The sequence below is a fragment of the Rhodamnia argentea genome, chromosome 6, assembly GCF_020921035.1.
Source record: "Rhodamnia argentea isolate NSW1041297 chromosome 6, ASM2092103v1, whole genome shotgun sequence".
NCBI classification, from domain to species: Eukaryota; Viridiplantae; Streptophyta; class Magnoliopsida; order Myrtales; family Myrtaceae; genus Rhodamnia; species Rhodamnia argentea.
This window is the reverse complement of record NC_063155.1, coordinates 8967419-9106959: the sequence shown is the minus strand read 5'-3', so window position 1 is coordinate 9106959 and position 139541 is coordinate 8967419. Positions and strand designations below refer to the sequence as shown.

General features: G+C 39.9%; 13 protein-coding genes, 1 long non-coding RNA gene and 1 other non-coding gene across 29 annotated transcripts; 10 read left to right on the top strand and 5 right to left on the bottom strand.

Annotated features, from left to right (window-relative positions):
- Window positions 1-24168: 24168 nt before the first annotated feature.
- LOC115741493 (polygalacturonase 1 beta-like protein 3) lies at window positions 24169-26393 on the bottom strand. The gene is made up of 3 exons (XM_030675429.2): window positions 26290-26393; window positions 25584-26199; window positions 24169-25486 (listed from the first exon to the last, which is right to left on the bottom strand). The coding sequence occupies exons 1-3, from the start codon at window positions 26353-26355 to the stop codon at window positions 24246-24248; spliced, it is 1923 nt and encodes a 640-aa protein (XP_030531289.2). The 5' UTR covers window positions 26356-26393; the 3' UTR covers window positions 24169-24245.
- A 7792-nt stretch (window positions 26394-34185) lies between these two features.
- Window positions 34186-37739, top strand: LOC115741495. Of its 3 annotated transcripts, none has more exons than XM_030675432.2 (6): window positions 34186-34456; window positions 34842-35087; window positions 35513-35594; window positions 35855-36069; window positions 36148-36271; window positions 37419-37739. In XM_030675432.2, exons 1-5 carry the CDS (start codon window positions 34230-34232, stop codon window positions 36266-36268), a joined length of 891 nt encoding a protein of 296 aa, XP_030531292.1. In that variant the 5' UTR covers window positions 34186-34229; the 3' UTR covers window positions 36269-36271; window positions 37419-37739. The 3 variants fall into 3 exon arrangements, with proteins under 3 accessions (XP_030531292.1, XP_030531291.1, XP_030531293.1); XM_030675431.2 differs by having other exon boundaries at window positions 36148-36274; window positions 37421-37739; XM_030675433.2 differs by lacking the exon at window positions 37419-37739 and adding an exon at window positions 36592-37381.
- Window positions 37740-38257: 518 nt separating this feature from the next.
- LOC115741494 (E3 ubiquitin-protein ligase SIS3) lies at window positions 38258-42529 on the top strand. Its single transcript, XM_030675430.2, has 10 exons — window positions 38258-38692; window positions 38801-38839; window positions 39167-39233; window positions 39339-39412; window positions 39918-40056; window positions 40144-40236; window positions 40412-40477; window positions 41175-41294; window positions 41548-41661; window positions 41881-42529. Exons 1-10 carry the CDS (start codon window positions 38664-38666, stop codon window positions 42283-42285), a joined length of 1146 nt encoding a protein of 381 aa, XP_030531290.1. The 5' UTR covers window positions 38258-38663; the 3' UTR covers window positions 42286-42529.
- LOC125315657 lies at window positions 39160-64272 on the bottom strand. Its single transcript, XR_007198930.1, has 3 exons — window positions 64241-64272; window positions 59719-59723; window positions 39160-39270 (listed from the first exon to the last, which is right to left on the bottom strand). It is a non-coding gene; the product is annotated as an uncharacterized LOC125315657 (long non-coding RNA).
- On the top strand, window positions 44227-46722 carry LOC115741620 (CASP-like protein 4A2). The gene is made up of 3 exons (XM_030675610.2): window positions 44227-44861; window positions 44985-45120; window positions 46452-46722. Exons 1-3 carry the CDS (start codon window positions 44293-44295, stop codon window positions 46641-46643), a joined length of 897 nt encoding a protein of 298 aa, XP_030531470.1. The 5' UTR covers window positions 44227-44292; the 3' UTR covers window positions 46644-46722.
- Window positions 47272-47351, top strand: TRNAL-UAG. The gene has a single exon. It is a non-coding gene; the product is annotated as a tRNA-Leu (tRNA).
- Window positions 51541-55614, top strand: LOC115741433 (protein KINESIN LIGHT CHAIN-RELATED 3-like). The gene is made up of 3 exons (XM_030675321.2): window positions 51541-52067; window positions 52552-54605; window positions 54919-55614. Exons 2-3 carry the CDS (start codon window positions 52585-52587, stop codon window positions 55127-55129), a joined length of 2232 nt encoding a protein of 743 aa, XP_030531181.1. The 5' UTR covers window positions 51541-52067; window positions 52552-52584; the 3' UTR covers window positions 55130-55614.
- LOC115741434 (putative exosome complex component rrp40) lies at window positions 57812-62932 on the top strand. Of its 5 annotated transcripts, none has more exons than XM_048281350.1 (11): window positions 57812-58074; window positions 58228-58277; window positions 58386-58460; window positions 59271-59357; window positions 60447-60503; window positions 61133-61225; window positions 61819-61891; window positions 62012-62087; window positions 62199-62289; window positions 62460-62593; window positions 62745-62932. In XM_048281350.1, exons 2-10 carry the CDS (start codon window positions 58239-58241, stop codon window positions 62577-62579), a joined length of 711 nt encoding a protein of 236 aa, XP_048137307.1. In that variant the 5' UTR covers window positions 57812-58074; window positions 58228-58238; the 3' UTR covers window positions 62580-62593; window positions 62745-62932. The 5 variants fall into 5 exon arrangements, 4 of the variants coding, with proteins under 4 accessions (XP_048137307.1, XP_048137308.1, XP_048137309.1 ...); XM_048281351.1 differs by having other exon boundaries at window positions 62698-62932; XR_007198929.1 differs by having other exon boundaries at window positions 57813-58074; window positions 62460-62643; window positions 62740-62932.
- Window positions 64273-72653: 8381 nt separating the features above from the next.
- Window positions 72654-74411, top strand: LOC115741435 (transcription factor WER-like). Of its 2 annotated transcripts, XM_048280602.1 has the most exons (4): window positions 72654-72925; window positions 73062-73191; window positions 73943-74185; window positions 74219-74411. In XM_048280602.1, exons 1-4 carry the CDS (start codon window positions 72805-72807, stop codon window positions 74340-74342), a joined length of 618 nt encoding a protein of 205 aa, XP_048136559.1. In that variant the 5' UTR covers window positions 72654-72804; the 3' UTR covers window positions 74343-74411. The 2 variants fall into 2 exon arrangements, with proteins under 2 accessions (XP_048136559.1, XP_030531188.1); XM_030675328.2 differs by having other exon boundaries at window positions 72655-72925; window positions 73943-74411.
- A 19381-nt stretch (window positions 74412-93792) lies between these two features.
- On the top strand, window positions 93793-95867 carry LOC115741509 (two-component response regulator ARR5-like). Of its 3 annotated transcripts, none has more exons than XM_030675456.2 (6): window positions 93793-94263; window positions 94368-94444; window positions 94697-94774; window positions 94941-95011; window positions 95482-95617; window positions 95672-95867. In XM_030675456.2, exons 1-6 carry the CDS (start codon window positions 94110-94112, stop codon window positions 95813-95815), a joined length of 660 nt encoding a protein of 219 aa, XP_030531316.1. In that variant the 5' UTR covers window positions 93793-94109; the 3' UTR covers window positions 95816-95867. The 3 variants fall into 3 exon arrangements, with proteins under 3 accessions (XP_030531316.1, XP_030531314.1, XP_048136818.1); XM_030675454.2 differs by having other exon boundaries at window positions 93795-94263; window positions 95482-95636; window positions 95673-95867; XM_048280861.1 differs by having other exon boundaries at window positions 93815-94263; window positions 95482-95629; window positions 95681-95867.
- Window positions 95868-95948: 81 nt separating this feature from the next.
- LOC115741605 (formin-like protein 4) lies at window positions 95949-99649 on the top strand. 2 transcript variants are annotated; one of them, XM_048280860.1, is made up of 3 exons: window positions 95949-98027; window positions 98142-99482; window positions 99619-99649. In XM_048280860.1, the coding sequence occupies exons 1-2, from the start codon at window positions 97096-97098 to the stop codon at window positions 99463-99465; spliced, it is 2256 nt and encodes a 751-aa protein (XP_048136817.1). In that variant the 5' UTR covers window positions 95949-97095; the 3' UTR covers window positions 99466-99482; window positions 99619-99649. The 2 variants fall into 2 exon arrangements, with proteins under 2 accessions (XP_048136817.1, XP_030531453.1); XM_030675593.2 differs by having other exon boundaries at window positions 98142-99649.
- Window positions 99650-100364: 715 nt separating this feature from the next.
- On the bottom strand, window positions 100365-102101 carry LOC115741510. The gene is made up of 3 exons (XM_030675458.2): window positions 101834-102101; window positions 101654-101720; window positions 100365-101451 (listed from the first exon to the last, which is right to left on the bottom strand). The coding sequence occupies exons 1-3, from the start codon at window positions 101936-101938 to the stop codon at window positions 100628-100630; spliced, it is 996 nt and encodes a 331-aa protein (XP_030531318.1). The 5' UTR covers window positions 101939-102101; the 3' UTR covers window positions 100365-100627.
- Window positions 102102-109224: 7123 nt separating this feature from the next.
- Window positions 109225-111989, top strand: LOC115741575 (transcription factor MYB1R1-like). Of its 2 annotated transcripts, none has more exons than XM_048281024.1 (4): window positions 109225-109318; window positions 109365-109759; window positions 110405-110613; window positions 111289-111989. In XM_048281024.1, exons 2-4 carry the CDS (start codon window positions 109462-109464, stop codon window positions 111727-111729), a joined length of 948 nt encoding a protein of 315 aa, XP_048136981.1. In that variant the 5' UTR covers window positions 109225-109318; window positions 109365-109461; the 3' UTR covers window positions 111730-111989. The 2 variants fall into 2 exon arrangements, with proteins under 2 accessions (XP_048136981.1, XP_030531414.1); XM_030675554.2 differs by having other exon boundaries at window positions 109256-109759; window positions 111289-111770; window positions 111802-111989.
- A 5383-nt stretch (window positions 111990-117372) lies between these two features.
- LOC115741552 (serine/threonine-protein kinase AtPK1/AtPK6-like) lies at window positions 117373-121145 on the bottom strand. Of its 2 annotated transcripts, XR_004015479.2 has the most exons (7): window positions 120268-121145; window positions 119081-119163; window positions 118874-118994; window positions 118596-118769; window positions 118126-118233; window positions 117658-118039; window positions 117373-117510 (listed from the first exon to the last, which is right to left on the bottom strand). XR_004015479.2 is itself a non-coding variant. In XM_048280856.1 (6 exons), exons 1-6 carry the CDS (start codon window positions 120940-120942, stop codon window positions 117731-117733), a joined length of 1470 nt encoding a protein of 489 aa, XP_048136813.1. In that variant the 5' UTR covers window positions 120943-121145; the 3' UTR covers window positions 117617-117730. The 2 variants fall into 2 exon arrangements, 1 of the variants encoding a protein (XP_048136813.1); XM_048280856.1 differs by lacking the exon at window positions 117373-117510 and having other exon boundaries at window positions 117617-118039.
- Window positions 121146-122504: 1359 nt separating this feature from the next.
- LOC115741436 (transportin MOS14) lies at window positions 122505-139206 on the bottom strand. Of its 3 annotated transcripts, XM_030675330.2 has the most exons (27): window positions 138786-139205; window positions 137174-137251; window positions 136976-137038; window positions 136639-136686; window positions 136406-136552; window positions 135129-135260; window positions 134579-134619; window positions 134056-134147; window positions 133186-133313; window positions 131838-131913; window positions 131540-131660; window positions 131354-131453; window positions 130199-130280; window positions 128418-128500; window positions 127401-127520; window positions 126620-126671; window positions 126250-126405; window positions 125977-126094; window positions 125787-125868; window positions 125624-125712; window positions 125459-125533; window positions 125303-125357; window positions 124829-124948; window positions 124653-124745; window positions 124428-124573; window positions 123206-123383; window positions 122505-123101 (listed from the first exon to the last, which is right to left on the bottom strand). In XM_030675330.2, the coding sequence occupies exons 1-27, from the start codon at window positions 138906-138908 to the stop codon at window positions 122820-122822; spliced, it is 2880 nt and encodes a 959-aa protein (XP_030531190.1). In that variant the 5' UTR covers window positions 138909-139205; the 3' UTR covers window positions 122505-122819. The 3 variants fall into 3 exon arrangements, with proteins under 3 accessions (XP_030531190.1, XP_048136811.1, XP_048136812.1); XM_048280855.1 differs by lacking the exons at window positions 122505-123101; window positions 123206-123383 and adding an exon at window positions 123392-124275 and having other exon boundaries at window positions 124387-124573; window positions 138786-139206; XM_048280854.1 differs by lacking the exons at window positions 137174-137251; window positions 138786-139205 and having other exon boundaries at window positions 136406-136547; window positions 136976-137037.
- Window positions 139207-139541: the final 335 nt, after the last annotated feature.

Sequence of the window (139541 nt, the reverse complement as noted above, 5' to 3'; positions counted from 1 at the left end):
ACCAGACTTAGCTCACGAGCTCGAGAGACGGAGCTGAAGTGTTGCTGATTCGGCCTAATTTCCTAACGGACCTTTAACTTTAGGTCCAATCCTAAATCTGTCCTAAATTTCTTTTTTGTCTCAGAAAAAAGCTTCAACTTTAGGTTAAGTCCCAAATTTATCCCAAACTTTTTTTGCCTTAGACAAAAGCCCAATATTTAAATGCACTCCCAAATCAATCCCGAACTTTTTTTTGTGTCTAAAAAAAAACGTTCAACTTTAGATCCAGTCTCAAATTTGCTGTGAATTTTATTCTATCTAGAAAAAATCACAAACTTTCAATCTATTCTCAAATTTGACTCGTGGTCCACTCCCAACTTGACGTAACATTTACAAATCAATAAAAAAAAAAAATACACATCATCAAAGTAATGGGGAGATAAGTTCGGAGTGACATGGCATTTTCATGTGGATAACAAGTACGCCAAATAAAAATTGTTGAAATTTTTCAAAATGAAACCATTATAGGATATGAAAAGTGGAAGGAATAATAGTGATTTTTGGATAGATAGTTCATGGGGCCAGATTTGATATTAGAGTAAAAATTGATGTTTTTTTCTTAGAAAAAAATTCCGGAGTTAATTTGAGATTGGACCTAAAGTTTGGGATTTTTTCGAAGACAAAAAAAGTCTGGGCCAGACTTGGAACAAAACTTAAAACTTGGAGTCTTTTTATTACAAAAAAAAAGTTCGGGATAGATTTGGACTGAGTTTAAAGTTTTGAATTTTGCTAAGACGAAAAAAAGTTGTAGATAAATTTGGGAGTAAACATAAAATTTGGGAGTTTTTAGGGAATTAGGCCTTGCTGATTCGCCCAAGTTCAGCGAATCGCGAAATGCAAAAACTAAAAAGCTATTTTTCCTTCCATATTCTTCCATTAAAACCCAACATAAGTGAGCGGAATGATAGGGTTAGTCGTACCATATTGTGCTACTAACCCCACAAAAAAAAAAAAAAAAAAAAAGTCTAATAGTGCCTCTGTAGAACATGAAGCCAAAACCCAAACACCTAATATCTCTCTCTCTATCTCGCCTAAATGAAAATGCACTCGGCCTGACTAAAACCGACTCGATACTCGAATCGCATATGTCCCAAGTCTTCGGGCCGATTGGGGTTTCAGTTTTTTTTTTTCACTTCCTTTGTCCGATCAATCTCACGAAGATGGAGCACATCTCTATCATAGACCATTGCTTGTCGAAAACATCAAATATGAGTCTCACGATATCCAACTTCCCATAAACCATGTACGAGAGCCCGTGAATTCACGGAAATGGGTTACTAGAAAAGGCAAGTAGATTTGTGGTTATTAATTGAACCTTGCATTTTGTAACTTTTGTATGGAAAAAATATAATATGGTAAGCATGCTTATCTAACTTCCTATGAGGTATAGGGATTCGAAACTTAAAATTCATTAGAAAAAAAAACCATTTAGTCCACTCTTTACTACATTCGACTTTAAAAAAAAAAAAAATCTTTACTGTGTTTAGCAATTTTTGGATTAATTCTTATTCCGATTCCTCATAATCCATTTGGAGACCTTCTTGGTTTCCAAAAGTTGCTCATGCAAAGTAATTGCGAAAATGGAGGAGGAAAGAGAGAGTGTCATCGATGGAGATCGTGGAGTCCGACTTGACCTGGTTTAGAAAGGAGGGCTTGCGTGTTGACACCTAAATTTTGATTTTTAGTAAATCATTCATTTAAGTATAAAATGAGAATATCATAGTTCTCACAAAATAATTTCAGCCTTTTTTTCACAGCATATCATGCATTCAGGCAAACAATGAGCTCAATTGAAGAGGACTAGGCAGTTTGATTTTCAGCAATCAAGAAGGAGTGTGCCAAAAATTAATAAGGCTATGGAATAATTTGAGCTCAATCAGCCCATTACCGTTTAATTGGAAAATCCTTTAATTAAAGTCCATTAATTAAAATAAAAGGCTTATGGATGAATATTTTGTCTCGATCAAATGCGATCACACAAGTTGAGGGACAATTTGCAAATAATGAGAAAAAACGTAAACCCTAGCTCATAATTATAAATACACAGTAGGGTTCACATTCGAGGAGGTCGGCAAAATTTTCTGTACACAAAGCCATAGGTTTCACGTGAGAAAGCCAAGCAGGAAGAAAGTCCTTGTCGACCCCAGTTCCTTCACGCCGCCCTGTGCCACGACGTAAATGTTCCAGTTGATTAGCTCTACGAGGAACCAGTGCCTCGATTGAAGATTGAAGTCCGATCCAGGAGGTGAGGTTTTGTCTTTTCCTTTTGTCACATCGACTGACCAAAATCGGAGATTGAAGTTAGAAGGGCCATGGTTACATGATCCAAAGCAGAAGACCCAAAAAGGCAAAAAACAAAAGAAACGGACAAGGTGGAAGTTCTGGCCTGAGTATCCACGAGAAGACTACTGCTTGTGTTAACAAATTCCTAGCTTGTAGTTGTGTGACGAGGTTTGTCGTTGGTGTCACCGCGAGCACCAAATCCCGTGAGCCGACGCCACCCTCCCAAGAACCGTCGCGACTCACAAACTGCTACTGCTTGGTGCGAGTTTAGCTACTGTCCAGAGGTGAATTAGCTGCTGTCTGGTGGTGTCAGCTGCTGTTCGGGGCTGTTCGAGGTCAAAAAACTGCATCTTTCGAATGATTTTCACTAATTATCAAGCGCAGGTTTGCTTGTGGTTCGGGAACGATTACACATTTTCTTAGCACAAAATACTTCTTGTTTCGTGCTGATTAAAGTCCAAATTGCTGATGGAAATCCTCTGGCCGAATCTTCCTAGGCGTGCAACATCCCGTAGCCGTTTGGTTCAATCATCCCAAGTTTGGTGGCGAGTACTTGGTTCAAGCTTGGATCAGGTATAATATGTGGATGAGGTGGTGTACGTTGGATTTTTCACAAGCAAAAGGGATATAAGCTTCCAAGGCCAACAATGCCATCATTGTTCATCGTGTTCTCTCCATGAGCCTGCTGGCCGTGCACTACCGATCATCACCGAGTTTGAGGTCAAGTCATGAAGCAACTGACCTGCGAACCTCATAGAAGCCATACGCGAATCCCTCCGTCGAGCATCGAGCCATCAATCGAACCGATCCGCCAATTCAAACTTGGAAAGGAAATTCTACATACAAGGAGATAGTGAAGTTCTCGCAATCCGCAAGTCCCCTCCGAGTCGATCCATCAAGGTTCAAATTTGGAAAGTCAATTTCCAAAATTAGGTAAAATTTTGATCTGAATTCGATTTGGATATTCATTTCCCCAATTTGGATGATTTAGCATATCATGCCATATATTTACATATCTTGCATTGCATAAAGTGGATATCTTTTCAAAATACAGTTTGATTAGGAAATCTTTCATAATCCGCAACTTGTTACACGATCGAGAACGTCCATCTTTAGGATTATTGATGGAATACTCGATTAGGCAAAGATTTGAGTTCAATCGTTAATCGTATGATTACGAATTAAAGATTGACTCAAATATTGGCGAAATATTTCAAAACTTGCTTGATATATCCACTTTCTTGATTGACATTTATTAGCATATTCACTTTCTTGATTTGATTTGAATTGTTTGATTCTTGTATTTTTTAGAATATATCCATCGCGTGATCTAATCTTGAAAATTCTAAAAGATTTGCATTCATTCACTTTCCATATTTGAAAATCGCATATCTTTTCAAAAATAGCATCATGTAGATCATTGCATATTTAATCCTTTTTGTAAATAATCAGATTAGATTGCATTTTAGGATAGAAATTGCATGTTTAAATAGAATTTTATGCCTTAATATATTAGGGTTTAGGTCAATTTAAACTCTAAAATATGCAAGATAAATATTGTTTTGGCATAGTTCTATTTTAGGAAATAAATTCATCCGAAAATAAAAAATTCATCTTTGCCACGTCATCTTGCCATGTCATCTTTGCCACGTTATCTTTGCCATGTCATCCATGCCACGTCATTCATCTCATACCATGTTAGTTTGCATTGCATGTAGAGTTGTATGCTTAGGTTAATTTAATTGATGCCAACATCACGTAATCAATTTAATTAAACTATAAGCATATATCTATGTATTAGTTTAAAATTGCATGTATAGAATTGTAATTAATTCATACATCACGAAATTAATTTTCATGTGCATGTCATCTCTTGCACGTCATCTAGCCTAGTTTTGCATTTAAACCATGTCATAGCATCCTAGAATAATTTCACGCATTGCATGTAGTATAGTTTTTCATGCATCCATATAAAAAAAAAGTCAAAAAGTGAAAAAATAATAATTTTGTGTGGCGCATGCTCTCTTGATTATATTGACTTCTGGATGTTCATTAATTGATTGTGCACCCGCATGATAACCTTTGTTAGTGAGTTAGGTTAAAATCAATTAATATTGCCTTCTCAAATGATTTTTCATGAAATAAAATGGTACCGAAAGGGCGTTAGAGTAATCTAACATAATCAAGTCCCCGAACTCTTAATCTCTAGTTCGTAGGAATAAAATAGTTCTCCCTCTATTTTATTTAGGTTTCTAATCGACTTACCATAAATGATTAGTGGTGGCTCCAAAATTTAAATACATTGCATGTTAATCAATTGAACCTCAAGTTGCGATTTGGTATGGACTTGGGAGAGTTCGAGTTAGGTTAGTTAAATAATTAACCCGATAATCCATTAGCCTAGAAAAATTCTCGAATTTTAGGTCGCGACATTGGGGCATTGATCAAGGAGGAGGAAGAGAGAGGGTCCTTGTGTTGGTGTTGGTTGTGGTCAATTAAGGTGAACTTTCCATTAAAAGTTGGTGATTTTTTTTTTTTTGGGGGGGAGGGATTTTAGGGTTAGGGCTCACACTTTTCAAATTGGGAGATAAAAAAAAAAGTGAACGGAAATAGGACCTGACTGAACTGTTAGAATATCCGAATTCATGTACTTGTTACCTGAACCGAATAAGACCCGACCGAAAGACCCTAAATTTTCGGATCGGGACAGGTTGGGCCGGGCTTTCTTTACTGCGCTACCCACCACGTGTTGCGTCCGTCGTCATTGCCGCCGTTGCACCTTTGCCGTCGTCCCCCTTGTTCGTTGACCCCTCCCCCTCCCTCTCTCCCCATTATCGGGCGGGCATGACCACTACAAAAAAACTAAGTGGACAAAACACCTTAGGTCCCAATTTTGTCGCGAACTTACATTTCTTTCTTGTCGCCTTTGGTGTAGAAAGGTAGGAAAATGGTTTTCAAAGGGCAAAAATAGATTCGTCGATTTAGACATCATTCATTCATTTTTAATTAGTGTTTTCTTTTTGGTCGAATTTTGAATTAGTGTTCGATTGGCGTTATTTGTTCTTATTTTTATATTGGAAGATGAGATTATGAAGTGTAGTTTTACTGTATCAAATATGAATAAAGTCGACAAAAAATTTTACTATATCAAATCAAATAATATATCCGATAAGACGATTACAGAGAAATAGAAAATTAATCTAACTAAATCCAGCAAAAGTCCTTTCGCCAAAGCCCGCAAGGGCGGCCTCACCCAAGCCGTGAGGGTCTAACCCTTGCTAGAGGCCGCAAGGTCGAAGGGCCAAGGCCACGAGGTTCTATCTTGCCAATGGCTGGGCAAGGCACGAACTTGCCCATGTCCGGCAAGGGCAAGCCTCGCCAGCCACTAAAAAAAAATAAAAATAAAAATATAAAGGAAAGGGGTACCAATGCAAAAATGAAAAAAAAAAAAAAAAATTATTAAAATGTTATTAAAAAAATATTAACGTCGGTGATTTCTTACCAAAGTATCAGTGCAAAAATATTTAGGACTAAATTGATTCAATTAAAAGGTTTATGACTGAATTTCTACAAATGCAATAGATTTATGACTGTTTTATTATTTTTTTTTTCTGAATTAATCACCGTATAATAGGTTTATAACTCTTGTGGACAATTTTCCCCTAAGCCCTTGCCAGGTCAAATTGGCCCATGACGCTTGGACGCGAGTATTTCTTAGAGAGAGATTAAGAAAAGACGATGTGTAGTCTTTCTGAACCAATTTGTTTTAAGAGAAGCCGACATAGAACAATCAAGAATCGCCTCTAGGATATTCATCTGTGGGGAAACAAGAACCCTATTAGAATAGGATAAAAATAAATAATTTAATGTATGCATATATGTTTTAGTGTGTGTATATATACATGCTTTCCTTTGGTTGCACTTAAAGCTGCATGGTTTTTTAGATATATAGCATGCTTGCTCTTGGACCTAAGCATGTCTTTAAAAGACTCAAGGTGAGACAAGGGAAAGAACTTCCCGGTATAGTGGAGGGATCTATCCGTAAATTCTCTCCGTGTTCCATCTCTCTAGGAAAGAAAAATATTTGGAGGGAATTTACTTGCTCTCTCTGCCCTCAGTTTTTTGTCAACATCCGAGACTCGCAGAACATATGCACTTATTTTCTTTTGCATTACTTACAAATGGAGTCCCTTTAGATTTCCCAGCATTTCTGGCTGAACTCTTAGGAAAATTATCAAAAAATTTTTAAATATACGGCACTTATGCCAATTTAGTCCTAAATATTTCAATCGCGCTAATTTAGTCATAAACCTTTTCACACTTTGCCAATTAAGTTCCTTATGCCAATTTTGATCGGAAATTAATGACATTAACACCGAATGTCATATGTGGCATGGTTGATCCTCGCCCGCAGGCCAGACGGGGTCGTTGGCCCTTCGAACCAAAACACAAACAAAAAAAAAATCAATAAAATTAGGCTAATACCATGAAAAATCCTAAATTAGTGCTCTTGTGATAAATTTACCATAAACTAATTTTTTGATCAACAAAAATCCCAAACTCGTATACTTGCTAAATTTACTCTCCATTAGTTTTTATTATATTTTACCATCAAATTATTGAGTTAGATGGCACATGCCGCTTGTCAAATGTACCAATTTAGGGTTTTTACCTTTCATTTTTCATAAGTGTATCGATTTGAGATTTTTCGTGGTATTAAACTAATTTTAATGGAATCTAACGGATGGTAAATTTGTCACAAATATACCATTTTCGATTTTTTGGTTGTCAAAATATTAATTTAAGGTAAATTTGTTACAAATGTACCAATTTGAATTTTTATGGTAGAAAAACTAGTTTGAGGTAAATTTATCACAGGTGTCCAGTTTAGGATTTTTTGTGGCATTAACCCTAAAGATTAATAAAAAAAAATTAAAAAATTATAATAAAATTGTCCACGCCAAGACTTACTGCGTCACGTAGGATGATTGATGCTGACTAGACCGCCACACGTCAGCTATTTTTAACTAAAATTAGTCGGAAGGATTAAATTAGTGATTTGTTAAAAAGTTTATGATTAAATTATCAAATCAAAATCTGTATGACTAAATTGATACTATTAAAATGTTTAGAATTGAATTTAGAAATTATTAAAAGGTTTACGACTAAGTTTATTGAAAGATTTATGACTAATTGATCACCGTACAAAAGATTTATGACTTTTTAGATAATTTTTTCAATATTTAGATCAAGGATTCAAGATGACCTACCGTTGCTCATTTTTTATTGCCAAGTTGCTAATGTCACCAAAACCCTAGTTCATGTCGAGCCAAAACTCCTCCCATCAGTGGCAGCACGTACTGATGTTCTTTGTCTTTTCTGCTTAGATTCCGACGATGCATACTTTGAAGACGATCATGAGCCGCCAACTTCTGTCTTTTTATATCTTTGGCCAAATAATTATTGTTTTTCATTTAAATCTTATTTTTTTGCATGCTCAATTATCTTCCTTTCAAAGCAATGCGAAACCACAAACAATAGTTCAAATAGCTTTTTACTTTACCAAAATCAATGTGTGTAATACTTTGAGAAAATTATCCAAAAAGTCATAAATTTATTGGATTTTTGCCAATTCGGTCTTAAACCATTTTAATATTGTCAATTGAGTCATAAACATTTTCATGTTCTGCCAATCGAGTCAATCCGGCCAATTTTGGCCGAAAATCGTTAACGTAAATGCCAACCTCCGGTGATGTAGATAATTTTTAATAATATATTAGTAATTTTACAAACATTTTCTTTGTTTTTTCCACTTTTCTTCTTTACATTTCTTTTTCTATTTCCCTCTGCCATGCCTCGCCAGCCTCGAGCGAGGGACGCCCTAGCCGGATCAGGCGGGGGCATCCCTTAGCTTAGGCAAGAAAAATGAAGACGCAGATCTTATGTCATCTCAAAGATCGAAAGGATACAAAGGGGAAAAGGAGAATGACAGGTACGTATGTAAGGTAAATCCAAGTATGAAACGTCTTTGACCTAACCAAATGTGCGCGAGTCCACGTTCAAAGTCCCCATCTCTCGCCACGTGAAGTCAAGTTGGATTTGTCTGTTCGGAGACATACGATAAAGAAGAAGTTTAGTTGGATTTATCATGAATGAGATTTGTCATGAATGGTCCCCGCCAGACGATTACGGAGGACAAAAAATATGGGCGAAGAGGTTGTTTTGAACCAGCTTTTTGCCTTCCGACCAAAAAAAAAACAAACCAGCATTTTGCCTTCTTCCGACGAATTATTGGTCTTATGTCCAGGGAAGGAAAGGAAACGTGCTGCCTTCTTTTGGACGATGCACGAACGTGGGACAAAAAGAAGCCATTTCCCTTCCTGTGTTCTTCAATGGAAATCCGAAGCAAATAAGGTGCTCCATTTATTTCGTAAAAAATGAATGATTTAAAGAATACCCTTTTTCCTAAAAATGATCGCCGGAAATAATTTGTCGATAAAACATACTTTCATCATCAACAACAATTTACATCTAAATATTTCATTAGGCTATGAAAATATTTGTCATTTTCTCATTTTTGTAAGCGATACAAGCGATAATTTTGTTATTACAAGCAAACGCACCCTTATCCCCGGTCCTCTCATCTCTATCTACCTCCATTGCCATGCCAACCACTCCTCGCCTTCGCCGTCCTCGCCACCAATTCATCTGTGTGTCATTGCGCTCGCTCATGTCTCTCTCTCTCTCTCTCTCATTCTCTCACATCAGGAGGGGCGACCACTGCCAAAAAAAGGGCTAGGCGACGAAACATCGTAGGGACATTTTCTTCACGGTAGGAAAAGGCATCGGACTCTTTTTTTTTCTCGCGTCATTTATTGCGTTTGCTCCGTCGCCTTTAATAAACTTTTTGTTAGGTTAGGTTTATTTTTCGGACTAGGCATGGGGACTTCATTTTCTTCGCTCTACGCAAATTGGAATTTGACTATAATCATTTTTTGTTGTTTTGATCTTTCAAGATCAGATTGTAAAATTCGTAATTCCACTATATCAATTATAACTAAGCTATGCTTGACAAAAAAAAAAAAACCGCAAGATCAAATCAAAAACTATATTTGATAAGACAATGACAAAGCAAAAATAAAGTAGATCCACCTAAAAACCTTGGAAAACCCTCTCATCGAGGAGCCAAGAGGGCTTACGGGAGCGACACATGTCCTCTCGAAAACCTTCCCTTAGTACATCTTTGTAGAAAAAAGATCGTCGGCTAATCGTGGACACACTATATGAGGCATTTATTAAGATTAATATATATGTGAACATGATGAAGATAAATATATTCCTGAGCGCAAAAAACACTACAGGATTTATATTAACTGTAAACTAGAGAAAAAAAAAAAAAAAAGATTAAAAAAAAAGGATTAGTACCACAAAAAACTTCAAATTGGTACATATATTACAAATTGATCCCAAAACTATTTTTGTGTGACGAATTTACCTAAAACTAATTTTTCAACCACCAAAAGCTCTAAGCAAGTACACGTGTGATAAATTTATTCTCTAATTCGTTAAATTTTATAATGAAATTGCTGAGTTGAATGACACATGTCGGTTGACGGATGTACCGGTTTGGGTTTTCACCATCCGTTTGTTAGAAGTGTACTAATTTTAAGTTTTTTGTAGTAAATTTATCACAAGTGTCTCAATTTGAGGTTTTTCGCAATATCAACCAAAAAAAAAAATGGGTAAGAGCATGAATAAGATTGGTTGGAGTAGAAATTCAAACAAAAAATATGAGAAGGGTTCGATTAATTATATAAGATACATGTTATATTAAATCTGCTACCTCGTCTTTTAATTATATAAGCCTCTTTTATTAAATCTGGTAAGGTCAGCCATACCCTTCCGACAATAATAAGAGTAAAAAAAAAGTAAAAAAACACTAAATCCAAGCCATCAAGGGAATATGCCTGTCTTTCCATGGAAAAATTCAATGACTTTTGGGGAGCTTCGTGTCTTCATGCTTCAAAAATTATTCTTCAATAGATGCATTACAAGAACAAACGTGCCCTTCTTTTCTTTCTTTCTTTCTTTCTTTCTTTTTTTGTTTTTGTTTTCATGGAGTATTGTCAAACGACAATCAATTTTCTTAATAATGTAACAGCCTCCCTTAAAATTGATTTCAATAATTAACAACGCCAAGGATTTTCTTCAATTTTCCGAACGAATCAACCTTCAATGGTTTCGTCAAAATATTTGCAATTTGATCTTCCGATCTACATAGATTAAGCTCAATTTGATCATCTTTGACTTGCTCATGAATTTAAATGTAGTTGATACTTGACGTCGATGTATTTGCTCCCGCCATAAAGAACTGGATTCTTGGCTAATGCAATAGTTGACTTATGACGTGCATGATAACCATTCTATTTCTAGAATCTATTTCTGGCCATAAACAGATTTTTCTACTTCTAGTTTCTAAAAGAGTTTTTGAGCAAAAAAATACTTGATAGCGACATCAAATTTCTGTTATTGGAACAAAAGTTCGTTTAATAACAAATGCAAATTTCTACTTTTGGAATACTATTAATACAAAATCTTTCATGAAAAATTTCTACTTTATTTTTTAAATTTTCTTTAAAAAATTCTATTATTAAAAAGTAAAAAAATTATTATTTATTTTTTTTACTCTGGCGGCGGCGGCGGCCAAAACGTCTGAGGTCCAATTTTCGTTATTGACAAATCTTTTGTCATCTTTCGTGCTTATTTATGTGGCATAAAAAATTGACCTGACACCACTTTTTTTGTATTCGACAAGCACCACGAGGTTTTATCACCTTTGGCTAGGTTATGGCAACCAAAAAAAGTGAAAAACGAGTTCTTTCACCTTTGAGCGAAGACAATCTCATTTTGTCACCTTTGGTGCGAAAGAACTTTTTTGCCCTTTGAAAACCATTTTGTCACCTTTATACACCAAAGGCGACAAAGAAGAAATGTATGATAGCGACATAATTGGGACGTAAGGTAGGCATGACCACGGGCCAGGAATCACCCATTCCAGTTCATGAATCGGAGGTTTCGATTCGTGGCAACTATGGAACCGGAACCGGCTCTTGAAGGGGCGATTCCGGTTCCAGTTCGGAACCACCCGTTTCGGGATAGGGCCCGAGGGGAAGGGAAAGAGCACGTGCTCTTTCCCTATTTTTTTTTTTTTTGCCAGTTCCTTTTCGGAACCGTCGATCCCGGTCAACGGGCTGATATCAGTTCTTCCACGGGCCGGTTCCGGGCCCAAACCGACCCATGGTCATGTCTAACGTAAGGTGTTTTGTCCCCTTAGTTTTCTGTAGTGGTCATGCCCACAAATACAGGGGAGAGAGGGACTAGGGGAGGGTTGACGAGCAAGAGGGACGACGGCGATGGTGGCAAGGGCGACGGACGCAACACATGGTGGGTAGGGCAGTCAAAAAAGCCCAACCACCTGTCCCGACCTGACCCGAAAATGTAGGATCTTTTGGGTCGGGGTGACAAGTACATGAATTCGAGTATTATGATAGTTCAGTCAGGTCATGTTTCAGTTCGTCTTTTTTTTTTTTAATCTCCCAATTTGAAAAGTGCGAGTCCTAACCTTGATCTCCACTGATCCCCTCTCTCTCTCTCTCTCTCTCCAATTCATCAATTTTTAATGGAAAGTTCACCTCAATCGACCACCTCCAAGACCATCATGGAGACTCTCTTCCTCCTCCATCGATGCCCCAAACCTCCTCTTTGAACTAGGTCAAGTATGTTAGGGTTATCCCATATCAATTGTGGAAGGTATTGATGATCGGTTTATAAAAATAAAAAAATTATTATTTATTTTTTACTCCAATAGGCAACGGCAAAGGCAAAAAGGTCTTAGGTCCAATTTTCTTCACCTTAGAAAAAGGCATCAAACTTTTTTTTTCTCGTGAATCATTAGTTGCGTTTGCTCCGTCACATCTAACGAACTTTTTGTTAGGTTAGGTTTATTTTTTGGACTAGACATGGGGACTTCATTTTCTTCGCTCTACGCAAATTGGAATTTGACTATAATCATTTTTTGTTGTTTCGATCTTTCAAGATCAGATTGTAAAATTCGTAATTCTGCTCTATAGCTACGCTAGACAAAAAAAAAAAAATCACAAGATCAAATCAAATAATGTATTCGATAAAAGAATTACAAAGTAAAAATCACAAGATCAAATCCCAGCGCGGAGCCAAGAGGGCTTAGAGGATGACACGTGTCCTCCGCACAACCTTCCCTTAGTATATCTTTGTAGATAAAAAGATTGGATATACCATATGAGGTATTTATTAAGATTACTGTTATAAGTAATCACGAACATAATTAGGATAAATATGTTTGTTAGCGCAGATAACATTACAGGGCTTATTTTAAGAAAGATAGTGATAGTAGAGAAAGACCCTCCTTTCATCCTATTTTTTAGAAAGATAAATAGATATAGATTCATTTAACCTAAACGGAAAAAAAGGAAGAATTAGCCAAAAAATATCCTAAACCTACTATGATTGTAGTAATTCAGTGCCAAAGGTTTTTTCTTTTCCAACTCAGTCTTAAACCTTTAGTATTTGTGTCAATTCAATCCATCCGGCCAATTTTGGCTAGCCGGAACTAACGTGGCACTTTCCGAGATAATATTTTAAAAAAATACAAAAAAATTATTATTATTAAAAAAGTCCCACGGCATGCCGTAGTGCCACATCAGCGTCAGCCACTCAAAATTGGCAAGAATGACTGAATTAGCACAAATACAAAATATTTAAGATTAAAATGACAAAAAAAAATTAGGACTGAACTGGTATAATCACAATAGGTTTAAGACTTTTTTTATTTCACAAAAAAAAATGAGTTGAGAAAAAATAAAGCCTCTTGCATGTAAAACTGTAGTGTCTCCTAAGGCTAAACGAAGTCCATTTCTACTCCAAAAAGGCCCACGAGGCTTGTTCTTGAGCCCTTAGACTCTTGATGCGTTAAGAAAGCAACTTCATTGAAACAATGGACTGTTTGCTTGGGTGGACGTGAGTCATGCATGGTTTATATGACTCGTGTCAATTTATTCCTACCCATTTGCCGCCTCTTTTGTATTTTGATCATGAGCTAAAGTACCAATTTAGTCATAAACATATTACATTAATACCAATTCAGTTCTAAACCTTTTAATTGAACCAATTTAGTTCTAAACATTTTCACTTTGGTACCAAGTCAAACCATCCGATCAATTTAGGTAGAAAATCGCTGACATGGACGTCGATCGTCTTACTTGGCACCGCCAAGACTAAGATGGACTTTTTTGGTACTTTTTTTTTTGTACCGATTCAATGGGTTTGTGATTTTTTTATACTTTTCCCCTTAAACACTACACACTTTTTGAGCCACCAATAAATCACTCAAAGATAAGTATGAGCTATGTGTTAATCGCAAATTAATACTTTATGATCGTGTATCTTAAAGAAATCGTGATAGGCATGCTAGGATTGGTGCACAATAACACAAAGAAAAGTGTAAAAGCAAAGAAAGAGAAATCGAGATATAAAGTTTTAGACTAGTTCACTCTTAAGCTAGGATTACATCTAGTAGAGGATTCTCCTATAATTAGCATTTCGCATCTCTCGTTATATCCGTCAATTACAAGAGAAAAAGAGTATATATAGTGTAGCTATTCATGAACTTAAACCCAAACTACTAATGAAAAATTATGAGCTTCAATCGTAGAAACATTCTAGTGTCCAGGGGGCACTGTTCTCTTCAGACTCCCGCTAGGGCGACTCCCCCGGACCCCCGCCCACTCAGCATGAAGCGAGATTCACGTGCATTCCTATCGTTGGATAGTATGAACCACACCAACATTCTCCCACTTGGTGAATACTTCTCATGATTCTTTAAACCCAATTTAGTTGCGTACTATTCATACTTTTATGCACTTACTACTTTGGTAAAAAAATCTACACTATCACTTATGTGTCAACTTTTTTTAATACTTTAACTTTTTGTTCTACTTTCTCTCGAATGAAGTGATATTGTATGTCAATATGTTTTATTCTTGCATGAAAATCAGGATTTTTAGCCAAGAATATAGCACTCTGTCTATCACACACAAACTTCACTCCTCGGGTAAAACCAAGCTCTATACACAATCTGCTCATCCGGATCACTTTCCTAGCAGCATGAGTAAGAGCCATGTACTCTACCTCAGTAGTAGATAAAGCAACCGTGCTCCATCCATTGCTCATCCAATTCGCAATTCTGCCGTATAAGGAAAAACATAACCGTTGGTCAACCTCCCGCTATCAATGTCACCTCCTAGCATTGACAAAACACTTCAGTTCTAACGCTTGTTGTCCCTTTAACTTTTCATGCCTTCAACTTTTCATGACTTCATAACATAACTCAAAGTTAGACGCACCGCAAAGATAACGAAGTACTCTCTTTGCAGCTATCAAATGCTCTTTTCCGTGATTAGACATATCTACTCAATATCCGGATGATTGCACACCAGAGCATAAATTAAGCTCCCAACCGCACTTGTATATGGAACTGCTACCATCTCTTCAGCTTCCTCTTCAATCTTGGGACATTGAAGCGTTGATAGCTTGGAACTTGTGGACATAGGGGTCTTCATAGGTTTGCAATCGCTTACGTTTAACCTTTTCAGCACACTTTCAACATATTTCTTTTGATTTAGCCACAACTTTCCATTCTCACGCTCGGTTTTTATCTGCATGCCCAAGATGAAGTTTGTTGGGCCTAAATCTTTCATCTCAAACTGTTTTGCCAACAGTCCTTTTACGGTGCTAATCATTCTCATACTATTCTCAACTAGCAACATATTATCAACATATAAGGTTAAGGTAACAAAATCATCGTCTAATCTCTTTACATAGACACAACGATCACCATCACAGGGAACAAAGCCAAGCTTCAAGGAATATAAGTAAAACTTCCGGTACCACATTCTTGAAGAATACTTCAGGCCATACAAAAACTTGTTCAATTTGCAAACAAAATCTTCTTTTCCTCCGATCACATACCCATCTAATTGTTTCATGTAAATATCCCCATCAAAGTCACCATGGAAGCATACCATTTTTACATCAAACTGCTCTACCTCCGGATTGTGTAAAACTGCTACAGATAAGACAAGTCTCGTGGAATTTAATTTAGCAATAGGACAAAAAATCTCACCATAATCGACTCCTTTTATTTGTGAATATCCCTTCGCAATCAAACGAGCTTTGTATCGTTATATATCTCCATCTATAAATATCTTCTTCTTGAATGCCCACTTGCAATCAATTGCCTTCCGATATGCAGGTAGTTTTACTAGATTCCACGTTCTATTTTTACCTAATGAGTCCATCTCATCTTTTATGGTTTTCTCCCACCGCTTAGCATTTTCTACGCTTCTTGTTTCCTTAACAGTATTTGGATCATCACCCGTAATAGTCAGAGCACAATTTCAATACTGAAAAATAAGGTACACCTCTCGGGTGGTCTTCTCTGCCGTGTAAACTTTCTTAAGACTAATTCAGGTGATGCTTCAACTTTAAACTTAGTATCGGATCTACAATGTCATCCTCCACATCGGGCTCATCGCCTTCAGAATCTGATTTTTCTATTTTGGCTTGTGTAACCTCTGTTTCTTCCCGTAAACAAACATCTAACTCAACCGTCCGTGGTTCTTTAGGAGACTATGAAACAATCTAATTATCGTAGATTCTCAGAACACCACATCCCCGCCATAGATAATACATTTAATATCGAATTCCACAGACTTATACCCTTTAATACCATCCTCGTATCCAATGAAGATGCATTTCTCTAACTTGCTCTCGAGCTTATTCCTCTTTTCTTTTGGCACTTGCACAAATGTTTCGCAGTCAAGCACTCTAACATTGGATATATTTAGCTTCTTCCATAACAATGCCTTAAACGGTGTCCGATCCCTCGAAGCTAATGCAGGTGACTTGTTCTTTAGATAACACGCGGTAGTCACTACTTCCACCCAAAATTCAATTGCTAAGCCTGCACCACTCAACATACTACTCACCTTCTCCATGAGAGCCCAATAGGCATCTCTGCTACCTATTCCGCCGAGGTGAATAGGGCTTTTTTTCTGCCTCGCAATACCATTGGTCACACATAATTGATCAAATTTCACTCAACAGAATTCTCCTCCTTTGTGAGTCTGCAAAACTTTAATCTTTCTATCAAATTGACGCTAAAGCGTGGAACTCAGGAAATTTTTCAAACATATTACTTTTTCTCTACAAGAAATATAGCTACACATCTCTGGAAAAGTCATTAGTAAACAAAACATAATACATTAATTTTCCAAACGATGATACGAATATAGGACCGAAGATGTCATTGTGGATTAAATCCAAAATCCCTTTTGCTCTCCCTCCTATGGATTAAAAAAATATCCAATTCTGCTTCCCATATTGACAATGTTCACAAAATTCGAAACTCATTGAACAGCTTGGGATTCCATCCACAACTTCTTTGAAGTAAGTAAGGGTCACCAATCCTTTTTCACCGATATGACCCAATCTTGGATGCCACAGAATCGCTGGATCTTCTTCCACCTACTTTGTGATATAGCTCTCACTACCGATCATCGTACTTTCAAGTAATTTTCACAGTTTTCCTTCTTGTTCACCTCTAGCTATCACCATAGATCAACGGATTAGGTTGCATGAGTACTTATCTCTGGTGAAAGTAATACCAGCATTTGCCATAGTTTCCACAAAAATAAGATTCCTAGTAAAACAAGAAATATGCATCACATCTAGAAGATTTTTGAATGTTTCATCTTTCATCTTCAGCTTCACCTTTCCGCGATCAACAATATCAAGAGTCGTATCATCTCCCATCTGCATTGTACCTCCCTAATGTGACTCATAACAACAGAACCAATCTTTATGATCATGTGAAAAGACGCTCTAGTATCATTTATCCATGCACTGTGGTCAACTTGAGATGAGTTGCGGACAAGATACATGTCTCCCGCACTGCTATCATCATCCTTCTTTGTACTAGATGATGGTGCCTTATCTTGCTTTAATGGGTCTACACTTTTGCTTCCGGAATCTTTCTTTAAGGGTCTAGCTTTTCTGCACTTCCAACACTTAATTTCCGATCGATCACGGCTTTTAGATCTTCCTTTAGATTTATTCATAACACCAAATTTGGATTTGGATTATAACGGCCTGGGCCCCACGCGCTTCCGCCGCGCCACTTTGCAAGATATTGTCCGCTTTGGAACACAAGTACTCACGATTTTGTTCCTCCGAGCGTCGCCCATACAACGCTCAGAAAAGGCCTCTTGCAAGTCTAAAGAGCACCCAAGTCCTTATAAACAAATCCAAGGCTCTCCTCCTAGGCGATGTGGGACGGGTATGTCACATAATCCCCCCTTAGCGGTACAGCGTCCCACCTGTGCCCTCGGCGGCACCAGCGAGCGCCCGTTGCGGCCCCACATGCGGTCGGAGGTCGGCTCGATACCAATCAGAATCGCCTCGGGCCCCACGCGCTTTTGCTGCGCCACTTTGCAAGATATTGTCCGCTTTGGATACATAGTCCTCATGGTTTTGTTCCTCCGAGCGTCGCCCATATAAGGCTCGGAAAAGGTCTCTTGCAAGTCTAAGGGGCACCCAACTTCTTATAAACCAACCCAAGGCTTTCCTCCTAGGCGATGTGGGACAGAGATGTCACATGGATCATTCATTGTTCCTTCCTCTTACAATTCATTCATTGCAGTATTAGAACTTGCTCTCCTCATCTCCTCGGACAATAACGCAGATACAACGTTCTCAAAGAATAATGCACTTACACCGGTGCCAATCGAAATAATTATATGTTCCCATAAATTCGGCAATGAACACGATAAAGTATATGTTTTATCTTCCTCATCCAAGTTAACATCAATACATGTAAGCCGCCTACCAATAGTGTTAAACTCTTTTAAGTGTGCAGAAAAGGAATCACCTTCACTCCCGCGGAAAGCATAGAATGGTCAGAAAAGAGATAAATCAAGAAGGAGAATCTTTTTTTTCTTTGGAAAAATTTGATGGTGACAATACCATCTTTTTTTTGGTAAACCGGGGTTCAAAAGATTGTGCAGGTCGAGAATTTTGGTGAAGCTTTTCATAGTTTGTTACCAAGTTGTCAGATTCACCACCTTTTTTCAAAATCAATCACAAAGCTTCCTTATGAATATAAGGAACTTCAAAGGATTTTGTGTCAATCAAACAAAGTCATCCCTCCATAAGTTTGGCCATACTCAGCTAGTTGTTCATGGGACAGACCCTATGCACATCCCAGCACATTTCAAGCCCTTGAAGAATACTAGAGAAATCAACTAGATTCTTCCATGAATGTGAACTCACAAGATCCATGGGGTGATATATTGTCACGGGATCTTGTTCACGAGCGACTTGCTCTAATAAAGGCTTCTCAACTTCGTCCGGAGATCCTTTACTGTCTTCTCAAAGGTCACATTCACTAGGACATTATTAGCAAGAAATAGCCGGATCGGGCTTCACGCCATACGATCGCTATTGATCCACACCTTCAATTGATTGGATGCGAACACAGCCTCCTCCTCCTTTGCCTTCTCCTTGGTATTCACCTCGGGTTTATTTTCTTTGATTGTGTATCATAGATCTCTATCCACGAGCAAAGCCTCCATCTTCAACTTCCATAACTCAAAACCCTTTTCCCCGAGCTTCTCTACTTCAATCAATGATTGACTAGCCAACATCTTCCAGGATTCAATTTTTTGGATCTCTCTTCACCAAGAAAATCCTAACTTCAAATCTCGCTCGATACCAGCTTGTTAGGAACGGCACACAATAACACAAATTAAAGTGCAAAAGCAAAGAAAGAGAAATCGAGACACGAGATTTTATACTAGTTCACCCTTAAACTAGGGTTACGTCCAGCATAGGATTCACCATAATTAACACCTCGCACCTCTCATTACATTCCTCAATTACAAGAGAAAATGTGTGTGTGTGTGTAGATATTCATGAACCCAAACCCAAGCTATTAATGAAAAATTATGGGTTTAAATCGTAAAAGCCCTCCGAGCGGGACTCGCGTGCTTTTCTATTATTAGGGAGTATAAACTATACCCCCAATAAGGCGATGTTACTTTAGACAAAAATTAAGATGTAGCAATACGTAGTTTTCTCTTTAGGGCTACAAAGGCCTATCTCAAGAAAGTAATGTCTGAACCAATTTCTTTCAAGAGAATCCAACACATTATAATTAAGAGTTGTCTCCAAGATAAGCATCTTGTTGGTGGAGGTTGAAAGAACCCAACTTATAATACAACAAAGATTTTAGGAATACGTTCATTGAAAATCTTAAAACTTACCATGAATATGCAATTGAACCCTAAAACCTACAAAAAATGCAATCAAGTCCTGAAACTTGTCAAATTGATTCGAACGAGTCATCCCGTTAACTCTGTCTAACTTGGCTAACAGAGAATGCTAACGTAACTAGCTGTCGTGACCTAAAAAATCAAGTTTCTAGGTTAATGGATTACTAGGTTAATTAAATTAACTAACCTAGCTCGAGTCCTCCCGAACTCTACTAACTCGCAACTTATGGTTCAAATAATTAACAAGCAAAAATATTTAACTTGGAGTCGCCACTAATCAATTCATGGTAGGCTGATTAGACACCTAAATAAAGTATCGGGAGAAATACTTTATTTTTATGAACCAGAGATTCATTGAATTCGGGAACTTGGTTACACTAATATTTCTATTAACGCCCTTTCGGTACCTTTCATTTCAATGAAAATTATCTGAGTCAGCAACTTGCGAGGATTGTGATTCAAAGTTCCAAAAGTGCAATTATTAGTATTTATTTAAATGGATGATGCAATGCATGAATGTGATGGTATTCCGAGAACACAATTATTCTAACGAGATGAAAAAGTGACGACTATTCTAATATGACATGAATGCATGATGTTTTTTTTTTTAAGTTTTTGAATCCTAATGACATGCAAAGCAACGTGAATTCTAACCTACATGTTATGCAAAAATGACATGAATTTATCTAAATGACGTGTTATATTAGACTAGACTAATCTACTAATTTAAAATGAATGAGCCTTATTCTAAATGACGTATGAATGCGACATGGCATCAATGACTTATCAAATTCATGACATAACGTATAATACGACACGTAAAAAATAATATGACGAAATTACATGCCGAACTATATGATATGCCAAACTTTGATGACATGGCAAAATATATTACATGACTAATCAATGCGACATGAAAATGACATAGTGGTTATGCGACTAGGCCTAAACAATGTGCATATGTAAAATGAATATGTTCAATCTACTTGAATAGAATGTTCTAAACTATATGCAATTTACATGAATGAGATATTTTTGGTGTTTTGAATGGATTTTTTTATTTTTTATTTTTTATTTAACAAATCAAATCATGCATGATCATTTATGAAAATATCTTCCGATTCGAATTAGATAACGGATTGGATCGAGAAATCAAATCTGGTGGTTAAGATTAGATATCTCGATCCCCGTGCCATCGAGACAAATTTCGGGGTCGAGATTAGTCTGAATTTGCACGTTGTTGGTAGGGAATCACCCTTTAATTCGAAACGGTTTTCTAATCTAAAAATATGCTTGAGGTATCAATAAAATTCAAATAGGCAATTATCACATACTGCAATATCAACGGATAAAAACTTGCCTAAGCAAAATATCATTCGAAATCCATATAAATTCAAACAAGAAACGAACTTGAGCAAATCGAATTTACCTAATCTGAAATATTTCAGATTTTGTTTCTTGTATTCAAATCTTCAATGGATCGAGGTGGCTTTCTGATCGTGATCAACGGAGAGGCTACCAAGGCTCGAGATTGGCGGACACCACCAATGAAACACGTCCAAAGAAGAGTTGTTTTGGACTTCAAACAGCGGTAAAAAAGCCCCCGGACAACAGCTGAACTTGTGCCTAAACAATCCCGAAATGACGAGCACTTTGCGCCGAATAATATAATTATCACTCTAAGCGTTGCCCAAAAATCTGCACTGAACATTAGCCCAAAAACTACACTGTTTCTGTGCCAAACAGCAGTAAAACTTCCCAGGACAGCAGCAAAATTTGTCTTTAAACAATCGCATGAGCTTGCTCGAACAAACCTTCGAAGCCAGCCTTAAACAGCCACCAAATCTTGCCTGAACAACAACCGGGACAGCACTGGAAAGCGATGAAACAGTGCTGGAATGAAGATGAAACAATAAGCAGCAGAAACGAACTTTGATGGAGCTGTGACGCGTGATGGTGGGACAGCGGTGGATGTCGACGGGGTTATGTCGGGCGACAGCAGAATAGCGATGGCAACAGTAGGTCAGCGAAAGAGAATTAGCGCGCGGGGGAGCTTGCGATAAAGGAGGATTAGCGCATTGATGAGCTTCGAACGGAGGAGGGTTTAGACCCTTGAGGGAAAACCTTCGAACTCCGTCCCGAACTCACGTCGTTTTTCTCCAAGTTTTCTAAGCCCCCCTCTTCTCTCTCTTTTCTCTCAGACGAGACTCACTTTTTTTTTAAGGAAGTCTTCCCCCTCACTTTTCTGCTCTTTGTACCATCACGCCTTTTTTCCTATTCACCCTAGACGAGACCCCTCGCCTTTCTCTCTTTGTGCTTGTGCAGTTGTCAAGCCCCCTATGAAGAAGAACGTGAATGCCTTTTATAGACCGAGACGACTTGAGCTTCCTCAAAACAAATCAAATCTCTCTTCGTATCTTTTTTTTGAAAGTACGGAGCTGTTAGAGCTGTTTTGATCCGTGGAGATTTTCCGAGAATTTCGACAAAGATCACTTGAGCTCTTTCAATGCAATCTATTCTGTTTCGCTCATATTGCCGCGAATGTGTCTACGTTCATCACCGTTGGCCCATTCACGAGTATTGATCTTTTGCCGATATTTCTCCAACCGCATTCTCATTGATTTTGAATATCGAAGATATGCTCCATCTTACCAGATTTTCAACGTTCTTTTTCCTATGGTTGCTTTCTTTTAACAATTTCCTGCATCAATCTCGAGCAAAATTAAATAGGTTCTGAATTGAACATTTAAGCATGTCCGCTACCAGTCCTATGCTAAATTAAACTAGACTATATGAAAATGATTTGAATGTTTTTTCTAGGGACTAAGGGTAGTCCTTAATTTTTATGCAAAAATTAATGACTAAAAGGGATAGCCAAAATTTATATGTCAACACTAAATTAGGAAATATAAAGTTAAAATGATATCGTTTTGATCCAAATCAGTCATTCAATATAAATTTCGGTTAAATGAAATTTAAAAATAACCAAAAATTTCATTAAAAAAAAAAAGGGAAACCGTAGCGAAAGCTGTAGCTCTCCCCACCATTTGTCTTGTTTTTCTCTCCTTTTTTTTTAAACTGCTTTTTTTTTAATTTTTAATTTAAATGAATTTATATTAACAAGTCATATTTAGACCAAAACGACATCGTTTTAGCCACGTCAACACCACGTAGGATAAATTAAATAATAACAAAATCACGTCAATATTTTTGTTAGCCAAATTGAACGAAGTCAACCGAACGACTCGATTAAACCGTTTTGATAAGTTTTAAGACTTAATTGTATTTTTTTTATTATAAATTTTAAGACTCAACTGCACTTTCGTAATAAGTTTTGAGACTTTCATTCAACACATCTCAAGATTTTAATAATACATAGAAATATGAATATACATGCTTTCCTTTGGTTTGCACTTAAAGCTGCATGGATCTATGAAGGCGTAGCATGCTTTACTTTTGCCAGCGCCAAGACCGGCAGAACACGCGCACTTTCTGTCGTGCCCTCCTCTTTACCCGGTCAAAATTTCGAGCTTTCTTTTTCTTTTTTAAAGGTTTGTAGTGCCTAGGGGATGATTGGGACAAGGGACAAAACTTTTGTCCCTCTGAAAATAAAAATAAAAATCAACAAAAACATCGTCCTTAGCTTCTTCTACAAACATTTCTGGCTAAAATCTTCGATTCGATTCAGCTTTTGCAACTTTTTTTTTTTTTTCCTCACTTCGTCCGCCATGCGTTTTAACCACAGTACTTCAAGTAGTTCTGCAGGGTAAGATTTCGTTCCTTTGAAGTTGATATTGTAAGTTTCCATGGGGGTGTTACGCCCTTATTTGCATGTGAAACTCGGATTACGAGTTAAATTTCATTGCTATGATTGTTACTATTGCTTAACATGCTAAAAAAGCATGGGTCTAGTCCAAATTTTATGAGGGTGCGCGTCATTTTTCAAGTTTGGTAACAGTAACAAAAAGAAAAATCCACCAGCAGTTTCGTTTTTTTTTAATCTAGAAATTGAAGAATAGGGAGAATTTGATAGATTAATGTATATTTGTATACTCCTTACTTGCATTCTTTATATTGTACAAGCTCCTATTTATAATACAATGAAAGGTTAACCAAGGAAATAATAAATGAAGACACGTGGAATCATCTCGAATCTTGGATTGATTAGATTGATATAATTTGATCAATTATAATCTTAGGAAATCTCGGGATTGATAAAAAATGATCCGTAATTGATCGTCGCATGTCTCCGACAGTTTCACCTCACTTCGATTGAACAAGTTGCGAACCAAATGGAAAATCCGAAAACAAAAGATAAAGCAAATAAATGTGGAAAAGCTTTCGGTTTCAACGAATCTGCTTCCGTTAGTTTCCATTTAAGGAAACTCATAAACACAAAAGGCCGCATCAAACAAAGCTCGAGAAATTATCGCGGGAGATCCCACGGTCCACTTTCATTTGATCACGCGTACCCAGTTTTATCGGACGATTTCCCGCTCAATCTGCAGCCGTCCAGGTCACGTCGTTCTCAAAGATCCAATGGCACACCTCTATTTGCCCGGGTCCGGACCCGAGCGCCACAAATGCACCGTGGGCCGGACTCCACGATGACGTGTCCAGATGACAAATGGCGACCCCACGGTTAATCCTGCTCCTCCCCACAAATTCCAAAATCTCGGCCTCGTACACTCTCACTTTGGGCACGGAGTGGCAGTAGTACAACAAGTAAGGGTACAAACTCTGGTGGCACGACACCGACTCCGTCGCCTCTCCGCCGTTGATCCCTCCGACCGCCCCGATCACAACCCTCCGCTTCGACCCGTTGACGCTTTCCGTCGTCCGGGCCGTTATGCCGCGGCCGAGGACCGACGCCGCGAAGTCGACCATGTCCTCCGCGGACCCGACGCACCGCTTCGTCTCGCCCCGGCTCGGCGGCCGCTCGCACTCGCGCAGCGCGGCGAGGATCACGCCCTCCGTGGCCGAGCCCTCCCGTGCCCCGAACACCTCCTTCACGTCCCGCAGCCGCCGGGTCGAGAACGGTAATTTCGAAGCGATGACCCGGGGCAAAAACGACCTTCTGGGCATCTTATCGACGATGTCCGGCATTTGCATGACATTCCCAGGCCTCAACGCGGACTCCCTGAAGAATCTACCCGGCTCGACCCACCTATTTACGGAACTGCCACTGATGGCACGTGAGGAAGGTGACGCGCTTGAAACGTTGCTGTATCCAGCAAACCTGACGCCCTTTTGGGCGTAATCTTTGAACTGTCGATCGACGCTGTATGACTTGAATTCGATCGCGGTCTGGCCTTTCGATCCTTTGCCGTACTCTTTGAACGTGTCGTTGGCCGGGTTGAACGACTTCCCGTAGGTCGCGAACGTCGTCTTTGCGGAGTTTGCGTTCCGGGCGTAGGACTGGAACGAGTCGTCGCCGACGTTGGCTCCGTTCCGGTAGCTTGCGAAGCTCTGCGTCCCGGAGTTCCCGCCGGCGCCGTAGCTCTTGAACGTGCTGTGCGGGTCATTCCCAGTCCCGCCGTAGCTCGTGAACGTGTCGTTTCCGGCGTTGCCCAGTAGCCCGTAGCCCGTGAAGGCCGACGCGATCGTGTTTGAGTCGTCGCCGTAGGTGACGAACTGCGTCGGGGCGCTGTTCCCGTGCTTGGCGTAGCTCGTGAAGGACTGGCTTCCGCTGTTGGTGTCGTCGCTGTAGCTCGCGAAAGCCAGCTTGTGATCGTTGGCTGGACGTAAGGTTGTGTCATCAAATCAGATCTGATCATATTTCAAGTTCAAATATGAATTTCATAGGAGAAGATAATGATATAATTAAAGAGTTACCGTCGGAGTCGTAGGTGGTGAAGAGCAGGTTCGGCACGTTGACTCTCCGGTGGTAGTTCTTGAACTCGCCCGACCCGCCATTGGCTCCGAACCCGTAGCTGGCGAAGCTGCCGTTGGCGACGTTCCCTTCCGACGCGTAGTTGGCGAAGCCCTCGCTGTGGTGCGAGCCCTCCTTGGTGTACTTCTTGAAGGAGAAGTTGGGCGTGTTGAGGCCCTCGGAGTAGTTCTTGAACGAGTCGGCCCCGCCGAGCCTGCCCGTGCCGTAGCCAGAGAAGCGCTTGTTGGAGTAGACGGCGAAGTTCGCGTCCTCATCCAGATCCTTCCGGTCACTGCTCAAGTCCTCGTCGAAGGAGCAGAATAGGTTGGCCAAGGAGCAGAAGAGGCGGAGGTGCGACGATAGCGAGTTCCCGGCGGCCAGCTTCGCGAGGAGAGCAGAGGCGGCGGCGGACAACGGAGAGGCCTTCGAGAGGAGGAAAGGCGGCGGCGGGCGGTCGGCGGAGACGCGCGTCCTCCAGTAGCGAATGAGGGCGGCTTCGGGCGTGAAAGGGTTCCGTCCGGCAGTGGTGTTTGGAGCGTCTGCGACAGTCGTTCTAGCCGTCGCGGCATCTGAAGTTGCCTGCAGAAACAAAAAGCTCGCGTCAAACGCGCCGTCGAGACGAAGACGAGAACGGTGAAACCCAGTGAAGAGGGAGAGCGAAGTTCATACGCTCCAAGCGAAAAGGGAGGAGAACAAGAAGATCAGAAGACGGATCCGACGGCGTTCGCCCGCCATTGGAGGGAGTAAGAGAGAGAGCTTCTTCGGCTGCCCATTGGGCCACATCAAGAAGAATAAATAAAGAGTAAAAGAAGCAACTTTCGCTGTTCTTTTTCTTTTCTGCTAGTGTAGTGATGGGAGTTGCTTAGGTTTCTGTCGTGCGAAGTTATATTTTCAACGACTTTGGTGTTGCTTTTATTTATTTATTTTTATTTTTTTGTCATGATACTAAGAACGCCGAATCTAGATGAATATCGTTTTTTTAGCAAAACCGTAAGTTAAGAAGAATATATCGACACATGCTCATCTTCGATAATATGACAGATCCATTTTATGGTTATATCAAGTTGATTTGTCTTTCAAATTTACTTATTTGGTTTGGTTTTTATTTTTATTTTGAATCAATGTTCTTTTATTTAAAGTGAAATAAAAATATTTCTTTCCACAAAAAAAAAAAGGTTATACTTTCAATCATTTTCTGTTGTTTATTTCATAAGTTATTGACCTTTGCGTAGGTTGACGGACATGGACATCCATGATAGGTAGGCATCATGAGTTTTCATCCACGCTCCTCATGATTTTGCTGTCTTCTCTTCTTTGTGGGCTGTGCACACCCACGAAGCCATGAATATATGTCTTGTAAGATTTTTCTTTTTTCCCCTTTTCTTCAATCGGGATGAATGGATCGTGGTGAACAACAACGATGGCTTTTCGGCTATGTCCTGAATTTATCGTAGAGGATCAATTCAATTTCAAACTTTTTCAATTTTTGTCAATTTAATTCTAAATTCCCTTGATGATTTTGTCGATATAATCGTTTTGGCTATTTTTTTTTTTGTCGAAGTTTCGACCAATTTGACTATCAATCGTTTATGGGGACATCGACCGCTTCTATCCGATACGGCTAGCCGAGCATTGATGTAGACCTTCACATCGGGGTTTTCGACCAAATTTGATCATCACATCAGCGATTCTCAATCAAATTTGATCGATATGGCTGTTTATAATTAAATTATCAAAATTTAAAAGTTTATAATTGGATCGAGTGTCATATGATAAATTTAAAACTTTTTTGAATAATTATCCCTAAAGTGGGCTGAACTCATGACCAATGTCCATTAATTGTTGCGTGGCATGTGTCGTGTTGCGAGTAAACGTGTCATAGAAAACATTATTTAAATGATGGCTTCCGGGTACGGAGCACGAAGTGATGGGGCTGACAATCAAGTTTGATTCGACATGGCAGAGAATAATAATATATACATAGGAAAACAAGGACTAGCTCGGAGCCCGAGCAATGGATTCACGAAGAGCACAAAGATTAACCCCCATTATTTGAAAATTAGTTAGCAAAAAATGGAATGAAAATAATTAAAATAACTAATGGGTAGTGGGAATATTATAAATTTGTCAAAATTACCATCCCTCAAAAAATCAAATGTAATGTCCGCCGCGTCATTTGGTATTTCAATTTTACAAACGATCTTAGCGTACCCACTCACATTACTTATGGTCATTTCAATTTTACAAATTAATGTCAGGGTCCGCTTGTACTAAAGAAAATTGTTTCTAAAAAATTATTTTTCGATTTTTCGATATTTGGATGATAGAAAACTAATCAATTTCCAAAATTTTCCAAGAATTGAAAAAAAAAAAAAAAGCTTGTATTAGGGGAAAACAACTTCCCTTATCACAAGAAGGAAATCACATTCTCTACTCCACCATGTTGAGAAATTCTATTAGATTTTGAAATTGACAAAACTGCTCTATTATCCTGAAAAGTATTTTGTGAAATGCTTTGAGGACAATTTATGAGTATGTCTTTACATCTTATATATATTCAATCTTATAAACGATTATATATTGATAGAAGTAGTTTACGTGGACAAAAGTAGAGTCTCACAAGACATACTCAATCACTTGTGGTAAGATATGTTTTGAATCCTTGTGTGATCCTCAAAGTTTTTATAAACTTATTTTTAGTTGTTTATTCGGTGCAATATCCCTCAGCTAATGATCTAGTTGGTATTTCTTTTCTAAGTTATACTGATTGACCAGCAATGTAAAAGATATTTTCGTAACTTTACATACGAGAAATCTTGATTGATTGGCAATTACCCTATTTATAATTTACTTTCTTCAAAACATTGATTTAAGGATTTGATTGTGTGGGCGAGCAAATCCTCCCAAATATATGATCTTTCAACCTCCGACTACGTGATCTTCATTTATCAATCTGTTAACCGCTAGTTTGAAGTTTGATCCTTGAGGTAGTTCAATCAAGTGGGAAACTTGGATGTCAATAAGTTTTTAAGGAGCGCAAGGCATTGTGGATCGCGAGAGATCAAGAGTTCATTATCCATGTTTTGAGAGAGCTACACACATTTTAAATTATCTTCTCGAAGCTTATTATTGAGATCTTTTGAGACGTTTTGTACATAGTTGAAAAGTGTGTAGAGTGGGATAGCTTTGAGTAGAAGCAGCAAGCAATCCTAGTCCAACAGTGCAATTTAATAAGTAGCTTTTCCGATACTCATGATAACAATCCCTAAAGCAAATTGAGACAGTCTACGATAAGGCATTTAGAATCAGATTATCCAATATGAACTCCAATTGCAACACTCGCTTCTATTGAAGTGTTTGTGTTCAAGTTAGCACATTTTTCTATACTTAGTAAAATTTAGTGAGCAGGCTATTAGTGTGGGAAAATGGACGTAGGCTTTAGTAAAAGTCGAGCCGCTATAAATTGTTATACATTGCATTCTATTTTCTTACTTGCATCTACTTACAGTCTGATAGAAGCGTTGCACAATTATGTTCTCTATATCTGCTCTTATCAAACTTGGAGTTTTTATTTCCGCATTATTTTAGCAAGTTTGATTATAGTCACCTATTCACCCCCCTTCTAGATAATAGTGTTAGCAAACATCACACCAGACAAATAAAACCAGGGTGCGTTGTTTTCATTGAAAATTTCATGATAAACGAAAATATTTTTATCTCAAGGAAAACGGTTAGTTTTAATTAATTTGATGATTTCGGGAGAGTGAATTCGTTCTTACTAGAATGGGGAAAGTTGATTTTTTTTTTCCCGATCTAAGATCGTCATTTTCAGCTCATGAAAAAGGTACATCATCCAAACACCGAAAAACAAGAAAATAATTTCCCGAAAACGGTTTTCCCTTCCAACAAACCAACCCTTAGTAAATAGTTATAAAAAATTACAAACTCGCAACTCTCTATTCGGTGGTTAGAAACTGCCACGTCATAAGCCTATGTGGCGTGCATGTTCCACTAAAAAAGTGACACATGTCCTATGACATGGAAAAGATGAAAAATGAGAAACTAAAATAAAAAGCTCTCATTTCTCTTTCCTATGCAAAAAGCATTGAGCACAAGCAAGCATTTATTGCTTGTCTTTCCTCCCTCCCCCTCTCCTCCTTTACGTTTCAACCTCTTAAAATGATTTCACCCCTCTTCCTCTCTCGTTCACCTCAACTCCTCCCTCCTTCTTTGCCTTCGTCCTGTAGCCATTCTCCAAAATTGCCGGCTTGGCCTCTCCCAAAACTCATCATATTTTAATGTCGTTGATTATACATCATTGATCTGTTTTAGTAAGCTGAGTCCAAAAGTCATATTTGAAGCTTGAGAAAAATCAGTGATTAGGATAAAACATTGTTTGAGCATGTCTAATGTCCCAAATGGATTGGAATTAGTTGTTCGATGATGCTTTTTGTTTGAATGGATCACCAAACGTTGTGAAAATGACGGGTGAGATCGCATATACATTTGAGGCGTTTCTAAAACTTAATGCGAAATGCGTATAAACGCCAAGAGACTTTGGATCTTCTTATTTTGACTTTGTAGACATGCTTTTGCACGGGAGAAATGAACTAAAAGAATTGAGGATCTAGATGCGGGCCTTCGTTGTTATCCACATTAGTAAATCTTTTTGGGTTAGAAAAGCTTGTAATGTTCTTTCGGCGTCAATTACAAATGATGTATCACAAATTGATTGAGTTCGTTTAGGGATTATTTGATTGCTAGTAGTAAAATCACAAATGGGCTAAAAAAAAAAAAAAAAAAAAAAATTCTAAAAATAAAAAAGGTTCCTAAAAAAAAGAATCGGAGTCCAACGTGGTGTCTTCGGTTGGCGTACAACACGGGGAGAGACACTCAGGGACTTGATTTGAAGAAGACGCAGAATCAGGTGTTGTAAAGGCGCACCCCAAGAGAAGCATGTCAACTATCCAGAACAGAGCAAAGGAAGCAAATTATCTTTTATAACCAGGAACCCCAAAACCGTGCCCACCGGTATATCTACACAGGCCTCTTCCACTTCAAAATCGTTGGCAACGTACCCAAGTAAATGGGGAGCGAATTAGAAGTAGAAGACGAAGAAGAAGAGTTCGAGAAGCCAATGGGCGATCTTTGGAGCGAAGCCGCAAAGGCGATGATGGGAGAGGAGAGAGATGAAGAAGAGGGGAGAAGGGGGACAAGAAAAATGCTTGCTTGTGCTCAGTGCTTTTGCAGAGAGGAAGTTTCTCATTTTTCATCTTTCCATGTCATCACGTTTTTTTTAGTGGGCAACCACATAGGCTTATACTTAGCCACTGAATAATTTCTCATGTATGCGAGAAGGGAACATATTTTGCTTGCCGATCGTTATGTCGGGGCATTACTTTCTAGACTAATTTTTCAAACTGTGGCTCTTAGCAATTTCTCCATTTGGGATTAGCATAATGAGTAGGCTGTCAGAAAGTTTAATTCCCCAAAAACAGCGATGAAAGTAAAATAATCGGGTATGTATTAACAAATAATTCTTGGGATATAACATGTTAATTTTACAGAGTGTAAATCTATTTTCACTCATTAATTGGGACAAAGCAGTATGGCAGAAAGTGTACGAAACTATCTTTATTTTAGTGCTTTAATTCCCCCAGCAACGACTATTTTGCTGCCAAAACCGACCTTGTTCATGGCGTTAGCACAAATTGACTCCACAGCTGCACTTCTTAATGTCACCACATGTCAGGCGTGGTACAATGTATCGTCAGATCGAGCATGGGCTTTGGCATTAACTCTTGTACAATTTATGCTATTAGTGATTTAATTAGTTCGTGATCCGGGGCACCGGTCGATTTTTAATGCATTGATTTGCGCGCGACACAAAAAAAGACGGGATTACAAGGTCTTCTTAATTTGGTTAGTCAACCATTGCCATTTGGAACACTCGTTAATGAAATTGTTTACTCAGCGGGGGCAAAAGCCACCAAAAACCTCCCCAATCTATATCTAGTGTAAGATAGTTATCCTAAGCTTATTTTTGTGATACCAAAAGATCTCGAAACGTGTATTACTTGTATGGCAAATTTACCCATCCGTCAAAGTTCCATCAATGAGCATTGTTAAAAATCTGCCTACACGAATGCCGAAAAGCCAACGTCCGAAAAGGCAAACGTCGTTGGCATAGCATTCATGTGGCTTAAGTGGGAAAAAAAATGATGTTTTAGCTGAAAAATCAACCGAAAGAACCTTGATGGAGGGTTATTGGGTCATACAAGTAGAAGTTTGGAGCTTTTATGTCCCAAAATTTAAGATAAATGTGTCGTGGTGGTATAGTTTTGGTATGTCACAAAAAAAAAAAAATCCACACCGATTGTGTCGCAATGAGCATAATTTGGGATTTTTTACGGCTTTTTCCCTTCTGATAACTTCGTTGCTGTGAATAATGTCAGATATGAAAAACCGATTTGTCAAATCGATAAATTTAGCGATAGGACAAAACTTTCACTAGGATGTCATCTACGGTTCACTTATTTAAACATGAAGCGTGCCTAAGGGGGCGGGTTCCACATTAAGAACCTAAAAGCTAACCTGTTAAGGTAGGTTTCAAGGTCAACTCGAGATGCTTTTATTTTCTTTTTTTTTTTTTTGTTTCATTTCATTATACCTTCAAACGCTAATATAGTTCTTTCTACTTGAAGATAACATGTCAAGCATGTCCAATTTCATCAAATATTTTTCATTTAAAAAAAAGAACAAGTAAAAGAACAAGTTCAAAACTAGGTTGGTCCCAGATTCCAGATTTCCCAATAGAATCGAGAACCACAACGGTCAAGACTTGCTTCAATTTTTAAATCAGAAATGGGACCAGACCCCTTGTGAATCGATTTATTGGCCAGGTAAGGCTTGTTCTGGTTAATTATCGGGTTGAGTTGCCCGTTTATTCGCTCCTGATTGATCCTAATACTACTTGTTTGCTTCTTCCTATTCTTAACCTTAGATTGCAGGATGGAGAAAATGTTTTGCTTTGGGACAGGCCTGTTGCTCACCCCTGAGGATACCTAGCTCTTAATGGCGTAAATGACAACCATTCTCTCCCGGGCTCTATTTCTATTCCTTGGACGAGTTTGTGAATAGAGATACGCGTTTGACAACGGCACAAAATTTTTATTTTCGAATAAAATTTTATAACAATAAAATACGGTTGGGCAACTAGTACAGGGCGGCTAGCGAATCGAGATCGGTGACGGGCCAAGATCGGCGACCGGTGGAGGCCGAACAACAACGGAGGATCGGTGAACGACAAACGAAGAATGTGGACCGGCGACCAATGGGCAACAACGAGCAATAGGGATGCGAGAAAGGCAACCGTCGACGGGCAATAGGCAACCAGAAAAGGGCGGACGGCGGCAGAGAATCAAGAGAGCAGGAGACCGCATGCGAGAGAGAGGGATTAAGTAACGAGAAAAATGTTTTGTTTCAAAAATAGAAAAATAGAAAATTTATACTTATCATTTTTGTTCCAAATCTATTTCTAGGTAAAAAAATTTGTCTTGAAAATAAAAAAAAATAAAATTGCGTTAATAAATGTATTTTTATTCCAAATCAGTTCCTCGAAAAAGAAAAAACAGAAAAATAGGGAAATAGAACTTTTTTCATGTGCGCCCCTGAGGGTGCCTAGCTCTAATGGCGTAAATAACAACCTAGCTCTAATGGCGTAAATGACAACCATTCTGTCTTTTTACTTTGGGATTGTTTTCTTTATTTCTATTCGTTTTTTTCCGTTTGTTCTGCGCGTCACACGTTTGACAACGGTACAAAATTTTTGTTCTCGGCTCATAAATTTGTTTGATAACAGCATAAAATTTCTACAATTGGGCAAGCGGCGGCGAGGGTGGAGCTAGCGGGACGGTTGAGCGAGCAAATCGAGATCGGCGTCATTGACAAACGACCTTGCACCGACTGACCGGCGACGAAGGCCGAACATCAACCGAGGATCGGTGAACGACGAACGACCAATGTCGACTAGCGACCAACGGCCAACAACGAGCAATAGGGACGCGAGAAGGCAACCTTGCACCGCGATCGGCAACCGGAGAGATCCGCAGGGCGAGTGGCCGAGATGCGAGAGCGGCGAAAGACCATACGGGGTCCTCGAGTGGCATTGAGTAATGAGAAAATCTTGCACCCCGTCTGCAATGGAAAAGTAGAAAATTTGTACGTCTTATTTTTGTTCCAAATCTATTTCTAGGCAAAAGAAATTATCTTGAAAATTGAAAAAAAATGAAACTTGGCCTTTTTTGATACTAAACGGATTTCCTATTTAAACAAATCTGTTTTTTGGCAATTCCCAAAAAAATAGAAAAAACGGGGAAATAGAACTGTTATGGTGCGCCCCCTTAACACTACTACACTAGTCAATTCCCAGTCCCTCTTCTTATCCTTAGCTTGGAACAAAACATCGAAGATAAAAAAAAAAATAAAAATAAAAAATGACAAAAGAAAAAGTATATTTAGCGCAAAATGGAAGCTCCTCAGTCCTCACAAAGTTCTAGGAACTATCAGCAAACCATCCATTCGAATTTTACTTGACAACGCAGGCGAAGATGCTAGCCGCTTCCACCTGCACCGCTTCCCCATGTCGTCCATCGCTGTTCCATCCCCAAAAAGATCAAAGCTTTCACTTCGGACCCGCTTCTCGGCGGCAACTCCTCGCTGCCCTCGTCTTGCCCGTCGCTCCTCTCTTCGTTTCGAGCGAGCCCACGTCTCCATTCTCGCCCGTCGCCGATGCCCGCGGCCTCTTCCAGATGCCCCCTCCTCGGCTCACCAATAGGTGAGGGTGACCCTTATCTGTGATTTTGCTTATGGACGTGTATTCTTCCCGCCGTGTTGGATTTGCTGTGGATTGCTGATGTTAGTGTTGCTTGAGGCAGCTTTGGTTCTTGAAGTCCTGTCCTTTGTGGTTCTCAAGTCTCAAGGAGCTGTGCCTTTTAGTTAACTACGATAGAATTCTACTTGCATTTTGGTTTGGGATTGAGTTTCCGATTGTATGCATTCCCCGTGCGTGATGGTAATTGTTTTACAGTGATTGCAGTTACTTTGGAGTTGTTATTTCAACGTTCAACCCGCTCTTAAGTCGCTCTATTCTTTTGTTTTGTTCAAAATGCAAAGTTTAGAGGGACGAACTGTATATTTATTGGTGGGTTTGCTGTGGGAAGGTATTTCTTGGTGAGGGCAGGGGAATCTGAGTATGAAAGCTTGGGGATAATCAACACTAATCCGGTTGCGAAGACGTCGGTTGATAGCGGATTGTCTGAGAAAGGGAAGAAGCAGATGGTTCGGGCAGCTTTCGATTTGAAGGAGATGGGGGTGTGTGAAAGGAATTGTTGGATTTGGCCTTCTATCACTCAGAGAGCTTACCAAGCTGCTGAAATCATTGCTTCGGTTAATGGGGTCAGTCGGAGGTGAGTCATTAAACTCTCATGAACCAGCGTTTAAAGAGGCTTTAGAAGATCATGTCCACTGGACTTAAATGAAATTGCATAGTGTTTTAGGTCATAAACCTCTGTTTTGGTTACAGAAGTGTAGGTACTCTGTATTGTAATTTTGTACTAAGTAATTCCTGAGTTTCAACCTAGCTAAATCAAATAAATTGGTTCAATTTGTTTTTCTACACTGTGGCGAACTTAGAAGTCAATCACAAGAAGCATAAGCTATGGTCTCTTAGCCTTCTTGCTTATCAAATTTGAGTGGAATGTACACTTCAATAGTTAGAATTCTGAAGTTTGATGTCATAATGATGTTGCAATCACTGCCGGCAAAAACAAAAAATAAAAATCGTGCTGTTATGTTTACATATCACTCCAATTGTTTCATTCTCCAATTGCAGCTACATAGTCCCAGAGTATAGCTTTCTAGATGCCAGGGGATTGGGAGCCTATGAAGGGAAGAACCTTGACTCTGTTTCAGAGGTAAGAGGAGAACAAAGCTGTGTCCTCCTGGTATGATGAATGTTGTTATTTCCACATTATCTCACACCTGACAGCATCTTTCATACCTTAGCAAGTGGAGTATTTAGGGGTGGGTTTCCTATGTTAATGTAGACCTGGAAAGGATTAACCATCTCTTCTAGTGGATCCTTTATGTTTCTGAGTTCACATGCCCGTTTGATTTTGTGTGTGTGTTTCCTTCACCTTGCAACTGGACAAACGCTCATCCATGAGAGCGTTAGGTGTATGCATCTGACAGCATCTCTCCGAGGATCAAGCCTCCTCCCATAGATGACGGGACTCCAAATGAGAGTGTGGCAGATGTATTCGTTCGCGTAACGCAACTTATGTCAATTCTTGAGACCCAGTACTCAGAAGACACCGTGATCATCGTCTCGCCTGATTCTGACAATTTGTCAGTTTTACAAGCTGGCATAGTTGGACTTGACCTTCGGAGGTAGATGTTATTGAAGTTATATAACGCATATATCTTGTAAATGTGGTCTTTGTTGCTTCATTTTGTCTAGCTTTTCAGGCACAGAGAGCTTTCTTTTGCTCCTGGAGAGGTCAGATTTGTCGATCCCAGCAGCGTACCAACTTATAAGCAGCCTGCATCTGCTGTTTATAAATGCTTAAATCCGCCAAGTTGTACCTGAAGTGTATATATCTCTATCTCTCTCCTCTCTCTCATGCGTGCATGCATACTTGAAATCTGTAGTTAGTATGTTCTCTTATTTAAAAAAGTAAGGTTTCTCCCATGTGAGAGGGAAAACTCCTAACTAAATGTTATATTTCTTGCTGTGTTGCCCCTCTCATCTTAAGTATAATGTTGACTTCACCAATCATGTGACCCTATATTGTACCTTAAAGACTTAGTCTTGATAATTACGGGCCTCATCAATTAGCTGCCATTGATGAACTTACAAGGTTCGGCTGTATCTTCTAAGGCAGTAAGTTGTTTTATACTTCCATTTTGAAGGCTTTAAAGCTCTTGCATCTGGAACTTGGGAGGAAAATCTCGGTTCACGTTGGAGTTCATGTTCACTTGTTCGTATAATCATCTTCCACTTCACTTTTCCAAAATGTTGTATTGCAGTCTGCAATTGTCACTTCGGTTCTAAGGAAATAATGTCCATCTCTATGTGTTTCTTTAGTGGCTAAACATTTTTCCTTTCCATTACAAAGCAATATGTGGATCCCATTTTCAGTCAATTATGAACGATGCATCTGTTATCAGCTTGTCAAGGTGTACGTGACTTTTGTTTTGCTTTGGACTTTAAATGTTTTGAGCCAGCTTCTCCATCTTCATGGAATTTGCTCTCTTCCTTTTGAGGCATCAGATGACTGATTTTCCATGAGGGCTAATGTTGATATTTCCTTACTTCTTCGCCTCTGGAAATGCTTGGTTCTCTAGTTACCTTTTTGTGGCCTCCTGGTGAGAATGGGACGGCTTTCGATATTTCAGTTCAGTGTATTGTAGCGCATCGCACAAGAGGATTTGGTTACAAAAACTCACGAAAAGGGTAAAGAAGCACAGCCTTTTTGCATCATGATTGACCTCTTATGCCCAGTCTGTGTTATCTGCTGAAATTATGGCACTGTCCCAAACCACTAGGTCATATTGCTTTTAAACCACCTCTTGTAAAATTTATCCGTTTCGAGTGGTAAGCAATATCTTGACTGAGATTTTCTGGTTACACTTAAACCCACCTAATTCTTGTGCTCTGTTGCGAATCTGGTCTTGTGCTCATTGTCAATGCCTTCTCCGGGGTGGCCTCAAATCAACAGTCGAAGCAATTTTTACAGGTACAAGCTATCCTTTCCTTTTGGATGGTGTCGCTGCTGATACACGGAGATCGGCAGGGAGGGCATCTGTTCTGATCACGGGCAATGCGATCCATTCGACAAGATGCCGAGCAAAACCGGGGAGCTTGGCTTCTGTGGTTTTTAGCCCGTGTGAGTCGAGGTGGGAAGGAAAAATTGAAAATTTTGAGGGCTCTCTTGTGATGCCAAATCGATGAAAAACTTTGGTAGCTGCAGCTAAGTGTGTACGTTTGGTCAAGCGGTTGAACCCCCATCATCAACCACTTGCATTTGCGACTCTGGTAATATATTCCATAAAATTCTGATTTTGGGAACATTTATCTTTATGGCATTCAGGGATTGTTCTTTTCTTTCAACCGTACACGTCCAGATATACTAAAAGTTCGATTTCTCGCGCCTGAGGCCGTCCGAGATCATGCGACCTCAGACAACAGCCGCCAATGTCTGATTTGATTTGCTGGTGGCCTAAGAGCCCTTCGTCAAAGTCGGCGAAGGGTTTTAAGTTTTTTTTTTCTATAAAAAAGGAGTCAACGTTCGAAAAATTTTGTCAAACGCTACAGAATCCAAAGTTACTTGTTTTTTTTTTTTTTTTGAAACCAAACGTAATTGCATTTTGAGAGAATACATTTAGCCCAAAAGTATTATTTCCCAAAACTGAATCGAGCGCATATCAAAGGCACAAATGAAATAGCCTCAAAAAGGGGTCAAAGGAAAAGATAAAGTGCTCCAGCCAGCCAGCCAGCCAGCCAGCAAATCCAAACTCGACACGTCAGCGCTTTAAATATGACGTGTCCCACTAATGCGATATGCGTACGGGGTACAAAAGGGCTTGGGCAAAGTACTCGACACGTACGCGACACGTACGATGAAACATACAGCCAAATCCTCTCTCTCTTCCGTTCATTTCCTCGATCGGTTTGATTTTTGATTTGATCTGATTATCAAGACTCCGAACGCCGTCGTAGCATCCCGCTAACTAGTTGCCGTCACCCGTCAAGAATCGTCTCTGATAGACGGCGTCGTCTCCATCGTCTCCATCGTCCACTCTGCTTCAGCTTCAGTTTCACATCACTGCTCTACTGATCCGGCGTTTCCCCCCTCTCTCTCTCCCCCCTCTTTGAGACTGGTCTTGTTGGGTCTTCGATTGAAGGCGTTGCCCCAGTGCAGCGAGAAGGGTTTTGGATTCTTGATGCGACCCTAGGGTTCCTCAGCGGGTCATTCCTTGCGATGGCTATCCGGGGCGTCGATTTCAAGTGGTTAGTTCCTGATCTCTCTCCTCGGACCCCCACGAGTTTTGGGGAGCGTTCTTTGCCTTGGGATGGTCTCTCTTGATTCTGGAAATGAAAAAAAATGGGTTCTTGCAGGTACGACGGCTTCTTCTTGTCCATGCTCGCGACCAGTGTGTATCCTTGGGTATCTTCCGAGTCAATCTGCTCTTTTAATGGGGGGTTTCGTCCGGATGATGTGTCGTCTCGTGGGTGCAAGTGGGTATTACATTGGCAAAATTTCAAGAATCGGTGTAGTAATTCTGCACATTGGATGTGATTACCCTGCTTTTTATAGCCGTGCTTGATTGCATGGATATGATTGGGAAAGAGTTCACGGAATTTGATTGAATCTTTGATCTTCCGGGATGCTGTGCAACCTTGGATTCGTCGATCATGGGCTAATCTTTTATTATATTTTACCTGTTGGTGGCGACGTGTTATTCTTAACAATGTGTGTTTCAGTATCATTGTTGCGATCAACTGGAAGCGGTATCATCTTTGTACATACCCATTGCACATATGGATTGTGGTGGGTTTCGCATCTTGAGTTGATTATATATGTGTGTCTGAGGATCTTTTGTTCTTCTCACAAGGAAGAAATTCTTTACTAACTTATGGATACTCTTTGGTGCAGGTTGATTACACGACTGTATTCGTTTTTCGCTTGTTGATGTTTGTAGATAATGGACTCGCTGCTGGAATGGGATTGTATGTCCTTCTACCATTTCATATTGAAATTTTGAAGATCTCGTGGGGTTGTTATGGTTGTGAAGTGATTGTGCATATGTGAATGCTTGAATATTTTTTCATTCTAGACCTCGTGTTTTACTTATTCAGATTCAAACTTTTCAACACATCAGGGACTACATAAATTGTGCCTTTTTAAGTCCTTGCAACAAACCGTGTCTCGTCTGTGCATGTTTTGACACCACTTCATCTACTCTATCAATTAGTACAGATGCTGTGGTCTATGTTGTTGCTTATCATATACCGGCTTTATCTGTGATTGATAAACTTGAGAATTAGTGGACACTTGGTGTACCTATAGATAATTGTGCAATCCATGTAGTTCAAATAGAATCCTCTTTTCTCAAGCGTCTAGAATTCTAATCACATGCGGTGATGTCAAGTTGCTGGACTGTCGGTTAGTGACTGCTCGTGTAAGTAGCAAGTATCCTTTTGGTATTTATATTAAATATTTGTGGGTTCTTAGGGACTTTGGTTGGCAGCAGAGATATGCTCGATTTTGTGGGAGGATAGTCGTACTATCTGTTCTCTCACTGATATTATATCCATTTCTTTGGGCTTGGACTATAATTGGCACCCTATGGTTCACAAGTGCAAGAAATTGTGTAAGTCTTTTCTTTCATCAAATTCTTGTCAGCAATTTGCATCTTCAGTGAACATAAATTGAAGGCTTTACATTTCGGTTTTCTCAGTTACCAGAAGAGGGTCAGAAATGGGGTTTCCTTATTTGGTTGCTTTTTAGCTATTGTGGCCTCCTTTGCATAGCTTGCATGTCTGTGGGAAAGGTTTGTGGCTTCCTTCATTTACCCATTGTCCATATTTGCAGTGCCCCTTCCCACTGCTCCTGAAACTTTATAAACCTTTTCCCTGTACTCACACGTAGTCTTGCCATGATCTACATAATTATTTATTCATAGAGTTTGCTTCTTCTTTTACGTGTCAAATATTGGAAAATCACAGTGGTTGAGACGAAGACAAGCACACCTTGTACGAGCTCAACAAGGCATACCCGTGTCAGAGTATGGGGTGAGTACCATAAAGTGATGCAGAGATATGGACAAATGTCCAAAAAGTTGTACTTAATTTCTTTGAGAACTTTATGTTTGTACATGATGTTCTTTTAAGAGTTTATTGGGCTATATGGTCACCTGTAGGTTGTTTATCTTGCTGTTACTTTGGATAAATTATTTCTTCCGACTCTACAGAGAATGACAAATAATAGCACCCTTTCGCCAAAGAATAAACTTGTGCTTGTTTGTCCTTGTATTTCGAAGCTATTGTGTCATTGGTTGGAATTGGTTTGTAGCACGACACAAAATTGGGCTAAGGATTAAGGATAGATCCTTATTTCTGCCAGAATATCTAGTTCAATTTTCTATTACGGCTTCCTGGCATCTAGTGACAATAACCATGAGCAAATAAGTTTTTACAAAGTAACCTCATTGGATATAGTGGGGGTCAAGGTTCCAATCCTTTGATGTCAGTTATGATGATTCCTTTGTCTTGAACTACATCTTGTAGTGATTAGGGAACTCTAGAAGCATCTTTTCCCCTTCTTGGCATCCAGAATGATGTGGACCTATTCTGTGTATTTTGGAAGTGATTTCTAAAAGATTTGGCTACTTTCCCCAGTCTATTTATATTTTTTTACAAGTGCAAATGTTTTTCCTGTCACATCATGTGTTTGTTCATTCCTATATCGTTCCCTGGAGTTTTTCTACAGGTTCTAGTTGATATGATACGGGTGCCAGACTGGGCATTTGAAGCAGCCGGTCAAGAGATGAGGGGTATGGGACCAGATGCTACTACTTACCACCCTGGTCTTTACTTAACTCCTACACAGGCAAGTGGCGGTTTTTATTTTGGTTTGTAGATCAAGGATTTAGATTCCTTAAGCGATGGGTTATTCTGTTTGCAGATGGGAATTTGAGCCCCTATGATCTTAGATTTTTAACATTGATACAGTCATACTCATAGGAGAGTTATCACTAAATTCATTTGTTGAAAAAGATTTGTTAGCAGCGCTAATACTTTTCATAAACTCATTGATGGCAAGTTTTAACTTTGAGGTGAGCTTCCTCTTATGTTGTGTGCAGAGGGAAGCAGTTGAAGCACTCATCCAGGAACTCCCGAAGTTCAGGCTTAAAGCTGTTCCAACCGACTGCAGTGAATGCCCCATCTGCTTAGAAGAGTTCCATGTGGGGAATGAGGTAAGAAAATATGCTTCTCTTCAGAGATTTTTGTAGCTTATGAGTAGAATAGTGGTTGAGCCTCCTCTAGTTTCGGCAACTCCACGTAAACTTAAAAAGTTTATATTGCACAGAGGTGGAGACGCTATGATCGTAACAAGTTTCTTGTTAGTGCTGTGGCGTTCTGTTGTTAACTTTAAGGGTTTGGGACAAAGTACCTTACCCTAAAAAAATTTTCAGGTTCGTGGCCTTCCTTGTGCTCACAATTTTCACGTGGAGTGCATCGATGAGTGGCTACGTCTTAACGTGAAATGTCCTCGGTGCCGCTGCTCTGTGTTCCCGAACCTGGACCTCAGTGCTTTGTCCAACCTTCGCCCTGAATCGGAACGATCACCGGCCTCTATTGTCACAACGAACCGTTACGTGCGGACCCAACAGCCTCCTAGCCAAAGCTATCTGTTGAGATTGCATGGCTTTCTTTGTCCGGTTCGGTCTGAGAATGCTGGGCTGCCCAACAGGAATGATGTTTTCTTGCAGATCAGTGAGAATGGACACGTTGCTGCAGCTACAGCTACTCATGAGCGAGCGAATGCCTTGGGACCGCTACCTCCTGATAGGTCTGGGCTCAATGGACAGTCTATATGAGGTGAAGAAGGGTATGTTGATGATTGTTTCTTGTCTCATATTAGTTTTACCTTTAATTTATGCTAACCCTCTCCCGAGTAAAGACAGGAGACGTTCATCCATGTGATCGTTGTTTGTCCATCGCGGATTGCCCATCTTATGTGATAAGTTTACTGATGATGTAGGGTATGGATTTTGTAACAACATTGGTTGTAACTCATTTTCAGATCAATGATATGCAAGTATATGCCTTTACCAAACTGAATTATATATGCCTAGTCTGTTGGCCTAATTCAAAATTCAAAAAATTTGAACATTGTGAACACGTGCCGTGCATCGATATCGTTGCATGACAGAACTTGCATCTTGTCGAGGGGGCTAATTCACATATCGTGGGAAAAAGAGAGGCATCAGTCGATACCAGGACAGACTCGCATCTCGATTCTCGATTGCTCTTATCGTTCGTCGTCTGTTGACGAGCTGTCATTTTACGACATGAAACAAATCTCATCTGTAAATGAAGAGGCATTACAGGTCCCCAGCCTATGCTGTATATATCATGAATATGTCTTGGTGGAGAAGCATATTGCATCTCGCTTGAGGGGGGAAAAGGAGGGAGATGGTGCTTTGATGCTTTTCTTGCTTCTCTAAGGTTTGATTTGTGTCGGACGAGGACGTCCAAATGCTTTGGGACGTTATTCGCAAACATCTCTTTTGTCGGCCTCACGTGGATTTTGTCTGTGTGTTCGGACGTTCATATGAGAAAATAAATAAATTTCGAGGAGGAGGATCTGTGCGCTTCCAGATCCATGCAGAATAGCCCCCTGCTAAAGTAAACCCTCTGCGACGCCTCCTCCTCGTACCAGCTCTTCACTTCCACGCCTTTACAAGTACCACGCGTATCTCCGTTTCAAGCGAGCCTTTTTCATGGCATTGATCATGGCAAATTTTGCTAATCCCAGGACGAAACTCCCCCTCGCGAGCGAGTAGACCTGCCAAAACGGATGAGTCGGATCAGATTTGGATAGAGTTAAAAAAGGGTCCGACCCAAATTGACCTATTTAACCCGTTTCCCGACACGATCTGTGTTGCCAAGTCACTTTTATATTTAACCTAAGCAAGTGTGAGATCTCGAGAGAGAGAAAGTGAAGAGGGAGTCATAGAGATGGATTGGGTATGAATAAATTGTGAACTTATTTAACACCCACATTAAAGTCATTTAGGATCCATAGAATTAATTCTAAACCAATTTATTGAATATAACTAACACAGTTCATCAAATGTGGTTAAAGAAATCGGTTTGAGACCTATTTTGACAGGCACATGTTGCGAGCAACCTTGCTCTAGCTCTCTCGATTTAATTTCGCCTATCGATCGACGATCCTCGAACCGAAAAAAGACTTCATTTGGTCATTGGGCACGAAACGATATTCAAAAAATTCACCATGGAAGTATAACAGACACCTACTTTTGTAAGTAAGACTCTCACGTCCCTATTGATTTGTGAACTCGTTCTGTCGATTCATACGAAAAGCAATTAGATTCTATTTTGAAACTTCTTCTACAAAAGGAAGGAACAAAAAATTCTGTCTTTAAATCGTGTTTAAGCAAACAATGGAAATTCATTAAAATACTTTCCAAGTTTTATAGATTAATTTCTCTTTCCATGCTTAAAAAAAAAAGGAAGAGAAGAAAAGTAGAAATTCCAAAAACAACAAAATAGAAGAGAGCGGCAAAAGCTTAACCCCTAAGTTCGGTGACACGTCACCCGGGCGCACCGGAGCCCACACACGTGACGTGTCTGCAAGCTATCGGTAGGCCCCACTCTAACAATCAAATTTTACCATAAAGTTCAATCTCACTAGTTCCACGTGGCACTGGGCCCCACCCAAAAACTATCCCCCTCTCTCGTCTCGTTGAACCTTTTCACTTTCTTTCGTTTCCTCCTCCAACAAGCTCTCTTTCTGCTCTCTCATATAATCCCTCCGAAAGAGATCGCCATGAAAGCCAAAGCCAAACCCCTCAGCCATGAAGAAGAAACCTTCGCTCTCCTCTTCCCGGGACTCGGACTCGCCGACTCACCCACCCGAGTCGCCCCACTCCCCACTCCGCTTCCACTCCCCTCTCCGCTCCGACCTCGGCGACCCGGCCGACACCCCTCCCTACGCCTCCCCCGCCGCCTCCCCCCACAATCCCCCGCCGCCGAAGCCCGCCTCCCCGGCCGCCGACGAGCTCGCGCAGCTGTCTCCCCTCCCCACCCCTTGGCCGGATGCCCGGAAGGCCCCGCCTCCGCCTTCGCCGCCGGACAAGGGATCCGCCGGGGACACGGAGGGATCGGATGAGTCGCCGGCGGTGGTGCTCAGCAGGGCGATGCGGGACGAGAGGGAGGCTCCGGCGACGAGGTTGGGTGGAGGAGGAGCGAGGGCGGCGCCGGTGACGAGGCTGAGGAGGCCGAGGACCTGGGAGAGGTTGAAGCGAACGGCCTTGTGCTTTAGGGTTTCGGAGGTGGTCCTTTGCATGATCTCTTTCTCGGTCATGGCTGCTGATAAGACTAAGGGGTGGAGCGGTGATTCTTACGATCGCTACAAGGAGTACAGGTGAAGTGGGCATTTCAATTTCGCTCTCGGAGATTGCTCTCTGCTTTCCATTTGTTATATACTCACGAGCAGGTCTGATGGAGGGCTATGGAGCTAAAGCTGTGTGAGCTGATTCAATGGCAGGTATTGCTTGTCGGTGAATGTTATTGCTTTTGTCTATGCTGGCTTTCAAGCTTGTGATCTGGCCTTCCACTCGAGCACTGGCAAGCACGTCATCCGCGACCAATTCCGTTATTACTTTGATTTCTTCATGGATCAGGCAAGTATTTCCATGCATAGTGTCATTTCGTTACTGCTGAATTATGATTTTCGATTGATTGCGCCCCCAATTGCGAGGGGAAATGGATGAATTATGAGTGTTCATGCTGAGAGCCCCGGTCACATTCTATACGAATCATAATGGTTGTCCGTGAGAAAAAGGCGTATATTGTCTTGTTCCTGTTATCTTTGTCGCTAGTATATGACTTGAGCATGAGATTCGAGTGCCACTTTGCAGAGTTTCTTGTTATCCTGTAGTCTTTGCTCTCTCCAGATTAACGCAGACTGGTATTACTCTTCCTTCTAAATATCATTTTAGAGACGGCTTCAGGGCTGCTCAGCAGTATCAATTAGTAAAAAATCTGGTGAAAATTGGAACTTGGAAGGGACGCTATCGACTTATGCTTTTATCCTTCATGGCTAAGCCAATACCATTAAAAAAGGAATAGGTGCATTAGGACACATTAGGAATGAAACTATTCATGGGATGGAATGAGAATTACTAAAAGAGAGTTAAGAGCCCCTCAGTTCCTTCTAAGATCTCGAGTAATAATGGTAGGCATACTTGGAACTGTCGATAAATTGATATACTAAAGACTATATGGTAGACTATTAGTGGTCATTTGAACAAGTGAGCTATATGGAACACTTCGCTAAGAGACAGCCAGACACTTCTCTTGATATTGATATACTAAATTTGTGAACATCTCTTATGATGTACCTTGTGCTGTTCCAAAGATCTCATTGGCTTGCTTATCAGTCTCACTCCCTGAACTACTTGTTGCCCAAGCAATCTCATATAGTTGTTGGCTGTAAGCCTATAACAGCCTTAATGACAAGCCTTAAAGCTTCAAAATCCCAAGGCTATGGCTTCTTTGATTGCTTTTGGGCAATTGACTATGGAATATGAAACTACTAAGGGAGAAATATCTGTGTCCTCGAAAGAAAAAAAAAATGAGGGATATGCTATTCAAGAGCAGCATTGCCTTATGCTTGAATCCACATGTCTGTCTTCTGGCTAGGCTATTCAAGGTCTTTCACTTGCTTGGGAGATTTTTAATCTATACATGATGTGTTTCTTTTTCCCGATAAGTCGAGAGTATTTTTGCATTAACAACACGGCAGGAGAGTGAATATTGCTTCATGCTCAAGAATCTGTACACCAATCAGCTAAACCCTAGTTAGCACCAAGTGTTCTATGTCCTATGTCTAACCCTAAAGATGATGTGAATAAAATCGAATGTTCCTATGTCTAACCCTAAAGATGATGTGAATAAAATCGAATGTTCCTATGAGGAGATTGATGGAGACTGACTGAAAATTTCACTGCAGATTCTGGCATATCTTCTAATATCGGCATCATCTTCAGCGGCAACGCGCGTCGACGACTGGAAAGCAAATTGGGGGCGGGATAAGTTCACGGACATGGCCGGGGCTTCCATCGCCATGTCCTTCTTGGCCTTTATGGCTTTTGCCACGAGTTCCCTCATTTCCGGCTACAACCTATTCACCCATTATCTCTGATCTGGGGAAGCTTGATTCATACCACTGGTTCTCCAAGTTATGGGGGGGAATTAGTTATAGAGGAAATTCTTTTTCCCGACATTTTGAAATTAAACTTAATTATTTGATTTTTGTACAGGGAGAAATAATTGGTAGCGACTCGATGCTTTCTGCACTGGTGAATGGAAGCATGTATATATAAAGTGTACTGTAAAAGCACCCTGATATGGCTGGGCATGTGTACTGTTTCTGTATACTGAATCAATAACGAGCCAGTCAGTCCTTTTCTTCCTGCCAAAACAAGAATCTTTGCCTGTGTATCTAACTTCAAACCTGTTTGTGCATAATCCAATGTCAAAACTGGTTAGCACGTCGGCTTTGGCTAATGAACCGATTGGCTCCGCATCTCTGAGCTTGTATTGTTAGACCACATATGGATTAAGAAATGAGTTTATGATCCATTTTGATAGGTCAAAGAATAGTATGAGCTAATTCATTACGCTCGGTATATTGACTATCTATGTTATCTGCGTCCATGAATCTGCCGTCGCTCTCCGGACAAACGTGCATCCGATGCTGGCGTTGTTGTGTGTTCCACATCTTACAAAACATCAAATATAATAAAAGAGGTCGGCCGTGTAGTAAAAGGGACAGTTTGGCCGAGTGGTCTAAGGCGCCAGATTTAGGCTCTGGTCCGAAAGGGCGTGGGTTCAAATCCCACAGCTGTCAACTTTTTTTTTTTTAAATTACTTCATTTTGTATGTTCCACTTTGCTCACAACTCACAAGGGTCCTTAGGCCCTAAACCCAAAAACATCAAACATTGACGAGTTTCTTTGACTTTTGAAACATCTGAGGACACAAGCTTCATTCAAGCTCTCCTAGTCCTAGGTTTTGGTTCTCTTGCTGGGCTTTCTACTTACCTTTTAGCCTACCAATTCATGATCACATCAACCTCCCAGCTGACCTACCTTTCTGTTCCCTCAAATGGGGTTTCTCCACAGAGTGCTAAAAGTTGGATTAGCAGCGGCATGTTAGAGAGAGAGAGAGAGAGAGAGAGAGAGTTGAAGGGGCTAAAATGCCTCATCATTAGTCTCAACAATGTTCGTGTTCTCGCGTCCTGTGATCAATTCGTCGTAAGAGTCCCACATCGACTTGCAGTACCTGATGTCCTTGGGAATACCACCTTCCGATACGGATTTGATAGTATGATCTAACGTGGAGGGTGTCGCTTGTTTCGAGTAAAGGAAAAAGCTTTTTGGGTAATCATTTTTCAGGAAAATATTTTCTTCTTTTCGGGTTAGGAAATTCATTTTTCTAACTTTGAACGTGCATATTTTCTCTGGTCATAAGTGATTAAACACATGAAAATCAGGAAAATAAATTCGTGAAAATTTCTTTCACTCAAACAAGCATGTTCGTAACGATGTGAATTTAACACTCTTTCTATATTGTTGCCCGTGTACGACGCTGCCCGTTTTTCTCTACTGATGAATATACATGACTTGATGAATTGGGACCATTCCTATGGACATGTAAGATAAATGATAATGTCGACGTGAGATCAATCAATAATCTTCAAAAATGGTCCCAATTCATCAGTTAGGTCTTGCCCACGATCAGTTTACAAAGCTTACAATATATTCCACAAGTACAAAAAATCATTGGATACCCGATTAAACCAACCTTGAGCATCCCTCAAAAAGTCACGAACTCCATTAAAGATAAAAAAATTGGAGGAGCTAAAATCTTACACGCACGTGCAAGGCTACTTATGGCGTAAATGCACTTTTTTCCCTCCACAGAGAATTATCCAAAAAGTTCTAAACTTAAAGTGTCACCAACAATTCAACTATAAATGTTCTAAGTTTGATCAATATAATCTATCTTTTGATGATTTTTCAATGGGTTAATACCAAGAAAAATCCCAAATTGGTATACCTATATCATTTTTTTTACCACCAAAAATCTCAAATTGATATACATGAGATAAATTTACCCTAAACTATTTTTTTGAACACCAAAAACTCTAAAATTGTACACCTATGACAAATTTACCCCAAATTGGTACATTTGTGACAAATTTACCCTCCGTTAGTTTCCGTTAAATTTTACTGTCAAATTACTAAGTTAGATTACACATGGCAGTCGACAGGTGTACCAATTTGGGATGTGTACCATTTGTTTGTCACAGGTGTATCAATTTGAGATTTTTAGTGGTATGAACTCAATTTAATAGAAATTAACAGGGGTAAATTTGTTATAAGTGTACCAATTCGGGGTAAATTTATTACAGGTGTACTAGTTTGGAATATTTTATAGTCAAAAAAATAGTTTGAGGTAAATTTGTCGCACGTGTATTACTTTAGAATTTTTTGTGGTATTAATCCTTTTTTACTATTGTACATCCGACCAATTTAGGCCGTAAATCTCTGACGTAACAGTCCGATAATCGCCCACCGTCTTAAATAACACGGTCGGCATTAATGTGGGCAATTTTTGTAATCCATATAAAAAATCTGATTTTTTCTTTTTTCCTCCCCTTTTTTACTTTTTTTTTTCCATTTTACTGTTTTTTTTTTCCTCCGCCACTGGCCGAGGCCTCAGGGAGTACGGAAATTTAGCAATGATTTGTATTTTTTTTTTTTTTTTTGTCCAATCAATGATTTGTATTTACATGTACGCAAAAGCTCAAGATTCAAACCAACAAATGACGAGCTTAGAGACTAAGTTTAAGAGAGTGCAAAAATAAGGTTCGTGACCCCGACCCTCCGTCTAAATTAAATCCAACATTCCACCTATAACACAATCATTTTGACAGCAAGACCCCTATCGTGTACCTTAACGTAGCAGGAGACCAATCCCATTACATGTCGGCTCCGGTTGTTTTCACGAAAAATAAATAATTTAAAAAATAATTCCTTAAAAATGATTACTTGTGCCGCTTGAAATGATTATTCGATGAAAAATATTTGTATTATCGATAATAATTTATGTCTAAACACTCTCACAGACGATGAAGTTACCGTACTTTTCTTCATTTTTCGTGCATTTAAGAAAATATTTTTTGAACTATTTGTTTTTCGCCGAAATAAACGAACAGATCATTGCATTTGATTCTTTTTGAGATACGCGACTTAGCTTTTTATGCACGCACATCCTCGATTCGACTAGGTTTTGTGCACAAGTGAACAGGTTATGGATGTTGCTGTTAGGTGTCACATGCAACGTGCATTAGTAAGATCATAGGAAATTTAAAGATCGTCATCCATCATTTTTCCCCTAGATTATAATTCGTATCAATAAATTCGGGCGATTTGAATCGTGGACTTTTTATTCGGTTTTAAATTCGGACTGGCTGGAGAATCGATTTTTGGCTTCGTATTCGCGGGTTGATCGATTGAACCGCCGAGTCGATGATTTGGACAATGTACAGCTGAATTATATGATAGCTATTGAGCACACACAAGCTGTAGACCAAATTTAGCGAGAATTGATTATTGAATATTTTTCTACTTCTGTAGAAAAATATTCAATAATATAGATTAACTACACTTTTGGCTAATGAAATATTTTCATGCCTATGAAAAGTTGAACTGAAATATTCACCGATCCATTAGCACATTGCATTCATCGATTGTAAAAATGACTCAGCTTATGACTTATAATAATTGGCTTGAGTTTACATTTAAATTTCAATACAAAATAACATAATTGGTCCATGAACTTTGGCCCACCATGCAATGTAATCTCTGAACTTTATATTTGTACAATGTGGTCCCCGAACTTTGTTCCTCCGTGCAATGTAATCTCTAAACTTTATATTTGTGCAATGTGATCCCCGAACGTTAGCCCAAAGTGCAGTGTCGTTCTCGAACTTTTAATTTGTTCAATGTAGTCTCTGGATTTTTGGTACATGTCCAATTTAGTCCATGAACCGTATGAAAATGTTCAATATTATCATTTTAATAAATCAAGTTCGGGGATAAACATTGAACGTTTTCCTACAATTCAGGGATTAAATTGAATACGCACCAAAATTCTAAGGACTACATCAAACAAATTGAAAGTTACGAGACGACATTGTATATTGGGTTAAAGTTAAGAAATCACATTAAATAAATTTAATGTTCGGATACCATATTGCACATTAAACCAATAATTCATTGATCATTTGTGTCATTTATCCTAGATTTTAGCATAAATAGTGAAGTACTAAGCAAATGAAATGGAATATGCATAACTTTGACCATGGACGCGGTCCTGAATGAGAAAGTAAATACTTTTAATTTGATGGTGGTATAGGTTTTTGTTCTTCTAGGTTGTTGGCCAGTCAATTAGTGTTTTTAGATAGTTGATTATGTTTTAATCTCTTTTAACGATAATTTTTATCATATATATATGTATATTACGTGGTGAAAAATTACTATGTTAGAGGTGAATATGCCAAGGAAATCAGGGATTCACCCTTCACCCGTCTCTTGGAGGGCCGTGCCGTCGATTGTTATGACAATTTTGGGTCACGGGATCCTTACCCAAGGTAAGAGGAGATTACCAACTGTCGCTAATGGACATAGATGTTCTAACCGATACGGCATGACAACATAAATCGCCGGTTCTAATTGAGACGTGAAATGAGAAATGCATATATGATCCTAAGTACACCTTTTTACTATTAAAGTGAATTCAAGTCATGTTAACAAGCCTAAAAGATACTGAGAATTCATGAACATATTCAACTTTAACAGATCACAAATGAAATTCTATTCCGGAACTTATCCTTCATATGAATTACTCTACAGTCATTCCTCAATGAAACGCATATAATACATTCATGTAGCGGCATAACCGTCCTCCAAGATTAGCAGCAAATAAGGTGCCACGTGGCTTGCCACCATGATCAAGAACAAGAAAAAAACAGGAGGCAGATCGGCAGTTGCAGGCCTTTTCCGCTCTGGTTGGGATTGGATTGGGAGGGAAGAAAGGGAAGAGAGAGGTTGGGGGGGCGAGAAGTCGTCGTCTTCTTTCCTCTGACATTCTACCTCTGTCGAAATTTTCATTAAAGTAAATCGAAAAACACCCTTTGTTGTTGTTCTTCCCATTGTCCCAGATTTCCCAAACTGCCCCTGCCCTTTGCCTTGGCCCATTTGCCATTCCAATCCCCTCTGCCTGTCTGTCTCTGTCTCTGTCTCTGTCTCTCTCTTCTTCCATAGCTTTTTCACTTATTTTATATGCACAGTTGAAACACAGACAGCCCACCCAGAAAAAGAAAAGGAACAAATTTCGTTTCTTTGGGTTTTTGTGTTTATTTTATCTCTGCAAAGGAGATAACTTTTTCTGGGTTCCCGCAATTCATTTGCCCGGGTATATAATCCCTTTGTTGGATTGGATGTGTCCCTAGAAAAGACCCAGAGATACACCATCGTTTAGGTCTGGTCATTCAAAGGTATGTGATGTCTTCTGAAGTTTTTGTGGTTTTTCGAAGTTGTTCCAGATGGGACCTTGTCTTCTTTATCTGTGGTGGGATCATATTCAGAGAGCCAATTGCTTGATTTGTTATTCTCTGTTGGATTCTGGGTATTGCTCATTATGCGTTTCCCTCGTTTCTGGGCATGTTTTATTGGGAGTATGACACACTTCTTGATGTGGGTGAGATTCGATGCGGTTGATTTGCAAAGATCTAGTGTGCCATGGATTACTGCCTTTTGAGTTTTGCGTTTACTTGTTTAATGTTCAGAGGGGAAAGAAACTTGGGAAAGCTCTTGAGTGATTGTGAGATTGTGAGGATCGAAGCTTTTTTTTTTTTTTTTTACTGATGCGACATTCTCGTTACCGTTAGACTGGGCAACTGTTTGAGTTAATTCCTGTGTTCTTGATCTTCGTTGTTTGGACCACGAATCACTGTTTCATTGTGAAATGACTGTATGCAGATAAATTATCTAGTCTAAATTCGGAGTCCAAGGATGCCTGGAATGGTAATTGATGGAACCAACAGAGAAGAAATAGTGAGCGAACTTGATAACGGAAACTCCACACCATATAAGGAAAGTCCAGTCGCTAATGAATCACCTAAGAGCACCCCCAGTCAGCAAAGCCGTCAAAGTGCTCATCCTGAGAACATCCCTGTTGACGGAGTGGTGGACACCTCCATTGACAAGCTTTATGCAAACGTGTACGAAATGCAGAGTTCTGATCAGTCCCCTTCTAGACAAAGCTTTGAGTCTGAGGGGGATGAGTCTAGGATCGATTCTGAGTTGCGTCATCTCGTTGGTGGTGAAATGAGGGAGGTGGAGATAATGGAAGAGGATGAGGTCGAGAAACCGGAGGATGATGGCCACAGTGATGCCACTTCCAAGAAGGATAGTCCATCTTCTAGTAAGAAGTCAGGGAAGCTCGAGAAGGCCCGATCCCCTAGTGCGAAATCCGTTTCTTCTGGACAATCAAAGAAAGCATCTCGATCTCAGATGGAATCAGAAGCGACATCGAGACCGCCTCCTAAGACCAAGAGTCCTTCTGAGAAACCTCCTATTGATAGAAAGAATGACAAGAATTCGAAAAAACCAAATTCAAATGTCACCTCTACGAAGAAACAAAAAAATCTATCTCCAGTGGCGCCAAAGGTGCAGAGTGGAACTTCAAATTCATCTGAATCTGGATTGGGCAATCCTGATTTAGGGCCATTTTTGCTGAAGCAAGCGAGGGATTTGGTATCTTCTGGGGAGAATCCCCAGAAAGCTCTCGAATTGGCACTCCGGGCAGCAAAGTCATTTGAATTATGTGCAAATGGCAAACCCAGCTTAGAGCTGGTTATGTGTTTACATGTTACTGCTGCAATATACTGCAGCTTAGGTCGGTACATTGAGGCGATTCCTGTTCTTGAGCGGGCAATTGAGATACCTGTTGTTGAGGAAGGTCAAGATCATGCTCTTGCGAAATTCGCAGGTCACATGCAGTTGGGTGATACCTATGCAATGTTGGGCCAGCTTGAGAATTCAATAAGGTGCTATACAACAGGGTTGGAGGTTCAGAAACAGGTACTGGGTGAAAGGGATCCTAGAGTTGGCGAGACTTGTCGGTATCTTGCCGAAGCTCATGTTCAAGCATTGCAGTTTGATGAGGCTCAGCAGTTCTGTCAGATGGCCCTTGACTTTCATCGTGAGAATGGTTCACCTGCTTCCCTTGAGGAAGCAGCAGATCGGAGGCTTATGGGCCTTATATGTGAAACCAAGGGGGATCATGAAGCTGCTCTTGAACATCTGGTGTTAGCTAGCATGGCCATGGTCGCAAATGGCCAGGAAGTGGAGGTGGCTTCTGTTGATGTCAGTATTGGTGACACGTACTTGTCTCTGTCTAGATATGATGAGGCTGTGTTTGCTTATCAGAAAGCTCTGACAGTTTTCAAGACCGCCAATGGAGAGAACCATCCTTCTGTAGCTTCGGTGTTTGTTCGTCTGGCTGAGTTATATAACAAGACGGGGAAGTTCAGAGAGGCAAAGTCATACTGTGAAAATGCTCTAAGAATTTACGAGAAGCCCGTGCACGGGATACCTCCTGAGGAATTTGCTACCGGTCTTACTGATGTATCTGCCATATATGAGTCGATGAATGAATTGGAGGAAGCAATTAGGTTGCTTGAGAAGGCACTTAAGATATATAATGACGCCCCGGGTCAGCAAAGCACAGTAGCTGGGATTGAAGCCCAGATGGGGGTCATGCATTACATGCTGGGGAACTATTCTGATTCATACGCATCATTTAACAGCGCCATAACGAAACTTCGTGCTAGCGGAGAGAGGAAGTCCGCCTTTTTTGGTATTGCTCTTAATCAAATGGGGCTGGCTTGTGTGCAGCGTTATGCAATAAATGAGGCTGCTGAATTGTTTGAAGAAGCCAAGATCATTTTAGAAGAAGAGTGCGGGCCTTATCATCCTGATACCCTTGGTGTGTATAGCAATCTTGCGGGCACTTATGATGCTATTGGCAGGTCTCCACTCTTTACCTTTTTCTTTTTCTTTCTTCTCTTTGCCTTCCTCTTTTATAAGATAAAATCTGATGTGGTTCTGCATTTAAGCGTATCAAAAGATTTGCCATCTTCTGATAGGCAGTGATAGATTTGTTGCTACAGTATGGCATTAAGTATCCCATTGGAGCAACATCAATGACATAGAATATCTTTTATGTGTACGCTTGTGGCTAGGAAGTTTTGTTTGTAGAATCTGTGACTTTGCATGTGGAAAGAAGTGTATCAGTTATTCATGGTTTATGTTTTCTGATTGATCCTTCTTAAATGACATTAGGTTGGATGACGCAATAAAGATTCTGGAGTATGTCGTTGAGATGAGAGAAGAAAAGCTTGGGACAGCGAACCCTGACGTCGATGATGAGAAGAGGAGGTTGGCCGAGTTACTGAAAGAAGCGGGCAGGGTTCGGAGCAGAAAAGGCAGATCCTTGGAGAACCTCCTTGATGCTACCGCCCAGAATGTAAATAGCAATGGCATTAAGGTATGACAGTGATGGTTACCGATGCAGAATGAACATATGTATCATAGGTCTTACTTAAAGAAACAGAGAAAGAAGTTGGTGAACAAAAAGAGATGACCAGGAGGCCATTGGTGTTGGTGCAATCATGTTGTTCTGGCACATGCAATACAGGGCGGAAGTTCCTTTCCGTTGTTTGTTTATATTGTTATGATGATGGTATTACCTTCTGGAAGAAGTCGGTTACTTTTTCGTTATTTATTCAACAGATTTGAGGATATTTATTCATAGTTTTCCTCACATTGTTGTACCGGTCTTAAGTTTTATCCCAGAAGTATATGATACATCAATAGCTGCGTCATATGGATGTCGGCGGTTTGTGCATTCATTTTTCTTCTCTTGTGCTTTGAAGTCCGTGTCCCATTCTGTATCGTCGGTCCCTTCTCTGGACTTCTGTAAATGATGTTTGGATATACTTTGATCGTTTGCTGAAATGATGAAGGGTTGCTTGGTCACGATAGCTGTACTGTTATTTATTGATGCAGCTGGATGGTCAATTATAAGGTCCGAACAGATGTCGATAAGTCCTATTCATGCTGGGGTTATGTACATAACAATCAGATAATACATGGTTTCAATAATGATTCTGCATTCATCCCATCAAGTTGCTTGGGCCTCCCATTTGAATGCTCTCTATGGAATCATGGAAGAGTGGGTGCTGGTGGACGGTCGATCTCAAATCCTGCTAGGCTTTTTCAATGTTGAAGATGTCTTTTGAAGTCGAACACCAAGTTTCTCTTATTTCCACAGTGCTCACAACCTTTCTGTACCACCATTTTGATTTTTTTTTTTAAATCAAATTTTCTGAAGTCTTTCACAGCAAGTGCTAGTCTCTTTTGAGGTTGAATTACTTGATTAAAAGAATGTGGGATGGAGAGTTGTTCACTTCTCTGATGAGTTGCTGCTGTGTGATGGGAATAACCCAAAAGCATTGCAGGTGAGTAATCTGTGACATTCAGCATGTGAACTCTAGAGATGGGCAAGTTGTGTCAAAGCAGGTAATGTGTGGTGTTTGCATGGGGAAGCCAATGAATCTGCTGTCTCACTAGTAGGACAGCGCTTACACGCGACAGACATTTAGTACAATATTGTGGTTAATTGTGGTTAAACTTTCTATATCGATGAACGACTATTTTTTACGCTGATAGACCCCGAATCTCCGTAATATAAGAACATGTATTTTTGTTCTTCTTCACAATAAAATCAATTGGGACTCCTTAAAATTTATCTTCAAAATCACGCAAAAGAAAATGTTGTCTTAAAGTTCCTTTTAATTTTTTCAATTTAAACCTCGTATTCTAGGTAGAGCTGTCAAACCGATCCGATTCTATCGGGAACTGGACCGACCGCCTATTGAAACACGTCCGGTTCTGGGTTCCAAATTTTTAGAATTGGTACTATATTGGTAGATTCTTGGTTTTGGGTGCTGAACCCATCCTCCCATCCATCGGTTTTATGAAGTTAGAAGAAAATTAATTATCTTTTTCAAATGACTTCCCTATTGCTTTATTTTCTGTTTGTTTTGTATCGATGTTTCGCTTTGAGCCAATTTGTTACTCATATTATTTAACTGTGACTACAATTTGCCTTGATTTTTTTTTATAAATAAAGCAAAAAAAGAAAAGGGAAATCGGCTCCAGCCTTCCAGGTAGGTTTTGAAGTTTCAAAAAGTGAGAACGGTTTTAATAGGGTATGTTCCTTGTTCCAGATTTAGAACTTACCCACCATGTAATTTGATCACTCATAATTGTAAGCGACAAGTGTATTCACAAATTATATGAATTTCTTTAAGTTTTGTTACGCGTTACGTTGAAACTCCCAACAATTGCAATATGTTCATTTTACCTTAACATTTTAATTTTTACGGGATGAATTATATATTATATATACATTGCACTTGACATGATAAATATTTTTTGGAAATCCCAAATAAAGGCATGGAGTGGTTATGTTGGTCTCAAAGAAGGGCCTAACCTTCAAGCCGGTCAATAATATTTTCGTTTTTGCTTTTCTGAATTTTTTTTTTCTTTTATATTTGTGTCTTTTCTTTTCGATAGTAACCGGCCACCGGCGATACTCGAAAAGGGCCGAACGAGGGTCGCCCTCGCTAGCCACAGGCGAGCCTTGGGCGGAGGTCGCGTTGCCCACAGCGGACGAGGGCCTAGGCAAAGCGACCCTCACCTTGGTCCGACAAAGGCTCGTTGGATAGTGATTCCCTTGCTCGATATGGCGGGATTGCCTCGTTCGTGGCCGGCGAGGACCTGGATAAGGCGACCCTTGCCTAGATCCGGTAAATGCTTGCGGGCGCTTGAGCCTTTTATTTGAGACCGATATGACCATTTCAAACCTACATTTAAAATAAGGTTGTCCACTTCAAATCCTTATTTGAAAATTTCCCATTATTTTTCTAATAGATAGAGTATTACATAAAATTCTAAAATCACGCGTAACTAAATGCTGATTTTAATCAAGAACAAATAAATAAATAATTGAATTACTTATAAGATGAAAACAAAAATAACTGTGTCCAAATTGAGAACTTGGTTTTTCGAAATAATTTGTTTCACCTTTTGTAGGAAATTTAATTTTTCAATCATCGCGAGGGAGATTGTGGCGAAAAAGAGGACTATCTAACGTTGTTCAGCTTAAACCCTCGTCGGTCCGGACGACATGAATAAAAGAGCAGAGCACAAACCTGGCGCTTTGAAAGGATCTCTTCTCCGACCAAAACCCCGCAAAAAGTTCACCCTTTCCTGCTGATTCTCGCTTCTGAGTCCGATTTCTTGTTTAAAGGTCGGAACTTTCAAATCCTCGGAACCGGACCGAGGATTCTGCCCCTCTGCGGTTCCGGAAAACCGAAGTGAAAGAGCGCCCACCAAAGAATCGAAGCCCCTGAGTTCGTAAGACATCGACCTGTGAGTTCTCCTTGTCAGACCCTTTTCTTGAATCCTCCCCTCCGGACCATTAGCTTCTCTTTTCATGGCGAGTTAGGCAAATGTTTGGAGAGGTCGCGTCTTGGATAGGCGAACTTGACCAGCTGAGCGCTTTGTTATTTCGTTGCTGTGCAGTGAAACCCACTATGGAAAATAAGCCATCAAGTTTTGTGGATCGCCAAGTTGTGAGTGCTTTCTCTCTGATTTGTTCCTCCCCGTTTGATAGCATTTCTCACTCTTAATGCCTTACTGCTTGATGACTTATGGTATGTGCATTGGTGCATTCGGCTTAGGTACCGGGAGATGTGGTTCTTGATCTGTCGAAAATGTCTAATCAGACTATTAAGATTGGTGGCGGCCTCCGTCAGGTTTTCCCTTTCTTTTCTGTTATGATGCCAAATTTAGGTCCCTTTTTATATGTGAGTTCTGCGAAACTATTGTGATAAAAATCGTCAAGACATGACGATGAAATGATGATTTGGCCACTGAAATGATTGGTTTACTGTACTCCATCAGAGAGCGGGGAATGCCATCACATTGTTCTTGTTAACATGTTTTCTCCTCACTCTTTAATTTTCTCTATTGCAGTTTTCTCAACTCGGTTTACCTTGTTTTAGTTTACAAACGGATTTTTGTAAGAATAAAATGATTTTTGAATCATTTGCATTGTCTTATATTTGGGTTGTACATACAATTTTGCTATCAATAATGAGCACTGTCCAAGTTAGAGATTGATGGACATGAGGTTTCTACCTCTGAGGTGTTTATTTTCCTGAAGGCATTGTCTCATGGTTTTGAGGGACATGATTGTGGTTTGCGTAGCCTTTATATCTAGGGTGAGGGAATTTGCGATACATATTTCTTGTGAAAATTCCACAAGCATTACACTGGGACATGATGATTTTACGAATTTCAGGTTTTTATAGCTGTGAGTACTTTATTCCAGAAACTGAAATTGCTTATGCCTTATTTTTCCAGTGATGATCGAAATAGTTTTCCCTATAGAGGATCGGCTCTTTCAAGTCCAGCTTCTGTTATGATATTGTAGCAAAGAAACATCTTCTTAGACGTCTTATTTCCTCAAGTGGAAAATTGAAGATGGTTGGTTGTTGTTTTTCTTATTGAAGAAGAAGACTAGCATTCATTCTTATTTTGGCACTCCCTTTTTTTTTTTATAGGAATCTGATTTTATTACAGTCATGAAGGCTGGGAAACTAAGATTCTCGAAACCAAATAAATACTGGGTTGAAAGCTCTCAGAAGAGGGTGAGTATTTTATCTAGTTTGCACTTGACAAGATTTTGCAGGGATAAAGAGCAACTGTAGCATTCTGCTCTAGTACGCAGGAGGTATCCTGTCTGCTTTCACTGAGCAACAGTTCAACAGCCACCCCAGGAAAACACGACTGACTTTTTTTTGTTGACTGGGCTTTGTTACGTCTTTTGGTTTGTCTTCATTAGCATAGGAAGGTTTTTTTGAATGTGTCTTAAAGGTACTCCTGGACAACTAGTGCCTACCTACCCAACTGATCACACAGCACCAGGTGTTATGTACTTGCTTATTCTTCTCCTTAGAAAAATAATTTGAAAACTCTTGTTGCTCCATGATTGGTTGGGTGGACAGTCACGTGTGCTCCTAGAGCACTTGAAAGTTCTCCTCACGAGAACCTATGTTGATGTTAACACCAGGATAGAGATTTTAACATGACTTTGCTTGGATTTACTATTTAGACTGGAGCTCATTTAGAAAGGACCCAATTATGGTTTCAGGACTGAAATATGGACAGTTTGTTTGATATTTGAAAAGTGAAGCATATTTTGGAGAACAATGTAAAAGGGACTAGCTTATTGTGTTGATGGATTTCCTTTATATTCTTCCAAATTAATTGGGTCTGTGGTTATCTATATATTGGAATTGGGCTGCCACTGGCTATTGGTCTGTCTCTTCCAATGGATCTTAAGTTCTTCACGTACTTTTCATTCTATTTGAAATACTTAGTTGTCGAACTTGGGATATATATGGATCGGAAACCGGACTATTTAGGAGCAATGCTGTTTAGATGCAGCTAAACTGAATTAGGGCCTAAACCTTCTCAGAACGTTGCAGTGTTTAAGTATTTGACCTTTACAGTCTGAGTGGTCTAACTTCTACCCTCCAGACGGAAATTGGCATAAATAAATGCAAGGTAGTTTAAATCTCAGCATGAAGTGCTCAAGTAATTTTAATTGTTGAGCGAGGAAACCAAAATTCCAGGCAGTCTGCATCATAAAGGTTTAAATGCTTTAGGTTTTTGGCAAATTGAAGAGTTGTACATGGTTATGTAGGATTATGAAAAAAGTTAATTGTTCTCTGCAGTATGTGCCTCGTGTGGACGACACTGTCCTTGGAATCGTGGTTGACACTAAAGCAGATGTAAGTTGCCTCTGAATTTGTCATGACTCGAATTCTTCTACTAGAGATGTTATAACTGCCATTCCCTGTTGATAACATGTCTTATTTGAAGCGGAAAATCTTCCTCGGTCATTTATTAGAGAGAGTAGCGATCTATGGTGAGGAAATGTATGGGTGAGGCACATGTTCATGTGCTTTCTCTTTTCTTCTTCTTTTTTCCCTTTGAAATGAAGTCATGTAGTAATGCAGTGGGAAGCAAGGTATGTTGGAATGAGAAGCTATGTGAGATGACACAGAAATTTCTTATCAGGTGGCCAGATTCATGGACTTCTTCTTGCATTTCTGAAACTGTATGACCTCATTCAGTGTGTATTGCATGGATCGTAGGAATGTACATGTTGTTGATGGAATTCTATGGATAATGAGGTGTCCCAATTAAATGTTTCGGAGATTTTTAGTTAGTCATAATGCCTCTGTTCATGCTCTGCTTTCTAAACTGCTTGTTCAGGTGTTGACGTCTCTCCCACTTATTATGTTATTATTTGTTCAATATGGAATGATGTCAAATTAACTCGCCATGGATGGCTGATATTTATTGTTGTTATCATATTATCTCTAAACTTCTTGTGCTAATTTTTATTTAATTACAGAACTTCCTTGTTGACATCAAAGGACCGGCATTGGCCTTTTTGCCTGTACTTGCCTTTGAAGGAGGAACTAGAAGAAACAGACCGAAGTTTGAGGTACATGGTGTTCCTTTTGATTTTTGTGGATGCATTAAGTACTGTAATAATTCCTTAACGGAGAAATTTTAATATTAATGGGCTCTCTCTAAATGTGCTGCTCTGTATCATGGAAATTGAGCTGCATTATTTGCTGAATTATTTCACTGGTTGAGCATGCATTCGAATCTTCTGACAAAGATAAGAATCATTACATGATCACGGAATCTGGCTTATCAAGTACATGATTAATTCCAGGTTCTTGATTAAGAAATTTATGGGTATAGCAGATTCCCTTTTTCTTGTCCAGATAAAGGTTCGAGCTGTATTATGGGAAGTAACAATAGTAGCCTTGTAGGTGCTGGTTCATCAAATTTCTTGTTGATCCATGTTATATTGTCTGTTACTATGCTCATATTGATAGATGAAGCATTTTTCCTGGAAGTAAAATTGCTTGTAAATCTAGGGAAGTGAATACTTTGTCAAGAAATGATGTATACGAAGGATATGGTGGTTGAATGATGAAGCATGACTAAGCTTGAATTGTTTGCAGTTATGAGACTTTTATATTCATGATAGCATTCCCATGCCTAACCTAGTTTTGTATGCTGTAGCAAGGGACTTTGCTCTATGCTCGGGTTGCTAAAGCAAATCCCGGTACTAATCCGGAGCTGTCATGTACTGATGGTGAGTTTGCTTGAATTTGCAGTGCAGTCATGTCATCTGTGCGATTTCACTCGTCTCTAATTAGTATTTCAGATTTATATGCACATGCTCGCTGAGTCATGATTTTGTTTTATTGATTAGCAAGCGGGAAAGCAGCAGAATTTGGACCCCTGAAAGATGGTTATTCATTCGAGTGTTCAACTGGTCTATCAAGGATGTAATTTGCTCTTCCATCCTACTTGTTGGGCACTCATGCAAGTTTAAAGATGTGAACATTATCTCTCTATTCCAGGGATCATTTACCTCTATTTCTGTTCTCCTTTTTTAGGCTGCTCAGTTCCCCAACCTGTCCAGTACTCGAGGAATTTGGCAAGAAGTTATCTTTCGAGATAGCAGTTGGCTTGAATGGCCGGGTCTGGGTATGTTGCTCTATGCATGATTAGGTCATCATTACCATCTCTGTGAATCATAATGCCGCCACTCTTTTCTGTGTATAATTTATTGTCGCATGCTGAACGGCTTTTAAACCTTTTCCTCTCTATAGTCAGTCTGGCTGACAATTTGCATTCGGCTAATCATTAAATTTCAGGTGAATGCGGCATCTCCATCTACTATAATTGTCGTTTCGAATGCGATTATGAAGTCAGAGTCCTTGAGTGGCGTACAGCAGAGAATTATGGTCCAGAAGCTGCTTGATAGAATTCAGTGATCTGTTCTTTATTCATGTAATTCGTTTTATCCCTCCTTTGTAAGCGTAACATTATCTCTCGGTCACCAGATGCATCGTTTTCACAGATAGAATTTCATGATAAACATTCTTTTTCTTGCTCAATGATCCACAGTTTTGAGAGTTTTAATCTTCCTGATTTGGCAGCTTTTGTACCTCCTCGCATTACCGACAAGTGGGATGAAGTGCAAATGAAGGGACAAGGTGAAGATTGCCGTTGAAATCCGGCTATTTACATTATGCTGGAACTTGTGGTGAAATTCATCAACCTTGAATTATGGATATATTTTGCGAAACGCTTTTCTTTTTCTTTTAGGAAAAAGTAGTTGCAAGTGACATACGTAGAGCAGATGAGAAAAAAAAACACAGGAGTTGAGTTCAAATCTCGTGAAGATATTGCTTGCTGTTTGCCACGACTATCAATGGCGACGAGTCGCGGTCGTCGCTGTTGATAACCTCGTATCCAACCAATTTAGCTGCTCTCCGAGGTGGTTGTTCTGTCTTGTATTAGACTATTAGCTGCTTTCAACCGCCACTTTGATCTCATGGGATTTTACAGACCAAAGTTGGGTGCTTCCGTTGCTTCCATGTCTACGAACCCTTGAGAAAACAGACATGGACGGTTTGTATTGAGCAAAGGCGCCCAAAGGAAATTTAGACAGACTGTAGGAAAGATAATCTTTCAAATATCGAAGACAAGGAGAGATTATTCAATGAAGTCGAGCTCAAGTCCGCATTTTTCAGGGCCACCTCTATGTGCATAATCCGCATGCTTTGATAATAGATCGAGGATTGTCAAAACCGATGAGACGGGAACTAGTTACGCGCTCATGGAAGAAAGAGAAGTGCACTTGAAGTCTTAAAGTTTGTCACGAAAATGCAATTGAGTTTTAGAACTCGTGAAAAGTGCTATCAAGTCTTCAAACTTGTCAAGTTAGTGCAATGGAGTCATTCTATTAATTTCGTCTAACTTGACTAGCGGATAATGCTGACGCGATTTTTTTAAATATATTTTCTCTCACCTATGAGGCTAAAATGACGTTATTTTAGTTCAAATATGATTTTTAATATAACTTTTATCTAAATTAAATTTAAAAATTAGCTTATTTCCTTTTTTTTTTTAAAGAAAGGTTATAGCGAGGGGGCAAGGAGCCCTCGCCGCCACCACCACCTCTGCCATCTTCGAGTAGGGCCAACAATGGTGGGGTCATGCTTAGCAGCCCTCGCCAACCACAGGCGAGGGCCTGTTGGCCCACACCAAGATCGGGTGAGGGTTGTCGGCCGTCACCTAGTTCTGGCCGAGGATCGCCATTGATGGGGGTTGGCAGCCACTTGGCTTTGTAGACCTCGCTACCTTGTTCTAAATTTTTTTAGCATATCTTTTAATTTGATTTAAATAAAAATCGTATTATAAATCGTGTTTGGACCAAAACGGTGTCGTTTTAGCCTTAAATTTCACGTTTTAGGCACATCATCGCCCCCTAGGAAAGAGAAAATATTTAAAAAAAGCCACGTCAGCAATATCAGTTAGCTTAAAGGAAATATTCAATTGTATCAATTTGATAAGTTTCATGACTTAATTACATTTTTTATAAGTTTTAAAATTTAATTGTACTTTCGTGATAAGTTTTAGAACTTTTGACGAAGAGAGAGAGAGAGAGAGAGAGAGAGAGAGATGCATAGTTGTTTTCATCGGATGCATAGTTGCATTCATCGTCCTCTTCCAAACACGTGACAATATCGAACCGGGCGCTCTCGATGTCCTCCACAAACGCACACTCACAATCACAGTCCCAAGACAGGTCGGGACAGGGACGAGTCCATGGTCTCCAGCGCTGATCAAGGTTCAGCCGCATTGAATGCTCTTCGCTTGCAGCCGAGCTGATTAGTCTCACGTCTTCCTGGAGTACGGTGGTGCAGTTGCATACACCCACCCGCTGTACCAGGCTCTAGGCTCTGCTCACTCCCTCAATCTCCCCGGTTCCCAAAGACCACAATATAAAGTGGCAATCGAGTGGGATACCGACGTGAATAGCCCTTGCATTTTGGCTTTGCTGAATTTTTAATATAGTCGATATAATCCCTGAATTTTATTTTAGTGCATGCAATGTCGTCCATGAACGTTAAACTTACTCAATGTCAACCCTAAACTTTTGACTCGTGTCCAATCTAATCCCTGAACTATACGAATATATTCAATATCGTCCCTGAATCTGAATTAATAAAAGGACAATAACGAACGTTCACATATTTTGATAATAACGAACGTTCCGAACATGTACTAAAAGTTCGGAGGCTATATTGGATAAGTTTATAGTTCGAAAATTATATTGATCAAATTAAAAGTTCAAAGTCACGTTATGTGTGTCAAAGTCAAAGAGGCTATTTGTATTATTTTCCCAAATGAAATCAAAGGGAATCCACCACAAGCAAGTCCTGTTACCTTTTGGTGCCGCTGCAATCGCATTAAACTTAGTGTCCTGGCCTCATTTTTGGAGCCACACGAATAATGTAGGTGTCCTTCCGGATTGTTTGGCAAACTGCAGCCACGGTACCCTACGTTCCGACTAGGTCCAGTGTCCATCATTTGGGACTCGTCAAAGTCGTGATCGTATCGGATTGGTTCCCTAGCGTGAGGGATTTGATTTGCACGTGAAATGATTTTGGCTGGTAGTGGGGATTGGATTTTTCCCCCCTCTTTACCGTGTTGAGACGTACGCATGAGTTGTTAGAAAAAAAAAACCCTATTTTGAAAAATGAGTGTGGAGTAATTAATCTACTCTAATTAACTCCAGACAAATTAAGATCCTCTTTCATCATTAGCTTAGCTAAAGTGAAATAGTATGATGACTGGCTTTACGGAAAATGAGTAATCGGGTCTAGTCAACATTTGTTGTAGAAGTTGTTCCCGCTCTAGACTTACTTCAAGGAAAGATAAGATTGTGGAGTAATTTGACTACTTTAATTGACTCATAATGGGGAAAGTGCCAAAAAAAAAGTCTTAAACCTATTGCATTGGCGCCAATTCAATTCTAAACCATTTCATTGGACCAACTTAGTCATAAACATTTGCATTTATGCCAATTGAGTAAATCCGATCAATTTTAGCCGAAAAATCGCTGATGTAGACAACGTCTTACGTGACGTGGCTGGCGCCGACATGGATAAATTTTTAACAAAATTGAATTTTAATAATCTTATTCCTTTTTTATTTTTATTTTCATTTCATTAGGGCCTTCGCAGGCTCGCTCTCTGGCCAAAATAAAAGGAAATAATAATAAAACAAAATAAAACATCAATTTCTCATTAATTATTAAAAGGTCATCCATTCCAGTGTCGGTTGTGTCACATAAGATGGTCGGCGTCTACATCGACGATTTCCAACTAAAATTGACCGGATGGATTCAATTGGTGCAAATGCAAAAGGTTTGTGACTAAATTGATCCATAAAAGGTTTAAAACCGAATCGACATCAATACAACAAAATTAGGACTTCTTTGATACTTTTTTCTATTCATAACTCAACCGCTTGAAATTTTGAGTAAAAATGAATCCAATCGAATGTATTAACCGGCTTAGATTTGAATTCTCTCTTGGTGATATCCCTTCGAACATAGATGCTACTTCTATAATTCTTTCCCTGCTTCTCTAGGCTCAACGGCCGATCCCTACAGTATTTAGGACTGTGGTGGAAAAAGGGCAATAATTCTTGCACATGGAATCTACCTCTAACCCTATGAATTTGTGCCTACCTTTTTTCCATTTTAACGGTTTTCACAGATTCGATGTTGTAAATTATTTGTTGCTTGTCATTGACTAATGATTCTTTCTCCGCGTCTAGGGATATATAGGCAGGTGGTGTTACTAGGATGTTTGTCCATTTGGGTGCTTAAATTTGTTAGCCATTGATTGATTTCAATCACACTGGCATCAAATGTACTTCAGAGTTAGGTCATAGAATACTAAGTCTAATGTACAACAAATGCGTAGGGAGTAATTGGAGAGGAGAGAATCCATCTCTTAATAAAATACTGCAATTTGTTTTAATCCGGATGATATGTATATAAGAATCTCCACAAATATAGTAGCGGCATTTGATTTTCGAAATATCGGTGACAACATGTGTCGTAATTCTATGAGCAAGACGTGTAATTGAGACACGCTGCGGAGCAAAGAATCCTCTACCTCTTTATTGAGTTTTAAGCATTGGCGATGCGCGTAGGATTTTGATTTATCTAGTTTAGTTTCGATTTTAAGCGACATGTCGTAATCCCATGTGAAATAAATGATAGAAAAGGAGAGATAACAAAGGCTCATGTAAACTCGATCTTGAGGAGGTTTCTCCACGTAAGGTTAGGACTAAACGTTTTGGATATTTGGCATATTTCAATTTTTGTTTAATGTAAACAAACCCTCCATTGTACTCATCTAAATGTGTTATTTAGTCTCACAGTGTCTTTGAACCAATAGTACGTTGCTAATAAGTCGGTTTAAAGATATCGTGCGAAGCACTGGTCAACGATATAGGAGCCTAAGCTTTGATGATTCACCTCAAATGCGAGACGCTATTATACGATCATGCCCGGTGGTAACCATTCGAAGATGACGTGGAATCTACCTTCCCCGCCATCACTTTTCTAAATTGAGAGAAAATATTTTTCTTCCTTTCATCCCAGGGAATACTCCCAAATTTTACGTTCTAAAGTTCGGACGAAATAGTTTAAAGACCTTACTTTGGTCCGAATGTCCACCGCTCTTATCTAGGGTACTTTGGTAGAAGGACTTTCTATTTTTTAGAGATATTGCTCCTCTTTTGACTTTCCTAAAATCTAGATTAACACTTCTTAAATGATATATAGCGAGATAAATATGCAATTTCAGAATTCTTCCAAAAAGTGATTCGATGGATGGGATTTGGTTGGAATCCTAAACGAACACAGCCCAGGCACAACGACGCAATTATCAGGGGCGCGCTCTACCACCGAGCTAATACTAAGGAGATTTTTCATCTTCCTTTCCTAAAAAACTTCTTGAAAGATGCATGAATCCAACGAAAATAGATGTGTAATTAGTTGAAGTTTTTGACAAAACCAAACGTGATTATTTAGGCATTTGTCTTTCTCTGTTTTTTCGATCCGCCAATTTCAATTTTTTCAAGGAGTTCAGGCGAAACTTGTTGGTGGATTGTTTGTAAGACAAATAAAGAGATGCATTGTCCCACATCGAAAAGGTAGGAGTGTGAAACCAATATCTAAGTGAAAGGCTTCTAGCCAATTGAAGACCACGGGCTAAGTAGACTAAACCATACCGTATCCGGATGCACGAATATTGAGCACACTTAGCACTTTGTGCGCTTGCGCACTCGGGACGAACTAGTACCGATCAATTTCTGAGACGAACTAGTACTAGAAAGTCTAATTCCATTGTTCCCGATCATTTCACTAACAAAACCGTGTGCCTAGGAACGTTGGCTTGGCTATTGCTCCTTAGAGCTTTTAGGGACGGTGCATCGGGCAGTCCTTGTAGGTGTTCTGAGGGACGGCTACAATCGTTGTCCATTAAAGACGACCACAGGGACGGTCCTCGCGTCTCCTGGTTCCCCCTCTAAAGTGCGGCGTGAGAGCATTCCGGGGACGGAACGACACCGTCCCTAGAAAGTTGGAGCTTGTCATTATTGAATTAGCATCCAAAGCATTTTCTTTTTCCACGACGAAACGGTGGTGCGATAAATAGCAAGGAAACGTGTCCGTGCCTTGCAATCCAATAGGTGATAGGCTTGGGGAAAAATTGTCCAAAAAATCTTATATCCACTTTACTTTTGACAATTCAATTCTTAACATTTTAATTTTGTCAATCGAGTTTCAAAAATTTTCACGCTTTTCCAATTAAGTTCATCCGGTCAATTTTGGCCAAGAATCGCCGACACGGATATCAATCATCCTACGTGTTACGGTTGGCGCCGACGTGGATAATTTTTAGCAACATTTTAATAATTGTTTATTTTTTTATTTTTTTCTAGTTTCCTTCTTATTGTTCCCCCTCCCCTAGCCATTGCTAGGCCTCATTGATGGCCGGCGAAGGTCGCCGGCATTAGGCGAGGGCAACCCTTTGCCAGATTGGGCTAGGGCGAGGGCAGCCCTCACCCGAGACAGGCAGAGGGAAAAAGAAAAAAGAAAAGGAGAAAAAATAAACAATGAAAAGAAAACAAAAGAAAAAAAAAGAATAAATAAAAAATTTGAAAAATATGTATACTGTTAGTGAAAAAAAAATTCAGGTCGGCATCGGCAGTATCACGTCAGCCATTTCTAGCAAAATTGCCAGATGGACTCAATAGGAAAAACGCGAAATAATTTAAGACTTAATTGGCAAAGTTAAATGGTTTATGATTGAATTAGCAAAAATTGCTCATTTTTCGCGAAACAACCACACAAGACGAGCAGTAGACTGTCAAGATACAAACCCTATCACAAATCGCTCTTGCCAACTTTCGGGAACAAAACTTGCTATCCAGCAGCGATTTTCACGAGGCCCTTTGAAGGGAACGGAATGCCAGCAAATTTCGGAAGCTTGCCGACAGAGAGATCACTTTCAAGAAAGCTATGACTCGGCCGCACCCCTACAGAATATCTGCGTAACATAAATCACACACGCACAAAAGAGCTCGACATGCACAGAACATAAGATGACAACAAAAGCAACGGGTTGCACCTTTGGACCCTGCGGGTGTACTCCATACATACATCTATTACATCATACAAAGTGTAAGACAAAGTCATTGCGCAACAAGTTAGAAATCTCGGTAGATTTGGCAACTTGCGCCTAGGGATGAGACACTGGCCGAATGACTCGTCATGTAAATATTCTTCAAGTGAGACAAGATAGAATCAATGAAGGCCACATCTTTACTCATTCGGCTTCACATTACAATTTTATTGGAGAAGGGTACTTTTACCCGAACAATATGCACGGAAAAGGAAATAATTTAGTCTAATAAGGACATTGGTTATCATAGAAAACAACCAAATGTCAAAATTATCCCTAATATCTGATAATTATCTCCAAGAATATTGTCTAATCGGGAATTCTCTCATATCCATAAATATACTTCTAACGCTTCTTCTTCAGCTGAAACAACCAACTTGCATTTGACAAGTGCAGTTTTCTTTCGAAATAGGTGACCATGAGCCATGTAAGCTAGACCTTACACTTAAAAAAAAAAAGGATGTGAATACATCAAACCGGATTTGAGACTATCATCTCTTACATGACAGATTGAATGTAATCCAGATTATCACCGGATTTGACAAGCACTAAAGAATCATGTGATCAGAAAGTTTACATATCTTTCTCATGCAACTTTATAGAACCATGTGGAAACCCAACTTGAACTACGAAAAACTAAACTACATCACCCCACGGCGGTCAACTTTGGCTGCTCGATGAAGGTGTGCTCGATTTCAATGCTCATAGCTGCCTAGATACTTGACCCCCCACGACACTCAACTTTTGCTACTCAATAGTGATATGCTCAACTCCATTGCTTAGAGCTGCCGGGATACTTGACCCCGACTTCATTCGTTGATGATGTCGCAATTGAAAGAGAGTTCCACAACGAATAACGTCCATGATAGGCATTATTCAATGTTGACAAAATTAGGAAGTTGAATGAAGATGAGGTGACCGATGACAGTGTGGCGCAACTCCCCTAACGATAAAGAGAGATTGGAATGAAGCTTGACCGCTCGACAGAGATGAAGATGCTGAGGTCCCCAGCCATAAGAACGGAACAAAACTAGGGTAATTTTGATTTAGGTCTTTCTCTTTCGGTGGCTCTAATACCATCTAAATATTCAAGGATGAGAGAAGATAGAGAATCAACCAAAACTACATTTTTTTTCTACCTAATTGGTTTCACATGACAATTTATCAGAGAAGGGTATTTATACCAAAACAATAAGCATAAGAAATGAGACAACCTAATCTAACTGGGAAATTAGCTATCTTAGAAAATAACGAAACAATATCAAATAATATCCCTAATGTATACTAATAATATCTCTAAGAATACTCTCTATTAGACAATTCTTAAATATCCATAATTATATTTCAACACTCCGCTCTTTTTCCACATCATCACGGTGTTTGAAGAACATTCTTTATGTTTAATACTCTTATCAACGTCAACCCATAACTCCCAAAATAATTCGTCATTTTTCATATTATATGGTGCATAGCCCGTGTAACTCCTTTGTTACCCAAATCACCATCATCATCATCATCATCATGGACAAGTTCGAACATTTTGACCAGCCATCCAAATCAATGGCGAAGGACTTTAGATTGCGTTAGAAAAGTAGACTTGGATAATTGAAATTTTGGCAAATGAGAACAACCGCCCAACGCCCCCGAAAAAGGAAAACGGTGAAATCATCATCATCGGAGGAGGAGATGTCTTCTTTTATCAGATTTAAATCTCCTTACTTTACTCTTTCTTTTCTTTTCTTTCTCAAGGAAACCAAGAGGAGGAGGAGGAGCAGCAGCAGCTTTAGACACATGCCTCAGACGAAGTGGGGTTCAGCTCATGTGAGTCGCTGTGCGTGGAAGATGAATAATACTGTGGGAAAGAGGAAAAATGAAAAGAGATGGTCTAGCGTTTGTGTGGACGCTGAACGGCAGATGTCCCTTGGCTTTTAATGATAGGTAAGCGTTGTGGTATCAAACAAAATTCTGCTGTACGGCTTTTGCCATACATAGTACTGGATACAGACACTTGACAAGACAACCTCCTATTCTTACATTTTCTGTGTTGGACATTAACTCAGGATTACACAAGGAAAAGTACCGAAGAAATCTGTTTAACCTAGTGCATTGATATCGGAACCAATTCAATCTATTCGATTAATTTCGATCGAAATTTGTTGGCATTGATACCGATCGTCCTATATGGTATGGTCGATGCTGATGTCGACAAATGTCATAATTTTTTTTGTAATATTTTTTTCCAATTTAAAAAATTATCAGCGCCGGCCATATCATATAGGACGATCGGCGTCCATGCTAGTGGTTTTCTATCAAATTGATTAAATGGATTGAATTGACACAAATACAAAAGATTTATGATTAAATTGGTTCAATTAAAAAGTTCATGACTGAATTTGTACCGATACGATAGATTGATGACTATTTTTTTTTGTCCTTTTCCCTTTCTCCTGTGTACGAGATTTCCTAAGTTAGCTAATTTTCTCACACGATTATTTTTCCGGTTATACGTACCTCTTTCAATTTAATCCATTCTTCGATTGAGCAATACATGATTCAACACTTTGCCATATCGTGACTTATCCAACGCACTAATCACATCGGTTTTGCGCATCATTTGGAGCGTTGATCCTACAAAAGGAGTGCATAAGAATGACAACTGGCTTTTCACCTACAATGACTTCATTTCGTGGGAAGCTCGTGTGACATGTATTCACCCAAAATGAACCCCCAAAAAAAAAATGTGACATAAATATGGGTGGGTCCATTCCTTCATGATAAGAGTGGACGAGACGAAGTTCCGGAGCTTGAACAGTATGAAACGAGTGCCTTTCTCGTGGGTCTACTCTGTAGGTTCGCTATTTTTTCCTAAATTCGAATGTCTTGACCGACCTATTAACGAATGACTAATCGAAAGATGTCCTAGGATGTCCCACCTTGCTCGGTATGAAAAAGAAGAAGAAGTTAATCTTTATTAAAAACTGAGTAGCTTCGTATTTCGATTATAATTTTTGAGAAGTGATATAACCAAGTTATTATTAAGTGTTTGAATAGGAAGAGTTTATGTAAATGCATGAATTATTCAATTATTTAAGGATCGTTATTAGTATCCCCAATAGTATTATTAGGAACGGTACAATTTCAACCGTACATCCACATACCATCGCCGCGTGTTTTGCTTAGAGCAATCACTGATTGAAAGATTGTGTGATTCGATAATACTGTGAAGCTAATAGATTTTTTCTTTTTTTTAACTCACATGACATTTAGCCCCCCAATCTCGTCCTTCCGCGACAAGTATATATGTACACGCTCGGAGAAAAGGCACTGCTTCTACACTTCCCAACGATAGACCTTCAAACTCATCAGGAAAGGAGCAGACTTTCTTCTTCCTCTCTCTCTCTCTCTGTGGCACAGAAGCACTGAAATTATTAGGCTTGGCAGAAAAATGAAGGGAGAGAAGAAGGAATACAAAAGAGGGTTGTGGACGGCAGAGGAGGACAGACTTCTGGTGGACTACGTGAGGGTGCATGGCAAGGGGAAGTGGAATCGCATTCCCCAGATGACAGGTTCGATTCTTCTTCTCTGGGTTGAATCTTCGCGAGTTTTTATGGATGTATGGTCGGAGAAGTTGGAGAACAACATGTGTTCGGTGTCTCTGGCTTATGATGTTTTGGTTTTTTTTTCCTCCCCGTTTCTGTGTAGGCGTGAAGAGATGTGGCAAGAGTTGCAGGTTGAGGTGGATGAATTATCTGAGCCCGACCGTGAAGCGAGGTGATTTCTCAGAGGAAGAAGACGACCTCATCATCAGACTGCACAATCTTCTTGGAAACAGGTCTCTCTCTCTCTCTCCTCCTCCTCTTCCTTCTTCTTCCTCTTTTGGGTCTCATCTGATATGAAATGTATCTGCAAATGAAGTGACAGTCATATCTGGGTCTGCAGTTCTCTCCTCTTGTGTTTTTCTTCACATGAGAATCAAAATTGTCTTGATTATTCCCATTTTTTGAGTCTTTGAGTGGTAATTAAGTTAACTTACGGCAAGACCCTTTTTCAAGAATTATTTCTAGTTTAATTGTAGCTCCTCCCAACATTTACTTTTGTTTTTCAATGTTCTGAACAAAGTTTCTGATGTGCATTACTGACTCATGACCCAAGAACATAAGAACACACAGCTTTTTGCATTAGTCCTTGTGGAAATGATTTTGCCCTATCTTTTTGCCCTTGATTATGATTAAAGCCGGCAAACTTTCTAGACATAAATGATGCACATATGTAGCTGTCAATAATGCCACAGTAATTGAGCTGTTGCTAGTGGGGACATCTTACTTGTGCAAGTTGACTATCAAATCATTTGTCTTTTGGATGTACTTAGCTCAACTTTTTATTCACCAATCTCCTTGTTGATGATAATTTCGCTTGATCAAGAACAGTATACCATGGTGTTGAATGATGATATAGCAACAACTTTAGAACTTTTCTGCATGTGACTTTTGATTACCACTCATGGCCGAGAAGAAAACAAACACAAGAACATGACGGTACAACTCTAAAACATGCAAGTCGATGTCCTTTGTCTTGTTTTCCAGATGGTCGCTTATTGCGGGGCGAGTTCCTGGGAGAACCGATAATCAAGTGAAGAACCATTGGAACACTCATTTGAGCAAGAGGCTCGGATTCAAGAAAGGCAAGGGCAGAGTCAACGGTCGTCAGAGAACCCGCCTCGCAAAGGAGAACCAGAATCACACCGAAGTAGTGGGCTTGAGCCCGAAGCAGCCCTCCGACGATGAAAGCGCTCGGAAAATCAATGGGGATGACGAGTCATCCCGAAGGGTGCTAGGATGTGATTCCTTGCAACAATTGGTTACTCCGGACAATGAGTTCCACAATCCCTTTTGGTTCTTTAACAATGATCTGAGTCTTTTTAGTCCCGATGTCATGGGACGTTTCGATGAGTATGCTCTAGATCTTGTTTTGGATGGCCTGTAAACGTACTCCCTTTTCTCGACCTCAACCCGAAGTAATCTTTTATGAGTAATTAATCTCCCAATTCCCTAATGTGGACGTGCAAAAGCTAGTTCTTGTTTTTCTGGAGGAGGGTCTGGCGACCACAAACGCATGCATTAACTTAGAAGACATCAAGTGTGGTAAATGCAATAAACTTAGGGATCCGGATGTTCGTCCGACACATGGCATCATCCGGAATGCTTGGCCATATATACAGTACATCAAATCAAAGATGGATACTGATAGAGGTCGTTTGGCTTTTTTAGTACAGTACACAATATGTTTCTACTAGATCACGATGATGGTGTTTGACAGCACCGAGATAAAGCGGAGACCACTGCGGGGAAGAGAGATAAAAGTTCATAACAAAATGCCAAACATGCGCCAACTGTTCTTGATTTTGGTGGGTCTCACCCTTGTCTGGTATGTTGTTCTGATGAAGAAGTTTTGATTCATATGGGGACCCTTTTAAATTCTCCTGACCATGGAACGACACAACAAAGCTCTCAAGAACAAAGATTCTCGATCTAGGGGTCCATACATAGCCTATGTATACATAGGTATAGGACAACAACGGCAAAGAGTTTACATGACATCTAATAATCTCCCCCACTCATCGGACCCTAGGTCGATGCAGTTGTTGTATTAGGTGATCTTGGGCTTCTTTCATCCCAAAATCTAGCTCAAAAGATGAGCATTTTCCTCACACTTAAAAACCGATCACCAGCTCTTTCCATAACCGACATGGGATAACTTCAACACTAGCTTGATGATCATTCAACCAACTCAAGGCACGTTCATGAAGCTCTTCCTTTGCTAACAAAATGGACTGATTGTAAGCGTCATCTTGTAGTTGTCTTCTTTTTCGTTACCGCGTCGACCGTGTCGGAAAACAGTTGCTAATGCGACATGATAGAGAGACAACTTACGGAAATTGCCGAATCGTGCGAGAAAAGGAGACCCCATTTGAATCCCGAATCCAAGTTATGTATCCAACTATTCAGGTGTTGCTAGGCCGCGCTTGATCCAAGGGAATTTATGTGGTGCAGATAAAGAGAATGGGACAGGAAACGATGCAATGATGAACTCAACACCACCAATCGCGCCACCTTTGCCACCAATTCCTCCCGAGGTCTTTTCGGACATATCGGGCTGGCGTCAACTAATCATTTTGACATGACCATTAGCTTTTTTTCCAATCGCCATAGTCAATCCAAAACACCCGCACATCAGTCCCCACGAAAGAGGCCAAGAGATGTGTCTGAAATGATGGCCAATCATCATGATCATCATCACTCCCATCCCATTCGAGAGATGGGAATCCAATCCCAACGTTGTTGCCTTTGGCAGCTTGAGGACAAAGGGCGACCCAACTCGGCTCGACGGGGGATGGGCCTCTCGACCTTGTCGTGTGTTTCAAACAAGTTTTCCAAAGCCGACGAGGCACTTCCGCTGTCCTTTTTGCGTTACTCTGCTCTGGATACGATGCATCATCTGACGAGCTCGAGAGGAGGGGGGGCGAGAAGAAGACGATGATTGCCGAGTTTGGAAGGTGGACAGCACCCCCACTCGGGCTCTGCGCTCGGGTGTTTTCAACGACGGAGTTATTGGCGTCTAAAAAAGGCGTTGCGCAGCGAGCGAAAAGGTGTCCTGCTTTGGGCGCGAAAAATAGAAAGTTGGGACAGCAGATGGGGACCCCTTTGAGGGCTATGATCACAAATGGAATGATTTCGGCCATGATATGAGATGGATTGCATCCTATGCAATCAGTTTTCTTAGTGGTCGGCACGCAGTGAAAGTGGGAAGGGTGATTATGAGTCCCGGGTAGAACCGGGAATACCCTAAAAGTTGGTCCGGCTCTCGGTTTGGGACTCCTCGGTCCGGTTGCCATAGGAATGGTGATCATGGATCTTGGGTAGAATTGAGAATCTTCCGGGACCAACCCTAAAAGTTTGTTTGCTTCTCGGTTTGGGACTCCTCGGTTCGGTTTCCATAGGAATAGGGGTCTCAGGTACAATCGGGAATCTTTCAGGACCAACCCTAAAAGTTGGTTCGGTTCTCGATTTGGGAATCCTTTGTATAGTTTCCGTAGGAATGGTGTCAAAGTTGGTCCAGTTCTCGATTTGGGACTCCTCGGTCCAATTTCCATAGGAATGGTGAGCATGAGTCTCGAATAGAACGAGGAATTGTGCAATATCAAACCCAAAAGTAATTTCAGTTCATGGTTTTAGGACTCTTCGGTCCGATTTCTGGTTCCAAAAATTTGACACCGATACTATGCTATCCAATCCCGAGTAGGAATCAAACCGACACAGATCAAGAACCGAAAAATCAGATCAAGAATCGAAGAACCAAACCGAAACAACCTAAAACTAGTAGTATCTATGGATCTTTTCATCAATTTTTATACTAATATTGTTCAATTTGTTTTTCCATTACTATAGCTAGTTTTGAACTTGCTCCGGTGCAGGTGGAAGAGATGTACCTTTTGGAATCCAATTGCAAGTGTTATGTACGCCCATTGCAGGAGAAACCCATTGTCGCGACCCGCCTTCGGCCTCCCGCGAGGAGTCCGGCGGGTTTAGAGGTATTGCCATAGGTCAATGGCGTGAACTCTCTCAAGTCCTACCTCGCGTGACATTGGATTTCTTTTTACCGATTAGCAAATCAAAATACTATTAAGAGTCGCCACTAGCCTATTGGGGTCGGTTAGAAACCAATCGAGACACGGGAGGGTTATCTCAATTCCTACGCAACCAAAGCTTCTAAGTTCGGGGACTTGTTTATGCTAACTAGATAATTAGCGTCCTTTTGGTACCTAACCGGTCGATATTTTCTAAGGTGACCATACATTCTGCATATCATTTTAAGCTCATCAGGTATTTAACCAAGTACAATATTTTTTTGCCATTTCATGCAATTACCTATTTATCCTTAACCTAACAGATAGGAAAAGCGATTAATAGACAATTTTTTAAAAGACAGTGTTGTAAACACTCAATCAAATAAATATGCCAAATAAAGATTAGGATAAGCACATGTAGAACAAATCTATGATGGCGATATTTAAACAAACAATTTCGACTCAAAGGTCAAATTACAACAAGATCGGACCGGATTGGACTTCGGTCTTCAATCAACACCAATTTAAGGCTTAAAAATTCACATTAGGGGTAAAAAGGTCATGAAAAACATTTTTCTAATTTTCTGAAATTTTTCTGATTTTTTTGAATTATTATTTTTTTCGAATTTTATTTTTATTTTTATTTTTTATTTAATATTTATTATTTTTAAACGGAGCTGGGTCCCGGTCGGGTTCTCGGGCCCGGGAGAAAGGACCCGAACCGGGCCTGATTGACACAAAGAAGCTAAGGCCCATTTTGCTTTTATTGTCAACCGAACTGGGCTCCAGCCCTGCTGGCCCATCTCTCTCACGCCCAAAATAGCACAGGCCCACCAATTTCTCTTTTTTTTTTTTTTTTGTGCCAGCCCATTCGAGCAACTTCTCTTTCCCCTTCACTAGCCCACTCGAGTAGCCCACAAGCAAGAGCCCAACAGCCCCTCTTCATTTCGGCCCTTCACGGAACACCCCAAGCCCAAACTTCTTTCCACAGCTTTGATGGGGCCCAGCTCCAATTATGAAATAAAACAGGCCCAACTAACCAGACCCAAACTTCTATACGCCTAGCCCAAAGACCCATTCACGTTACTGTTCATCGTTTTCTTTGCGCGACGACGTCCTTCTTTCTGCAACACCGACGGCAACGCTGCCTCCGAGACCGGCCGGTTCTGCCGCTCGCCTCGCCGCCGCACCACCGGGACTCGTTCACCACATCAATGTCGGGCACGCTACCATGACTCGCTCGCTGAAAGTGCCGCGGAAAAACGACGCCGAGATCCACGTTCAATGCCACTGGTTCGGGTCTACTCACGTGTGACCACTAGTTCGCGTCGTCTCTGCTCACGTTCGCGATGCTACTGATACGGGCTTGCGTCGTTTCCGCACCTGTTCGCCCTCGTGTCGCCTCAGCCCGAGCTCGCAGTCGCCTCGGGACCTCACGCGTGACCACTAGTTTAGGTTGCTCACGCTCTGCTTTCACTCACGTTCGCGTCGCCACTAATACGAACTCGCGTTTCCTCTGCTCACCCTCGCGTTGTTGCTGGTCCAAGCTCATATGTCGCGTCGCTTGCGCACGCGTAACCACCGGTACGAGCTCACGTTGCTTCTATTCACCACGCCACAGACTCGAGGAAAAACGCCTAAGAACCGAGCTTCGAACTGTCACCGATCGCTGGACATCTGCGACACGGACAAACTACACCGACTGCTCCCGACAGTCCTTTTCGACCACTACCAGACCGACAACTCTATCGAAGGACAACACCACGGGAACAACCAGACGTCACACGCTCACAGGCAAAAGTCATGATGAAGCAGGTTGGGGGAACCGAGCAGTCAAGGTGGGAACTAAAGTTTTACGCTGGACCAGTGGAGATAAACTGAGCGACTTGAGACAATAAAGGCCCCGTGAGTAAGCTTTACAGTAAAGGAGATACTTCATTAGTTAGGCTGAAGCTCGCCGGACCAGACAAAATAGCAGTCCTGACCCAGCGAGTTTACAGGCACAAAATGGAGTACTAGAGGACCGATGGAGTACAGACCTGTTCTCGAGCTGGATCAACAGCGAAAGAATGTACGACGATGGGTGGACGGCGCAAGACTTTCCCCTTCGTTCGTGCGGACCACCTCTGTTTTCAACAGAGATGTCTTTTTCCTCCTTCAAGCTCTCATCCCTCCTTTTCTATCTCTGACCGAACCTCTTTTGGAGCTCGAGCGAACCAACAGCCTGCCCCCATTTCTCCTTCTTTTACCATCTTCTTGACTCCTTCCCCAAGTTTCATTCTGCGGATGGGAGTGAAATCCGCTCGACGCAGACGTGGGTTGGTAGAAGACCACGTGAAGTGTATGGCATAAATGAAAAATCACGTGTGCGTGTGTCTGCCCAAGCCCACGTGGGAAGAAAAAAGAAGGCTGGGCTTGAGGGGGAAAAGAAAAAAAAGACTTGGGTGGGCCGCTAGTGCAAGCCTGTTCGCGGGAAGGGGGAGAAAAAGGCGGGCCGAGCTTGACTGGCCCGATCCGATTTTATTCCTTTTTCTTCCCTTTTTTTTTTAATCATTTTCTTATAATTTTTTTAGATTTATGTATTTTTATTTTATTTTCTGTTTGCAAAAGGAAAATAATAAAATATGCATATCTGATAAGTGAGACATATTTTACTTTAGAGAGAAAATAAAATACGGGACCGTCAAAATTAAGTGTCGACACCCACTATATTATGCACTTTGGAAACCTCAAATTAACTGCTCTCTACTTTCTTACACGTGTTTCTAGTTTACTCTTGAATCACTCCCTTTCATTTACTCCACATGACAACAAAACATGACTTCTCCTATTAGGTTCGACAGATTACTTACAAGTAACTTTGTTTAGGATAGGTACTGTTGTTAGCGAAACTCTATTTGAAGAGGAATTTTTATTGTTGATGGACTAAAAATGAAAAAAAAAAAAAGAAAAGAAAAAAGTGCGTTGGAAATCCTAAAACTTGTCACAAAACTGCAATTAAGTTATAAAACTTGCAAAAAATGTAATCAAGTCCTAAAACTTGTCAAATTGATGCAATATAATCTTTGCGTTAATTCCGTCCAACTTGGCTAACAAAAATGTTGACGTGACTCATTTTAATAACCTCTATCTCCTACATAGCAAATTACTCCATCGAACTTGTCCCCGTCCGCAAAATGATGCCATGTTGGATAATTTGCTTATCCAAAACAACATCTCTCTTCTTGTCTCCTCCCTTGTTGTGTCTCTTCACATCTCCTTCCCATCTGAACGAGTCTCCATCTGAACCCCAAAGCCCCAAATCAAGATCAAAGATTTAAAGTTCCCTCGCGAGTCGAGAGTTGGAGTTCGACGCCCATCACAATTTGGACTTCTCGTGCGAATACGGCATTTTTGAGTGGCATCGATGACGGCAACTATCTCCAAGCCTCTCCTCTCCTTGCACATCTCTCTCTCTCTCTCTCTCTCTCTCTCCCTCTCTCTCTCTCTCTCTCTCTCTCTCTCTCTCTCTCTCTCTGATTCTAGTTTCTTGAACTCTTCGACACAACCAGAATGCATGGCTTTAAATGTCTACCTTATATAATAAAATGCCACTAGTGAAGGCAAGAGAACATTATTTCTTGGTTTATGGTCTTTTTCATGATCTACATCCAACTAAGTACTTAAGGAGTTTATGTCTCCCCCTATTTTTTTGGTAGAGAATTGACATTGACATTTTGTGTATTTTACTCGAAGAGACTTCTGTTTGTTTGTTCATCCAATGCATGTGGGATGGATCTAGGCCAATGTATTAGATTCCTATAAAACGATCATAATACACACAACTTTTGATCAAGTAGCTTGTCTCTATTATTCTGTTTTGTGGGTTCCGCTTGCTTGATAATATGACGACCAAAAGAATGAGGGTACTAACATCTGAATCAAGTTGCATAACTCCTAAGGAAGTGGACTCAAAGCTAACCTGCTATTGCGATCTTCAATCACCAATTCTTACAACAAAGACAAGGAAAAACGTAGAAAGAATGTTCCACGGATGTGCTAAGTTTGATGGTCCAGGTTGCCGCAATTTCTTCATAGGGGTTGACCCAAAGTTACCAAAACAAGCAACAGACATGATAGTTGACCTCCTTGAAAGAAATCAAGCAATGTGCAAATCAAACCAATTGAGGTGCGACGAGGTTGATGTGAGCTCATTGCCTACTAAAATTATGATTCGAGTAGCAAAACATAGACATTTAAAGTAGGAGCTCGCACAAGTGAAGAAAAAAAAGATTCCGTATCAATTGGCATTCGTTCTGTGCATGTGTTGTATCATTATATCGGTTGTGTGTAATTTGAAAGTTGGTGGGAAGTTTCTTAGTATTCCATAGTACCTTGTTTCTAAGTTTGCAAGTTTGTAAGACTATTTGTGGGTAATTGAGATGAATTTGTACATTTGTGCCTGTTGTCAAATTCTACAACCATGCTTTACAAATGTTGAGCAAATAATGACAACAAAGACCATGTTCAGGTCGCCTTAAAAGTACTTTTGTTCTGCAATGTCTAGACGTAAAATCATCAACATTCTTATCTAGTGAATCGCTAGCGCATCAGAGTCTTAAATAATGGTATCCGGTGCACCTCTCAAAGCCCTAACCGGGTACTTGTGGATCAATCCAACAATAAGATCATCATCGGAGCACTCAATTTTAGCATATGGATACGTTTCAAAGCTTGTTTGTGCAATAAAAGATCCTCTGAATGGAGTAATTTTCTATAAACACTATTAAGAAGGCTAACAAAGTGATTTTTCAAAAAGTGAGGAAAAACTTCACATTCAAAAGGCATAAATCAAAAGTGAAGATAACTCCACCATTAGATATACATCATAAAGGGTACATAAGTCTCAACATTAATGGAAACTCCAAATCTTAGTTAACTTTAGCCACTAAACTAACAAAGCTATTTGTCTCATATAAAATAATCACTTTCGGCAAATACATCAATCCAAGTCTGTGGTCTCCGGTGGTCTAATAAGTTGTGATGGTCGCTTTGGCTTTAAAACAACATACTTTCAAGGAGCTACTGTAGTATGAGAAGATTGGGGTTGCAAACTCAGCAAGGGTTATAATGGTGCGTTTGGCTTTACAACAACATGCTTTCAAAAAGCTAGTTTAGCGTGAGATGACCGAGGCTGCAATCATGGATAGATTTCTCAGCCGAATCATTTTCTCTGGCTATTTACCTTTTTCATTATGCTTAGAAGCACTTGGTTCTTATTGTGTAAACAATGTGAAGGAAGGAGATTTCTTGCATGAGATTCATGTTTTTGACAATGTTGCCCCACTAATTTTTCTTGTAGTTTGTATATGATTCTAGTATATATCTTGTTTTAATGAATCTGCAGCAACACCACGTGAGTTTTTCTGATTCATATTGAGCCAAATATTAGTAAATGGTCAGCAAATTTTTGGGATCCAAAACATCAACATTTACCTTGTCTTAAAAATTAGACTCCGCTAGCCATTGAACTTTTTACTTACTAGGATTAGCTCTTTTTCCTGCTCATGGTTGTCAATTGACAATTAAACTTTTAAGAATAGTCAACAACATTTTGCAAAGAAAAATAAATTGCAATAAATCACAAGAAATAAAATTTTCATATTAATTCATAATTTTCTCCACGTGATCGATAACTTTTCAATATGAATACTTACTCTTAAATTGTAGTCAATAATTCATACAGAGTAAATATGAGTTTTATTACAAATACTTTGTTTGTCTATTCTAGAACATCACGAATAATGCACCTTGCTTTTGTCCTTTTCAAATTGTAGATGTTTTAGGGAACTCAATGCATGTCCTTGTAATGGCCAATGCGCCTAATTTCCCCGAACAGATTCCCCACATTATTATTGAGCGTGCACATTTCCATTGATATTGCATACCCAAGAAAGATAGGAGGAACTTTGTAATAACTCTAAGGATTCAACTTGAATTATTTTTACTAAAAAGGTGATAGCGGGTTATATATATAGTTCTTGCTATCTTGTAATTGTATTTTTTGTAGAATGACTTCAAGCATGGACGGTAGCGCTCCACCACCTACATCTATCGATGAAGATTTGAATAAATCACTATGGAGGTATGATACTAAATTAGCTAATCCTAGCAATGCCGGGAAATTTGTCGTAGAAATGCAATTTTTGTGAAAAAGACTTTAAGAGTTCATGCACGAGAGTTAGAGCTCATTTGTCAATGATAAGTGGAAAAGAAATACTCCTCTTACTTATTACGGTTTTCTAATTTTATTTTATAGGTATTATAGTGATCAATGGCTCAATGAAGATCCTACTCGAGTTTCTTCATACAAGGATAAGGAGATCAATCAAGAAAGACTGAATTGCCTTAGCAAATACTTTCCTAACTTGGATGAGCGCAACAAGGTGAATTTGGAGTATGTAGATTTTGCGTGCACATTCAAAATTGGTATTCTATGGATCCTAAGGCTTGGTGGGTTATTCATTGTGCATGTGCACCTATACTTCAAAGCATGGCCTTAAAGCTTCTTGCACAACCTTCTTCTTCATCATATACTGAGAGGGATTGAAATGCTTACTCCTTTGTGCACCCAGTGAGGAGAAATCAGACCCTAAAACATGCAGAAGATTTGACTTTCATTCACAGTAACCTTCGTCTTTTATCAAGAAAAAGCCAACAATGTGCAGAAGGAGAGACCAAGATATGGGATATTGACGGAGATGCATTTGACACCCTTGAAGATGTTAGGGTGCTTGAAGTTGCAAGTCTTTCACTTGATGAGCCGGAGATGGGGTCTATTGTTTTTTCAAACGAATTTGATAATGTAGATGTAGATGAATGACTTCTTGTTATATTTGATAGTGAAATGTGAATTGTTTCTTTTTGTTGGACTTATTGTTTAATGTTAACTTTAATGGTAGAATGTGGATTGATTGTTTTCTTCTCTCCAGTTTTATGGATTATTAAAGAGAGAAACCTATGAACCCCTTCTTTTTTTGAATCTTTGATGCACAATCCACATCAGGAAATTAAAAAGTGCAGCAGAAATGCCTCTCAAAAGAACTAGTGAGTCACCCGTTGGCCCTACGAATTTCATGTTGTTCTTGTGAAAGCTAACCATGTCAACTAGAAAAGGTGTCATTAGGGTTCTTGGGACGATTTATAGTTGTGTCCTTTCTGTAATACTTTCTGTTTCTATGTTTTTAGTGATCGTGTTGATCAGAGAACATAATGAATGAAATGTATGTGCAAGATGCATTTTGTAGTCTCGATCTGCAGTTGAGAAATGAGAACTAATAAGAACTTGAGAGCTCAAAGTACTCCTTTTTGCTCGGTTGTAAGTTGCAATTGAAATTTTGAATCCTATGAAGTTGCAATTTTTGCCAACGTTTGAGTTTGCAAAATATGAGCTTCAATGGTTATTACTCCAACTCCCCAAACCCAACTTAGTCCAGGATATTACTGAATTTGTCAATTCAAAACAATGAATGATACTAACATGGTAGATTAATCATAAAAATGATAATTTATCATGTATGTATAAAAATATACAATATGCTAGAATTCTCTATTTTTGAGGAAATGACGTATCGGCGTGCCGTGTTGTGTCTTGTCGCGTGTCAATGTCGAAGCTACTTAGCTTAGTACTTGTCTCTTCATCATCAACATGCTCAACATCCATGTCAATACTTTCACACTAAAGTTATCCCATAAATACCTAAGAATTAGCCCGTCTTCAAGAGTACTACTTCCACGAATTCTGTAAAATGATTTCTCTATTTCACGCACACACAAAGCTTCAATAGTTTCAATTACATTACGCAGTGCACCCATACTTAAGTTTATTTCAACAATATCAACAATTCCGCCTACGTAATCCAAGCACTGTCCAACTTGAAATTTACCCCCAAAGAAAACAGTGTCATAGACTTTGTTTTCGGCCATTGGACCTACAAGGAACAAAAACACAACACTTCCGATCGTCAAATTTCGTAAGCTTGTTCAAGTTCTAGATTGAAGATATTGCAATCCTTTCAATCGTCCAATTATGTACTACTCGATCAAACAGAACGCCTCCATAATGGGCCTGCATGCCCTCTTTTAAGCCCAGTTCGAGGTCCATTTTGGCCCATTGCTTGACTTATTTCTGAATTGGGCCCATTTTAAACCGAAACAGAACTCATCCTTAAAGGGGTACAGGCCTACCTTTTAAGCCCAATTCAAGGCCCATTTGGCCCATTGGCCTAATCCATCTTTAATGGGCCGCAAGGGCACATATTTAAGCCCCATTTCGTAGCCAATTTTAGGGCAATTGGCCGATTATTTTGGGCGTTTGAAGCCCAAATCAGGGCCATTTTTATCGGACGAAAAGTAACATTTTATGCCGAAAAAGGGACCCACCTTTAATGGAGCTAAAATGCACATCAGCTAAGCCCAGTTCAAGGCCCTATTTAAAGCCAATGGGTCGATTATTTTGGGCCTTCTAAGCCCAAAGAGGGGCTCATCTCCAATTAGGCCAATGTGGGGCCCATGGGCTGATTAATTTGTACCTGAATTTACCCAGCGAAGCCCGAAACACGGTCCATCCCCAATGTGCATACAGCACACGCGGCCCAAAATATGACCTATCTGCTGTGGCCCTTATTAGGCAAGCAAGATCTAGATCAAGGTCGGTTCGACACCCATAGGCCAGTTACTTAGGAGTCATTTGTTCCACGAAGTGCAAGAGAGGGCCCACTGGGCCGATTTTAGCCTTAACTGAGCCCATGTTGTGGGTCCATCTGCAGTCAAAAGAGGCCTTGTTCACCTTACGCTATTGGCCTTTATTAGGCCCAAGAGGCCTTAGATATAGTAGCTAGGCCCAATAGATCACTTCCCTTGCTAGCAAAGCCTACCAATTCCCATCACATTCACTTACCAGTCTCAAAATCCCTTTTTCGACATGAAGCAAGGTGTCATTCCTACCCTGAAAGTGAAGGCGCTCAAATCCTTGACCTCTTCAATTCCCTCTGTTGATGCTACTTATAGATCATGGATAAACCAGCAAGGCGTCGCTCTTTCCTAGAAGTGAAGGAGCGAGAGCCAGTCAACTATAATTGTGAACATTGTTGGAAGATCTAGGCAAAGCAGGTGATAACCCAATAGATTCCTTCCCAATCAGGAAGCGAAATTAAATCGTAAAATTCGGCAAAGTATCTATAATTAGTATTTTGTGTCATTGACATTTTATAAATTACATGAAAGGTGTTACAAAGACTGGAATTTTGAGTAATGATTTACCATATATCAAAAGGAGATCTTAATTTCGAATGCATGCGACCGATTCCCACGAGATACAATTTCATATCTTTTTTTCAACACTAGGATTACTCGCAAATTCGAGGAACGAATCTTTTATACATAGTTTCTTTTCTTATTACATTTCGAAGCGCAAAAATATAATTTCGGTTATACGGCAACAATCTAAATATCTGGTACATCATCAAACACTACGAATATTACGGTACCAAACACAAAATGGGATTAGACAAATTAACGGTCCGAGGATTTTGACTGGGAAAAGATCAGCAAATTGCAGAACTAAAAAGGTCGGGACTTGTCGCGTTTTCCAAATCCGCGAAACTTCCTAAAACTGTTGCGCGCGATCGCATGAACAAGAAGGGGCACGCGAGACTCGAAGGAGCTCGCACCTGACGCGAAGTCGCTTCGAACGGACGCCGTCGAAGAGCAGCATTTGTCGCTTCCACCGGTCCGGAATCGAAGCTCCGTCAAATCAGTCCTCAGGAGATCCGATCTGATCCGATCTCGCACCACTCCTAGGGTGGGGTGAAAAATCCCTGATCAATCGTGCAGACACCGACGCATATCGCCATCGTATTCGCCAGCCGATCGGTCCGAGAGCTTTCGGATTGCTTCGGTTTTTCTTCCTGTTTTAGACATCGGCGAAGGAAGGCGAAGCTGGAAGCTGAAGGATTTACTAAATGATCGAAGAGATATGAACAATGGATCCCCGCAGAAAACAGTCAAGACGACGACGTCTCGACATGACTCGTGAGAATTCCATTCCACGAGCCAAATCCCTTCTCTCTCTCTCTCCTCTCGTTCTCCTCATCACACAAAAATGGAGAACAGCAGGCTGAACTTTTTTTTTTGGTCCGAAAGCAGGCTGAACTTAAAACGGTGTTCAAGTTTAACATTTGAGAATATAAATATTCCTACTTTAAGCTCCCTTTTTTTTTTTTTTTGAAAAAATGAGCAGCTGGGAAAATATTTTTGCGAAAAATAATCATTAGTATCGTCTGAAATAATTAATCCGTGAAAAATATTTTTATCGTCGACAACAATTCATGTCTAAATATTTTCATGAATGATGTAATCTTATTTTAATTCATTTTTATAACCGATACAAGCGATCATTTTCAATTTACTTCTTTCGGGATCTTTATTGGCTTCGTTCTTTCCACGAGGTAACTTCGAGTTGATAAAGCATGAGCATGGATAGAAACAAACCCTTACTAGCTACTTCTAGGATGCCTCCCGAGCACGGGAGTGGGCTTCTTGGAGGGGCTTCCACCAAGCCTCCGCCCTTGCCCTACAAAGCGTGCATATTTCGCAAAAAATAAATGACTCGGAGAACATTTCACTAAAATGACCATTTTATCATCGTCAACGAAAGTGTGCAAGCATAAACTATTGCCAATAATGAAAGTACTTTTCATTGATTAATTTTTTCAATTGATACAAGCAATTATTTTGGGAAAATATTTTTCAAATTATTAATTTTTTCACGAAATAAACAGAGGGTAAATAGGCAGCTTTTTCATACGTTTCATAACTCTATTTTCTAGAGTACATCATTATACTTACAAGTGCCCATGACTCTATTGATATAAACCTAAATTGTGACTCGAGAGGTTTGTTCAAGTAATATTGACTTTTAACTTAATTAGGAACATACTCGCGCTTCATAGAGGAAGGCATTTCCTATTACTAAATTTTATGGATATATATTAGATTATAATTCGATCGAATCTCCTAAAATAACCTTAACTTTATATTCAATCCCAATTCTACATTGAATTAAAAAAATCATAAATTTTCACTCTAATCCCAAATCTACCCTCCGTCCAAAAACCACCGTTGGTCTCTTTAAAACTATCAACATTAGGATATTGTTGTTGTTCTGTAAGAAGTTGAGGGTTTTAGAGATGACAGGGGTTTTGATTATGAACATCTAACTGGCCCTAATGTTGATAATTTGGAATAAACTAATGGCAATTTTTGGAAGCATAGGCAAATTTGAGACTACAATCAAAGTTGGTGATTTTTTTAGAGGAATCATTTGGATCTAAAGTTTGGGGTTCTTTTAAGGGAATCAAGCTTTCATCTAAAGATAACGATATAAGTGGCACAAGTCATATTATCAAGCTATCCGATTAGGAAATATGTATTATAGAAATGAGAGGACAACACAAGCTAATGTATCCTCTTTTTCTTTTCTTTTTTTTGTTAGAAATGACATTTCATTTCATTCGCTTCATCGGGATGCAAGGGAGAAATATCGCAATTCAACTGTATCAAAATACATCACAGACAACTTTAACATAAAACAAGCTCCATATAACAAGAGAAATCATCAAAATAAGGTCATGGATTGTACGCTCAAAGAGCACATCTATGGCTTCTTTGCACCACAATCGGCGGCCGATCGCCGAATCCGTCTTAATAATGAGCACACACCGAGAACTCCATTTGCTGCTATGGCTTTGCCTTTCGGGTGGGGTGCGCTTAGGTTTGGCGTCCCCGACACCTTTACCGAGCAGAGTAAAAAGGTTGAGCGAGCATAGATTTGACACCCGTGAAAGCGAAACATTCACGAAGCTCCTCTGATCTCTTTCGAAATTGGACTTGTTCACCAACGGAACTCGAGGGGAAAAAAGTCCCGAAAACATACACACGGGAAACCCCAAATCTAAACTAGATTGGGATAAAAGCCTCTCAAAAATAAGAGAGAAAAGCTCTCAAATTGGAGAAAAGCAAGAAAAAATAGAAAATCAAAACAAGTTAAGAAAAGGGAGAAGGGGTCTCCTATAAAAAAAAAAAAAAAAAATGTTACTGGCAGCTAGGGTTTTGAGAAGGGTGGAAAAAGAGAGAAAGGGGGAAAGGAAGGGGGCCTCGAAAAATATGTATCCTCTTTTTATCATTCATGGCCTTTAATCACGTCCTTATATTGTACTAATCGTGCCTCTACAGCATGACGTCAATAGCACATCACAAGTCTTGACCAAAAAACAAGATAGCACATCAAAAGTAACAAAGAAAAAGAGAGAAAACATTGTGCGAATGCGATTAACGAAATCCCATTCTAATAAAGATTCAAACTTCTAATTAGTTTTGGATAATTGAGGCTGGATTCATGGTCATGCATATATTTATCAATGGACTGAAAGGAAAAAAAAATCAACGTAGAAAAGGAAAATTAAAATCAAAGTGATGAGAAAATGGAAAACAAAGGTTGTAAAATAGAATTTCATAAAGTATTAAAAGAATTTGCATTAAAGAGAGCCAAAAAAAAACAAAAATAGAAATGGATAGTAGTTAAGAGAAAGTGAAAGTCAAAGCCCACTTGCACTGTTGCCATATTCTCACCCTACCCCTTGATTTTTCTTATGGATCCTATATTTCACGAAATACAAATAATTTAGATAACATTTATTTATCAAAAAATGGTCTCTTACAAATGAATAAAAAATTATTTGTTCTAGGCAAAAATATTGAGAAATAAATAATTATCGATAATGAATATTTTTTTTTATTGACTAATCACTTCAAGTGGTTATTTTTTAAAAGAATATTTTTTTAAATTATTTATTTTTTACCAAATAAAAATAGAAAAATTTGGACAATGCGATTGATTTTGTTTTAGCCGTGATTACCAAGAGGAGCCACTTCCGGAAAGGTGCTGTGACGTGAAGTGTGCTGCGGTTTGTCTGTGTGATAACACGCGTCAGGAAGCTGCATCAACTTTACGCCAGGCAAAACAACTTCCTAAAAGGCATTACAAGGGGCCTGATTGGTTCAACATTTTACCAATAGACTTTGAGAAAATATAAATATATTTGAGCTAAAAACCTTTTTCAAAATGTAAGTGCTGTTTGGTAAAGTGTATTTTAAAAACATATTAGAAAACAACTTTGACGTAAATGTTATTTGGTGAAAAATGAACTTTGTAAAAAAAAAAAAGGGTGGTCGGTGGAGGCGACAATTGTTGGTGGCGACGGCAATGGCGGCAGCGGGCGAAAGTTGGCGGCCATCGGTGGTGGGCAGCGGCGGCGAGCGACGGTTGGCGAGCGGTGGTGGATAACAGTTGGCTAGTGGCGGCGATTGGTGGGGGGCGGCGGTTGGCAGACGATGGTCGGTAGTGGCGGGTCCAGCGGCGGGCGACGGAGGGGGATGGCGGGTGAGCGGTGGTGGGTGGGCGGTGACGGCGATTGGCGATGATCGACGGTAGTGGGTGGCGGCAATGGACGGCAATCTATGGCGGTTGGCGGCGATGAGCGATGGCAGTGATGGATGGCGGGCAGCCGGCGATGGATGGTGGGCGATGGGGGGTGGTTGGTGGTAGTGAGCGGCAAACTAAGGTGACAAATTTAAAAGAAAAAAATTAGTTGTATTTCGCAAAATTTTTTAGGCCAAAGTACCTCTAGACTAAAGGATTTTCGAGAGCATTTGAGATGCAATTGCATCTCCCTAAAGTGAGCCAAAAAATGCATCAAACTCCATTTGCATTTGGCCAATGGACTTTAGAGCTTCAATGCTCATTCCCAATCTTGAACCAAACAGGGCCAAGATGTCATTGCCATGAGGTGGTACTTGCAGAACGTTTTATAGAATTGTGACACCTCATATCGCAATTGAAATCGTGGTGAGAAGGTTCTTAAATCTATTTCGAATTAATTAATTTTTTTTGGATTAATGTCACCAAAAATTCTAAATTGGTATAATAAATTTATCTTGAACTATTTTTTTTACCATTAAAAATCTCAAACTAGTATACCTGTGACAAATTGACAAATTTACTCTCTATTTTTTTTTTCATTAAATTTTACCATAAAATTGTCCAGTTGGATAACACGTAGCAGTTGAGGGATATACCAATTTGGGATTTGTACCACCCGTTTGTCATCGATGTATCGGTTTGGATATTTTTGCGATATTAGCCCGGTTTAATGGAAACTAACGAAGGGCAAACTTATCATATGTATATCGGTTTAGTATTTTAACAGTCAAAAAAGGAATTTGATGGAAATTTATCATAGATGTACCAGTTTGGGATTTTTTATAATAGGAAAAATTTTGAGGTAAATTCATCACGGTGATGCAATTTTAGAAATTTTCATGGTTAAAAAATTAATTTGTGCTAAATTTGTGACAAATGAAATTTAAAATTTTTCATGGTATCAATCTTTTTTTTTTTACCAAGAAAAATCTTAAACTAGTACATATGTGACAAATCTACCCCAAACTATTTTTTTCACTACCAAAAATCATGAGATGGTACATCTATAATAAATTTACCATAAACTAATTTTTTTTACCCCAAAAAAATCCAAACCGGTACACCCGTCCGTGACAAATTTACATTCCATTAAATTGGGTTAATATCTCAAAAAATTTCAAATTGATATACCCGTGATAAATATAAGGTAAAAATCATAAATTGGTACACTCTTGAATTGTCACGTGTCATTCAACTCAGTAATTTGATCGTTAGATTTAACGAATACGTGTATCAATTTGGAGTAAATTTATTATAAGTATATTAGTTTAAGGGGTTTTATGGTAAAAAAAATTCGTAGTATTAATCTTTAAAAAAAAAAGGTATTTGCTGAATAATCAAAACAGTTGAAGATTCATGGGACCTACCGACCCGATAAAACACAAAATCGAAAGATATGGTCCGTGCAAGAGCATATCTTTCATTGATGGCGACCCATCCCACATCGGACCTTGTCTCTTTCTCTTTGTCCGATTTTCACGTTCACTCTATTTGAGAGCCGCCACATGGGACTCGATCAGACCACACGCTCGCCCAAGTCACTGTCTTGAGCTTCTCGACCTTCCATTACCTCTCCCCCCATCGGAACCCCGTGGTCAAATCTCAGCCGTCCCTTTCAACTTCTCTTTTTATTTTCATTTTTCTAGTACATTATATTTATTTTGTTTTCCTTAAGAAGATTTGATTTGATTTTTTTTTTATGATTATTTCTCTTGCCTATTAAAGCGAGGACCCTCCCCTCCAATCTTTCTTCGCTTTATTCACTGGCTCTTGCTCTTTATCCGGGCATCTAAATCTTTGGTGAAGGATCCAATGATTGGATTTTGGGGTTTAGATTTGGCAGACAATTGAGTTTCGGTCATTGGAGGCCTAAAACAAAGAGCCAGGTGGAGTCCTACTCTTTTTCGCCCGAGCCTGGCGACGGTTGCCGGCCTTCGCTCGGGGCTGATGACGAACGGCCACCCTCGACTTGGCCAAGCAACCTCTGCCGGCACTCCAAGAATGGGCGGTGACAGCCGAGCCTCAACAACGAGGCCCTGACTTGCGGCTCTTCTCTCTCTCTCTTTTTCCTTTTTAAGTTTAGCTTTTTGAAACTAAATATTAACCTTGGTTTTTGAATTGATTTGAATAAAATTTGGCAAAAATCATATTAAAAAAATGCTATGTACGATAGAGAAATTAATTTTAAAATACCACGTCAGCATTTTTCATTAGATAAATAAACGGTATTAAAGAAAATCAATTTGATAAATTTTAAGACTTGATTACTCTTCTTGAAAGTTTAATGATCCTATTGCATTTTCATGTCAAATTTCATGATTTCCAGTGAATTAATCCTGGAATTTTATTAAGAGTGAAAAGGTTTAAGAGTTGGCAAACGACTCGTGAACGTATGTCGAAAGAATTTATTAGTCAATTAATTCATCGAAGTAAGATTTCCTAGCTAGAGTAACTTTTTCGAGGTTACCCATCATCATGTAGGTAGATCCTCACTCGATGCGCGTGAACAAAAGTTAATTTGCATGCATCCTTGGAGATTAATCTTAATCAAAACATTCTTAAGCACATATTTATCTCAATAAGAGACGTCATATTGCATTTTAATTTTAATTTTTTTTTTCGAATTTGACAGGATTACCGTTGTGCGGGTCCCACTTTTATTTTTTTATTTTCCCCCATTTTTAAGACCCTTCTTACCGGAGCCAGCCCTCAGGTTTGAACACACCTGGTTCTCGAAAGCCCACCCTCAAACCTGTCCCTGTTCGAGAACCATGACAAGATCCGCGCAAAATCTTTTCGGTGGGACCCTTTCTTTGTCACCTCATTTTTTTTCCTCGGATCCGAAGGCTTCTCCGCAACTGCAACACAAAGTCAAATCCAATTCATCTTTCCTGCGTTAAAGTTTGATCCTTTACTTAAAGCTCGAAAGCAAGAAGTCAAGAGTCATTTCCCTTACCAATACCATCTGTTTCCCCCTGTTTTTCTTGACTTCCTCCTTCCTATGATTCTCGATAATCCAATACCGCACGTTTCAAAGGTAAAACAATCGTGGCTCAAAAATCCATGCAAGGAGAGAGCCAGACCAAACCCAATTGACATGCGCAGAAACAGAGGACACGAAGTTTCATGGTTGCGTTCTGTCGGTGGAAATATTAACGGAGGAGAGAGTAGACAAGAGAACAGTAGAATGAGATTTGTGTCTGACAGGACAAAGGACAAGTGGGATGATGCCGGTGGATTTCGCAAAGATATCACGTAGAAATAAGGATCTTTCTGAGAATCTCGCCTTTATCTGCTTCCTTCCATTCAATTGAAAAGGCAAAATCACCAAGATCTTCTCTTTTCTCTTTTTCTCTGTTCTTGTTTTTTTTTTCCCCTCCCTGTTTCCACTTCCTCTGCTATAAAGACCCGTCACTGCGACATCCCTCTTTCTTCCTCATTCATTTATTGAGACCCTCTGCAAGAAATCGGGCATTAGTACAGTTTCATCACCATCAAGAAAAGGGGAAAAGCGGGTTCTTTGCTCAATCTTTCATTGCAAGCCTTCATGACGATGGCCGGCGAGATTCTCCGGCGTCAATCGCCGGCGGAGGTCGCTGTGTGTGGTGGGTCAGCTCAGGAGCTGCATGTTCTTGCGGTGGATGATAGTCTTGTGGACAGGAAAGTCATTGAGAAGCTGCTCAAGAGATTGTCTTGTAAAGGTGGGTGTTTATGTTTCTTCGTTCAGATTTTATTGATTTATTTGGTCATTGGGTTATGATTTGATTCGATTAAATTGGATGCTGTCTGTGATTTGAATCTGTAGTTACTGCTGTGGACAGTGGATTAAGGGCTTTGCAGTTTCTGGGATTGGATGGAGAGAAGAGCTCTGTCGGATTTGATGTAAGAACAAAGTTTAGCTCATCCTGTTTGAGGTTTCTTCATTTGTGCTGTCCCTGCTTTGTTTTATTGGTGGATTGAAAAATGACGGGAAATCAAAAATGAAATTAGCCTAAGCGAGAAGAAATTGTGTTTTATGTAGCAATGCTTATGATGCTCTTGGAGGGTAGTTTTGCTTGTCTGAAAATTTGTGTTGTTGACTTTGAGCTGAGAAAGGTTTTGAAAAATTGCTGATTGTTCACTCTTGAACATTAGGATCTGAAGGTTAATCTGATAATGACTGATTACTCCATGCCGGGGATGACTGGATATGAGCTTCTTAAGAAGATCAAGGTCAGTGATTTTCCGCTTCCACGAAAAATCCTTCCGTCGAATCTGCGAGTTTCATTGTGGAAAAAGGGTGGAAGTGTTACGGACCTCATTAATCATTCCCCACATGTTCTGCTTCAAAGGCATCGTTTCGGAACCGGGTTTGAGACTTCTTTGTAAATCTGAACAGGAATCATCAGCTTTCAGAGAAACACCAGTGGTTATCATGTCCTCCGAAAGAATCCTCGCCCGCATTAACCGGTATTGTTTCGCTCTAATGCTTCTTTAAGTGTATAACAATTGACTCTTTACCATATGAGAATTGTAGTTTCTAGACCAAACATCAGAATTGACTCAGTTGAGGAAACTTTCCACAGTAGTCATAACAGGAAGTTTTGTATCCATGAGACTGAAATGGAAAAGATTGTCACTTGCATTAGAAATCAAAAGGATGATCTGTGCCCAAAAACAAATAGGGAGAGGATAATTTGGCAGATAGATTGCTATTCCATGTTTGGATTGATACTGGTCTGAAATCATCGACTGAAGTTGCAGATTTGTCTGAATTGCACCTTGAAAATGGATAATATGAATTTGGGGGTAGCAAGAGACCTTGAGCGGCTACTAGTCTTATTTGAACTTAGCCTCTCAATCGCCTCGCGAATGCTTCATCTGCAGTTTCTAGTCGAAGTTTCTCAAATTGTGGGGATCTTTTTTTCTTTTATGGATAGATGTCTAGAGGAAGGAGCAGAGGAATTTCTTGCAAAGCCAGTGCAACTGTCCGATGTTCAGCGCCTGAAGAATTTCGTGATGGGAGGGGGAGAAGTTTGCTCGGACAGAAGAATCAACAAGAGAAGACTCGAAGAAAACAATGATGGCCTCAGCACCGACGGTGATCATACCCCATCACAACCGCACGGTGGCGACGGTGATCATGCCCCATCACCGGTGTCGCCACTGTGCAGTTGTGACCGGGCAGTGTGCTCATCTTCATCATCTGATTCTTCGTCGCCATCTATAGCTGTGTGTTCATCAAAGAGGCTTAAAATACATCGTCGAGATTGAACAGATATTCATTCGTATATAACAGAATTCGATTCATTGTTGTTTCTTTGGTCCATGATTGGTACATTCATGGTTAGGATGTAGATCTCGAGCCTTTTGAAACCGGCAAAATCAACTCGCACAAGATTGAAGATTGCTTCCCTTTCGAAACCAGCAAAATCAACTCGCACAAGATTGAAGATTGCTTCCCAATCATCTTCTATATGAGCGAATCTTATCTCGAATTAATTCTTGTCTCGGCAGTAGTTGTAGGACCATCTACCAAAGCCTGAATTGTCATTACAGAATTCCGTGCAAGCTTTGCCAATTTCAGGCCGTCATTAGATGCTCAGCAGGTTCCTCTGTCAAGTGTCAACCACCACAAGCAAAGATCAAGTTCTCAATCCATAACCTCAAACCTACCCTCCATGGCCCATATGAGTGCCAATGAATGCAAATCTAGCTGTTGGAGTAAATTGGTCTTGACCCAACAATGGTGTTACCATCAAATACGGAGATTCGATTCGATATTCAAATCGGAGGAATGAAGCCAAGAACTAAAACGGGACGGTTTTTGAGATGTCAAAAGCATAAGTAGGTATACGTTCTAACCAGCATTAAACGTCAAAGGCAGATTACCGCAGATTACCGATCTATCTACAGCAAATTGCCAAATCAGCAGCACAATGGATGCAAAGCCACTCGTGCCATGTGGAACATTGTCGTTTAGCCACCGCAACATAAATTCGAATGCATGCCTAGCTGTTAATAAACCTGCAATAATCTAAAGACGAATGGAAACCGAGTATGAAGAAACTCCAGCTGAAGAGTAGCTGGAACTGATGGAAACAACTGAGGAGTAAATGGCCACCATGAACAAGAGGAAGAGAACAAAAAACACAATGACACGAGGCATTCCAGACACACTTGCCCACTCACCTCAAGCTTAATGCATTGTTCGTTAACTACGATAGGAGGCAGGACGGCCTTTTAAATGACAAGTACTCACAGTCATTGTTAGCTCCAGAACAAGGATATTGCATTCATTTCACACGTACAGAGGACAGAACCAACCACAACTGCAAAGAACTACCTTCATCGAAACTGTCAGCAGCCAGCAACCAAGCATTTGAAAACCCAGCAATTCTCTGATGTTTTACACTTATAGCCTATAGAACCAAGACAACAAGAACGCTCTCGCCGTAAATCTGCAGTCATTGTTCGGATCAATGGTGTTTCCCATCTGAAATTCCATATCACTCTGTACACTTTGTAGCAAGCAAAACGATTTTTTTCATAAGATGTCGTCTCTTCCACCGTCGCCATCAGCAGACCATTCTATCGTCAAGGCTGTTATCGGTACGGCGGTTGGAGCTCTAGTCATAGCTGCTATCTTCTTCTGGGTGTTCTGGAAATTCATCACTGCTCGACGTGTCAAGAGAAGCACAACCAACACAAGCTTCCGGCATGAAGATGTGGAGACCGACAAAATGTTTGGGAAGCTAGGGAAGAATGTGAAAGGATTGATTGTTGATGAGGGTGGTGTGGATGTACTTTACCTGAGGAAACTTGAAGAAGGCCGACATATGAGCTGCTTCTCGAAGACGGTCGTTAATCCTAGTTATGAAGACGAGGAAGAGGAGAAAAGAGTGTGTTGTCGGACGGAGAGTTTAGAACAGTCTGCATCAAAATGGAAGAATGTGCATCCAATCTACGAAAACTGTGAATCGTCGTATGAAAGTACTTTCAAGAAACCAAGGAAACTGACTCTAAAAGATCCAGCTCCAAAGCCGCATGTTTTGTCCCCTCAGCCTGCTATTCCAACTCCAGGACCGTCTCCGGCCTCAGTCCCCTGTATGCCGATGCAGCAAATGACAGCATCACCTCCTCCACCCCCATCCCTTCTCCCTCCACCATCACCACCACCGCCTCCACCTCCAATATCACAGCCACTGAAACCCCTAGTCTCACCGAAAAGAAAAGTTCCTTCAATGCCGGCACCGCCACCGCCTCCCCAGAAAGCAGCACCGGGCGTTGTGTTCTCATCAACAAAACCTCCACCGGTGCCTAGAGGGAAAGGAGCAGATGAAAGCAAGACATGTGATCCAAGAGAAGAAAGCTCAAGAGGGGCAGATCATGGCCCGACGAAGCTCAAGCCATTGCATTGGGACAAAGTCATCTCCAATGCCGATCACTCAGTGGTGTGGGATCAGATTAATGATGGATCATTGCGGTAAGATATCCTCATAATATTTCGATATGATATTCGATCCATTTCATTTTCCTGAGGCTCATGTTTCAACCTGCCTATTACTTCTGCTAATTGGCAGTCTTCTCTGAAATCCAGATTCGATGATGAGCTGATCGAAACACTATTTGGATACACTGCAATGAATCCTAGTTCCGCCAAAAATACAAGGAACAACATCCAATCGTCTTCAGTCAGGCCCAACTCTGCTTCATCATCCCGAATTTTCATTTTTGAACCCCGGAAGTCGCAAAACAATGCGATTGTCCTGAAATCACTTGCAGTATCCCGTCAAGAAATTGTCTATGCCCTCCTTGAGGGCCATGGACTCAACAGCGACGTGCTTGAGAAAGTCACCAAAATAACTCCCACCAAAGAAGAAGAATCCAAGATCCTCCAATTCAGTGGCGACCCAACCAAACTTGCAGATGCAGAATGCTTTCTCTACCACATCCTGAGAGCCGTTCCTTCGGCCTTCACCCGATTTAATGCAATGCTTTTTCGGGCGAACTATGATTCAGACGTCCTTTACCTGAAGGAATCCTTGCAAGTGCTTGAACTGGGGTGCAAGGAGCTGAGAAGTCGGGGCCTCTTGCTCAAACTTCTCGAAGCTGTTCTCAAGGCAGGAAACCGCATGAATGCTGGAACTGCCAGAGGCAATGCACAAGGTTTCAACCTAAATGCCCTTGGAAAGCTTTCCGACATCAAAAGCACTGATGGAAAGACAACTCTACTGCACTTCGTAGTCGAACAGGTTGCCTGTTCTGAGGGAAAACGTTGCTTGATCAACAAGAACCATAACATCTGCAAAACTAGCAGTCAAGGAAGCAGACAATTTGGTGCGGGCTCAGATGACAATATGGCCGATCAGAAAGAGTGTTTAATGCTAGGATTGGGAGAGCTAGGAAATCTAAACGCAGAACTTGCCAACGTCAAAAGAGCAGCTACCATTGAATATGAAAGTTTGTTCAATATGTGTTCCTCTCTCTCAAGCCGCGTTGCCGAAATCAGGAATCTTGTGGCAACATCTGATAATGGTGAACGAGGAGGCTACCTGAAGGAAATGAAAGAATTTTTAGAAGAGTGTGATCAGGAGCTCAAGGTGGTCAGAGAGGAGCAAGCAAGGGTCCTGGAGCTTCTGCAGCGAACCACAGACTATTATCAAGTGGGAGCTTATAAAGACAAGGCGACACAACCGCTTCAATTGTTTCTTCTAGTGAAAGATTTCCTTGAGATGGTCGATCGAGTTAAAATGGACATCACTCAGAAAATACAGAAGAAGAACGTGGCCAGAAATGAAGGTCCATCCCCACCACCATCTCCGCCTCCGAGAAGTCCATCGACGTTCCGGAACTTATCCTTCCACTTCGCGACATTCAACCCAATGCAAACATCCTCAAGTGAATCAGACGATGACTTTTGATCCTGCTACAGCTTCAGGTAATAAATATGGGACATAAGAAAGTTGTAGAGACAGTTGGAAATGCCAGACCCTATTGGGAAGAAATGAGATTAAAACTTCTATTCAGCAGTAGTAAGTTAGCTCTCTCCTCAGAATGATCTTGCTGACTTGTGGAAATAAAACTGAACAGTCACAATGATTTCAAGAAATGACATCTACCATAATGCAAAGGTGTCCTTCATGCTTGGATGGCAACTCAAGATCAGCCTCAACAGACTGCCGGTGACAAGCCAGAGGAAGGTAAGGATACTATCGGAAATAAGATAGAATGCGTTTTGTTCCGCTTTGGAAAAGTATATGAAAATTGAAGTCTGTTTGTGAAGTTTCAGAAACATTCTATGCTCAACAAAAGAGAGAAACTTGACAATCATCCTGCCACTTTTTCCTCTGGAGAAATGATGCAAGGAGACATCTTCAGTTGTTTTTGACTCTTAAGTAGCACATCCTTAGCTGAGCTTCTGAATGACATTTCTTCGCTCAATCTCATGGAGTCTTTTTTCTTTTTCTTTTTTGTCCCCTTCCTCTCGATCAAACCCCAGACCTGATACTCTCCGGGGCCAATTTACCAGCAGGGTCGCATGCCTGTTGGCAATTTGATGTCATTTAACACATAAGCCTTTTTTGTTCATTGCATTACATCCATGGGCCCCAAACATCATCCCGTAAGGTGCTTCATTCAGAAGTACAGCTTTCTCTATGCATCCAGAGCAAGATGGGGCAATATTTTGTCATTCAAATTTGTGCCCTCAGAGAATCAGAACTATTGATAAGAAAAACGCCGCAAAGCATCTCAAATTCGTTTTCTGTCAGACCCGATTAAGACTTGGTACAGAATTAGAAGGGAAAAAGGATCTACTTGATGAAAAGAAAGAACCCCATTGATGCTTCTTGAAAATTTCTGTATCACCTCGCGTATTCACATAGCAAAACGAGTCCTCTGCAACAGGACATGCTTCTTACAGGTAAGAATAACCTTAAACTCACTCTCGAGAGAAGCAACTCAACTCAGACACTCGAAAACCACATGTGTGTCCATGAAAATCAGACCTTAAACCTAGTTAAAGGCTGAACAGACATCAGAGAAGGACAGACCAAATTCGCTTGGCGCTGTTGTCAAAATGAGTCAACTGGTAGTTCGGAGGCCACCTTGCAAACTCCCCTCTGCTTTTGCAGGATCCTGCTCGTATAGCCTTCTGCAACCCGGGCAGCGGCAATCCGCCTCGAGAATCCTCTTATGGCAGAACAGACATAGACGGAACCCGCAAAAACAAGGCAGGAAGCTAGAGTCTGTTAAGTCCAAATCTTCACAGCAAATGGGACAAGAAGTAGGCACCGTCAAGACACCCGAGCAAAACCAGGGGACTCCTCCATCGCCATGACGCCACTTTGGATTGGAACAACAGTGTTGCTTCGGCAAATTAGGCAGACTCTGCGGCCGCAAAGCATCGTCGGGTCTCCATGCTCTGGAATTCACCAGAGCAAACTTTGAACCCGTTGTCAAACTATCGCATGTTGATCTTTCAGACTCATTTGCGATCACACCACAAGACTGTGATCTCCAAATAGGTACCTCTTCCGGAGATGGGTCAAAGGGCGGAGTCTTGCAGTTTTCATTGGCAGCCAAGGCATCAGCCACTGCTTCCCAATCATCCAAGCACTCATCATCCCCATCCTCCTCCTCTGTAATACTCCCTGAACAGCAACCGGCGCTGCTGCTGCTGCTGCAGCTGCTCCCGCCATAGTTGGACCGGGATTCATGTTTGCCCAGTGCACCGTTGAAACCGACAGGGCTGTTCGCCCGAAACTCCGAATCTCTCTCTCGGTTGAATGGTCTGCAATGCTCCTCATCTGCCATCCTCGTTATGTCCGCATTGCCCATCGAGCAATAACTCTCATTTCGCTGCCCATGACAGCCGTCCCAAGCCTCCTTTCCTTCTTTTTTCTTCACTGCACAGGCAAAGCATTTTCCCAAATAAACAACCAAAACAGAGCAAGCAAAGGATCCAGAAATTCGCGAATGCCGACGTCAGTAGCCCCCAGAATGAAAATTTCTTAAATAGCCGATTGATTGCACCATTACCAATCCAGCAACCCAGACAAAAAACAAAGACGTAAACCAAGAAAAGGATCGGATCAATTAAATGCGTACCCTGAGAAAGCCACTGCTCCCGCCGGGCGTCGAGCTTGCATTGCTTCAACTTAGCCGACCTGTTGGCCTGCGAACCCCGAAACAATCACCACAGCACCACACGAGAACACGAATCGCACAAAACCCATTTGACAGGTAAACGAACAAAGGGAGAGAGAGAGAGAAAGAGAGAGAGCGCACCCTCTTCTTCTTGCCGACATCCTTGGAAATGGGGACCGAAGGAAGGGACGAAGCGCTTGAGACTGAATCAGAAACCATCCCCGCCGATTCCCCGAGCAATTGCATTCAATCCTTTCTATCTTCCCTTCTTGGCTTCGTCTCGAAAACCCTAAGAAACGAGGAGGCAACAGAGACAGAACGCGAAAGGGAGAGACTTTGAATAAACCAGCCAAAACCGAAACCTCTCTGTCTCCCTCAGCTTCGCTCTCTTCGCAGGCTCTCGCTCTGACTCCGGAGCCAGACAAAACCACACGAGCGACACCAAACATGTGCCGGCGCAGAATTACGAGTATGCCCTCGGGGTTCCGCGCAATTAACAAGGCAAACCATCGGGTTAGCTGGTAAATACCCAAGATCTGTGATCCTACGGCGTCGTCCAGTTGACGCCAGATTGACGTTTGACTCCGTTTCCACGCCCAAACCAGAGACAGCCCATATCATTTGCGATCGCTGGATTGCACCATCCAATTCCATTAATTGGCTATCATAGTCAAAAAGTTTTTTTTAGAGCAAAATTGAATACTTTGAAAAATATTTATTTAAATACGATCATTAATATCATTTATAAATATTAATAAAAAAAATTATCATTAACAAAATAAATTATTATTGACAATAAAAATATTTTTTATTAATTAATTATTTCGAGCAACACAACCCACCGTGTTTAAAAAGTATTTTTCATACTATTTATTTTCGACGATACAATGAATTCCACCACGACATGTTCTCTTTGTCCAATGTCAGCTAAAGAAAGAGTTAGAAAGGGAACGGAGGGGAAAACAAACAGCGAATTAACCCAGGCCCCGAAGGCACTCCTCAACAAGAATTTGGTCATAATATGATTAGTTAGTAACGCGACAATTCAACCTTTTTCTATTACCATTCTCAATGAATAGCTTCAACACGTTCATCAACAATATCGACTCATCTCGTACGCAAAACCCCAAACCCATCTCGTCATTCATCGGTTTGGAAATGGGTCGGAGGAGCCGGGAGCTAAAATGAGAAACATGAGCAGTCAGCATCTAGTTACTTTTTTTACGATGACAGGGGAAGAGAAACTCATTTTCAAAGTGATGCGGCTGCAAAAAGCTAAATGTATGATCGACCCCAACACAAAACATACTCCGACTGATTGAGAGGAAACTGGTTAGAGATTGATAGTTTTCCAAATGGTGGTGGGAGATCAATGTCCTTCTCTTGCCTGGACTGACAAGATGCTAGGAATAGTTTATCCAATGATTCAAGTTCTAAGACACTAGGAGTTACCCAACAATAGTATGAAGGTACTAGTGGTAGTACCAACATATTGCGAATAGAATCACAGTATTAATGCCCTCATTTCACCCTTCCATTGTCATGGATTGTCTGTTATTTTATGATGTTCTGAATGACTATCTTGTCATTCGAAAAGCCTGAGTTTTGGTGTGGCTACCATCAAAATGGGCATCAAGGGAAGAAAGAGTTGCTATTCCATGACAGCCTCTTAATATTCCACGTATAACAATATCACAAGCAGATCAACATCCCTAGCAACAGAAACTACCAGCTGCATATAGCCAATGAGTCCTCACCGAAGCGGCGGTATTCATCCTCCAACTCGACGGTATCACATTGCAGATGCAAACATCGTATGGCAATTGAAGCTGCTCGATACGCATGTAAATTGGCAGCACCGACAAGAGTTAAAAGTCAAGTAGATTCCTCATTAGAGCCTTGCTCATCAATTTTCTGCAGTGGCCAAAATTGAAGAAGAATGTAAGAACAGAGTTCCTTTCCAAATATTGCAAGTCTTACAAAAATTCACCAGAATGTTCAAATCTGCACACGCTTACAAAGAAACACATCCACATCAACCTCAAACAAAATTCTAAGGAGACTTAAGGTCCACCCTCAACTACACCAAAAGGAGACATGGTGAAATAGTTAAAAGCCATAAGCATATAGGCATGATGGAAAATACCCATGGGACATACGAAGAAGCAATTTACTGAGACTGACTGACGCTAGAATGTATTTAGAAACAGCGAATCCTCGGCGTGACTACACTGACCGAGTGCTTGCTGATGCATGACAACCTTATTTACCTACTTGTCTGTTCTTCAATTTCTCTTCTCTTGCCTCTCTAATGAAGAGATTTCCATTACAGCACGGTGCAAATAATGATGAGCATTCAGAGCCAAGTAGCAAAAAACGCAATTATGCAATCGCTAGATTTTGACAACTCATCCAGCAAAACAGTGCTAATAAAACATAAGGCACTCATTCTTTGTCCCAATGTATACGAGCCATCTCATCATGCCCAAACCTTATCTCTAGACTTTCAACGCTAGCGAACATTTCAACAAAATGCTAGATTAATCACTCTGGAAACAGCAGAGAGAGAGAAGTAGCATAAGGGCATATCTCAATTGGCAAAAGAATAGCTACACATCCTCTACATAACCAACATTCACGCTTTGTTGCCATATGATACATGTTTTGCAGGACTTCTCTTTCCTGCACCAACCTATCGGGGAACTTATGGCCTACACCTATGAGCTATAAGCCTATAACTTGCACTAGACAACTTGCTTCGCCCTCTTTAGAAGAATCAATTGGATACGAAGGTACCACAAAATAGAAACTTGCTGATGCAACAACAAGCAAGCATTAATCTCAGGATCATGCACGAGTAAAGACTTGCTCAGAGATTATATACATATACATATATATATATATATATATATATGTGCATGTGTGTAATACACGTGTGTGTGAACGAAATATCATCTCCGGCGATCTTAATACAATAGTTCCATATAATTCTCTGCTTTTCCAGTCAGTTGATTTCGAATTCGACAGAGAGCGTGAATGAGTTTGTGAAATCCATTTAAAGTGACGAACTTTAAATGTAAGAGAGTGGCCAAATTCGACAGATCAACTTAAGGACCAAATTATTAGTGCAGAAGTAGGCTTATCTGCACCACATACCTGCTCTTACTCCTGATGAACAAGGAGACAACATATTCTGTTTTTTTTTTATATTTTGGTCGGTAACGTGACAAGATACTCAATATAGCTCTTGTAGTAGAAATCCAAATCCAATTACAGACAATGACATGCTCGAAAAGAGCGTGCCGAAACGGAATGCAACTTCGCTCGTGAATCTCTTCCTCGCTTACCCTGTGGCTTGACGCAGCAGTCTTATTATCATTGGGTTCTAAGCTAACCATCAAATGTTTCAATTCCATTCCCCCGTTATCGGAGGACACTACTCTCAGAACAATCAAGCAGGATATACAACTCATTTGGGAAAAAACAAAAAAGCACAGATTTAACAAAATCGCGTACAATCATACGTAGTTTATGCAAACAACAGTTCAAACGGACAATCCTCCGCTAATCGGGCAGACACGATCGAGGAAACTAAGATAAACCCTAGCCAGGGCTCAGGCTTATGCGACAGATTCGCAGTTAGGCAGAAATGAAACTGAGCACGAGAGAGGGAGGGAAGAAGGGAGAGGTAACCGATTGAGCATTGTGCCAGGCGAGACCTCGGTAGACGTTGATGGAGAAAGTGGCGGTCAGATACACGGTGGCGACGCCGAGCGCCGCCGTGAAAGCCTTGAACCCAAAATCCCCTGCTTTACTCGCTACTCCCATCTCTCTCTCGCTCGCTCGCTCTCTCTCAATTTTCTCTCTCGCGAGAATTAAGAAAATAGATGGTGGAAATCAATGGGCGGGCTTGGCCCGGATCCTTCAAGAACTTCGCACCAATTTTTCGGGCCGGGCCGGGCCTAAGTAAGTATGCTGAGCTTCTCTTAATCCAGCATTTGAATGGGGTTTTAGGGCTCTAACCCACCCTAAAATACCTAGGCCGAATACAAATAGGTTCTTTTTTGCTAACTTCAGAGAAAGACAATCGCATTTCCAAAGGCCTTTTAGCTTAGAGTAGGTCTGGAGATACTTTGAAAAGCTACATTTTCGGGATGCAACTATAATTTTTGTTTCTTTCAATTTTGTCCTCAATCAACTTTCACGATTTCGAAAACATCCTCGAAGAATATTTTCGAAGACAATGAAATCTTTTTTCTCTATTCGTTCATTTTTGCAAGTGTTACAATCGATCATTTTCATGAATTTTTTTTTTTTAAATCACTTGATTTTCGCGAAACCAACGGAGCCTTCGGTTATCAAATTTGATAATAAATTGGCATAAAGAAAGAAGTCAAGATGCGAACCTGAGCATATCCTTGAAAAGCTTAATGGAAAGCAGGAAGCTAGAATTCCGTGAGACTTTCTAATATTTTCCTCCGATCGGGAGAAAAAAAATAATCCGGTAAGAATTAGGGGACTTGAAGGTCTACTTCGGACCGACATAAAATAATTCTCAAGGTTTACGGCCCGCTCCGTCGAGAGACGTGCGAAATCAGCCTCAAGTTGCGATGATTTTTGGATACTTTGTAACGCTCCGAGCTTAGAAAAAAGTTACAAAGTTTCGATTTTTGCGGAACAAGCGCACCCTTCAATTATCGAATTTGATAATCAATTGGCACGAAGAAAGAAGTCAAGATGGCTCGGGGAATGGTGAAGGCGAAGTTGATTGGTGGAGCCCCCCCGACAAGTACCTCTTATCTTGGCTTATCCTATGCACAACCCCACCATTAATGAATTGATTAAATACATTATCGTCTTCCCAATCGTACGGTTGCTTTCGAGATAACATAAAATAAGAAAGATCCTCACCCCTCGTGGCGAATATCCTATTCATTTTCAACGGCTCAGATGCCATGGCCCTTTCCATAATGTCACGACATTGTTAAATTAGAAAAAAAGAAAGAAGAAGATGAGCAAGCAAAGTACGCCTTTAGAAAAATAGTTACCGTAAAAGCGGAATCGACCTAGCGAGGCGAGGACCACCTCGATCATCTCGACTTTCAAAGCGTCGATAATGCGATACGAAGGATGAATTATTACCGTCGCTGAAATAATTCCAGCTCGTGCTCGGTGTAATTTCTCGAGGCTCGTTTCGAGAAAATGTTTTTTCTTCTTTATTATGTTCATTTCGCAGAAAATAGAGGATTCGAAAAAATATTTTTTAATTATTATCGCTCATGTAGCATGAAATAATTAATCTTATTATCGATAACAGTTTATACAGAAAATAAATACAACATTTTTTTTCAATTTGATTTTTACAAAGTTCTCTGTTATCTATTGGAGATGAAAAGAGGACGAGAAAGATGATAGGTGATTGGCGGGTCAAAATAATGAAAAATCAAATCGTTATATTTTTTGAATTATTCATTATCCGTGAAGTGAAAGGAATCTTAAATTGTGCAACCGATCTCGACAATGGTGACCCGTATTTTTTTTTTCAATCGCGATAAACAAAATGTGTCTTTTCAATATGATTTTAAAAAAATTATCCATTTTCTATTGGATGCGAAAAAGAAGACGAGAAAGACGATAGATGATCAGTGGGTCAAAACAATGAAAAATCAAATCGCCATATTTTTCAAATTATTCATTATTCACGAAGCAAAAGGGATTTTTAATTGTGCAACCGATCTCGACAATGGTGACCAGTCTTTTTTTTTTTTTCAATCACGATAAACAAAATGTGTCTTTTCAATATGATTTTTAAAAAATTATCTATTATCTATTGGATGCGAAAAGAAGACGAGAAAGACAATAGATGATCGGTGGGTCAAAATAATGAAAAATGAAATCGTCATATTTTTCAAATTATTCATTATTCACGAAGCAAAAGGGACTTTTAATTGTGCACCGATCTCGACAATGGCGACCAGTCTTTTTTTTTTCAATCACGGTAAACAAAATGCGTCTTTTCAATATGATTTTTGAAAAATTATCTATTATCTATTGGATGCGAAAAGAAGACGAGAAAGGCGATAGATGATCGGTGGGTCAAAACAATGAAAAATCAAATCTCTGTATTTTTCAAATTGTTCATTATTCACAAAGCAGAAGGGATTTTTAATTGTGCAACCGATCTTGATAATGACAACCCGTCTTTTATTTTTCAATCGCGGTAAATACAATGCGTCTTTTCAATATGATTTTTAAAAGATTATCTATTACCTATTGGATGTGAAAAGAAGATGAGAAAGGACTTAACTGGTGACGACCAAAAAAAAAAAAGGACTTAACTGGTGGGTCCAACAATGGCAGATTAAAATCGGTTTTTGGGGATTGCGTTCTTACTAGGGTTGCAATCAACTTCCACTAGTCGTTGACACGTGTGTTTATGGAAGCTTTTGAATTCACACGTTGGAAATTGTTTTTAAAAGTCAAAGCGACGCGCTGAGTGTCGGCTTTGACCGGATGGATCTCCCCTCGATAATCGCTCTACACGCAACAATAAGATAATATTCTCCTTTTTAAAAAAATATCCAATTTTTATACAAAAATAAAATAAAATTTGAGAATCCACCTTAGTGGTCCTCATGCTACCAAATCCTAATTTATGGGATTAAGGACAACATATAAAGTCAGGATGTTAACGAGATTATTCGTGTAAATGTTTCACTCGTATCGCGTGATATGAAGACGCTATACACGTGTCCGGCCCGATGCCCATACTTATTGAAAGACGACGGTACGTGGGGATCGCCTGATTTTATTTTTTGTACTCAACCTAAAAAAAGAAAAGAAAAAGAAACAACGTTCTTAAACTCAAATTATTGGCCTCGAGACGTCGTATGATATAAAGGACATCATGGGATCTCTATTTCCCTCGATGCAGCTGCCATCGCGTTTAGTTGAAGATAATTCACGCATTGTCCGTGCAATGTTCGAAATAGCACCGGGCTTGTAGGGCTACATTTTAGTTAAAATAAAGAAGAAGGAAAAACGACATTAGGGTCCGTATACTCTCGCTTGAGATCCAACAAGGCAAACACAAATTGATTTCGTTCAAAACAATTCATTCACTTTTGGCATAAGGATTTTAGTAACACGAGGATAACATGTGATTTTTTCGGCTAATAAATCTTATTTATTAATAAAAAAAGGATAAAAATATCATTTTATTTTTTTTTCCCTCAAGTGATTATTATAGCTCTTGTAGCGACATAAGTTTTGTACACGTTATAAAGCGAATCAAAACAGGCGTATGCTATTGTACGGAATATACGGTTAAGCAAATTCAATCTCTTTTCTTAATTTCTAGCATCATCAATTATCATTATTCCTTTTCTTCCCCCCTTGGATGTGATAGGGACACAGGGCAACAAACCCGAGGGAGCAGACGGACCGTCAGACGAGCGCCACGTGGTATCTATCCCAGGCCAATCGCAGCTTTCCACGCGGTCCACGTGGCTCCACCTCACCTCCCTATAAATATGAACCCAGCCCCTTCGGGCACGCGACCCGCGGCACCAATCCCTTCGTGACTCGCTCGACAATTGTACGGCCCATCCAGATTCCTCACCACACACAAACACCACCGCGCCCCCACCGAGAAACGCCAAACCACAAGGCGCACAAAACCCAAACGCCTCTTCGTCTTCGCAGCTCGTCAGTTCTCGATCGCTGAGGGTGGAGAGCTGCTTCTTCGCGGGCTCTTGCGTGTGGCGGATATGTCGAGCGACGCGTGCGCCACCTCCGGCGATGGTTCCTCCGCCGCGGCGGGCGGCTTCTCCGGCGGGGCGGGGGAGTTCATGCTCTTCGGGGTCAGGGTGGTGGTGGATTCTATGAGGAAGAGCGTGAGCCTGAACAACCTGTCGCAGTACGAGCAGCCTCAGGACGCGATCCCCAGCGGCGACGGTAAGGGAAGTGGAGGCAAGGACGACGCGGCCGCCTCTGGCTACGCGTCCGCCGACGACGCCGTCGCCGTGCACGGCTCGAAGGGCGGAGCGGGCCGGGAGCGCAAGCGAGGTAACGATCCGTTTCGGAGCGAGTCCTCGCTGATGGTGATCTCGTGTTCGCGCGTCGTGTTGTTTTGTTGTTTTCGAGATGCTCTGTTTACTGATTAGATCATCGATCGACGCCTTCCTGTGATTTTCACATGGCCATGATTTCGATTGGGACTTTAGATCATGCCAAACGGTACACCTCCTGTTCCATCGTCAATCTGCTTAATCATATCTTGAGATTGAGACGTTCCCACTTTTGCTACTGGATATCTGTAATCGCTTCCGATCGGACCTATGATTTCTCTCTCTGGCTTCGGACTTCTAGATAAGTTCTGCCGTAGGAATTTGATTTTTTTTTTTTTTCCTTTCTGCGGATTGACTCAAATCAGAGATATCGGCCAATTCTCAATTCTCGCCTGAAGAGATTCTCTGTTCAAAGTGTAATCTTTTTCTTGTTTCGGTTAAGTTTCAAATCGGAAGTATCGGAAGTATGTTCGTCGCTAGTGCGGATTAATCCAGATGTGTTGTATTGATGATTTCTCTGGTCGAAATGATGTATGATCTTAATGTTAGTGCAACTTTGAACCTCTTACCATGAACTGTAAATTAATGATGTTCTGCTGACCGTGTCTCATTCTTATCTTTGTGATTCCTTTGTTGTGATTAGGAGTTCCATGGACAGAGGACGAACATAGGCTGTTCCTGCTCGGATTGCAGAATGTAGGAAAGGGTGATTGGAGAGGCATTTCGAAGAAATTTGTGAAAACACGAACACCGACACAGGTTGCAAGTCATGCCCAGAAATACTTTCTTCGTCGGAGCAACCTCAATCGCCGTCGCCGCCGGACTAGCCTGTTTGATATCACCACTGATACAGTAATCTATTTCCGCTGATTACTCGAACTTTTTCATTCGTAATTGCTGTGAATCGTTATCTTATGAATGGGAAATTGTTTGGTTTGGGTTAGTTTTGTGTGGGGCTTATACAGAGAGGTTGCTTCTCAGTTTGGGTTCTATAAGTTAATTGTTCCCCTTTTCTGTGGAAAATTACTGCATTGTCTATATCTCTTTGGCTGCTTCATACTGCATTCTTTGTATTGTTACACCTTCGTTTCATTGGTGTTAACTTCTCTTAGGTTAGCTGTCCTTTTAGGATTAGTTGGGGGAGGTATATAGTCTTCACATGGCTTGCACGTTTTAAAGTTTGGAACTTGGACTCTGTTATTTCCCTTGTCTCTTCTTTCTCTGCTACTGGACTCCATTCAAATAAATTGCCGACTAGAAATTGCTTTTATTTTAAGTAATATAGTGGGCAAATGCAAACCATCGTTTAAGCCTATTTATGTGGGCAGAGGGGCCTCGTAATTGGGAAGCTGACCTTAACAAATGAAATGCTTGGGTGAGCTTAGATTACTTGATTTATTGAGTACTGGGCTACTGAAAATCAAAACCCACTCTCATTTCTTTGTAAAAATGATATAAATAAACGTTTTTTTTTTTGGGGAATAAAAAAGATTTTGACTAATGACTGGTTGCGTTTTCTTTTTTAAGGTTACTGCTGGTACACTGATGGAAGAGCAGGCTCCTCCAGTAGATGTTGCGTCTGAGTCGTATCCTTCTCCACCAACACCAGCAGCGCCACTAGAAACCAGTAACATCTCAGGTTTCTCGATGATGCCGGCGCCTGTGGCATTTACACCTATTGTTTTGCCAGTGCCAGTAGAGAATCCGGTTGAAAATCTGAGCCTTGGAAGGGGCGAACAATTCGTAAACTCTCCAGCGAAGCTAGTGCGCCCGGTTCCCGTTCTTCCAGCACCTCATGCTCCAGTTATCCATGATCTCAACTTATCTCTGATGCCCCCAAAGGACCATTCGCACCTGTCACTGAATCCCGCGTCGCCTTTGGACCAAAGCGAGTCGTCGAGGAGACATTCGGCTTTCCAGATGACCCAGAGCTTCAGCAAGGGGGACAACATGATTAGCGTCGCATGAGAGCTTCTGAGCTTCCGGGCCTCCGGGTGGTGTCATAAAAGGTGTTATCTATAAAGCCTTGGGAAAGCTTAGGTTAGAGAAGCTAGGGTCGTCATTGGTCTTGTACAGACAACGGGGAAGATGATCGTGTCTTTTTCGTGTTGTTGACGTTGTTCGGGTCATTTTGTCTGTCGGTCTATCTGTAATCTGGTGAGCTCAAACTGAACTAACAAAACCTCTCCGTTCATTGCCCGTTTTATTAATCGGTGGGGTCTGATTTCGACGTCTAGCAAGAGAGTATCAAACTGAGTCCACCAGCGGTTGCTGGGTGCGTGGGCCATGTCTTGATTTTGCTTGGATCCGGGGACACGATGGAGATTGTGATCTTGGATAAGATGAGCTCAATAATTGTGTCGCTTGGTTTCTCTTATATATACTTGTATGCAGGCACGTGGGTCGAGGACCGTCGAGGTGGTGCTGACCTTGATTTGATTCGATCTGTTCGTGGATCTTGTACAACTTGGTAGGCTCAAAAACAGGACGGAACCGCCGTGTCTGAAACTGGATAGCAAAGTGCCGAAGTCTCAAGGGATACGGTGCTCGTCTGTCTTCCACGTTTATGTAAGATATTGCCAGGGCTTGATGGCCCTCTTATGGGGGAAAAATTGCGAAAGAAAAGAAAAAAAAAATATTAGAATTTTAGAAAAATTTTATCACGTCAAGACTTGTAATGACACGTCGGTTAGGGGTATGCAATCGGACCAGATTGATTCGGAACTTTGATCGGGCCACTGGAAAAATAGGATCGGGAATAGGTTCTTGCTTAATTCGGTCTGGGAACCGGTTCCAATTTTTAGGAACCGGTTGAAATCGGTCCAATTCCCGATTGTAGGTGAAGACCCACCCGAACCGGTTTTAGAATTGATTTTAGCTACCGTTTAAAAAAAAAAACCTATCTCGCTTCTTTTGCCAACCTTGAAAGTTTCAAAGTGGGCTTTGAGTCTTTTGACTTGTAAGATAAAAATGGGAGATTATTAGTGGATTTTGGTGGTAGTGCGATTGGAAGAAGTGTACTTCTTAATTTAGCGTTTTGTAGGATCATTATTACTTTTGGTGACTTGTAACTTCTATTATTATATTTTGGATTGTTGCTTTTGATGGATTGTCATTTTATTGCTTACATCAGGAATTGTTGCTTTTGGCGGATAATGAGTTTTATTATTTACCGTTTACTTTGGATTATTTCATCGATACATATATTATTTTGATGGAAAAATGAAATCAAAAAAAGAAACAAAAGGAAAATAGGTTCTCGGGTAGATCATGAAATGGGATCGAAAAACAAGGTCGGTTCCAAAACAAGTTTTAGGATAAACGAGGTCGGTTTTAGGGTCTAGATCTGCACCCTCTCCACCCGGCCCATGCCCACCCCTAACGTTAGTATCGTTCGGTCAAATAGACCGAATTGATACAAAAAAAGATTTTGGACTTAATTGATACAATTGCAATAAATTTAAAACTTTTATGGTAATTTCTCCCATGATAAACTAGTATTTACTCTTTGAAACACCCACCCTACCCCCTTAAAAAAAAAAAACTAGGGTTTTTTTCCAATTTAATTTTTAAAAAATAAATATTTACGGATTTGGGCCTCTTCTTCTTTTTTTTTTTTTAATTTCGTTTTTTAAGTATTTTAATTATTTATATTTATAATATTTTCGTATTTTGTAACATGTTTACATTTATTTTATTTATAATTTTTTTTGTGAAGCTTTTCTTTATAACATAATTAGTATAATAATTAAAAAAAAAAATTATTAAGATCTATAATTCATAAATAATGTTGTAATTATGTAATTAATTGAAAATATTCACATAAGGAAAATCCTCAATACCAAATGAAAAGAAACCCTAGCCCGCATATAAAAAATAGAGCCAAAATTTTTTTTTCTCGGGGTGTTGCTCCAGAACCCCACGTAGATACATTTCGCATCACAAGAGAGAAAATTTGTTCACTTGCTCGAGTTATCTATCCGCTCAATATAATTATCCTAATTTTTCCTCCACTTTTTTGGGCCGCACAAAAATATTACATTGGGTGATAAATCGGACCGGGTACATAAAATTCAAGACATATTTAACAATATATGAAATTAATTGAAAATATTCATAATATAAAATTGGTAAAATATTCATATAAATAATGTTGTAATTATAATGCAAAAAGAATTGAAAGAGGGAAAGGAGAGTTCATTTAATATTGAGAAGAAATACCGAAGGGAAAAAAAATGCAAAATTGACGAGGAAAACGACGTTTTTTGGGGAAAAAGCCGTGCTTTTCTTTTTGCGTGGGAACACAATTGTTTTCCTTGTCAATTTTGCATTTTTTTCCCTTCGATGTTACTTCTCGATATTAAATGAACCCTCCTTTCCCTCTTTCCTCCTCTTTCAATCTTTTTAGCCCACCGAATTGCATAATTACAACATTATTTATATGAATATTTTATCAATTTTATATTATGAATATTTTCAATTGATTTCATATATTGTTAAATATGTCTTGAATTTTATGTACCCGGTCCGATTTTATCATCCCCCCAATTTTTTTTTTTGCCCCCAAAAGGGGGAAAAAACGTGAGAATTTAGTTCATGATGCGAAGAGTTGGGCCGACTCGGATAAGTAAAAATCTTTTTGTGGTGAATATGAGGTCACGACGTCTTTTTTTTTTTTTTTTTTTTTTTCTTTTATCCTTATTAAATATTTTCAATTAATAACATAATTACAACATTATTTATGAATTATAGATCTTAATAATTTTTTGTATTAATTATTACTAATTATGTTATAAAGATAAGCTTCAAAAAAAAATTATAAATAAAATAAATATAAACATGTTACAAAATACGAAAATATTATAAATATAAATAATTAAAACACTTTAAAATGAAATTAAAAAAAAAAGAAAGGCTGGAGGAAGCGCCCCCACCGCCGCCCCCCTCCCCCCCCAACCCCGGGGGAGCCCAAATTCCTAAAAATTTTTTTTTTAAAAATATTTTTGTAAATATTTTTTTTAAAAAAATTAAATTGGAAAAAAACCCAAAAAACTGGTATTTACTCTTGTGCTTGATAGTTTTACCAATTCAAATGGGCAAGATGTTTTGACAACATAAGATTTTATTGTGTGTGAAAAGTTAGAAATCATATGAAAGGGATATACTTTACACTTAATTCATTATTATGTGAAAAAAAAATTCAAAAAGACATTTTCCTGCCAATTATTATTGGAAGTTACTGCTAAATAGAATGTTGAATATTCATTAACCATGGTTTAGTTCGTGAAAAATAGGTTCATGACTAAGAACTCCCGTGAATACGACACGCCGTTCGCGTAACTTCATCAGTTTACTTCGTGAAACATCAACGTGGTTTAGCTCATCGGATAACTTTGATGAAATAGGCACGACGTCATCTTCATCGACGTCATCCAACATAACACCGAGAAAGCGGGAGGAAGTCAAAAGAGGAAGTTAGGAGAAAATGCTCTGGCCAAAAAAGGCAAAAAAAAAAAAAAAAAGAACAAATGTGTTTGCATACAACTGAACACAAAATCAAGAGACGTAAATGTTCAAATGCCAACACAGCCAGCCACCACACTATGCAATCTTCGATCTCGATCTCGATCGAGATCGAGAGAGAGAGAGAGCTGCGCTGCCTATGAACTTCCCATAAACCTTACTTCACTGATAAAAGCAGGCAATGCAAAACGAGAGTAACATTCTTTCGAACAATAGGAAGGCTAGATTCCCACGAACAGGCAGAGAGAGATAGCTATTTGAACATCAACACACGAGGTGGAGGAGGCAAGATGATAGGAGAATTTTCAGATGCTTCGCGGAAATAACTTTGATTCTTCTTGTGGACCCGCTTGATATAGTCGGAAGCCATACCGTCGATGTTCTTGTCATTGCGAAGCACATTTGCAGACTCGATCCCGTCTTCTGGCTCCACCAGGTACGAAACGAGCTTCAACCGGCTCTGTGGCTCTTGTGATCGGCGGCTACTAGGGAATTGCGGAACAACTGGTTCCTCGGCCATCATGGAAGAATCCTTAACAGAGCTACGACTTCTAACAGAAGATGGACGACCAGCTGTCCCTAAGCTGATGCTGGCTATTGAAAGAGAAGACAACCTAAGGATGTTTGTTGCCATCTTCATAGATCCCTCACAGAGGGAGTTGCTGCTTCTTTTCTTGTAACTCATGGTTATTCACTCTTGACAAGCTCCAGGAAACAGCTCTCAGAAAATAATAAGCAGGAGAATTGGGCAATACAGAACAAGGATGATGGAACTCTTACAAAGCATCAAAGGGACAGAAATGAGAGGCAGCTACTTAATTTTTCTTCCAGTCTCTCGAGGCCCCTCCACACTTGGAGAGACCTGCTTTTACTGTGGATTCTCTCTTATTCCACGAAATGAGAAAAAAGAGTAGTTGTAGGTTCATAATCTATTTCCGTGAAGCAACAAAAAGCAGGGTTCTATTTTCAAATATGCAATTCCAGGAATTGGGTTTTCTAGAACAAAAGAAATAACTTTTGCTTTTGTAAGTACACCACACCTTCTCATTACTTTATAAAACTGATCATAATATCACCAATAGTGGGAATTGGAGGCTACTTCTATTTTATTTCATCTAGATTCCAGCAAGAATTTTTGTATTTATACTAATATAACCTTGGCAGAAGATAAAAGAGCACTTGCTCGGGTCCTTCCACGAAGAGGGGTTCATGCTTGGAGATCCCACACAAAAAAGGAATTTCAAACTAAGCATGTGTCGACGACACCTCTAGACCCTAAAGTTGCATCCATAACTAGGCTTTATATTGGATAGAAGCTAGATTCCACTCTCACCATCCTTTTCACTATGCACTTCTGAAAGCTTCCAATTAATTCAGCATTTCCTTCGACAACCTTCACGAAGAAGTTTCGCTCTCTAGACAACTATGTTTCTCACCACCATACACCTTCAAGGGTCACATCGGATCCTTTATTTTGTCAAAAGAGGTATTCTTGGTGTCTATACTACCGTGAGCCAGTCATTATACATTTGCTTCTTGTGTAAGTAAAGAGCAGTAGAATTAGATTCCTCCATCTGCTTTTCTAATTGTAGTTCTGAATGCTTGTCTCTGCCACTCGTTTCTACTTTGTGTCACCTTCATGATGAAGCCCCCTCACCGTTTCTCTCTCATTTGGAATGAGATACTAAGACCCCAAGAGAAAGAAAGGCCTCTCACATTGCCAAACTGTTGACCCAAGCTAGAGCAGCCCCAGGGACAGCTCAAAATCAACTGCTCTTTTCGTTTGAATTACTTTAGAAAGAAAAAAACAACAGGAAACTGTTGGGTGAACTTCAACAGTGGGCTTAAATATGAATCTGACAATGGGTTACTTTGAATTACAGGAACAAGCTTTTAGCATTGGCAGTCAACAACAATTTGGGTCTTAAATAAGTAAATAACAACGAAATACAATGGTGCAGCCGGCAGGTTCTTGATTGGCAGCGGAATGATGGAGAGTACAGGAAGCTACATCTCATGTACGAAATAAGCCTTACTTTATATAGGCAACACCAACAAATGAAGCAGCACTAATAAAAAAAGATAGAATTGAAGAAGCAGATTTGATTACTAAAGGGATGTCCCTAAACTACTAAAAATATAAAGAAATACAGCAGGGTACAAGTAGCTACAGTTCAAAAACATCGAACAAAGCAACTCAGTGAGAATATACTTAAATCAAGCAATGTTAAACTGAGGTTATCTCTAATTCCCTCAACTAATGCAAACTTCCAAATATAAAGAAATATAAAGAAATACAGCAGGGTACAAGTAGCTACAGTTCAAAAACATCGAACAAAGCAACTCGGTGAGAATATACTTAAATCAAGCAATGTTAAACTGTGGTTATCTCTAATTCCCTCAACTAATGCAAACTTACAGTAGCTTATTTCCACTTCCACTACTGCTACGGTGGGTGTTTCCCTTCCACAGAACTGGATGAAAGCCAAGGATTAGGGGGAATGTAGGTATAACCCTGAAAATGTTCACCTGCAGTAGGTGTTGGCGCAGGTGAGTCATCTGGAGGCATTGCAGTCCAGCATCTATCAAAGTTGGCTATACAATCTTTTCCAGAAACATCCGGCTTGAAATTTGGTTGCACCTCTCGAGCCTCCAATTTTTTCCAGTTGATTGATCGGAACCATTTGTGACCTTTAATCTCTTCTCCACCTTTTGGTCCACTTCCGAATCTTTTAGATGGTTCCTTCTGTAGCAGCTGCAAAGAAGAGGAAACAACCAATTCTAATTATCTGTTAGTTTGCACAATAAAAAACATAAAGCTCACATTGAACACATGCTTACTCCTTTGAGCAAAGAATGAGCTTCACTAGTCAAGCGTGGTGGAAGTTTAATTTTCTCATTGATAATTCTCTGCTGAAGCTTCCGCCTATTTGCGTGCGTAAATGGTGGCTGCAAAAATTATACAAACAACGTAATTCCGGAAACAAGTGATCATAGGCAGTAGATTTGTATACTGAATGTCTTAAGTCATTACCAACCCAGTGAAATGCAGAAAGTGGGAAAGAAAAGTGTTGTCAAGTTAACTTCTACCTTTTCTACCTAAACTATGGCCAAATCAACGCTTATCGTGCTAGCCAATGCATTAAAAAATGACCAGTTTCATCTGAGATTCGAGGAATCACAGCTGAAAAAGGTGGACTGACCGCCCTAGATACGAGAATAACTGAAAGCAAGATATGCCTGGGATATGTTAGGGTAGACTGAATTAGGTCACTGGTAGAATGAACCATCCAAGACGCACAGAGCATTACCTGTCCATTTAACATTTCATATAGAAGTATCCCAACGCTCCACCAATCTGCATCTTTATTGTGGCCTTTAGAAAGCAGAATTTCAGGAGCCATGTATTCGGTGGTTCCACACATTGAATTTGATCTGCTTGACTCGTCAATTTCCTTTGCTAGACCGAAGTCAGTAAGCATTACCTGTTTGAAGAACAGATATTGAATGCCGATTTGAACAATGTACAAAACCAGAATCATGTGTAGAATGCATATTTCTGTCGAACAACATAGTTATGTGGCATTACATGTCCATCCGCATCCATGAGAATATTTTCAGGTTTAAGATCCCGGTGAACAATTCCGCATTTGTGAAGATGTGAAACAGCAGATACTATCTCAGCAGTATAAAACCGCGCCTGATCCTCACTGGCACTCACACAAGACTAATTAGTTAGAAAAACTGGAAACTAACCACATTAGAAAGTGATTCCAGAGTTCAAGTCACGAGATACCTAAATATCCCTTGTCGGTAAAGATGAAAGAAGAGATGCCCTCCGTTTATGAAGTCCAGGATCAAATAAAGCTTCGACTTGGTCTGTCAAGTGGACAAAGGAAGAGAAGAGAAAATGTGTCACAATCTAAAAGAGATAACGATGAATAAATTGATCGAAGCCTAAAATAGAGATTCTATGGCTAACAATTCTCCAAAGCAAATTCATGTTTCAAAGTTGAAAACCGAGCTTCAAAAGCAAATTATACTCTAAGCACCGACTCAACGAAAGGATTGTCCTCTTCTCATCGTGCTTTTCTACGACCGGCAGGTATTTATGTAATAATTTTTGGTCCAACTAAGCCCAAGCAACTCATTGGGAAGAATGCTGATTGCCATAATTGTGTCATGGTCTGACATTTCCCTATTCCATGAAGTCACAGATATCAACTTCATAATACTAGGAGAAGCATTAGGAATATCATGTGGAATATCATATTCCATTGCCATATCATGCGATGGAAGATACAACGGGGTCGTGTGACTAGTGTTAGAGAGTTTGCGCTCTAATCAATTGATGAAAGGAATACCATGTGGAAGATGTCCGACGATGGGATTGGCCATCCGTACAATAATTGGTTGGGCATTGATGCCGCTCTCGGCAAACCGACACTATTTGTTGTGTCGAATCGAGACGCATCCCTTGCTCGGGATACAAGATGCCCGAGTTTAAGGGAGACGCGATACGATTGATCATGGTCTCGTGATTGAGGCCAATCAGCTCCAACCATGGAAAAAAATGGGCAAATTCATGGTCACCAAAAGCATCAATTTTTGACAGTTGCAGCCTGCTAAAAATGAAACGCCTGTATCTACTTTAAAGTATTCATAAGCACTTCGAGTATTGCATGGCAAAGGAAAATTATGCTGCTCTATTTATTGGTCTAATAATTTCATACTTGTTTCAACAACTCCACAAAATGCAGATACCTTGAACCATTAATGAGAGGCAGTCAAGCTAAAAAGTTAACTACTCTTAAGCGGAGGGAATCTCGCTTTGCATCCAAGAAAAACTAAAGAAGTCTTCATAATCCAATTAGCAAAATAGTTAACTATCCTTAAACAGCTAAATAACCCTCTACAACGCACAATCTATCCACAACAAAAGTCCAAGAAAAGTGCTCTCCATCTGGAAACAAAGTACAGCACCTGGAAAGAATATCGGAGAGGAACCACAAAGGGGTGCACAACTTTGGCGAGAATGTCCCTCTCGGCCTTCATATAATCCACGTGATTCTTCTTTATGATCGTCTCTTTCCTCATGACTTTCATTGCGTATAGCCCATCGCCCTTGCTGTCCTCGCCGTGCCCACCCTTCTTCCTCACCTGAAAAACCTTCCCGAAAGCACCCTTCCCCACCACTCGCAGTATCTCGAAATCCCCTGGCCCGATCTTAGCACCACTCTTCACGATTTCTTTTCCATCCACGCCACCAGTATCCGAGCTTTCTCGTTCATTCCCAGTCAAAATCCCTCCCTTTTCATCATCATCATCATCATCATCATCTTCATCTCCTTCATCTTCAGAAGAGTCTATGAAAGGGAGAGACCTGGAGTGGGCATATCGAGGGGATGGGCCGACGAAGGAGTGGGACCGGTTCTGAATAACCGGCGGGTGCAAATTGGAAGAAGTGGAGGACGAAGGATTAGGGTTAGGGTGGAGAGGGTGGGGAGTGATAGGACCAAAGACCTCGGAGAAATCAAAGTCTTGAGAGGGGGAAGAGGACAGAGGAGCGGAGGACGAGGACGGCGGGATAGTGAGCTTGGCGAGGTTATGGGTCAGGATGGAGTACAAGGGCTTCTTCGGGGAGGCGGTGGGCACCATCTTCGAGCCCCCGGCCACCGCCGGAGCTGCGTCGAGTTGAGTCGGCTGAGCGGTCGAGATGATCGACAGCCAGCCAAGAAGTTGCTTCGAGGCAGGCTGAGAGAAGTCGGATTACATTGTTAGAGAGAGAAAGAGAGAGAGATCTCGCAACGATGGCGACTGTCGATTGAGAGAGAAAGTCGAAATTCGGGGGAAAGTTGGGAGTGGGGAGGCTGCTATAGCGCGCGCCTTTTCACAGCGAGCGTGGATCAAACCCGCCAGTGAAATACGCAGGAGGAGGAAGAAGGAGGAGGAGGAGGAGAAGTCAATTGAAAAAGACAAAAAAGCTATTTACCTTTTAGGGAAATTAACATAGCTTACATTTTTTGACCGAAAAAAAAAAGCATGGGTTATATTTCTCCGACAAAAAAAAAAGGCTTACATGTCAGAAGACTAAACTCAGAATCGAATTGTCCAAAAACGTTTACAAAAATTCACAAGTTAAGAAACAATCACAAATTAATTAAGTTATCTCGTGATGCATTTGTTTCGCAAAAAACTCCTAAATCAAAAAGTGCTTTTTAAAAAAATAATCGCTTGCATTGCACATTAAAATAAATGGATCAAAAAAATTCTTATTATCCATGAAACAGTTTAGACATAAGTTACCGCTAATAATGAAAATATTTTTTTAAATAGATATAGCCATTTGTTTTTTAGAAAATATTTTCAAAATCATACTTTTTCGTGAAAAAAAAAAGACAGATTAAGCTCTATTTATTTAGCGAATAAAGGAATAATTTGAAAAATATATTTTCAATAACTTATATTGCATGACATAATTAAAAGTATTTTCCTTTTGTAAACAATTTGTCTCAATATTTTTATGTACAATATAAGCAATTATCTTAAAAAATTGGATTGTCCAAAAACGTTTACAAAAATTCACAAGTTGAAAAACACTCATACATTAATTAAGTTGCCTCGTGGTGTGTTTGTTTGGCGAAAAATTTATAATTTAAAAAATAATTTTTTAAAAATAATTACTTCTATTGCTTATAAAAATAAACTGATAAAAAAATTCTTATTATCCATGAAACGGTTTAGACAAAAATTACCCCGAACGATGAAAATATTTTTTATTAACTAATTTTTTAAATAGATATAACTATTTATTTTTAAGAAAATATTTTCGAAATCAAACTTTTTTGCGGAAAAACAAATTAAGTTCCATTTATTTAGATAATAAAGGAATGATTTGAAAAATATTTTTTCGATAACTCATATTTCATGACATAATTAAAAGTATTTTCATTTTGTCTTAACATTTTTATGAACAATATAAGCAACCATTTAACAAAATATATCAATTTTTTACAATACAAATGGAGTATCACAGAAAAGAAAAATTTTGCGAGCATCTTTTCCTTTCTTCTTCCACATCAAGTCATCCACTTCCTCTGATTTCATGTTCTCGAAAGTTAAAAAGTCAACGCAATGCCCACCCCCAGAAAAGTCAACGCTTCCTCCAGCAGAATTCCCAGAGCACATGTCAAGATTAGAGAAAAAAGGGCACCCTGATCTTTCAACTTCTAATTTTCTTTTTCATTGTAAAATGTCGCACAGAAAGGAATTACAATCCTCTATACAAATAATTATACCCCAAAAATGGACAAATCAAAGAACCGAAAACCACTCAACCATCCTCATTAGAAATACAACAGATCACGCAGTCTATCCCATCCGAAAAACATTCGAGGGGGGCGACAATCTCCTAAAAAATCGGAGAATGGGAACTCAAAAGCACCAAGCGAAAGAAAATTATAACACCTTATACACAAACCGACTGATACGACAGAAGCGGCCTAATCAAAATGGCCACAACGTGTTGACCAGCCTTACTGTGATACAGGCACCAGGTTCAACTCGAGCGGTCTCAGGGCTCCTTGCACGATCTCTTGAACCGTCCTGTTTCTTCGGCAGACGTCGGATAGCTCATCGATGGGAACCATCAGGGCATTGATGTCGGTCCCCAATGCCGCGTCAGATAATGATTGAAGGAACCGTGCGCACTCCACGTCTGTTACAGCTGTTGATGGAATTAACGAAATGCTGTTCTTGGCCCACTCCAATGCTTGAACTCCGTATGCTCGTGTTAATGATAACAGTGCATATGCTACCTGGAAAAAGCGGGATCAGAGGAAATGCACAATCTCGGTTCTCATTTTCAAGGTATAACTTGATGCGCTAAAACTTCGAAGTGATTGAAAGAACTAGTTCTTACAGTTTCTAATCTAGAGCTCGGGAGAGCACCGGTTAATGAGGCCACCAAAATTCTTGTAATGCATGCTCCTCGTGGAATGATCACACTATCCCTGATGGATACGTATTGCTTATCCATGGGAGATTGAGCTAAATCAAATATATCAGTTAAGAAGCCCAATATCGATTTCGAGGCCTCCCTACAAGGAAACAAAATTGACAAATAATCATAGTTCAGAAGCAGCTTACCTTCTCAATAGACACTAATAAAGAATTTCACAACAAAAATGCACGATCGTGGATGATCAGCAACAAACATTGTGTTCAAAATGCACACGATGAGAAAATGATTATATCCTCTTTCCAAACTTATATGGAGCATAAGATGCTCCAGAGGCTCCCCTTGTGGGGAGTTTCTTAAATCAATCTTATGAATCATCTCTTTCATTTTCACATAATTTCAGTAATTTGGTATTTAACGTCTTTGAGTCAAGTCAACATGGTCCAACCACATTCAACCGGTATTGAACTGATAAAACCCAAACACCACATACACCTTGTGAATTTACAGGCTGATAAATGTTTCGTGAGAGAGAGAGAGAGAGAGAGAGTTTTCATGCTCTCAAGTGGTATAATAACGTGGAAGAAGCAGTTTTACAGATTTATCCCCAGTGAGACTAGCATTTTTGGCTTCAATTGAAAAATGACGACATCACTCACATGATTGAAACCAGAAAACGGCGACAGCAATTAGAGTGCCAAATATGATATTGCACGCTTTCAGAAGCAGTGGGGAGATCAAGAAGTTCCCCAGGAAATTAGTTCCTAGACTATGAGGACAACCGAAAAAGGAAGCCTAGGGCGCGAAGGTCCCACTATGAGCAGGGACCAGGAAAGGGTCGGACCACTTTAGGTCCAATGTACATAGGCTTACTTTACAAGAAACTTTTTTCAAAATGGATATTGGAGTGAAAGAGAAAAGGAGCAGCGCACTGAGCCGGCAGAATTTGCTCTTCTCCTCCCCCTTGGAAGTTTGCACTTGTGCTAAACATTGCTCATTACAAGGCACATAGTGCTTCCATAATTAGAGAGAAAAGGAGAAGCGTACTGAGCCCAAAGGTAGAATTTGCCTTTCTCCTCTCCCTCGGAAGTTTGCACTTGTGCGAAATATTGCTCATTACAAAGGCATAGTGCTTCCATAATTAGAGAGAGAGAGAGAGAGAGAGAGAGAGAGAAAGCCAAACCTGTGTTGAACAGTAATCCCCATCAATGAACAATCAACCAAGGAAGGAAATACATCTGATGGTATGAATAACTGCGGACAATAGCGAATGCATCTTGATGCTAATAAAAAGCAATCATCGGCTATATCTGGTCTAGCAGTGAACTCCTGAAAAATGAAGGATTTAAATGTGTCAGCAAGCTTATCTGCAAAAAGAAATATAGTTTATTGCTCATTCGACCCACACCTTGATGTTGGGGAGAAGGCACGTCGTCTGCTTAAAAAGCACTTCAATCAAATTTTTTAAATAGGTTGAACATGAAGGATCGGAACCAAAAATCTGCATCCAAATGATTATTGCATATGTAAGCATATATGCACATATAAATATGATGCAAATCACAGCTTAGAGTGCAAGTGTACCTTAATAACTTCACTAGACAGATAGAGAAAACAAGGCTGATGATGCTGTTTATATAGCCCTTGTATTTCTTCCAGCATCACACCTATTGTGATCCCCATGAACCTCTTAGAAGTTCTAACCTGAGAAAGACAAATGATGGTGAAAAAATAATTTTGCACCCAGCATTTACAGGAACTCTTATCTACCACATAAAAGTGGAACATTTTATCTAGTACACACACATGCAATGACCACATGATTATTAACGCAAATATGGCAATTTAAGCAAGCGAACTCAAGGCACTGCAAAGTCATATCCTCTAATCCTTCCGGTCTGTTGCAGTGATCCACTTCTAGTTTTAGATGAGTAAAAGGCAAAGCTAAGGACGGTGGGCAAAATGTGTATCCATAATTTGTTTACCAGAATTTATTAAGGGATGGACAGAAACAATAAACACCCACAAGTCCAGTGCGGAATAGTTTAGCACACTCACAGCGTATTTACAAGCACGGCAAAGAGATTCCATCGTTCGCATGTCCCAAGCACGACTGCAGCAAATCATCAAAAGCACTTGAAAACAAACGAAGGTGGTGAACCACTAACTATCCACAGATGAATCTATTCAAAATAGAGATTTATGCATACTCACAGATCAAAGATTGCTTTGAGAATTGGCCAGAGCCTCTGAATAGCATCTGCCACAGCTTCAGGATGATTCACATATCTGGTTTCCATCAAGTTATAAGGGATGAGAAAGAAACATGAGCAGAAATAACAGGGAAGAAAATTATTTATTCCATAATTCATGACCAACCTAAAAATGTAGGCAAACCGATCAATATGGACAGTTAAATCACGAGCATGTTTCTTCTCAACTACTTCTGGACCCTGGTTTATGATCTCCTGGAGTTCAAAATTTATGAAGCTGAGAATACTCTTTATGGCCAACTAATCAAATAGACCAGAAAGGAACCGACCTGTAAATGTGTAACAACAGGCAGGCATAATGCTTCTAAAGCTTTCTTTGCATGATCAGGAGGAAGCTCTGTTATGACAACACTGAAGGACAGGATATTAATGACCAGACATCATTATGAGGAAACCAAACAGAAGTTTACGCCACAAACCAAAATTAACAACTAAAATGTTCTCAATCAACCAGCGTACCTTAACGCCTCAACTAAATGCAACGAGTCATCCGCAGAGACTTTGAATTCACCACTAACTGCTCTATGATATACATGAAAAAGGCCATCCAAACATCCACAGAGCTTTCTTCGACAATCTATAACCAGTACAGATATCCTTAATTAATCATGCAATATCTAGGCAAAAGGGGGTGTAGAATAAAATCCAGAGAGAGAGAGAGAGAGAGTATGGTATACAACTGAGACATAAAACCCAACATTAATGAGCCTGACAGTGTAAGAAGCACCGTACCATCACAGAGATGCCTGAATGCAAGAGCTGCAGCTGCGGCAGAATCTTCAGATGTGCCCATTCCACTCAGAAGAATATCTATGACCAGAGGCAATATAGAGTGTCCACTTGACGCAGCATCAAGCCATTTTGAATAAGCTCCAATTGTCAAGCACACTGAAACATTTAAGCAATACATGACACGACTCAGCCAAAAAAAAAAAACCTCTATTATTAGATCCAGGGCGAGCATAGTCCAAATCCACCCTTCAACAGCTACGTAAGACCCTCAACTACCATTTATAGCCCAAAGCAATTTATATACGCCCATACTCCAATTTCCACATCACAGACAAAAGAGGAAATTGACGAACTCTTAACAATAAATTACCAGTTTGAAGGAGTTCTGGCTGCTGAGGAAGCTTTGGCAGCAAAGCCATAATCTGAGTATAGCAAACAAAGGCACATATTAAGAGCAGTCATATAGAAAAGCCAAAGAAAATTTGAGCCAAGATAAAAAAGATGGAAAGGCTGATAGACGAATAGTATATAAAAACTGTCATCCCATTTGAGGGAAACAGACTATATCTCAAAGTTCCACATATGCATCTACCAAGCCACAAACCCCTCCTTATTGTCACCAGTACAGATATCCTCATTGATGACTGATGACAACGAGGAGAATTGGATCTGTGAAGTCCACTGATATCTTGTTCCAGCCATTAAGATCACTGTCCTTTCCTTCTTCCCGAATTTGCTTTTAAAGTACCAAAATATCAGCCTTTTCCATTTTCACTCCTCGGCTTTTCAGGTGAATTATGGTATGCCAGAAACCTAGGATACCATGAGTAGTAGAGACAGCAAATAAACAAGCATAATATTTATGAGATAACGTCAGTCAAGCTCTATGGAAGGAGCTTGCTGAACAGAAGTCTGTATATTATTAGGAAAGATTACAAATCTCCAGATGATAGGCTCGCTCAATGCCAATTAACTCATGAAGCAGAGAACCAGCTCTGCTTTTATTTATACTAACCAAAAGAGAGTGCGCAATCTTTCAGCTTAACCATGACAGCAAGAATAACAGCTTGAGCTCAGTCAAGATATAAGGACTGCCTTTTTTTATTGGAGTTTTTTTTAGGGGAGAGAAGAAAATCAGAAAGCATTCATACCGAGGGCATAACTTCTGCTTCATCAACTGAAACATAATTCGATATCGCATGGATGCAAAATAAAGCAGCCTCTGCTGGACGCCATTGGCTCTGCTCACCATTTGGACAACATGCTACAGCCTTCAACAACGAAAGAGTAATTGTGAAGTCCACCAAGTATTCTCAAAGACCCATTTCACACATGCTCTTAAACTGTTGATTACAGGCTTTCTTAGTGGAAAAATTGGTTACCAGACTGAACAATTAAAAACACTACACCAAGAAAAGCACATCATCACAACTAAAGAAACTACTGAGAGTTCATTTCTTGAGCATATAAAAAGGAACCAGCAACTCAAAAGTTGGCACAAATTAAGACGCTGCTGGAATAAGAAAAAGTAATACAAGGTAACTTGCTAGAAAATCAAAACATAGGGACCTATGACCTATACAAGTCACAACTATATAGGCCAACCAAATAAAAGGTAGAGAGTAATCCTAGTGCCAAAAATCATGTGATGCTTGCATAAAAAACGGATCAATATTCTTGTTGAGTCTAGTCCTACAATGTGTCAAGGTTTTGTGTGTCTGGCAAAAATCAGCATAATAAATATCTAATACTTGAGAAATTCCAGACACTCCAATAGCAAAAGTAACATAGCCAATTTGCTAATTATGGAAGTAACGTGGGTTGAGGAATGTCAATGGCATCATTTGAAGCATATAGAGTTTCTAATAAATGCCTGCAACTTTTAGTAGCTTAGGGACATTTCCACAATTAATTCTCCAGCAAATAGTCTTACACTTCTGATGTGAGCAAGGAAAAATATTTAAAACATCATTGAGATTTAAGCAGATATGACGGATCAAGGGCTGAATAAGTTCAAGGAAATTCGAATGTAAGGCCAGCATCTCCAGATAAAGGACAGTACTTGTGTAAGCCCCCCCCGAAAGACAAAAAATTCAATTTGACACAATGAGGTACAAATCAACTGACAGTATGGAAGCGAACAGATAGTTATTATATTATGTACACACCTCCATGAGCTTTACATAGAGAATCTTCAGAGTAGTGTCACCACCCAAAACTGATGCTGCATCGATCAATACATCCGCAACAGCTAATAAAAACCAGAATTTCAGTAGGAACAGCGGGTGCAAGGCCGTGGGTTATGATGCAGATTTACAGGAAACAGTATTCATTTCAAGGAAGAACGTACTTTTGCAGCCATTTTTCATCTCACTTACTGCAGAGTCTCTTTCCACATGTTATACTTACGGCAACTAAAGTTACATCAAAGGAAGCTGTTCTTACAGACACATAGTTTATAGATTTGAGCAGTAGGTAGTTAAAAGCAAATGGCCAAAGGCAAAGTGAGGAAAGAAACTGAAAAAAAGATGTCAAGAGATAACGAATAGGCTTTGACATGATAAGCAGACATGATAGTAGCGAAAACACTGGTATAAAGAGACACATAGAGAGAATAAGCCCACAAAATCATCGAATGCAGCAAATGCAATTAACACTAATGACTATTCTTGAATTAAAAGCAATCTTAAGTTGAGACCAAGGTAGTCAAATCTCGCTTGTTCAACTAGGATCAGTGAGGGCCCTTTATAATGGGATTGTCGATTTTACAAATTTTATAAGTAGTGATTGGATATGTTATATGTCACCATACATATTGATCACAAAGCTCCAAACAAAGTTTGATCAATAGAAACAAAATAAATGATACCACTCTCATAGAATCAGCTCCACTAACCATGCCAAGGTACACAAAAAAGAAACCATGACATCATATATCACTTAATTCTTCAAGTTCAAATCAGAAAAATGCCACTAAAGAGCTAAGATATTTAAAACCATTTGACAAATACTTGTAAGTTAATGTCAAGCATAAACAAACTCAGCAGTAAATTAAGATGTAAACTGAGTTAGGAGAAAGAGAAAAGAAGTTTTAATAGAATCTGAAGGTAAAAAAGAAGAAGATAAGATTATGTCAAAAATGAATAGGAAAGATATATATTTTCTCTGACTTCAGCAAACTCTCCTGACAAATCCAACCTCTCCATTTCCTCATAACATAACTTTAACAAATTCGGGAGATAAATAAAACAAACTTCATACACCATGCTCCTTTGTACTTGAGCTAGTATAATTTTGTTAGCTTCTGCTTTGCTCAAGTTCTTGAAACGTTGAACAACGGACAAAGAGACACAAAGAAGAGAGCTCTTTCTTCCGCTAAAGAACCTAAAACATAACCATAAGAGAACTTTCTGTTTTATCGATTTTACTGTTTTTAAGCCAAGGCATTAGTGAAAGGGTGAAACCCGTCGTTTAACTTAGATGACTAATTTTTTACCAAAAAAAAACTTAAATGACTAATTGTCTGGCTTTACTTTAATTTTCTTATGGGATTCAAGAGGCCCAACACCCCAATTTGAGACCACCTGGGCAGCGAGAAAAGGGGTCCACCAAGTCAAACAGAGTTTACTCGTGATCGTACTTGATATCAGTCTGCTGCATGATTTTTATGGATTTTTCCAAAGAATGGTTCTCCAATCATACATAATACAAAACCTATTTGAAAGCAGGAGATTTGACACGATTCCCATGATTTGGCTCGTAAAATCATATTTTCAAGAGTCAAGCACGATTCTCACTATACCGGTCAAGACATAAGGTTTACTTCCTTATAACTTCTGATTCAATATGAAGATGATCTTTACTGCTGCTTGCAAGCTTACAACATGCGTCTATAGGAAGAAGTAGAAACAGTTCCATTCTCAACCATGCAAGAGTGTTTTAGGCTTACCAAATCTAGTATGCTTAAATTCCTTGAGGTCCTCGTGTGAGAGGTCTTGATAGTCATGTGGATACTGAACCCGAAAGCTAACCTGCAAAAGAATAATTGAAGATATCACAACTTGCTCAGACAATGCATCATATGGCAGAAAAGTCAATGTCTCCAACTGCCCATCTCTTCTGCTCAGGCCAGTTGTCAGTCACGAACACTTTAAACCAAATAATATTTCTTCAGATGCCTTGTATGATTTTTTAACATCTAGTGATAATTAAGTACAATGATGACAGACATCTCCAATTACAACAATTGGGACACATGTCAGCAGGTGGCAACAGTCTTCAGTTTCACAAATCTTATCAGACACCCATGGAGGTTGAAAGTATTCGATAGGCATCCTGAAGGCTGGTTTATAAAATGATAAGCCAAAAAGTACCAGAAGATGCATGAAGTGTCAGTAAATTATCTCTGTTAAATCTCCCAAGAACAGGAGAAAATAGATTATTTCCTGCTGCAAAATTTACCAGAAAGAACAAATTGTATATCTAACTCAGTCAAGAAATTATCTTTCTTGCATGTAATACTATGTGATTCACAGAACATGAAAGCTGTTCTTGACATTTATAGATCTCATATTAGTAGAAGTATGACGAAACCAAAAATAAATCTTTCGGAAAAAGAAGTGAACAACCATGAATATCACTTCATGTTGTCCCGGTTCCAGTGGCTTCCACCCAGTGCACATAGATACATACAAAAGCGGAATGCATGCGCCTCAAACCCACCTGAATACCCATACCCCTCAAACAAAGACCAGTAGAAGAACAATAGCCTCAAACAAAGACCAGTAGAATAACAGTAGCCTTAACGTGAAAGTCTGATACATGCCAACGAAAGAGTTGTTGATGCCCTTCATGTATATGGAGAGGACACAGATGATGGATGTGAAAAGAGTACGAGGAATAAAACCTGAGAAGCCTCGCTTTACACTATATTGAACTTGAGTGCACAATGCAATGCATTTATAATATCAGTGCTATAATTTCTTGCAACACAAATGAGGACTTGGGATAAAACATCCATAATATGGAGAACCATGACTAAAGCAAACTTCTAAAGTTGATGACAAAGATTGGCACATCCAACCATCCTGACCAGAAGACTCACCAGAGAAACGAGTGATTCATAGGCTGACCGAAAAATATGTAGCCTGCGGTTTCTTTCAGCTTCAATTGTTGCTTCATTTGGTAATGAAGCATAAGAGTCCCTATTAAAGTAAAATGTAACTTGAAAATAAATCTTCAAACTTTGCATAAATAAAAAAAGATTTAAGAGATCTCCAAAAGGATTCACCTTCTGGTCAAGTTAACCTGAAGATTGTGCCAAAAGTTGAATGTCATTGACGCAATATCGAATTCAGGGTGAGAAGCAACTTCCAGCAAAGCATGCACTATTAACATCGATTCTTCAGAACCTGAATATGCGAGATGTATCAAATAAATAGTACAGATTTACCCAAGAATTTGTACTTTGTAATAATACTATTCAAGCTAAACATAAAAAATTACGCAATTCCCAAAGGTCCTGCAGAAAGCAAAAGCAATGCACTTAAGTGATGGCATGTAGGTATAAATGTATCACAAATACGGACCAGTTGCAATCAGTTCAACATAGGAATCGCCCATATCAGCGAAGAGACGAGCGATGGCTTTTACATCTTCCTCATCCTGACAGCAGAAACACATGCAAAAGAAACACCAGTCAGGAAGCAGCAAACTGGGACTAAATATCAAGAGAAAATGAACCATATTTAGCATTTGAATGTTATGGAGGTAAATTATACAACAGATTGTATTAAAACAATCAGAACAAACTAAAAGAGCCAAAATGGATCAGACAAGTAAATATATCGTTTCCTGTTTTCTTTTGTTTAATTCATTGCTTCTAGTTTTCTTCATTTAGTTCAACCAGCAAAAGAGGCCCTTATAATATATCGACACAAGCTCCAAATCACAAAGTTTTCATTAGTTAATCACCGCAAAATGAGGCCAACATCCCCCAGAAATTTCATGTAAGTTCAGCATTAAGCAAATTAATGAAGAACATACACTTTCAACATATCTACAACAAAATGAGTGATGTAAAAGCTATGTCAACATAGAAGCATAATCAATTAATGAGACATAAAGTTCTATGGAATAATTCACAGATTGAGACAAGAAACTAATGTTCCTGTGAATTGACTTGGTTTTAGCCAAGAACAGTGATAATGGAGACAATCCCTCGTTACAGATATTGGGCGGAAAGACATGATGATAAACAAAATTATTCGGAGTTTTTTTAAACTATAGAAAGCATATGATAGGAACTCTAAAAAGGCCCTTTGACAGTCTAAAAAAATTGGGGTACGTGCACAAAAAATTCAAGCTGTAAAAGACATATGGTGCAGTTGTCATTACAGTACGAACACATCTAATGGTTCTACACATTCCCTATTATGTCAGCTGATTCCGTGACTACTCACAACAAGAAGTCAGCCCCCATCCAAAAATCAACTGAATGGATGGTGGTAACCCACCCAATTAGGTGTCAACAGTAGGCACATCACATCAGGTCTCTCCGAAGGAACACTAGATACTCTAAATCATCATAAAAGATAAGGGGATATATAGAGACAAAATATGCTCCGTAAAAAGTGACAGTCCACAACTAACATAGTAACAATGACCCTCTGAAGAACTGTTTCAACTTGCTCATAAGCACCCTTTCTCCCCTTATGACAAGCAAAATTTGTTAATGCGTGCCAAAGGGTGCATACCGATCCACCAAGTCAATCAATTAAAACACATCAATAAGTTCTATGAATTGTTAGCCATCTATAAGACTTCTACCACTATTGAAGAAATAGGCCCATTTTTCTTTTCCTGAGAACCCATGGCCAACAAGGTTACTCAACCTGCAGCTGAGGGTAACAGTTTGGAAGCACAGTGATTTATTACCTTTGAAGGATCTCTGAGCTGTGATTTTAGACTCATAACTTGAGGCACAATAACTTGAATCAGAGGCATCTGTACACCAACCCCACCAGAACTTGCTGCTGCCGTAAAGTGAATCAATTCTGACACAACTGCATGCATGACAAAATGTATAAGAAGCATAACCTAAAATCAAAAACCTAACAAACTAAGAGTAATATCCACAGAACACCAAATTTCAGCAGTAAATTTCAATCACCAGAAGTCAAAGCTCTTTTAAACAACATGTACTCCAGAAACGGGATTGCAAGTACAAGAACACGATAGAGAAGCCTCGACATCTGAAATAGTTGTGCTTATGAGAAGAAACTCCATATACAATTTAAAATTTTTATATTGGTTTTCCCCATTGCATAGCATAAACAGTGGAAAGAAAACAAAAAACCCTAGCTATATGGTCTCAGGTTGCTTGTCTCTCATCAGTATACAGCAGTCTACAATCAAGGATGACATGTATATTTAAAGCAAACCAAAAACGGATCACTTCGTCATTTCAAATTTCCTGTTTTATGCAATTTAACTGTTCCAAGATTCTCGTGACCTGAACCCGATTGAGTTGTCACATCCACGATCAGACAATCAGGAGGTTCACCCCTGTGTGCTAGCAAATCCAATCACCAGTCACTAACATTATCACAAGATCTCGGGGTCCCCTCTCCCCCAACCGAAAACAAAAAAACAGAGTGAAGGAAAAAGGAAGAAAACACAGTCATGTGCGTAGACCCACACTAAATGGTTGAAGTAGAAAACCACAAGTAAAGAAGGTTGAATAACTAGAAAGTGAATCACACAATAGCAAAATCTCAAACTTCCGACTTTTCCTTATCAAAATACCATTCACAGATGCCTCTGAAAGTAGTTCTGAAGTCAAGCCTGAGAGAGCAGTAAGTACTAAAGGGTGAGACGCAAGCATCAACCCTGGTAGCCTGAAACAAAGAGTACTCAATAAGTACCAGTAAAGACATACATTTTCCTACTCAGAGAGCTAGCAAAAGTCATACATTGGCTCAAGAGCCAACCGAGGAAATTTCGTGAAATTGTCACTAATTAAAAAGAGAATTATTTAGCGCAACAGAAGGAAATATAATAATGAACAAGAACAAAACGGAATGCTTTCATATGATGCCATGGTTCTGTAGACACATAGAAGAGGTCTACTTTAGGAGTTGCAGAAAACATCATAGCTGCTTTAAGACCCATGACCTGGCTCAAGGAGGACTCATATCTTCCGAGCATCGGATATAGGATATATTTATTCATGTGTGCGTTTCAACAGATTAATGTTTTAATTGCAATAGTGTAGTTAGTGGGGCAGGGATAAATGTGTCCGTGCAACCATCAAAGTAGATATGCATACCCGTTCCTTAGTCGAAGCCAAGACGCAAATGCCTCAAGAACCTGAACAACAGTGAAATAAAATTCATGGAGAACGACTAGATGCATAAAAACAAGGACAAAGAAGGTAAGTGCAGGGACTCAAGAATCCGAGAGATTTGTGAATTACCATGAAGTATTCTGCTCTCAAGATTAAAAGTGCATGTAGTAGTGTGATTTAGGAGGATTTACAAAGAAAAAATATCCGCATACTAAGATCATTTTCCCAGGCACCAAGCTTCGTTCATTTGAACATTATAACCATCTAAAAACTGCTTTTGGCTATTCACATATTGCACTTCAGAACGAATAACATCTAGAAAACATGATTTGCTATAGTAAAAAATAAAACCTCACAAAATTAACCATACTATCACTATTGAGAAGCATGCTACAATGCCTTGATGACGGGACATGCGAACCTAGCTGATATAGCACAATTTATAGCACCCTTGGTAATTGCATATTCAACCGTGTAGCATACACCCAATAAGGACATTGTGACAAGGGAAATTATGTTGAAAGTAACTTACCTGCTCTCTAACTTCGTTAACATTCAAACAAGCTGTCAAGATACTTAGAGCGACTTCCATTTGAGATGAGAGCTCCTTCTCAAATTGTCGGCGCCTTTCTGGACGAGCGGCTATCTTGTAGTTTGTAACCTCCTGAGCAGAATTAAACACGCCATATAAATGACATAAAAGTGACAGATCCCGAAGAGTAGTCATGTCAAAGGAGAAAATTTCCTCCGCCCTTCTTTCCATTCAAAAAAGCAAATTTCTGGACTTGATACTAATCAGATCCTCACCTACACCAAAGCAGTGAGATTATAGCTAGGATGTTCACCGGGATGTGCTTGATTATAACTAAAAGACAAAATAAATTATATATAAACACTTTCAATTAGTCCTAATCTGATGGGATACATCATATTTAGCTCATTCCTATATTTTCACAGAAGTCTTTGGTCCTCGAGTAATTATTCCATTTCAAACAAACAATATTTTGCTGTCCAAGTCTTGCAACGCCCATTTGTTTTGCCAAATTTTTCACGTTGGTGATATCTAAATATTATGATTCATCCAACTTGGTGCATCAACATGAGATCCAAGCACTTTGATTGACCACTTCAATTAACTCAAATCATTTTACTAAAGGACATGCATCACAAAGAAAAAAGAGCACAATCTACTCCTGATCTTTCCAACAAGAGTTGTAAGGGAGTAATGATCAAACGTTACTCCTGGTAAAGATAAAAATCTTCAGGTTTCGATTGAATAATTAAAATCTGTCTCTTTCATCTGATAAAGGTCCCACGCTCCCTTCTACTAACCAAATGTTAAAAAGGATTACTCAAAAGTTTTTGTTCAAGGCATATGACCTGGATATGTTGCACTATCCTAGACAGTAAGCCATAAGGACAGATAACAGAAGAAAGTTTGCGAAAAGGAAGCTTTAGGGGATTCCATGACTAAAGAGGAGCTAGAAGAGTATGGCAGCAATTACAAATGTAAAGAAAGGGAAAAGAAAGTCCATCTCTATCAATTTACGTAATACCTTCTACAGTATAAACTCCAAGTCTGAACACAAAAGCCGCTAGAACAGGAGAAGACAAGACACCTCAATCAAGTTACATGCAAACATTTCTATATTCTTAGAAAGCTTAAACTATCCCAATATCCTATTCACATGGCCAATGATTTCATAATTCTAGCAGAGAAACCATCAAGGTAAATAGCTTTTACAACAAGGCAAAAGAATAATAAGGCTCAGCTCAACTAAAAAAGTATCCAAACAGTTATATATATACCTCTGGAAGTACTGTGAGTAGCTCCAAAAATCCCGGCACATATTCAGGACGTGAATTCATCTCATCCCTCAACCAATTCACGATGCCACCATCCCCCCAGTCTTCAGCAGGGACATGCACAGCCAATGCAGCAACCGCAATACTAATCTAGAAGGCCAGGAGTATTAAGCACAAAATGCCCTTAATACCATACTGTTAATAGAAAACAAGTGAGAATGACTTGTAATCAATACCTGAGTTCTAACTTTGGGAGGGCCCTTGTGGAAACTTTTTAGTAAGTTCTGTGTAGCAGGGGGGAAAGAGAATAGCCATATCCATTAGAAAAAGTTCTAAGTGGTCGATACTTGAACATGTTCTTGTTGATTTAGGTATCATATGTACCTAATGATACCCTGAAGAATTCTCCAGATAGCACAAGATATATCACTAATTGATCTAGCATAATATTCTCCAACTTCTAGATTAAAATTCCAAAGCATTTTTTCCAGCTTTTGGACTACTTTCACTTACTCAAATGTCTAATTTTAGACCAGTATTTGTATTCGATCTTATTATACAGTATCCACTTACATTTAACGAATCCCTCAGCGGACGAAATGCTTCAGAAGGAAGTTCCTCAAAATCTCGTTGTACCTATTGAGAACCACAAAATTCATTAGAAGTCCCTGCTCGTCACAACCCAGAATTTGAAGCCTGGCCTTCTTAACATTATTGCTCATGAAATTAAAATTCCATGATCCATGACTTGTCTGAAGTGTGGTAAATTACCTTGCTCCGAAGGGTCTGCGAACAAAATATCAAGGTTTCTAGATTACTCGTTGGATCATGCAGCAAATTGTCAGCCACCTGTGCAGACAGAAGAAATGAACAAGACTTAAAGTTCCACAATTATAAACTAGCTGCACACTGTGGTTTTCCCTTATCAAAAGAATAACAAGTCCTCTTTCATGTGAAGCAGATCAAGCTCTAGTGTATGCATACAGATTTATTCAGTTCATGCGTTTTTCACATGATTAGATGTCCCAATTTTAGTTCATAGTCATTTTATTGAAGTCTGTCAGAGTCTTAGCTACGTTTGTCAGATTTGGCTGTATGACAATCGTACATTGACCATCAAGTTATCAATTCCAAGAAAATGTCAGCAACTTGATGAGTCTGCTGACTTGGACTTTTTACGAGCTGAACTGAAGGATTCTGTTTTGTTCCCTGTCACAAATGAAAGAAAAAACTGAATTGCCATGTCACAAGAAGCCCCATCATTGGTACAAAGTCCTGAGGAGGAACTAGATGAGCTGATGGTTGGGGGAAAATTAGTGAAATGAAGCCTGATAACGAAGTTGAAAAGGTCAATTATATACCTTCATCTGATTTGTAAAATTGAAATTTGGATGCACAAATATCCAAGTGGTGAATGACTATCTTTCTCACAAAGTCAGTGGATGGAGGTCTAAGAATGCCATTTTCCTCCCAAACCTACAGTACAAAATCAAGCTGAAAATGGAATATTTTTGGTTCCACCAGTTAGTTTTGTCAATGCATTATACTGGGGTCCTTGTATTTTCTCAACGGCAGCACACACCCTCTTGGAGAAAGGTTTCGGAGGGGAAGGGACTTGGTGCATGGCAAATCATGAAGCGGGATCAAGCAATTTTTGTGTGTGTTTCACGCGTGGCGACATCGAGAAGATAGTAGTCAGGTTGTCTAAGCCTGTGAGAGTCTTAGCAGTATTTCATTAAAGTTGGTTGCATGACAGTTGAAAATAGCTACTAGTTGAAGATAAACACTTGTATTCATTGTAATACTCAGTAAAATCCCAAGGCTTCAAAATTGCATCTACTGCCAATTGAAGGTTCCGCAGAAGAATTAAAGCTTTTGCGCAATCATAAGTTTTTCAAAAAATGGAAGTCCCAAACGTGAGGTTGTCCCTACTTTATCACTCTTTCGTTGTTTCTCAAAGCCGATGATTCCTAGTACAGCACAATTATCTGGGTAGCTACAAGGACTGATTATTAACAAACCATTACACGAATCACAATGCTGAAATTCAGAAACCAGAATTGAGTTCTCTTTCCAACACCTTACGTGGAGCAGGCATCCAAGCATTTGTACTTGTATAGCGGGAGTTGATAGTCAGATACAATGAACAGACTTCAAAGCACTACTTAGACATTATGTGATTCTCCCATAGACCGCAGAACAATCCGAGAGAGCCATATGCGAGCTCGAGCATCTGACCACAACCCATTGATCTAATCCCAACCGAGAAACCCGCGAATGACGAAAGACTAGAAAGAAAAAGAAAACCGCACTGAATCTCGAACTTCTCTCGACGCTCGATTTCACCAGTCAACTAAGCGAATTAACCCCCACGTTTCAATACCTGCCAGGCGTCGATGGTGTGCTGGAAATCCTGGAGCCACCGGTCGGCTTGCATACGCACGCCATCGTCGGGATGATGGTACAGTGCATTTAGGGCTTCTTTCACTGTGTTCTGGAGCTCCATCAGCTTCGAAGGCTCTCTCTGCCCCAGTCACTCCAATTCGAATTTGCCAGCAGCCCCGCGGCGGGACGGGGTGATTGATATCTCCTGCTCTTCGAATTGCGACTAGGGTTTATGGGCTTTACACTTATCTACGAATCGATGAATTTCTGATGATCGAGAGAGATATTCAAGATCAAAAGGGTTTTTGGCGCCTCTCTTTTAGAGAGAGAGAGAGGAAGCTTTTGGGCGTTTTCTAGAGCGTTGGATTGGCAGGGACGGTGAGGAGAGAGAGAGAGAGAGAGAGAGAGGGCGAGGGTTTTACACTCAATCGTTGATCTTGATCAAAATTTGATTTTTGAGCCTTGAAACTCAGTACTTTTGGGATTTGGTTTTATTCGGGTGCCAACGACACTACATAAGACCGTCTCGCCATTGGGCGGATATGCACAAGTAGCTGGGTCCCACCATTTTCTGACATTCAACGTCAGCCGGGAGATCGTGGTAACGGAAGGATCGGAGTCGCTCCATTTCAGACAAAAATCTTGGGCCGAACTTTTAAGACCAAAAAAAAAAAAAAAAGGAACTCTCTTTGGTTTGATCTTTTCTAGCTGGACTAGGTTGTCTTGATTCGTCGCATTGTTTTTTGAAAAATAA

Bases quoted from the DNA above. Each gene is read 5' to 3' on its own strand.
- LOC115741493 (XM_030675429.2), bottom strand. From the start codon at position 26,355: ATGGCGGGCGAACGCCGTCGGATCCGTCTTCTGATCTTCTTGTTCTCC. The intron at 26,200-26,289 runs GTATGAACTTCG...TTGTTTCTGCAG, and splicing joins CCTCCCTTTTCGCTTGGAGC to GCAACTTCAGATGCCGCGAC. The intron at 25,487-25,583 runs GTAACTCTTTAA...CCTTACGTCCAG, and splicing joins CACCACCTACGACTCCGACG to CCAACGATCACAAGCTGGCT.
- LOC115741495 (XM_030675432.2), top strand. From the start codon at position 34,230: ATGCTAGCCGCTTCCACCTGCACCGCTTCCCCATGTCGTCCATCGCTG. The intron at 35,088-35,512 runs GTGAGTCATTAA...CTCCAATTGCAG, and splicing joins GTTAATGGGGTCAGTCGGAG to CTACATAGTCCCAGAGTATA. The intron at 36,070-36,147 runs GTAGATGTTATT...CTAGCTTTTCAG, and splicing joins GTTGGACTTGACCTTCGGAG to GCACAGAGAGCTTTCTTTTG.
- LOC115741494 (XM_030675430.2), top strand. From the start codon at position 38,664: ATGGCTATCCGGGGCGTCGATTTCAAGTG. The intron at 38,840-39,166 runs GTATCCTTGGGT...TGTGTGTTTCAG, and splicing joins TCCATGCTCGCGACCAGTGT to TATCATTGTTGCGATCAACT. The intron at 41,295-41,547 runs GCAAGTGGCGGT...TGTTGTGTGCAG, and splicing joins TTTACTTAACTCCTACACAG to AGGGAAGCAGTTGAAGCACT.
- LOC115741620 (XM_030675610.2), top strand. From the start codon at position 44,293: ATGAAGAAGAAACCTTCGCTCTCCTCTTCCCGGGACTCGGACTCGCCG. The intron at 44,862-44,984 runs GTGAAGTGGGCA...ATTCAATGGCAG, and splicing joins GATCGCTACAAGGAGTACAG to GTATTGCTTGTCGGTGAATG. The intron at 45,121-46,451 runs GCAAGTATTTCC...ATTTCACTGCAG, and splicing joins TTGATTTCTTCATGGATCAG to ATTCTGGCATATCTTCTAAT.
- LOC115741433 (XM_030675321.2), top strand. From the start codon at position 52,585: ATGCCTGGAATGGTAATTGATGGAACCAACAGAGAAGAAATAGTGAGC. The intron at 54,606-54,918 runs GTCTCCACTCTT...AAATGACATTAG, and splicing joins ACTTATGATGCTATTGGCAG to GTTGGATGACGCAATAAAGA.
- LOC115741434 (XM_048281350.1), top strand. From the start codon at position 58,239: ATGGAAAATAAGCCATCAAGTTTTGTGGATCGCCAAGTT. The intron at 58,278-58,385 runs GTGAGTGCTTTC...CATTCGGCTTAG, and splicing joins GTTTTGTGGATCGCCAAGTT to GTACCGGGAGATGTGGTTCT. The intron at 62,088-62,198 runs GTAATTTGCTCT...CTCCTTTTTTAG, and splicing joins TCAACTGGTCTATCAAGGAT to GCTGCTCAGTTCCCCAACCT.
- LOC115741435 (XM_030675328.2), top strand. From the start codon at position 72,805: ATGAAGGGAGAGAAGAAGGAATACAAAAGAGGGTTGTGGACGGCAGAG. The intron at 72,926-73,061 runs GTTCGATTCTTC...GTTTCTGTGTAG, and splicing joins TCGCATTCCCCAGATGACAG to GCGTGAAGAGATGTGGCAAG. The intron at 73,192-73,942 runs GTCTCTCTCTCT...CTTGTTTTCCAG, and splicing joins CACAATCTTCTTGGAAACAG to ATGGTCGCTTATTGCGGGGC.
- LOC115741509 (XM_030675454.2), top strand. From the start codon at position 94,110: ATGACGATGGCCGGCGAGATTCTCCGGCGTCAATCGCCGGCGGAGGTC. The intron at 94,264-94,367 runs GTGGGTGTTTAT...TTGAATCTGTAG, and splicing joins CAAGAGATTGTCTTGTAAAG to TTACTGCTGTGGACAGTGGA. The intron at 94,445-94,696 runs GTAAGAACAAAG...CTTGAACATTAG, and splicing joins AGAGCTCTGTCGGATTTGAT to GATCTGAAGGTTAATCTGAT.
- LOC115741605 (XM_048280860.1), top strand. From the start codon at position 97,096: ATGTCGTCTCTTCCACCGTCGCCATCAGCAGACCATTCTATCGTCAAG. The intron at 98,028-98,141 runs GTAAGATATCCT...TCTGAAATCCAG, and splicing joins ATTAATGATGGATCATTGCG to ATTCGATGATGAGCTGATCG.
- LOC115741510 (XM_030675458.2), bottom strand. From the start codon at position 101,938: ATGCAATTGCTCGGGGAATCGGCGGGGATGGTTTCTGATTCAGTCTCA. The intron at 101,721-101,833 runs GTGCGCTCTCTC...CGGGGTTCGCAG, and splicing joins ATGTCGGCAAGAAGAAGAGG to GCCAACAGGTCGGCTAAGTT. The intron at 101,452-101,653 runs GTACGCATTTAA...TTGCCTGTGCAG, and splicing joins GGAGCAGTGGCTTTCTCAGG to TGAAGAAAAAAGAAGGAAAG.
- LOC115741575 (XM_048281024.1), top strand. From the start codon at position 109,462: ATGTCGAGCGACGCGTGCGCCACCTCCGGCGATGGTTCCTCCGCCGCG. The intron at 109,760-110,404 runs GTAACGATCCGT...TGTTGTGATTAG, and splicing joins GGGCCGGGAGCGCAAGCGAG to GAGTTCCATGGACAGAGGAC. The intron at 110,614-111,288 runs GTAATCTATTTC...TTCTTTTTTAAG, and splicing joins TTGATATCACCACTGATACA to GTTACTGCTGGTACACTGAT.
- LOC115741552 (XM_048280856.1), bottom strand. From the start codon at position 120,942: ATGGTGCCCACCGCCTCCCCGAAGAAGCCCTTGTACTCCATCCTGACC. The intron at 118,995-119,080 runs GTATCTCGTGAC...TGTGAGTGCCAG, and splicing joins TACCGACAAGGGATATTTAG to TGAGGATCAGGCGCGGTTTT. The intron at 118,770-118,873 runs GTAATGCCACAT...TTCTTCAAACAG, and splicing joins TCATGGATGCGGATGGACAT to GTAATGCTTACTGACTTCGG.
- LOC115741436 (XM_030675330.2), bottom strand. From the start codon at position 138,908: ATGGAGCTCCAGAACACAGTGAAAGAAGCCCTAAATGCACTGTACCAT. The intron at 126,672-127,400 runs GTATGAATGCTT...TGCTATACTCAG, and splicing joins AAGCAGAAGTTATGCCCTCG to ATTATGGCTTTGCTGCCAAA. The intron at 124,949-125,302 runs GTGAGTGTGCTA...TGTCTTTCTCAG, and splicing joins GCCGTGCTTGTAAATACGCT to GTTAGAACTTCTAAGAGGTT.